This window comes from Oncorhynchus masou, chromosome 9 (genome assembly GCF_036934945.1).
Source record: "Oncorhynchus masou masou isolate Uvic2021 chromosome 9, UVic_Omas_1.1, whole genome shotgun sequence".
NCBI lineage: Eukaryota > Metazoa > Chordata > Actinopteri > Salmoniformes > Salmonidae > Oncorhynchus > Oncorhynchus masou.
In genome coordinates, this window is record NC_088220.1 from 58,626,462 (window position 1) to 58,753,356 (window position 126,895).

General features: G+C 46.0%; 3 protein-coding genes and 2 pseudogenes across 4 annotated transcripts; 2 read left to right on the forward strand and 3 right to left on the reverse strand.

The window, feature by feature from the left end:
* Positions 1-26,362: 26,362 nt before the first annotated feature.
* LOC135546332 (importin subunit alpha-3) lies at positions 26,363-37,766 on the reverse strand. Its single transcript, XM_064974671.1, has 17 exons — positions 37,549-37,766; positions 34,900-34,944; positions 34,491-34,580; positions 34,019-34,048; positions 33,877-33,929; positions 33,446-33,541; positions 33,059-33,144; positions 32,786-32,872; positions 32,479-32,648; positions 29,261-29,305; positions 28,950-29,081; positions 28,083-28,211; positions 27,347-27,451; positions 27,185-27,256; positions 26,914-27,076; positions 26,691-26,785; positions 26,363-26,580 (listed from the first exon to the last, which is right to left on the reverse strand). Exons 1-17 carry the CDS (start codon positions 37,615-37,617, stop codon positions 26,482-26,484), a joined length of 1,566 nt encoding a protein of 521 aa, XP_064830743.1. The 5' UTR covers positions 37,618-37,766; the 3' UTR covers positions 26,363-26,481.
* A 2,650-nt stretch (positions 37,767-40,416) lies between these two features.
* On the reverse strand, positions 40,417-41,096 carry LOC135545382 (ADP-ribosylation factor-like protein 14; annotated as a pseudogene).
* A 1,800-nt stretch (positions 41,097-42,896) lies between these two features.
* LOC135546333 (protein phosphatase 1L-like) lies at positions 42,897-103,011 on the reverse strand. The gene is made up of 4 exons (XM_064974672.1): positions 102,120-103,011; positions 53,986-54,184; positions 46,772-46,933; positions 42,897-45,078 (listed from the first exon to the last, which is right to left on the reverse strand). The coding sequence occupies exons 1-4, from the start codon at positions 102,516-102,518 to the stop codon at positions 44,729-44,731; spliced, it is 1,110 nt and encodes a 369-aa protein (XP_064830744.1). The 5' UTR covers positions 102,519-103,011; the 3' UTR covers positions 42,897-44,728.
* A 264-nt stretch (positions 103,012-103,275) lies between these two features.
* LOC135546334 (60S ribosomal export protein NMD3) lies at positions 103,276-114,320 on the forward strand. 2 transcript variants are annotated; one of them, XM_064974673.1, is made up of 17 exons: positions 103,276-103,532; positions 103,895-103,949; positions 104,485-104,557; positions 104,702-104,836; positions 105,013-105,109; positions 105,221-105,301; positions 105,818-105,946; positions 106,048-106,138; positions 106,649-106,727; positions 108,452-108,548; positions 109,363-109,480; positions 110,246-110,391; positions 111,550-111,662; positions 111,810-111,882; positions 113,159-113,265; positions 113,452-113,522; positions 113,664-114,320. In XM_064974673.1, the coding sequence occupies exons 1-17, from the start codon at positions 103,524-103,526 to the stop codon at positions 113,795-113,797; spliced, it is 1,608 nt and encodes a 535-aa protein (XP_064830745.1). In that variant the 5' UTR covers positions 103,276-103,523; the 3' UTR covers positions 113,798-114,320. The 2 variants fall into 2 exon arrangements, with proteins under 2 accessions (XP_064830745.1, XP_064830747.1); XM_064974675.1 differs by lacking the exon at positions 103,276-103,532 and adding an exon at positions 103,572-103,651 and having other exon boundaries at positions 103,808-103,949.
* Positions 114,321-117,329: 3,009 nt separating this feature from the next.
* On the forward strand, positions 117,330-117,563 carry LOC135545267 (serine palmitoyltransferase small subunit B-like; annotated as a pseudogene).
* The last annotated feature ends 9,332 nt before the right edge of the window (positions 117,564-126,895 follow it).

Below are 126,895 nucleotides of genomic sequence, written 5' to 3' on the forward strand. Positions count from 1 at the left end.
AGACGTGCCAGCACCAATGGCCTGACACTTCACTTTTATTCTGTTGATTTTGTCCCCTGGCCAAAGTGAAACACGGCCACTCGTAATACAGTTTCCCTCTATACAAACACAAGGCCTGTTGTGCGGAGGCCCTGGAGAAGGCATTTCCCAGGGGTTTACAGACGACCTTATTAGTAATTGCTGTATTGCGTAATTACACATTTTATAGTTACTTGCATCAATGTCACAAATAAACAAGTGTGTTCATTTTTATTACATTAACTTGCTTGGGATTGGCTCTGGGTGGGAAAGGGTGTGTATCCCACATTTTAATATATATTTTTCTGTGTCATGAGGTCCCTCTTGATAAAATGATATTGTTACATTGCTGAGACTAAAATGAATTGAAAAAGTGGCTGGTATACCCAATTTATTTAATAAGAGAAACTCCTCCAGTTGGCCACTAGGGGGCAACACTTAAACTAAAACCCTCCAAAGCATGACTGCTTGGCTCTGCTGCCTCTCACTCACTTTCTCCCATGCTCTTTTCTCTCTCCTCCTTGGGCTCCCTTTTTTTTCTCCACACTCAATATGCTCCAAGTCTCCCTTCCTTTCTCTGCCCCTGTTCTGCAGCCTGTATGATACAGCACCAGTGGCTGTGATTTGGCAGTGTTGGGTTGTGGAGGCCGGGTAGAGCAGAGCAGTCCTCTGGGGAGCTGTGTTCTGCAGTGTGGTAGTGAAGTATGGCCTTGTGTAACACTACCAGCAGCCACATTCACTCTTCACCCACAGTTAACCCTGCTAGCATGGCTTCCTCCACTCCCTCTGCTACTCCCTCTCACCACCCCACACACTGGAGAGAGGTGCAGTTCACACAGACTGCCTGCCAGTCTGATGGTGGTGCTCCTAACTGTCTGCTAGTTGATTTTTAAAATATTATATTTTGGTCTTTCCTGGTTTTCTAAGGTTGTACCTCCCCTAGAGTCTCTTTTTTTCTCCCCCCTTTCTCCTCTGTCAGCTGGAGGAGGTGCGTAACGTGCCGGCCAGCAGTGAGAAGATCATCTCTGAGGCGTCCGCTCGCAGGGAGGTGTTTGAGAAGGAGAAACGGAAGGAAGTGATGGAGAGTCTGAAGGAGGAGACCAAAGGCCTGCAGCAGGAGAAGGAAGTGGGCGTCTTTCATTATCAGGAGTTGCTGATTGTTTGAAGTAGGAAACACTATTCCTGATTTAATTTATTTGACCAGTATCCTTTTCCCCCTGGTATTCCATGTTTTCTGATCACATAATCGTGTGGCTATTATTCCCATGGCTCCGTTCCCAGATTATGGAGAAGGAGCTGATGGAGCTGAGTAAGTCTGTGAACATGACACGCTCCAGTCAGGACGTGGCCCAGTCTGAGCTGGACATCTACCTGAGTCGCCACAACACCGCTGTGACCCAGCTGAACACGGCCAAGCAGTCCCTGCAGATCGCCTCCGACACACTGCGAGACCGCCATCAAAGAGCTGCAGATCAAGATACCCCAGTGTGAGCAGGAGCTCCAGAAGGTACGTTAGTGTGCGTGGGAGGGTCTCAAGCGTCGAGCTGTTCTTAAGGTTAGGGGTGGACTGTGATTTGTGGCAGTAGGATGGAAGTATTTCAGGTTTCTGGATGACTACTGACCATGAATCTCTGTCTGCTCCAGGATAAGGTGGAGCTGGAGCAGCTGCTGCAAGCAGATGGTCAGACCAGGGAGCTGGTGAGGGACATGAGGCAGAAGGTGGAGGAGGCCAAGAGCTCCCTGTCCTCTAACCGCAGCAGGGGGGAGGTGCCGGACGCCCCCATGCAGCAGAAGAGGAGCGGCAAGATCCCCGGCATCCTGGGGCGACTAGTGAGGACATTGTCCATGTATAGACTACACCAGGCATGTCAACTTAATTCCATGGAGGGACTAGTGTCTGCTGGTTTTGTTTTTGCTTTTCAATGAAGACCTAGACCAGTGGTTCCCAAACTGTGGGGCGCCTAGAAGGTGCGAAGGGTTGGTAAGCAGATCCGGCTTTCAACCTACTTTTGAAAGTTGTAAAGGTAGAATGCACAAGGTGCTATTTTGAGATTCGGTGGTGCGCGGCATCAGTTTTCCTCTTGTCATGTGAGAGCTGGTCAGAAATGTCCAGATCAACTAGCCCATGTCAGTTAACATTTTTTAGCTAGGTTTTTTAGCACATAGATTTAGTTGTAATGTTTGTCACTCAAATATCACAACTTAACATTAGACATGGAGGCATTTATGGAATTGGAAGAAAATTTGCCAAATGTTCTCTGCACCGCATGACAAAATGTGTGGCATTGCAGGAATTGCTTTGAACTTGCAAGATACTCATAGAAATAGACATGGCGCGCTGAGGGGGCGCAGGATTTTCCCCAATGCTGGAAGGGAGGCCTGAGTGAAAAAGTTTGGGAACCCCTGACCTAGAGAACCAGGTGAGGGGAGTTCCTTACTAATCAGTGACCTTAATTCATCAATCAAGTACAAGGGAGGAGCAAAAACCGGTGGACACTTGGCCCTCTGTGGAATGAGTTTGACACGTGGGCTACACAGATGACATGTGACAGATGAGAGATGCGCACACACACTCATTGAGACTGTGTTCTTGTCCTGACCAGGTGTTCTTGGGGCCATCGATTAGAAGTATGACATCGCCATCTCATCCAGGTGTGGCTCTCTGGACAACATCCTGGTGGAAAGCATCGACAGCCCAGAAATGTGTCAACTTCCTCAAGGCCCAGAATATCGGAGTGGCCACCTTTATTGGCCTGGACAAGGTGAGAACAACTCTCAAACACCTGTGGCCTCATCAATATTGTGTAGAAAATACCTACTTATGGAGTTTCGAATGTTTGTACGCATAGAAAGTGTAATTTACTCTCCTGCAACCCGCCTCACCCAATGTGGTGTGGACCTGGCTCATTCAGTTGTGGCTTGACCAGTGTAAAATAAAAACATGGCTACAAAGAGAGGACCGATGGAAAATATCAGCAACACTCACCAGTTAGCTAACCATCCATCCTCAACAGCTCCCTCCTGTAGGTTTTTAGGCCAGCATTGCTGTTCTGCAGAATGAACGATTTTGTGCGTTCCACCTGGCTCATAGCCAACACACTCAGCAGTGTCTCTTGCGCATCACACCTGCACATTAAGAGTGAAGAGTGTCTGTTCACATAGTTCAAATCATTTTGGGGTAGTTATTTAATAGCGGTGGGTGCCGTCTATTGCGCCGTTCGTATTTGGGAACCTATTGATGGCATCATGGCAAAAAAAAACCTCTTGGCTTCAACCTCTTGTGCGATGGTGTATAGAAACTGTATGCGTTAAACATTGGCTTATCGAGAGCTGTGAGATGCCAATTTGGTAAGCTCCCGTTGAAAAGTGCCTGTTGCCAAAACCCTATGGGTAGATGGTACTTGGTTGTGCACCGGAATGGCATGAGCTTGCCTTTTTTAAAGCGGATCTCAAATCCTTGCAACAACCCTATAAATTGTTTTTGGGAAACGACATCTGACGACCCAATCTGTAGAAGTCCCACCTGTCTCTTAACACGCTCTCTGAGGAATGCGGTGTGTGCCTAATTTTCCAGCAGAGCAACATCAGCCATCTCTCATTCGATTTCCCATTGCCTTAGTGTTTCACACCTGCCAGTAATTTAAAAAGTTACTATACTTTATATGGATTATCATCATAACAAATGCACTGATGTGGTCATATTTTATGATATAGCTACCCTGTCAAGATATGTTACATGAATTCACTATGGAAATAAAATGAAATTTAAAGATTATTTAATGCTCACATTTTCCCCATTTCTCCATTCTAGTGACTTACAGTTCCCTTATTCCACCACAAATGTTCATGTTGCTAAATCTCACAATTTAAATTTAGATTTTTGTTTTTTCTCCCCAATTTCGTGGTACTCAATTGGTAGTTAGTCTTGTCCCATCGCTGCAACTCCCGTACGGACTCGAGAGCCATGCGTCCTCAAACACAACCCTGTCAAGCCGTACTGCTTCTTGACACACTGCATGCTTAACCTGGAAGCCAGCCGCACCAATGTGTCAGAGGAAATGCCGTACAACTGGCGACCGACGTCAGCATGCAGGAGCCCGGCCAGCCAAAAGGAGGTTCTAGAGCGCGATGGAACAAGGACATCCCGGCCGGCCAAATCTTCCCTTAAAAAATCTCACATTTTGGTGGAAATGATCCCACCCTGGTTAATCCACATTTGTACCCAATGCATTATTGATAAATGAGGTTTAATTACACTGGTCATGCTTAACCTCGCTTGCAGAAATTACTATGTTGCAGGTTACCCTCTGACAGTTCGAGTCATCAGGACATTGATCTGGCTCAATTTCAACTTTGTTACAGTATACCCCAGTCTCACTCTACTAGCCTTTCTCTCTTATGGGTTTGCTGCATAGACAACTGGTACAAAGCTTTAACCTCAAATGTAACCTCTAACACTCTGACATCCACTCTTTTCCTGTCTCAGATGAAGGTGCGGGAGAATAAGATGGGGCCCATCTCTACCCCAGAGAACATCCCCTGCCTGTTTGACATGGTGCGGGTGCAGGATGAGAGTATGAAGCCAGCCTTTTACTTTGCCCTGAGGGACACCCTGGTGGCCAAGGACCTGGAGCAGGCAACACGGCTCGCCTTCCAGAAGGACAAACGCTGGCGAGTGGTCACCATGCAGGGACAGATCATAGAGATGGCTGGTGGGTAGACTGAGCGGGAGCTCAACTCTTCTCAGTGTCAATATGGATGACATGTCTGACACTATGCTCTACCTCCAGTCATGGTGCCTGAGACTGGGAAGAGAGAGAGTGAGTGATGCGGGGCATGATGGGCTCCTCCATTGGCACTGAGGTCACCCAGCAGGAGGTGAGAGATCTTCTGGACACTCTTCTAAAGCTTTCTCTGGCCTCCAATCACTGTTATGGCTCACTTTAAGCTCTGCAATGGTTAATGACCTACTGTCTTATTTTTATGTGTCAGCTGGACTGTATGGAGAACAAGCTGATTGAGAAGGTGGTGCAGCTGCAGGGCTGCCAGAAGTGGAAGCTGCAGCTGGAGGAGAAAGTCCAGAGACTCTTACAGCAGCTTAGAGACATGAAGAACACCCTGGAGAAATACACCAACATGCAGGTAACACACAGTATACAGATATGAAATGTATTTGATGTTGGTGTAATTCTTGTTCAGGTAAAGCTGAATTTATTTTTTTGGCTTTCTCGCAATGCCGGCTTGCTGTCTCGATGTTCGTCTTTCTAGATTCACCCCTCTATTGATTTGGTTTGGATTATGTCTACCATCTACACAGCAACAACTATTTCCCAATGGTCATAATTATCTGCAATATGCAATAGCCAATGTAGCACAAGTCCTTCATACACAGGCTCTTACATTTTATTTTAACCTCTTTGGGCTGAGATCCCGCTAACAGGCTCGATATGACAACAGCCAGTGAAAGTGCAGGGCGCCAAATTCAAAACAGAAATCCCATAATTAAAATTCCTCAAACATACAAGTATTTTACACCATTTTAAAGATACACTTCTTGTTAATCCCACCATAGTGTCCGATTTCAAAAAGGCTTTAAGACGAAAGCAAACCAAACGATTGTTAGGTGAGTGCCTAGTCACAGAAAAACAGCCATTTTTCCAGCCAAAGAGAGGAGTCACAAAAAGCAGAAAGAGAAATTAAATCACTAACCTTCGATCTTCATCAGATGACATTCAAAGGACTTAATGTTACACAATACATGTATGTTTTGTTCGATAAAGTTCATATTTATATCAAAACATCTCAGTATACATTGGCGCGTTATGTCAGTAGTTCCAAAACATCTGGTGATTTTGTAGAGCCACATCGATTTACAGAAATAGTCATAATAAACATTGATAAAAGATACAACTATTATGCATGGAATTATATACACTTCTCCTTGATGCAACCGCTGTGTCAGATTTCAAAAAAACTTTACTGAAAAAGCACACCATGCAATAATCTGAGTACAGCGCTCAGACCAAAACAACTCAAACAGATATCCGCCATGTTGTGTCGTCAACAGAAGTCAGAAATAGCATTATAAATATTCACTTACCTTTGATCTTAATCAGAATGCACTCCCGGGAATCCCAGTTCCACAATAAATGCTTGATTTTTTTCGATAATTTGTCCAAATACTTCCTTTGTTTGCACGTTCAGCCCAGTAATCCAAATTCGTGACGTGCGATCACTAGGTGCAGACAAAGTCAAAAAGTTCCATTACAGTCCGTAGAAATACGTCAAACGATATAGAATCAATCTTTAGGATGATTTTTAACATAAATGTTCAATAATGTTCCAACTGGAGAATTCCTTTGTCTGTAGAATTGCAAAGGAACTCAAGCTAACTATCACGTGAATGCGCGTGGTCAACTCATGCCTCTCTGGCAGACTCATTCCCCTCTCATTCGCCCCCACTTCACAGTAGAAGCATCAAACAAGGTTCTAAAGACTGTTGTCATCTAGTAAAGGGAGACTTGTCAGAGCCTGGCCATGGGATGCAAGGGGGAAAGACTTGACTTTTAAACTCAATACTACTGTTTTCATTTTTGTAAAGCAGTTTGTTTGTTAAACAGGCAAAGCTAAATGGTGACTGGTGATTACGGGGAAGCAAGAGTCACTTGCGCAATGTGTAGCCTAAGATTGGAGGTGGAGCCTGCTTGTCGCCCACAATCAGTTTGCGCCCCCGCAGTTCACCAGCTGATGTAGTGTGTCCTTCCCACTGCTAGACAACCAAACCCTCGCCGCTCTGAGAACCCAATGCTGCTAATATTCTGCTTATTGTGTACAAGTCCGAGTCACCAATGGTCGAGCCACGAGTAATGAAAATTAGGACTCGAGTACTACAACACTTGAGGCTTGTGATTGTGGGTGAAGTTGTGCTTGACTGTGTGTTTCTTCTCAGAGCTTGGCAGAGCAGGAGGCTCATCTGAAGCCTCAAATTAAAGAGCTAGATGACAATGTCCTGGCTGCTAACCCCAACAAGAACAAACAGAAACAGTTGGAGAAGACCCTGAAGGACTTCCAGAAAGGTGAACTTTCAACCTCAAATGTAACATGAAGTGAAGTCACTTAGAAATTGCAGGCTACACTCTAGAAATGACAGTCTTCAGGACAATGATCTGGCTCAATTTGAGCTTTGCTACAGTGAACCCCAGTCTGACTTCACTAGGCATTCTCCCTCATGGGCTTGCTGCGGAGACAACTGGTACATTCAACTAGGGGTGTGCCGATCTCATCCTACTTGTAATTGTATCCGTTTTGTCACACTTGATACTCGTAATCGCTTTAAATGCCGGTAAAGCCTATACCTCAAGTGCACTACCAGAGTGCATTGCTCTGCTCACTTGCTCACATATTGTCTTGTCGATTCCAAGATGGCGTAGCAGTCAGACGCTTCGTCTTGTCCCATGTATATATATTTTTCTTTGCATATCTTTTTATATTTTTGTAAACCCTTACTTCAAAATACTCTCCTGCAACCCGCCTCACCCAATGTGGTGTGGACCTGCTTATTCTCTAAAGTATTTTTCTTTGCCTCTACTGGAATCTCTCCAACATAAACCAGCCAGCTAACGGTCATCAGCTCACCTCTAGCTCGGAAAGCTCTTGCCAATTTGTACAACGCGATTCAACCAGAGCATACTGGACCTATTTTTCTCTCCATATCCCCGGGTTCCTATTGCAAGCTCTGAACCTTCTGACCTTCGCAGCTAACGTCCCCTGAATGCTAGCTGTCTAGAATACCAACGGGCTATTGGCTTACGAGGCCCATCGTGTATATATATATATTCCGAAGCCACTAGCTAGCAGTCGGCTATCCTTTGCTAGCGGTCATCAGCGACCTTTATCCCGGACAACTCTCGCCAGTCTATACAGCGCGACTCAAACCAGAGCTAGTCGGACTTATTCTTCTCCGTATCTCCGGATTCCTACCGCAAGCTCTGAACCTATTTTTTACATTTTTATTATAATTTGTTGTTTTTCCACCTGGAATTATACCAGCTAAAGACCCCTGAAGGCACAGCCGCTAATCTGCGGCCTGCTAGCTATCTAAAGCACATTGGGCTGCTGGCTTAAGAGGCCCTTCGGACATATTTCTTTGGCTACTATACATATTTTGCCAATTGGCCTGGTTTACCACACGGAGCCCTGCTGATCCGTCTGCTGATGTAACTGCACGAGGGGGCCACAACAGACTTTCCTCCGTCGCGTCATCCTCTAAAGCCTTTCTGCTAGCCGCCTGAAGCCACGCACTGGACTTGTATGATCACGCATACACATGCCTTTCCCTAACGTCACCATGCCGTGTCGATTGCTGTTCTGCTTTGTAACTATTGTTTTATTTCACTGTAGAGCCTCTAGCACTGCTCAACATGCCTCGTCTAACAATTTAGTTCCACCTCCCACACATGCAGTGACATCACCTGGTTTAAATGCTATTTCTAGAGACTCTCTTATTGTCACTATATGCACAAGTTTACCCCAACTGTATTCACATCCTACTATACATTTGTCTGTACATTATGCCTTGAATATATATATATATAATCTACTCTTATGAACGTACATGGCGTCCAGTTCTGTTATCCTTTAGCCGTACCCTTATCCTACTCCTCCTCTGGACTTCTGCAACCGTAAAAGCATGTTAACATTAGAAGCCTCCTCCCTAAGTTTGTTTTATTCACTGCTCTAGCACACTCCACCAATCCGGATGTCCTAGCCGTGTCTGAATCCTGGCTTAGGAAGACCACCAAAAACCTTGAAATTTCCATTCCTAACTATAACATTTTCCAACAAGATAGAACTGCCGAAGGGGGCGGTGTTGCAATTTACTGCAAAGATAACCTGCAGAGTTCTGTCTTACTATCCAGGTCTGTACCCAAACAATTTGAGCTTCTACTTCTAAAAAATTAAGCTTTCCAGAAACAAGTCTCTCACCGTTGCCACTTGCTATAGACCACCCTCTGCCCCCAGCTGTGTCCTCGACACCATATGTGATTTGATTGCTCCCCAGCTATCTTCTGAGCTCGTGCTGCTAGGTGACCTAAACTGGGACATGCTTAACACCCCGGCCATCCTACAATCTAAGCTTGATGCCCTCAATCGCACACAATTTATCAATGAACCTACCAGATATAACCCCAAATCTGTAAACACGCGCACCCTTGTAGATATCATCCTAACTCACCCTCCAAATACACCTCTGCTGTTTTTAACCAAGATCTCAGCGATCACTGCCTCATTGCCTGCATCCGTAATGGGCAAACAACCACCCCTCATCACTGTCAAACGCTCCTTAAAACACTTCTGCGAGCAGGCCTTTCTAATCGACCTGGCCGGGGTATCCTGGAATGACATTGACCTCATCCCGACAGTAGAGGATGCCTGGTTATTCTTTAAAAGTGCCTTACTCACCATCTTAAATAGGCATGCCCCGTTCAAAAAAATGTAGAACCAGGAATAGATATAGCCCTTGGTTCACTCCAGACCTGTCTGCCCTTGATCAGCACAAAAACATCCTGTGGCGTTCTACATTAGCATCGAATAGCCCCCGTGAAGTGCAACTTATCAGGGAAGTTCGGAACCAATATACACAGGCAGTTAGGAAAGCTAAGGCTAGCTTTTTTAAACAGAAATTTGCATCCTGCAGTACAAACTCAAAGGTTCTGGGACACTGTAGAGTCCATGGAGAATAAGCACCTCCTCCCAGTTACCCACTGCTCTGAGGCTAGGAAACACTGTTACAACCGACAAATCCACTATAATTGAGAATTTCAATAAGCATTTCTCTACGGCTGGCCATGCTTTCCACCTGGCTTCCCCTACCAACTGCCCGGCACCCTCCACAGCAACCCGCCCAAGCCCCCACCATTTCTCCTTACCCATATCCAAAGAGCTGCAAAATCTGGACCCCTACAAATCAGCCGGGCTAGACAATCTGGAACCTCTTTCTAAAATTATCTGCCGAAATTGTTGCAACCCCTATTACTAGCCTGTTCAACCTCTCTTTCGTATCGTCTGAGATTCCCAAAGATTGGAAAGCTGCCGCGGTCATCCCCTTCTTCAAAGGGGGAGACACTCTAGACCCAAACTGCCACAGACCTATATCTATCCTACCCTGCATCTCTAAGGTCTTCGAAAGCCAAGTTAACAAACAGATTACTGACCATTTTGAACCACATCGTATCTTCTCCGCTATGCAATCTGGTTTCCGAGCTGGTCATGGGTGCACCTCAGCCACGCTCAAGGTCCTTAACGATATCATAACCTCCATCGATAAGAGACATTACTGTACAGCTGTATTCATCGACCTGGCCAAGGCTTTTGACTCTGTCAATCACCACATTCTTATTGGCAGACTCAACAGCCTTAGTTTCTCAAATAATTGCCTCGCCTGGTTCACCAACTGCTTCTCTGATAAGAGTTCAGTGTGTCAAATCGGAGGGCCTGTTGTCCGGACCTCTGGCAGTCTCTATGGGGGTGCCACAGGGTTCAATTCTCTGGCCGACTCTTCTCTGTATACATCAATGATGTCGCTCTTGCTGCTGGTGATTCTCTGAAACGCCTGTACGCAGACGACACCATTCTGTATACATCTGGCCCTTCTTTGGACACTTAACAACCCTCCAGACGAGCTTCAATGCCATACAACTCTCCTTCCGTGGCCTCTAATTGCAAATAAAACTAAATGCATGCTTTTCAACCAATCATTGCCCACACCTGCCTGCCCATCCAGCATCACTACTCTGACTTAGAATACGTGGATAACTACAAATACCTAGGTGTCTGGCTAGACTGTAAATTCTCCTTCCAGACTCACATTAAGCAACTCCAATCAAAAATTAAATCTAGAATCGGCTTCCTATTTCGCAACAAAGCTTCCTTCACTCATGCTGCCAAACATACCCTCGTAAAACTGACCTACCGATCCTTGACTTCGGCGACGTCATCTATAAAATAGCCTCCAACACTCTACTCAGCAAACTGGATGTAGCCTATCACAATGCCATCTGTTTTGCCACCAAAGCCCCATACATTACTCACCACTGCGACCAATACGCTCTCGTTGGCTGGCCCTCTATTCATATTCGCCGCCAAACCCACTGACTACGGGTTATCTACAAGTCTCTGCTAGGTAAAGCCCCACCTTCTCAGCTCACTGGTCACATAGCAGCACCCACTCGTAGCACAAGCTCCAGCAGGTATATCTCACTGGTCACCCCCAAAGCCAATTCCTCCTTTGGTTGCCTTTCCTTCCAGTTATGTGCTTCCACTGACTGGAACGAACTGCAAAAATCACTGAAGCTGGAGATTCCCATCTCCTTCACTAGCTTTAAGAACCAGCTGTCGGAGCAGCTCACAGATCACTGCACCTGTTCATAGCCCATCTGTATACAGCCCATCTATCTACCTCATCCCCATACTGTATTCATTTGTGCTCCTTTTGCACCACAGTAGCTCTACTTGCACATCCATCTTTTGCACATCTACCATTCCTGTGTTTAATTGCCATATTGTAATTACTTCGCCACCATGGTTTATTTATTGCCTTAACTCACTTATTTGACGTAATTTGCACTCACTGTATATAGACTTTTTCTTTTTTCTACTGTATTGACTGGTTTGTTCATTCCATGTGTAAATCTGTGTGGTATGTGTCGAACTGCTATGCTTTATCTTGGCCAAGTCGCAGTTGCAAATGAGAACTTGTTCTCAGCTAGCTTACCTGGTTAAATAAGTGGATTTTTATTTTAAATAAAATCAAAGAAATGAGCCCAACAGCTAAAAATGCACATGATTGATTTACTTACTTGGTCCTATTAAATGAAAAATAAATAATGCATGGCTGGCTACTGCGTTTATTCCAGACAGATTTAGGTAAATTGCTTGCCCCATATATTGTTTCACTTACGAGAATAGCAAAACGTCTCTCCTGACACTTACGGCTCAACCTACACCCTGCCAATTTAGTTATTTAGAGCCCCTAGCGCTTCACACTTTCAGTAGTGTGCAATTTCAGGTGTTCTTGCATGTGGGCTTTCCTGTGTCTGCAGGACGGTCGCCCCCAGCTAGCACAGCAGGTTGAGAGCGACACTGTGCGTCACCTGCTGTGTACCAGAGAGAACCAGGCGGGGGCAAAGGACACAGCCTACCGCCGGATTGTCCAGGACACAGCCTACCGCCGGATTGTCCAGGACACAGCCTACCGCCGGATTGTCCAGGACACAGCCTACCGCCGGATTGTCCAGGACACAGCCTACCGCCGGATTGTCCAGGACACAGCCTACCGCCGGATTGTCCAGGACACAGCCTACCGCCGGATTGTCCAGGACACAGCCTACCGCCGGATTGTCCAGGACACAGCCTACCGCCGGATTGTCCAGGACACAGCCTACCGCCGGATTGTCCAGGACACAGCCTACCGCCGGATTGTCCAGGACACAGCCTACCGCCGGATTGTCCAGGACACAGCCTACCGCCGGATTGTCCAGGACACAGCCTACCGCCGGATTGTCCAGGACACAGCCTACCGCCGGATTGTCCAGGACACAGCCTACCGCCGGATTGTCCAGGACACAGCCTACCGCCGGATTGTCCAGGACACCGCCGTCTGGGGCAACACTGTATGCTAGCTAGGGGGGAAAGGTGGAGGCGGAACGCACCGTTGCAGGCTGCAGTTGCACCCTTCTCCACACTAAGTGACGGTGAGATCTCTAGATCCGTTACGATAGTGGTTTTGTCCGAGTCTTTGGTACACCCCTAATACACACTTGACCTATGAGGCCTAACCCTGCTCCTTTCTCATATATAACTTCCTCTTTCCCCCCTCTGTCTCTCTTCTCGCTCTCTGACTGAGGCAGCTTCCAGTAAGGCAGGGAAGGTGGAGGCTCCACACCCTCATTGTGGACATCAACAGTCACAAGCTGAAGGCCCAGCAGGACAACTGCTCCGCAGCCATCACCAAGGCAGCCATCACCAAGGCCTAGGTATCCATCAAGACCGCAGGGCGGTAAGTGTTTATACACGTGCTCTCTCTCACACACACATACACAGCTCCCGGTTGTGAAGCTATTAGGGAAAAGTTCAGATAAGCCCCAGCTGATGGTTGCTGCTCTCCTCCACAGTTACCTGAAGAAGTGTGAGTCGGCTGGAGGCGGCACTGCCGGAGGTGCAGAGGCGGCACTGCCGGAGGAGTCCCTCAGTGTCTGACTTCGGGTGGAGCAGATGGACACCTCCATCACCAACAAGATCAAACACTGGCGGAGAGAGGTGGGTGTTATGTGCATGTGAGATTCATGCATGCTTCGTTGTCTTAAAGGTCAACCAAACACTCAGCTAGTTACAGTGCATCAGTGTTCTATGCATTACCTGGGGAACAGTATCATCCGACTTAAATATTTTCCCTCTTCTCTGATATTTAAGCAGCTGTCGGAGCAGATCACTGCACCTGCACCTCTGGATACTCTGATCCAGAGCGACTTAGCAGTTCCATTCATCTTAAGATTTATGTGGTTGTCCCACCTAGCTGTCATAGTAAGAACATTTTCCCTCAAAGTAGCTGACCATCTGAGTCCCGTCCTCCCCAGGCCTCTAAGCTCTCCCTTCACGCCATTGAGGATGACCTGGCGGCCATCAAGGGGCCTGGTGTTATCACCAACCAGATCTCCCTGATGGAGGCCCGCTGTGCCCAGATGAAGCCCAACCTGGGAGCCATTGCAGAGTACTAAAAGGTACACACCCAGCTCTCTCTAGGTCTAATCAAGCACCTTGACACCCTGTTTTTACTCTCGTCTGCGCTCTCAAGTTTATTTCCCTCTAAGAGAAGGTAGTCATTGTGGGTCATGTCTCTCTGTAGGAAGAACTGTACCTGAGCTGGATGAGATCAGAGACAACTTTAAGCGTGGATGTGAGGACCTGCGCAAGCAGAGGCTCAACGAGTTCATGGCTGGCTTCAACATCACCAACAAGCTGAAGGAGAACTACCAGATGCTGACACTAGGCGGTGACGCTGAGCTGGAGCTAGTCGACAGCCTGGACCCCTTCTCTGAGGGCATCATGTTCAGGTCAGCAGACACTTTAGCCCAACTGGCTGTTTGAGATCTATGATTTGTGAAGACAGCTCTGGATAAGTCTTTATATTGTGTGAATTTTATCATCAAAACGTACCTAGCCCCAACCTTCTAATTTCATTGTTTTGTTTTATTGCTGTATTCATTAAATCTATGAATGACTGGCTCATTCTCTTATCTCTGTCCATGGCCACAGTGTGCGTCCCCCTAAGAAATGCTGGAAGAAGATTTTCAACCTGTCTGGAGGAGAGAAGACCCCGAGCTCTCTGGCCCTGGTGTTTGCTCTGCACCACTTCAAGCCCACGCCCCTCTACTTCATGGATGAGATTAATGCAGCCCTGGACTTCAAGAATGTCTCCATCGTGGCCTGTTACATTTATGTGAGTTTCACATGCACACACAGCAGTTCATGGGAACTCTATTCCACGTGAAACAGCTTTGAATAGTATTTGCCATTTTACTCCTGTGCTTGACTTAGTGAGGGACATGGGGTCAGCTCATCTGTGTTAATCGTTAGTATTGTATAATGGGAGCTTATTGAAGGCGCTATGGTAAGGTGTACACCCTATTGTGTGAAATCACCCGTTTTGCAAAGCCCTCTGTTGGCTGTGTGTTGGTCCATTGTTTACTCCTGTCACGGCGGTTGGTGGTTAATTCTTCCCAGGCCACTGTTTAAAAGAGCTTGACTCACATAAGCTCGTAAAAAATGTGATACTTGAGATTTACAGCCTTTGACTTCCCATTGATGATTGAATGTTAATTTCCCTACAGGAGGAAACCAAGAATGCTCAGTTCATCTCCCTGAGGAACAACATGTTTGAGATTGCTGACCGTCTGATCGGCATCTACAAAACCCACAACACCACCAAGAGTGGGGGAAATCAACTTAAACCATTGTCTTCAAACAGACAATCTCAGCTTAGAACAGCAGTGACTGGTTTTCCCCCTGAGCCACACCTAGTAAGACATAGAAATATTAAATGTAGGTCTAAGTTTACTGTTCTTTCACACCATGTATATAAAACCATGGCTTTAATCTATTTTTATGTCAGTCTTTTTTACTGATGAAGCTAATATTTTATCACCGGTCTTTGAATACTATAACCCTAAATTGGACATGTTGCACTGAAACTTGTGAAGAAGTACTCTCACAATGAGCTGCTGGTCTTCATCATTTAGGTAAAAACCCTGAAGACTGGCTATGTTCATCAGTGAGGAGCTGAGTGATAATTGATATGGATTTCATGCCTAAATGACTATTCTAGCAAGCACTGCTTATGCAAAAAACATACTGAACAACTTGATTTTCAACCACTCCACAAATATTTTGGCAATCTACTTTGTGCATGACAAGTAATTTTTTCCAACAATTGTAAACAGATTAATTCACAATTCCAGTTGAAGTTTACTGTCCCTCTAAACAGCTTGGAGAATTCCAGAAATGTCATGGCTTTAGAAGCTTCTGATAGACTAATTGACCATTTCAAGGCCTACCTTCAAACTCGGTGCCTCTTTGCTTGACATCATGGGAAAAATTGGCCAAGACCTCAATTTGACCTCATCCTTGGGAGCAATTTCCAAACGCCTGAAGGTACCATGTTCATCTGTATGAACACCATGGGACCACCCAGCCGTCATACCGCTCAGGAAGGAGATGCGTTCTGTCTCCTAGTGATGAACGTACTTTGGTGTGAAAAGTGCAAATCAATCCCATAACAGGACATTGTGAAGATGGTGGAGAAACTGGTACAAAAGTATCTATATCCACAGTAAAACGAGTCCGATATTGACAACCTGAAATGTTGCTCAGCAAGGAACTGCCATTAAAAAAAGCCAGACTACCGGTTACAACTGCACATGGGGACAAAGGTCATACTTTTTGGAGAAATTTCCTCTGGTCTGATGAAACAAATAGAACTGTTTGGCCATAATGACCATCGTTATGTTTGGAGGAAAAAGGGGGAAGCTTGCAAGCTGAAGAACACCATCCCAACCGTGAAGCACGGAGGTGGCAGCATGTTGTGGGGGTGCTTTGCTGCAGGAGGGACTGGTGCACTACACAAAATTGATGACGAGGAAGGACAATCATGTGGATATATTTAAGCAACATCTCAAGACATCAGTCAGGAAGTTACAGCTTGGTCGCAAATGGGTCTTCCAAATGGACAATGACCCCAAGCATACTTGCAAAGTCAAGGTATTGGAGTGGCCATCAAAGCCCTGACCTAAATCCTACAGAATATTTGTGGGCAGAACTAAAAAAGCTTTTGAGCAAGGAGGCCTACAAACCTGTTACACCAGCTCTGTCAGGAGGAATGGGCCAAAATTCAGCCAACTTATTGTGGGAAGCTTGTGGAAGGCTACCAAAAACATTTGACCCAAGTTAAACAATTTAAAGGCAATGCTACCAAATACTAATTCAGTGTATGTAAACTTCTGACCCAATGGGAATGTGATGAAAGAAATAAAAGCTGAAATGAATCACTATTCTTGAAATAAAGTGGTGATTCTAACTGACCTAAAAATTGAATTTTTACTAGGATTAAATGTCAGGCATTGTGAATAACTGAGTTTAAATGTATTTGGCTAAGGTGTGGAGTCAGTTTACATACTAAGTGCACTACAATTGGGATGTCTCTGGAGCAACACACAAACCACTCATCCTGAGATGGAGTCTTGTCCTGTCTTCCCATTAATTTAATTGAGAGGTATCACGAGATTATTGTAAGAAATAGTTTGAAGTACACATTGTCGTTGACTTGATCTAACAGAAGGCTTTTCTGGTGAAGGTTAAATAGCTGGAGTTAAATGTCAGCCCTGTAGTATTATTTATTACAGTATACTACATGTAGAGTTATAGAATGTCTTTGAAAAAGCTGTACCTTAAGGCTTATGGTTAAATATAACAGCTTCCAATCTACTGAATGCATTTTGGGATTTTTTAAGTTTTTTTTTACTTTGGTACATTAGGCAGTATCTTCCTGTGACGAGCTTTAGCTGGGGTCAGTTCCAGAAGTAAAGCCTGTATGTTCTGTCAGCTGTATCCTGCTGCATCAGGAAAGCTCCAATCACTAGGCACAGTTAGCATTAATTCCAAATCAAAGGAGTATAACCTTACATCACCAGGTGCTTGGGTCCTTCCTGAAGTGAAGACCCAGGTGTCTTTGTCATGAGCTTGAAGGATGGTAGGTGTTCTCCCTCAGTGTGGAGAAGAGCTGCACCTCCACTGTCTGTGCATACAGGAAGCCTGCGGTGTCCCATAGTGAGGCGGTCAGTTCGCTACTTAGGCCGTGTACCAGCTGACTGAGCTTGGACAGCAGGGAGAAGCCCAGAGATGCTCCCCCAACAGGATTCACCCACACGGCCAGCTGGAGCTGCAGCAACAGATCATGGGCCCAGCCTCCAGGGTGACTCCCTGCCTCTGTCCTACGAACCATCAGCAGAATGGTGGGCTTGGCACAGCAGAAGAACCAAGGCACCGGCTCTTCCACCAGCCCTTCGATGGTACTCAGCAGCACAAGGATGATTTGAGAGGGATAGGACTTTGGGCAGGGGTGGATTTACCAGCACCTCCCAGAACAGGTAGAACTTCTCCAGTAAGACCAGGGGAGAGTCTTCGTGCTCCTTGGCCGAGCCCATAGACAACAGGTCCAGCTGCTCCTCCTGTGTGGAAGGGTGGCACCATTAATATACAATCAATGGTGAGGAAGAAATGTCATGACAACAACACTGACCCAGGCTATACTTACCTGCAGCTCCAGCCTTTGGATGAGTGGAACGTAGGCCAGAAACACCACCACGCTTGCGTTGTCCAGGGCCTCCATGAAAGACTATTCCTGGCAAGCACCAGCTCCAGACCATGGAAGTACTGTTCCACAGCCTGCCGGCCCTGCCTCACTAGGCCCTCACAGCTGGCCTTTGCTGCTCACACACCTTCAGGTAAAATATCCAGAAGACTACAAAATGGTAAATTGGTCAGAAGCATGAAATCCATTATTACAGGTTATTACTGGTAAGTGATAATGGTGCCGGGGATGACTTTTTACGGGCTCCTAACTAACTGTTCGTTTTTTTTGCAACTCATTTTGTACATAATGTTGCTGCTACTGTCTATGACCGGAAGGAGCTTCTGGACATCGGAACCACGTTTACTCACGTCGATCTGGTGAAAGATTTTTTTCTTCAATGTGTCTGACCTGAAGGATTAACTGCTTTGTTGACGAGGTCTAAATCGTGTCATCCATGTAAAGAAAGGATTGAGGAAAAGGGGGAGGGTGGGATGCCTTGTAAGAATTCGCCGAGAGTAGGTAAGCCACCACTACCCTCCGTATTATTGGCCAATGTGCAATCATTTGAAAACTGGACGATCTACGATTAAGATTATCCTACCAACGGGACATTAACTGTATCTTAAGTTTCACCGAGACGTGGTTGAACGACACGCATAATATAAAGCTGGCTAGTTTCTCCGTGCATCGGCAGGACAGAGCAGTTACGCCTGGTAAGATGAGGGGTGGGGGGTCTGCTGGTCCGTGATGTCTAACATGAACAAAGTCTCGAGGTATTACAGGTATTACACCTCATGATAAGCTGTAGACCACACTATCTACCAAGAGTTCTCATCTATATTATTCGTAGCCATCTATTTACCAACACAAATCGATGCTGGCACTGAGACCGCACTCAACGAGCTGTATAAAGGCTATAAGTACACAAGAAAATGCTCATCCAGAAGCGGCACTCCTAGTGGCCGGGGACTTTAATGCAAACTTAAATCCATTTTACCTAATTTCTACCAGCATGTCACGTGGCGGCAGGGAAGCCTAGTGGTTAGGGCGTTGGATGAGTAACCGAAAGGTTGCAAGTTCGAATCCCCGAGCCGACAAGGTACAAATCTGCCGTTCTGCATCTGAACAGGCAGTTAGCCCACTGTTCCTAGGCCGTCATTGAAAATAAGAATTTGTTCTTAACTGACTTGCCTAGTAAAATAAAATAAATGTGCAACTAGAGGAAAACAAACTCTAGACCACCTTTAATCCACACACAAAAGGATACAAAGCTCACCCTCCATTTAGCAAATCTCACCATTATTCTATCCTGATTCCTGCTTACAAGCAAAAACTAAAGCAGGGAGTACCAGTGACGTGGATACTACGCTACAGGAATGTTAAGACCTTTAAACAGGTGAACATTCACAAAGCCGCGGGGCCAGATTACCAGGATATGTACTCCGAGCATGCACTGACCAACTGTCTTCTCTGATATTTTTAACCTGTCCCTGACCGAGTCAATACCTCTAATGTAATTTTCTTGTTACTTTTTGATTCGACTTTCGTTTATTTTCTTCACTATTTCTTGAACTGCATTGTTGGTTAAGGGCTTGAAAGAACTTCACGGTTCGACGCATGTGACAAAATGTTATTTGAAATAAACTGGTAAATCACCTCTGCCTGTCAACCCAGGCAACACCAACCCAGGCTATCCTTACCTGCAGCTCCTTCAGTTTCTCAATGAGTGGATCTTAGGCCAGAGACACCTCTACGCTTGCGGTGTCCAAGGCCCCCATGAAAGCCTTTCTTCCTGGCAAGCACCAGCCCCTGGAAGTACTGTTCCACGGCCTGCTGGTCCTGCCTCACTAGGCCCTCACAGCTGGCCTTCTCCTGGTCCCCCAGCTCTCACACCTTCAGGAAATAACACTTCGGGTAAACTATCCAGAAGACTAACATATTTAATTGGTCAAATGCATTAAATCCATTATTACTGGTAAACCACCTCTGCCCGGTGGTGGTCTGAGAGCCTCGCCAGCAGGTGAGCAGGCGCCTGCCTCTCCCTGATAAAGGCTGCCTGCAGGTCATCGATGGAGTGTTCCTGGTGCTGGCCCACTATTAGGCAGATGCCAGATGAGCTGGCGGTCCTGGACACAGACGTTGAGGGGCTGTCGGTGGTGCGCAGGGCAGGAGGGGGCCTTGGGTGCTGTCCTTCTGAAACTGACAGGTAAGGATGGGAATAAAATAAATGATATACCACTTCATTATACTGTACACTGTAAAGATAGCTCATTGTCCCATCGGGGCATAAGCTCAAATAAAAACGTATTAAACAAATGGTTTCCTTCTCAATGATGGTGTGGAGAGAGACATTTTTGGGCAATGCGTCACACGTTGGTGGTAGCTCTACCACACTGTGGCAGTTAGGGCACTTGAGTGGGAGCCGCAGCAGACGCCAGATGGAGTAGATGGCAGAGACTTACAGAAGGTGTGGGAGCTGGGCAGGCCCCGAGGATCAGCGTTGAGGGAATAGCACACTGAACAGGTCCCCCTCTAGGTTATCCATGCTGAGGTGATGGCACAATGAGGCTCTGCGTACCTGGCTTGTTTCTTCCCTTGCAATTCAATGCATCGTTTAGCCTGTAATTGGAGAAGCAAACACTTGAGTATTCTAAATCAAGACAGAAGTTCAAAGGTTTGTGTTGGCCTGACAGACTCCAACCTCACTTGGCTTGATATGTGTAAACTAATTGAGTGAGTTTTTGGTTCTTTAGGTGTTCTTTACCATTCGGCCATCAGATTTTCCACCAATGCTCCTTATAGGACACATCACTGCACTCCTCTGTAAACTGGTTCTCTGTATACCTGTTGCAAGACCCACTGGTGATGCTTATTTATAAAAACCCTCTTAGGCCTCACTCAGCCCTCATCCTCCACATACAACATCCTGTTGTATGTCACATCCTGTTAAAGGTCCCCAAAGTACACGCATTCCTTGGTCACTCTTAATTTTTCTGCAGCTAGAACAAGCTACAAAACTCAAACTGGACAGTTTTATCTCCATCTCTACATTAAGACTCAATTATGGACACTGACAGTTGTGGCTGCTTCATGTGATGCATTGTCTCCACCTTGCCCTTTGTGCTGTTGTCTGCCCAATAATATTTGTACCATGTTTTGTGCTGTTTCCATGTCATGCTATTTTTAATACCCGCAGGCGGGCTTTTGGTAGGCAGTCATTGTAAATATTGTTCTTAACTGACTTGCCTAGTTAAATAAAAATGTGGAGTCGCTTCATGACAATTTGCAAAGTTAAGTGGTTGGTACTTCTGTGGCCAACTAGCATATTAAAATGACAGTCAAACCCGTACCTCCAAACATGAATAGCGGTGGATGACGACATCACACCGGATGACTCCCACCTCACAGCTAGAAGCTATTTCAGTCTGACTGGATGATCTTCAGTTTCTACTGTCTCGGTCTAACCCATGTATCGGTTTGTAGCGCACTACAATTATTGGCACTTGCATATAATGAATAAGGCTGGTTGACTGAGATGAACAACACAGACCCACATGAGTTGTTCCAGGACAATAACTAATTCAAATGGGGATGCAATATACAGGGCTGCTTGGGGGTCCTGATTCTTACCAAGTGGAAGAAGTGTCCCTCCTTACAGAATTGACATGTTAATGTCCTACACATTTCTTGCCATGGGGTGGAGAGAAAATGTTGCAATTTTATAACACATTTCATGAAATTCTACATGGTTTGCCATGGGGCAGTGATTTTTTGTTTTTATGTTGCAGTTTTAAAGCTAATTTCCTGCAATTCTACACATTTTGCCTTGACTGAGTGACTAAGTCAATGGCGGCTGTTACGAATCCCTTTTGGCCCGACAGTCTAGGGGGGATGGTAATGAGACCCGTAACATAACTCATGCAAATTATAATAGTGACAAAGCAAAAGTGTGAACGAAATAACCAGGACAACTGAAATCTACCGTCAAACTCAAGGTTTATTTGAAAACACACTAATGGGGAGAGCAGGAAAAGGGGCTGAGCTGGACCCAAGGAAAGAAACAATAAGTATTCAAAAAAAAACTAAGCTAGACTAGCCTACTTTAACAACAGCTAACTAACTAACCAAAAATACAGTGGGTGGTCCGCCCAGTTCTAACTAGTGTATTTAACAAAGTCTACCTACGGTTAGTGTATGCCCATGGGCGACTTGTCTTGGTTTCCCCTTTTCCCACCAGCAATCAAACACCATAACCAAAACAATACTCACAGGTGATGACAAAGTGCTATGGAGGTGCTCAAACAAAAGAGAGGTTAATACACAACGATAGAGTGAAACACAGAGACCTACAGACATGGCATTTACAGAGAGATTGAGCTCAAGAGCAAACTACTGACAAGGTTTTTAAACCAAGGGAAAGGAACTGTGATTGGGTAGGAAACAGGAGGGGGTGTGTCTTCTGATTGATTGTTGACTGATTGGGGAGTGATGATTTTCACCTGTGAGGGGAGAAGGAGAGCAAACACAGGATACCTGTATCCATAACAGTGGCCCAGTGCAGGTCAGGGCCCCTGGGCATGTGTCCTGCGTGATATTCGGACAGGATTACTACAGGTTATGCCTTATACCAGCCCTGGTTACAAAATGACTAAAGTTGTTTTCCTGGGACAGGTTTCCCAACTACAGTAATAATGCAGTCGGTTGGGCTGGTGTAGTGCAATTGCCTGAAATGTAACAGAACAAATAAATCTAGGAAACAGTAAAAGCTCCAGCTACCAGAGATCAAGACTACTAGTACTGTATTACATTGATACTGTGGGGGTTTGAAGAGCCTACTCATTTTGGTGGCAGGGTGCACAAAACTAATTGTACAAGAGCAGTTTGTTCAATTGGCACCTCAGGTTAGATTGCATCGCTCATGTGATGCTGCCCAACACCTGAGTAACACTATTCTAGTTGGAATAATATCATGGCGGTCTGACCAGGTCTAGAATGATATTTCGCTTAAAGGTGTTGATTAATTTGGGCTACAGGTGTTAACTTCCTATTTGTGCGGCACTGTTGACAATAGACATAGCGTGTAACATAGTAGCCTATAACATGGACTTCGTTCTCACTCATATTTCTGGCATAAATAAATTAACAAAAACAAAACATTGAGACAATTTAAAAACGCAGCCGGAAGTATTTGAAAGAAAACAGTGATGGCAGTATAGGCTGGAAAATAAAACCGAGTCAAAATTCGCCCAAGGCGGAAAAATGGCAAAAGAACGTTAGCTAAACTGGAACATTAGCGCGAGCCGATAGCAAATTAATGGAATCGAACGATCTGTTTTGCCTGAAGTGACGCTTAGAATTCAATTTCGCCTAAATAGCAACAAATAATGTATACATTATTTTACCACTCCAATCTTTTCTTTGGACGAAACTGAAATAACTCGTGTAGAAAATCAACACCCTCACCTTGATGGTACCAAGTGTGCTTATGTCTGCATATCGAGGTAGGGGGAAAATGTCAATTTGACTTTCTGGTCGAGCGATCGATGACAGCAAGAGTACGCTGACAAACTTTAATTAGAAATAAATTATCCTGATTAAAAATGGTGTCCGACTTCAAAATATCCCAAGCGAGATTTGGCAAAAGACATTTCCTATAGTAAACAATGGGATCTCAAAGGTGCACGAGGAAATGTTTACATTTGAACTACCAACGTGGGCAGGTCTCATTGCCAACAAGCAGACATTGTGACGTAGAACAAACTGGGAATAGAACGGTCCGAAGGCGAGTTGGAGCCACGGTGCTCAATAGAACTAATAGGAGCTGGCATTGTTAAATGCGCTAAAATAAGGCAGGTTTTTTCGTGATTACTTCCAACTACGGCAAGCGGCTGAGACATATGGTGATATGGAACTGGCCTCCACGGCGGATGCAAAGAACTAGTTATCAGAAAAAAAGCAACGTTAAAAATGTAGTGTTTCCAGCGTACCACTATATCTGCCTGACACAGCTGGTTATTTGGGCTGCGTTTCAACGAGGTTACTGTGCATTTTTAATCAAACTCAAAACGGCTTCAACCTTACTGTACTGTGCGAAAGTATCTTTGTAATTTTAAAACACTCACCGATGCCCGGACTTCGCGAATACGTGTGGAAGATACCGTTCCGTCCTCGGTTTGGTCCCTGACTATAGTATCTCAGTGCGCATGCGAATTACCCAATGGCTTGACGATCCTAATCTTGAGAAAACGTACACTACAAATTTTGAAATCAATCAATCCATCCGCCATCATTAACACAATGGAAAATCTATTTTATTTTGAATAGCATGAGCGACCGAGAAACTGATACAATTTATGAGCAAGTGGCAAAATAATGCAGGCCTTAGGGATGGAGGTGTGAGCATGCGGGTCTGGGTAGATGAGATGTTTGTAGTAAAATATATACACTAATGGTTAACGTCTTTCACCATAGCACTGCATTAAGGACGTTTATTTTTGACAAAGATATTGAAATGCTGCAAATGCTGATCCTCAATGAAATATCAAAGGCAACAACACAAAATGACAGACCATACCTGTAGGTTTCACTATTTATTTTCTTGAAGACAACCTAGCCTGTAGATCCAACTCAACAGGATAACCAACTTCTTCCATTCCATTTTTTTTGAAACCACATCTTTGTTAACAAGGAATGCTGCTGCTGCTAAAAAAAAACGATGTTCAACAGAAGGGGAAGATGGTGCACCTAAATGGTAAAGAGGGGGAAGGAGCAAGAGGTTGGGAGGTACTGCAAACTTGTTCATGAGTTTTAGATTAAGGAATAAGGCTCAACATGTATCATTGAGACAACTTGTCGAGGCTAGGGAGTCCAATCCCTGATACTTACCTTTCCCCAACTCAGGGGTGCCTCAACATCGAGGCAGAACAATTATTGCCCCCCTTAAAAATGTTTCTCATTCACTAAAATGGCTCAACATGAGTTGATCATGGCTACAACTGAATATAAAACAAAGATTGTGGTTGGATGATGCATATTGTTGGTGTTAGCAGGTATGATTGAGAGTAACCACACCTTTTGAACAACTTCAGGCCTCACTCTGCAGTACATGTGCAACTGTTCAGATTAATCTTCAAATCAGAAATTCAGATCAGTAGGGGAGGGGGAGACATGTAACATTTAAAACAGCACAGTTTACAAAAAAATTAAAATGACTGTGTACACAGCCTAAAGAAACTAAAAAAAAGTTGTAATTAACTGTGCTATAGTTTAGTACATGCAAAGGTTATGAATCGATGTTACATAACTGCCATTTTTCATTCCCCCTTATGTTAAGTCACAGCTCAAAGCTATGGCAACAATACTGCAAAGCAGTGATTTTTGCTTCAAGAGAAAGAACATCAAATCATGCTAGGGGAGTATAAGTCATTTGGTTGACAATAGTCATGTCAGAATTTCACAGCATCAAACCCATATCTGGTGCAACGGTACGGTTATTGTGGGAAGGTGGAATATGATCCTTATCACCATAAGCAATGAAAGTAAAAGCAGGGGAAAAAAATAAAAAAAATTGTACACTGGATGCAAAAAGAAAAGCCACCAAATGCATCTGAATACAATGCACCCACTGCTCCACCTGCCAAAAGCATTGTCCAGTGTTAATTAATACTAACTTAACAATCAAAACCCTTATGTCTTTTTTTTTTTCATTTCCAAAGTTGTTCTTTTCAGGGATTTGTATCTGCCTCTTAAGGCAGAATTTCTTCTGGTATTTTCCTTCGCGCTTCTCGGTTTTGTTACTCTTTATGTATTTTTTTCTCTCTGCATGCGTTCACATCCAGTCTTCTTGCACTCTCCAGACACGCACACACACCACTCGTCCACTCTCGCACAAGCGCAGCTGGACTCTGGCCCTGCCCACCTCCGCGGGGGGAGACGCCCCATCGAGGGCCTCTGGTTGGAGGAGATGAACCTGGCTCCTCAGCACTGAGTCCAGACATTCATACACAATGGGTCCATTCACACACGTCTGATGGCGTGGCCGATTTGGGGATGGGCGCACAGGTGGTGCCCCCTCCGGTCGGAGGACCGCAGAATTGTCATATGGTTCATCTTATTCTTGTTTTGTTGGTTTTCCTTTTGTGTTTTTGTGATTTGTTGCTTCAATTTCTTGATTTTGATGTATTTGGTTCTCCCCGGGCTGACACCGCATTTTTGTTGTCATTGTAGTAGTTTTCCGTTTTAGTCGACAGCTCCAATAACATGGAAGTTACTTGGCATGTCTCAACGCATTCGATGTAGATGTTTGTTTTTTTTGCAACATGTAGCCACTCACTCACTCGCACCCACTCGCCATCTCAAACTTCATTTGGGCTGGTTCCCCCGGAATGCCAAACGAAATCCACACATTTTCTCAGATAAGATGCAGCCACGGATCCCACGAGCCAAGCACAATGGATCTAATTTCTCTCACACTCTTTCGCTCTCTTTTTCTCCTAATTTGTTTTATGTTGAACAGAGTGCTGCATCGCGAACAAAACTCCAGACTCCCGAGATGCCTTCTAGAACTGGAACCCCTCTGTTGGCACGTTGGTGGAGGAATTGAAGCCGTACGTTCCCCCCTGGATCGCCTCCGGAACCAGGCTGGAGTCTTCGTCAATCTGAACATCAGACAATAAGTTAATCATCTATACCAATAAGACATTCCCCACAATGTAGTATGCAGTACCTTCCCCAACCAAGACATGACCATATCAGTGAACTGACTTACATCATCAGATGAGAAGAACTGATCAATAATTTCATACGCCAGTTTATAGATGTCTTCATTCTCATGATTCTGGAGCTGCTCCACCTTCTCCAGACCTGAGGTGCAGGAAAGAGATGGTTCAAGTCAAATCTACACAGCCAATGAGATACAAACACTATACTTCAACATAATTGTTCCTACCTACTGTTTATGTTTGAAAGGTAACTGTGGGCTGGGCACTCACCTCCACACTCCTCGATGAGGTTGGCGATGGTCTCGGCCTCGTCGTCGGCCATCTTGAGGATGTTGCTGAGTCCGTCCAGGACCACCTGCACCACCTGAGCATCCTTCACTGTCAGCAGGTTACAGAAGGGAGGGATCACCTGCTGCTGGATCAGGTACGCCACCTACAGGACCGGAGAAGGGTTTAGCTTTACAAAATGGCAATTTGAGTGTATGTCTGGATGACAGGTGAGGTGTATGTGGTAAAGCAGGCAGGCCTCAGTTGAGCTCACCTGGTCCTTCCTCCCGCTAATTGTCAGGTTGCTGATGGCCCAGGCTGCTTCTTTCTGTGTTCCAAAGTCTCCCTGCAAAAACATTTGTATTAATTTGTCATTTTGTGTGACAGAAAGCACTGATGAAGTGATGAATGAAGCCGTGAAAGTGATGAAACAGACCTTGTCCAGAAGGTGGATGATCATGGGTACCAGGTTGGCGTCGATGACGGCCTGCACCTGCTGCTGGTTGCCTGCTGTGATGTTGGACAGGAACCACACTGCCTCCTGCAGGATGGGAGAACAGCAGTACTCAATCTGACTACTCCTTCAAGTGTTGTGTGATAGAGCCAGGGCTTACAGAGACTGAATAAGCAGTCAGTGTGTGCATGTGTCAGGAGGACTGCAGACATGGTGATTAGTTCCCATGTGGAATTCAAAGGAGTGCGGACTGAGCTAGATCAGACTCCAGGGGCCTGCTCAGAGCTGAGGGGTGCTGGAGGCGGGGAAGGGGCGGTCGTGAGGCCCTAATCATTGGCGCAGTCATGGAGGGAGGGACCTCAGTGACAGGCCTCAGATGCACTCCGATATCAGCAGAGACCCATGGGTCTTCAACGCCCACTATCCTCCACCCAGAAATACTACACACACGCACTCACATCTCATACTCTACCCACTATCCCAGACCACCCCAAAATCTACTTAAACTGCAATTTCCATCAGCTTCTTGATCCAGGTCTTCCATGATGTGAGTACCTAACTAATAGTTGTATCCCCATTCACCGTGATTCATATAGCATTCACACTAGCACCATGTCTCTGATATCATCACGTCTAGCATGATCAGTCCCACTGACACACCTGCTATGCTGTGGCAAGGTGAAGCAGTGCGGAGTGGATGTTTTACGGTGTGTGTTACCTTGTTGATCTTCTCCTTGGGGTGTGTGAGGAGAGAGGGGAAGTGTCCCAGGGCGTCACAGTTGAGCACCACCTGGGTCTGTTCATCTGTTCCAGTCACTATGTTGCCCACCGCCCGCAGAGCAGCAGTCTAAAGAAACACACACAATCGAAGTTTCACATAAGTCAATACAAACAACTCCAAGCGTCAATGAACATGCATGCAACTAACTATAGTAAGCAAACCAACCAATAAATGCAACCGCCACCCAAAGAATGACTTGAGTATGAATATCAGCACAGTAAGCACCAGACTGGGGATCAGGGCCAGGAGTAAGACCCATTCAAGTCCTGAGCAGTATCATCTAGGGCCAACTTACCTACTGCACCATAGTAACTGTCTTACACCCCCCACCCCCAACAGGCATCAGTCTCCAGTCAAAACACCGCAGCTCAGGACAAGAGCTCTTTTCCTAACACTTGCCCTTCCCCCCCAAACACAACTTTATCTTGCCACCACAGTGCACAGGTCTCCAAGTACTTGACCACCCCTAGCCACGACAGTCAGTGTTTGCAGACCTGAAGGAAACTGATATGGATAAGTAATAGGATGCTCTATCCATCATTCTAATGAGCATAGAGAAGCCACCTCCATATTGCCTACACACCCATCTGATTCCATCACATCTGTAAAAACAGCTATGGTAGGGCAAAGTCCTTACAAAAGCAACCATTCCATTTGGTGTGCATCGGTCTTCCCGAGCCCCACTGAGTAAGATGAAGCTGCTCCTAGATGCTGATCTACGGACAGTTTTGTAGTTAATGATGGGATTTGGGGGGGCTAAGCTGATCCTAGATCTGTGGCCCACTAGCATCTGTGTCTCCATACCTGGACTTTGACCTCCTGGTGGCTAAGCAGGGGCACTAGGTTGGGAACGATGCCAGAGTCGATGACCATCTGAATCTGCTCGTTGCCAGCGTCCGTCAGGTAGGACAGAGCCCACACCGTGTCCACCAGGATCTACAGGGGTCAAAGGTCCCAAAAACCAAATATTCACTCATTCATCAACACATGGATCATATACCAATATCTGTTTGTGGCTATTAAATGGGAGAAAGAAAAAAAAAATCTATATTATCAATGTCAAACTATTCGGGTTGTCTCTTTCTGGATACCATCATGGAATCAGGAATACTCACATTAACATCAGTGTGGTGGATCAGCACACAGAGAGCTGGAAGAATCTGAGAGAGAAAAAGAGGGAGAGAGCAAGATAGTCAATGAGGGAGATGCCAACAAAATGACAGGAATAGGATATTCCTACTATGGATGTGACAACTGGACAATTTTTAAAACAGCCCTGTGAATTCACAATGCAGCTGTGCTGCTGCCAGCAACGGTTTTCAGAGCATCCCCTTCAGATGGTAAGCATTGCACCTGTACTACCATTACTGTACCTCTCAGAAAGTTGGCCTTCACTTCTCATTTAACTTGTCAAAGTTGGAAGTTTACATACACCTTAGCCAAATACATTTAAACCCAGTTTCACAATTCCTGACATTTAATCCTAGTAAAAATGTCTTAGGTCAGTTAGGATCACCACTTCATTTTAAGAATGTGAAATGTCAGAATAATAGCAGAGGATGATTTATTTCTACTTTTATTTCTTTCATAACATTCCCAGTGGGTCAGAAGTTTACATGCCTTCAATTAGTATTTGGTAGCATTGCCTTTAAATTGTTTAACTTGGGTCAAATGCTTTAGGTAGCCTTCCACAAGCTTCCCGCAATAAGTTGGGTGAATTTTGGCCCATTCCTCCTGACAGAGCTGGTGTAACCGAGTCAGGTTTGTAGGCCTCCTTGCTCGCACATGCTTTTTCAGTTCTGCCCACAAATTTTCTATAGGATTGAGGTCAGGGCTTTGTGATGGCCACTCCAATACCATGACTTTGTTGACCTTTTTGCTACAAATTTGGAAGTATGCTTGGGGTCATTGTCCATTTGGAAGACCCATTTGCTACCAAGCTAACTTCCTGACTGATGTCTTGATGTTGCTTCAATATATCCACATAATTTTCCATCCTCACTATGCCATCTATTTTGTGAAGTGCACCAGTCCCTCCTGCAGCAAAGCACTCCCACAACATGATGCTGCCACCCCCGTGCTTCACAGTTGGGATGTGTGTTCTTCAGCTTGCAAGACTCACCCAGTCCCACCAAACATAACGATGGTCATTATGGACAAACAATTCTATTGTTGTTTCATCAGACCAGAGGACAGTTCTCCAAAAAGTACGATCTTTGTCCCCACGTGCAGTTGCAAACCGTAGTCTCGCTTTTTTTAATGGCGGTTTTGGAGCAGTGGCTTCTTCCATTGCTGAGCGGCCTTTCAGGTTATGTTGATATAGGACTCGTTTTACTGTGGACATAGATACTTCTGTACCCGTTTCCTCCAGCATCTTCACAAGATCCTTTGCTGTTGTTCTGGGATTGATTTGCACATTTTGCACCAAAGTACGTTCATCTCTAGGAGACAGAACATGTCTCCTTCCTGAGCGGTATGACGGCTGCATGGTTCCATGGTGTTTATACTTGCGTACCATTGTTTGTACAGATGAACGTGGTACTTTCAGGCATTTGAAAATTGCTCCCAACGATGAACCAGACTTGTGGTGGCCTACAATCTTTGGGCTGGTTTCTTTTTGATTTTACCATGATGTCAAGCAAAGAGGCACTGAGTTTGATGGTAGGTCTTGAAATATATCCATAGATACACCTCCAATTGACTCAAATGATGTCAATTAGCCTATCAGAAGCTTCTAAAGCCATGTCAACTTAGTGTATGTAAACTTCTGACCCACTGGAATTGTGATACAGTGAATTGTAAGTGAAATAATCCATCTGTAGACAATTGTTGGAAACATTACTTGTGTCATGCACAATGTAGATGTCCTAACCGACTTGCCAAAACTACAGTTTGTTAACAAGAAATTTGTGGAGTGGTTGAAAAACAAGTTTCAATGACTCCAACCTAAGTGTATGTAAACTTCCGACTTCAACTGCTGTTGCTTGCCTTTCTCTGACATTTTCCCAACTGTTAATGATGACGACGTAGTGGTGGCGAATCAACTCCAAAATAATAGATTCCGACTCCCATTTCCGAGTGTCAAGATTAGATTCCACTAGGAAATCGACTCCTAAGATTCAGTATTTTTGGAAGGGCGGAGACTTATTAGTTGCTGTATTTCCGAGGACACAAACAAGAGCTAGCGAGGGATGGAAAGAAAGGGGAGGGGCACAGTTTAGGCAGGTTAGCCAACAGGAAGACAGAGTCAGAAACATGCACTAGGCCCATCTATCAGCAAGCTGTATCTCACAATGTTTGGGGCTTGCCATGTCTCGCAACTTCAGTAAAGCAGGGCCTATCATCACTGAAAAGATTAGGATATTGAGATGGAACACTTTGCTCTCTGACAGCCACACACAGTATCTGTGTGGGTTCACTTCACGCCATTCACAGGGTGGTAGCTCAGGCACCAAAACAGTGGAGAAGTTGAGCCTCAAGCTAAAATTGACCCACTCTGCTGTTTACTTTCTGCATCTACTTCATATCACAGAGTCTACCTTCAAATTACACAACTTAAATTTATTAAAAACTTATATAGCGTGATTCAGTACAAACAGAAATCTCAAACGGATTTAAAGCAACAACAAAACAAGCAATTTAAAAACAACATAATTAATCATCATGAGCTGATCGATGGACAAAACTGAAGGTTGAGAAAGTTCATGGCTTGAGTGAGGTCAGCGGAGGGAGGAGGTCGAAGGGGAGAGCCTTTATAGCCCATCATCTAGTTAGGCTATAACACTGAAAATAATGTTTTGTGATAACCGCACTGCGATTGTTTTCGGGTTAAGGATCCCAATTTCCCACGCCCTTTTTCTAAGGGGCTTATGGCAGTTTAGAGACATGGTCCAGTATTATTCAGCAGTGGTGCCTCTTCCACAGACATGCCTCTCTGAGCACTAAATCAGCCATCATTTCCCCAGCTTAGGAGCACACCTGCTGGGTACCGACTAATCCTGCTCTCTCTCTCCCTCCCTCCATTCATCCCACTGACAACCAGCCAACTACTGATCAATTCCTCCATCTCTCACATGAGGGGAGAGTGACATTGGCAGGAAACAGGAATGTACAGCAGGAGCTAGGAGGACAGACAGATGAATACATATATCCCAGGGGCACACACAGACACTGTACACTACTGTACATAATGCTCAGATTCAACAACATACTGACCGACAGAGATTCAGAGACAAACAAACAGAGCCAGTAACTCCTGGACAGTGTCCTCAGGTAATTTTGCCAGGACAGATTGACCATAACTCAGGTGGCACACACACACTCCCTCTCTTACCTCCTGGATGGTCTCCATGGGTGGCGGTGGGTCCTTGTGGCGGCAGAGGTTGACCATGACCCAGGTGACGTTACGGAGGAAGGTGATGGGGATAGAGGGGCTGATGAAGGACAGCAGGGGCTTCACCACGCCAAGACTGATCACATAGTCCCTGCACTGGGGGCCGTCGCCTACGAACAGACACAGAACAGACGGTGTCACAAACACTCACCGATAATGCCTCGAGACAAACATCAGAGAATCCCTGAGCCATTCCTAAAAATCAGCCTCCATTGTTAATGTCCCATAGTGAAGGATCCAGACTCACCTATGATGTTGCCCAGGGCCCAGACCGCCTGTTCACACACGTTCTGGTGAGGAGAGTGCAGCAGCCGAAGGAACAGTGGCACAGCATCTGCAGGAGAGGAAATACTATCAATATTCAATAGCTAACTCAATCACCAAAGACCACAAATAATCTACTTCTCAGGGTAACATAACCAACAAATCCAAGACTTGGTAGGCATGACTATCGAAAATCCCACCTAGCCCCCAGAGAGTGCTGGCAGTGGTAGCGCCGAGGTTGAGAGCTGGTACTTACTGGACTGGACCACTGCCTGGGTCTGCTCTGAGGTTCCTGAGGCAATGTTGGTCAAAGCCCAGGCAGCTTCAAACTGTAGAGATGGACTGGAGGCAGGAGTAAGATGCGGTAGAAAGAAAAAGGGGTAGAGAGGAAGAGAGGGGAGAGAAAGACACAAAGAGTGATGAAACAAGAAATGGAAAGGGTTGTTATGGTAATACAAGGGTTTTGACAATCCTCACACCTGATTTGGGAAAATCCTGACATTTGCACTTTCATCATCATCTGAAAAGATCTGTTCTCAGTGCAGTGATGCTTAGCTTACATTCACTGCAGCAATGCTTAGGTCACAACCACCGTTGTGTTATGTAAGACAGAATATCTATAACAAAGTAAAGCCCTGCTTACTTGTCATCTCTGTCCAGACAGTGCACCAGGATGGGCAGAATGCCAGACTTGATCAAGTCATCTATGGGAGGGTTACGGTCACTAGACAACAGCTTCCTGCAGGGAGAAAAAGTTAGTTATTATTTCACACATTTGCACTTACGATACTCAAAACACACTGAAACACAGACACAAAATAAAGGAATGTGAAATGTATACATTGAGCTGTTGCTCAACACAGGTGCTGTCGAGTACAGACACGACATAGCAATACAATCGCACAACGATTACACAAAAACGATGACAATGACACAGAACTAAGTCAGCATGCTCACCGGAAACCATGACACAATTAACTGCACAACATTCTAGAGATGGTTTTTGGAACCATGTTTGAGTGTGAATCACCATGGCAACCAGCAGAGCCGGATATAGGAGGATAGAGTTCCTACCTTGCAGCCTGCACGGCACTCAGCTGAACTCCCTGGTTATCACTGGTGGCATTCTGCAACAACAGCACACAGGGGATCACATACATGGGAAGGAAATCAGTGTCTAAGACATTTTTCAAACATGGAAGTGAGATGCACTTACTTGTACTATTGCTTCAAGAGAGGTGTTTTGCTGCAAAATAAAAGTAGGTACTTGGTTAGGGAACAATTTTATTTTGCCAAACATGACCAGGGGTATTGTCATGTGTTTGTTTGCACTGTGGCCACACCTCAGGGTAATTAGTCAGGCCTTAAGAGGCAGTCCCGACTGGGAAAAATAAGTCAGAATCTATGGAGACACTAACCAGTCCCCGAGGAACGTCAGTGGATACAATTTTGTATGTCACAAATCGTTACAAAAAATGAATTAAAAAAAAACCATTAGTCGACATTCATCATATATATATATATATATTTATTTTTTTACTGCAACGGCAAGAGGCCCCCTCCCATTTGATTAGGACTGCATGTGGATATCTTTAGCTAACAGTTCAAGGAACTCAGTCTTAACATAGACCTCAATCCCCATCAGTCATTACTTCAAGGAAGGACAGAAATATGCTTTTTCAAAGTACCGATCTGAAGTCTCCGTCTGCATCAGAGTCCTCACAGATGTCCTCGTGGGGCACGTTTCTCCTCTTCAGAAGGTGTTCGTCCCTTTTGTTCTGCATAGAGCAGGGAAAGACAGCCGTCTTAACATACATGTATCAGCATGGCAACAAGCTCAACTATTTAACAGGAATTTTAAACGGATACTTCGGGATGCTAGCAGATACCCATCGACTTCAGGTCATTGCGCTAACACATGTTAGCATTGGCTCGTAAAACTACCTTCAGACAGGAGACAGACATACAAATGGTATCCACAAGTTCACCGGACTCTTGGGAAGCAGTTAAAGGGCCACAATGCCATAATCCCGAAGTATCCCTTTAAACTCATCTTCGATAACCTGACTGATTAAAGGAAAGAAAGTGAATGATTACCTTGCGGAGTTCCACCACCACCTCCGTCCTCTGTCTTCTCATCGTCTATAGGGGAGGAAACGCACACATTAGTCCAAATATACACTATGTGCCTGATGGTTTGTGGAAGAATCAACAAACAAAGCCCAAAACATAAATCAGATGTTTATCCTCCCAATATGATGAGATGACAGCATCCGGTGTACTCATGCCTAGAGCTGTTCAGAGTCTGATTTCATTAGTTTCCATCCACAGCCATGGATGGCACAGTGATAGAAGCAGCCTGCCATACCAATGCCTGAAATCACCAGCTCACACTAGGACACAGACACAATTTACATAGACTGACTTACCACAGATCTCAACTGCTCCAGGACTGGTGTTTTGTATGTTATGGTTCATGTTAATATTGGGTGGTAATACAAGGGACCATTTTCAAGCACCTGATTGACAGACACTACATTTTTGACAAGGCCTCATTAAGTAATTTGCTGTCATCACATACTGGCCTTTGGCCATTTGTCATGATTGGATGAAGTTAAAGTCTTCCTTCGGTCTAGAAGGGCACTACCCATTTCCTTAGAAAATTCTTATATTTCCTCTCCATGGTGAAGTGGGAGACAGTTCAGCACCTTATCATGTCTTGGTGTGATTTAGCCTAGTCATGCACATTAGTTGTTATTCAAGCAATATGCTTGTTCCCACCGCAAACAATGCCTCTGCCGTTAACTAGTCATATTACTTAATTAAAAAGAGGCAGGCACTTCTTGTTAAACCAGATACAAAGACAACACGATTTCCTGACCATCTAACTGAAACACAATAACACATAGAGGAACACCTATACTAGCTAGGCCTATCATCTGTTTCCCTTGCCTATAATCATGTTGCGTCCACTAGTTTGAACTGAAAATGTTTCAAAGTTGAAGAAGCCTTGGGTGTTGGTGTGGCACCCTCCTCCTCCAGACCGTTACAGATGGGGTGCAAACTAGCTTTGGGACACATCAGGAGTCTGTATTGGTTGGACTCCCAGAGTGTAAAAAAACATAGCCTGCTTCACACAAAAAGATACATTCCCTGTCAACAAATGCATGTGCATAATTTCTAGGAACTCTACATACCAGATGTAAAAGTGAAATGTGTCCCACGCTATCAAATAAACGTCTGAATCCAACTTTTGTCTGAACAGCACCATGTTACTGTTTAGTGAGAGAGTGAGCTGACATTAGACAACACACACACACCCACATTACACAGCATGAATATTGTGCAGTTCGGTCAAAAGTTTGATTAAGATTTTTATTTGATAGCGAGGGTAACATTTCACAATATATCTAACAAATAGAGTTCCTAGAGATTATACATATGCATTTGTTGACAGGAAACTGATTTTCTGTCGCCACCCACCAGAACGATTTACAACTAAGGGAGTCCAACCAATACACTGACTCCCGATGTTGTGTTCCAAAACTTGGGAAAAAACACTGGTTAGTATAATGTAACGCTAATGTTAAACTCCTCTGCACTTGTTGCCTATCCATCCATCTACCTCACAATGCTTATAACTTACGTTATGGGTGTGCCAAGGCCTGTAAAGGGGCCCGACCAGCTAAATTCCGCCGTTGTTTTGAGATACTAGATATATTAGATACTAATCTAGCTACCGTCAACGGGTACTGGCTAACTAGATAGTGTAACGACCCTGGGTTTATAAACGCGGATTTCGACTCTGCCGCTTGAGCATGCTTTTGGGGGCACAGTCGATAGCGCGCTGGACTTCGGCTAGAAGGTCGATGGATCGAGACCTGCTCCATTACAATAGTTAAAGATTTGTAGTTAAGGACGCTGCTAACGAGTATGAGGTAAACATTTACCATTACATGTGACACTTAGAACAAACTACGAATATAAAGTTCAATGACAAACTTAGTATTGTGGCTAACTTAGCTGACCAGCTAACGTTAGCTAGTATAGGTGAGGTTCTTCCTGCGTAATTTTCTGAGGTCATTAGTTAGTTAGCCAAGTTGGCCAACGGTACCCACTAGTTTCAACATTTTACTGGTTACTTTGCTATAACTAACGATGTATACCATCTGATAATTGCGTATAAATTAGTTAACTAGCAAAGTAGAACGTTAGTCGGGGAGGGGTGGTACTATAGCGGGCTAGCTAACGTTAACTAATCCAACCCACTGAGATGGCTGACTAGCACTGTTGTTTGAAAGGGATACGAATCTCGTTTAATGAAATTATTCCCCGAAAAGATGTGGTTAGGTATGTCAATTCCAAACCTCAACACCAAACTGGGTGGGCTCTCTGACAGGTACCTAACTACATTTCAGATGACAGTCGAATAGCAAATCTAGCTATCCCGAACAGCGTGTTTGCTATCACGGCCTGTAGTTAGCTAGCTAGCTTAGATGAAACTGGAAGTCATTGCTAGTTTGGTAAGCATGGGACGATTAACGTGTTGATGGTTACTTTTATTTTGGTTCAGAAAGTCGGGTGGATTGACAGAAATTACTTGATTTGACGATCAGATAAGGCCTGGTTTGGTCTGGGTGCAAAGTTCCAGATCCTGAAAATTACAAACGACGTCACACAACGCAGCCCCAAGCTACAAAATAGCGCATATGAAAAGGGACCCCTCGACGGAATCAGATACTTTACCTCCAAATCGCGACCCTTGTTCTTGAAATTCTTCAGCCGCTGGTTGTCTAGTTTCTCGTTGTCAGCCATATTAGCAATTTTAGCTATCTTTTAACACAGTTAGAAATTAATTAGCTAGCAGCTACCCCTTTCAAGTTCTTTTTTTCTCAGGCCTTTCAGTTACCGGACTATTTTTTGCTGGTCTGTCCGCGGTGCATACTGGGAATGCCGGTGGTAGAGGCACAGCCTCGCTCTGGCGTGGAAGGGTGGGGAATTCCCCTTATTGCTCACTCATTGGTCTTGCGAAATAGGTTATCATTCTATTAAAACCCTCACTAGGTTGCGCTGTGGTAGTTCAGACCACCACACTATATCTCCAATTATTATCATCAATAACTTCTACAAATAGTAGGAATGAAAGTTATTTTATAGTCTCATGATTGAGTAACGTTATGATCTGTCAATGAGTCCATTCTGGTCAAGCGTTAGGCCTAAATAGTTACTAGTCCTATACTGATATATAGATATAGACTTCTTCCATGTCGGTGCCCATCAGTAATACATATCAAGTTATGTTTTAATGCCCTTTGGAGCCTGAAACTTTCAATAGTAATCACTATGGCAACAATCATATAAATGTCGCTAGGCACCAACTGCGAATGTCAAATGTCAAAAGTGTTATTTAACTTCACAATCTTTTATAATTAGAATATTACACACAAGGACAACATACGATATACTAAATTACACTGCATATCTATATCAATTGATACATTAACGTTAACAATGTGAATGGACATTCAGAATAGGCTACAAGCACATAGCTAGTAACATTACAACAGTAAGTTAACGTTAGTCGGTAACGTTAGCTATGACTGTTATAATTGGCGAAAGTAAGATATATATATATATATATATAACATCAAATATGTTGTTTTCAACATAAAACAACTATGTTGGGCATTATAGTGAGCTTCATAGTGTATAGGCCAACATACCTGCAGGTCCATTTGCTGAACACTTAATTAATATTTCCAGGGCAGTATCAAGTTGTCTAAAGTGCAAAGTTCTCCAGTTTTATCAAAATAATGATGTGTCCCACTTATGTAGATTCTTGAAGGTTGAACACCGAACTAAAACTAAATTGGATGTTACAGAGCCAATTGAACTGTATGGGACATACCATTATGGAAGCACTGTTTTGGGACATATTTATCATTCTAATCCACAGCTCCTACACACTATTTTGAGATCTCTCAATTAGTGTATTTGGTATAGGCCGACTACTACTTTTACTAAACTTGTAATTTCTAAACCACAGCGACTGAAATGACACTTAACGAGTTAAAGTTAGTTTCAGAGTGGGTGGCAAGGAATAAGTTAGCCCTAAATATTTCTAAAACTTAAAGCATTGTATTTGGGACAAAACGTTCACTAAACCCTAAACCTCAACTAAATCTTGTAATAAATCATTTGGAAATTGAGCAAATTGGGATGATTAAACTGCTTGGAGTAACCCTGGATTGTAAACTGTCATGGTCAAACATATTGATAAAACAGTAGCTAAGATGAGGAGAAGTATGTCCATAATAAAGCGCTGCTCTGCCTTCTTAACAACACTATCAACAAGGCAGGTCCTACAGGCCCTAGTTTTGTCTCACCTTGACTACTGTTCAGTCGTGTGGTCAGGTGCCACAAAGAAGGACTTAGGAAAATTGCAATTGGCTCAAAACAGGGCAGCACGGCTGGCCCTTGGATGTACACAGAGACCTAATGTTAATAATATGCATGTCAATCTCTCCTGGCTCAAATTGGAGGAGAGATTGACTTCATCACTTGTATTTATGAGAGGTATTGACATGTTGAATGCACCGAGCTGTCTGTCTAAACGACTGGCACACAGATTGGACACCCATTCATACTCCACAAGAGGTCTCTTCACAGTCCTCTTGTCCAGAACAGACTATGGGAGGCGCACATTACTACATAGAGCCATGACTACATGCAACTCTATTCCACATCAAGTAACTGATCAAAGCAGTAAAATTAGATTTAAAAACAGATTAAAAGACACCTTATGGAACAGCGGGTACTGTGAAGCAACAAAGTTTAGCACAGACACATGCATACACACACACACGATAACATACACACACATACACATGGATTTAGTACTGTAGATATGTGGTAGTGTTGGAGTTGGGGCCTGAGGGCACACAGTGTGTTGTGAAATCTGTGAATGTATTGTAATGTTTTTAAAATGGTATAAACTGCCTTAATTTTGATGGACCCCAGGAAGAGTAGCTGCTGCCGTATACTTAAAAAATGACAAGAAAATGCAGAAATTCACACTTTTGAATAATCAGCAAACGTGCAAAATACTAGCTTTCAGCGTGAGATACATTGTGATCTCACGTTTGTTCTGGAGAGTCTTATTCCCATATTCAAGTATGAGTGGGTCAGAATGAACCAACACTGGGCATTCTGAATCTTAACCTACTCTGCTCAACATAATCCTGAAGAAGAATACGAAATAATCCAAGGGAGATTATTATACCCATCCACAGAGTTTTTTAGTCACTGGTCTTAGCTGCAGCCCAGTCCTTTTGTCTCGGTCATCATTGTTATGGCTTTGGGTTTCGGTTGTTTTATTGTGTTCTTTATATCCTCCCGAGTGTCGCAGCGTTCTAAGGCACTGCAACTTAGTTCTAAAGGCGGCACTACAGACCCTGGTTCGATTCCAGGTTGTATCACAACCGGCTGTGATTGGGAGTCCCATAGAGTGGCGCACAATTGGCCCAGTGTCGTCCTGGTTAGGGTTTTCCCCGGGGTAGGCTGTCATTGTAAATAAGAATTTATTCTTAACTGACTTGCCTAATTAAATAAAGGTTAAATAAAAAAATATATATTTATATCCTCCTCAGTCTGCTTTAGCGAAGTCTTCAACAGATAGGCAACCCTTCTGAAGCCTTCCAGGCCCAAGCCAGTCCTCCCAGAGCACCGCTGGACAAACCAGTCCTTATTCCCACACCATGCTCAGGTCCAATCTGTGGGTGATCTCCTGTGGGCTTGCTGAGGTCCTGCTTAATGGTCAGCACCACCAGAGGAATGCTCTTTAGACTCTCACTCCTCAGCACCTGTTGGGTGAAAAGATTAGTATACACATTATTATACCCAATAACTACATGGCCCAATATGACAAGAAAGAGAACTGGATATGACCTGTAATTTATTTACATTCATATATCAGGATTTGGCTGAATTGTATAAAAAAGTTTTACTTTGAATAAAAAAGTATTACCTGATGGAGCCCTTTGCCTCCTCCAGATGCCTGCGGTCCCAGCTGTCCACCACAAACACCAGGACCTCCGTGCCCAGGCAGTGGTGCTTCCGGTGGGGCCTCATCCTCTGCTGGCCTACCACGTCCCATATGGCCAACCCCAGACCCCTTGCTTCCGTCTCCAGCATCTCTACTCGCTTTACTTGAGCGTGTAGAGCAGGGTGGACTTCCCTGAGCCGTCCAGGCCCAGCATCACAACCTGAGCATGCTTAGATCCATGCAGTCCCATGCTCAACCCAAACACAGGCCCTGTTGTCTGGAGATGAAGGCTGGCTTGTGTTATTGTTGCTGCCTCAGCTCTGTGCAGCAATGCCCTGCCCTGCCTGCAGTTACTCTGTGCTCAGCTCTGTAAGTTCTGGCTGTGATGAATCCCCTCTTATAAAGGCACGGTGCAAATCTGAATGGCTTATGTACACAGAGGGTTGCAGCAAGACCTCGCCCCCCGTTTTAGTAAGATGCCCAAGTCATTACGCAGCTTTCAGCTGGTGATGGTTCGGGTTAGAGTCTCTGTGTCTTCTATTACTATTGCACCGCTGAGAGTCACCTGCTTCAGACCATCAAACTCAGCAGGAAGTCCTTTTTAGGGCGTAGGGGGGTCTGTGTTCCTTCTTGATTGACCTTCTCCTGGAAATGGCATCAGAGTGACAGTTTTAGACCAGTAGGTCATGGGTACTCATCTGGCCTGTATGATTAATGGGTTACATCATACAGTTACAGTATCTTTGAAGCCACAACATGCCAGACCAGCACTCCGTCACAACAAAACCATTTAGCGAAGTTGGCTGAGGGTGTTGATTTCAGGCAGCATAGCATGAGAACTTTCATAGCTCCCCATATAAATAGGCTGGTCTATTGTTCAAACATAAATGTCATGATTAGGATCACCAGTAAAATCATATAGTAAATCATATATATTGTATATCATAGGCTAAGGCTACACCCATTTATCTACACTGAACAAAAATATGAACAACATGTAAAGTGTTGATCTCATGTTTCATGAGCTGAAATAAAAGTTTCAAGAAATGTTTAATACGCGCAGATAGCTTATTTCAGTCAAATGTTGGCACAAATGTGTTCACATTCCTGTTTGTGAGCATTTTATCCTTTGTCAAGATAATCCATCCACCTGACAAGTGTGGCATATCAATAAGCTGATTAAATGGCATGATCATTACACAGGTGCACCTTGTGCTAGGAATAAAAGGCCACGCTAAAATGTGCAGTTTTGTCATAGATGAGGGAGTGTGCCATTGGCATGCTGACTGCAGGAATGTCTACCAGAGCTTTTGCCAGATAATTGAATGTTCATGTCTCTACCATAGGCCACCTCACAGTACATCCAACTGGCCCCAAGACCGCAGACCACATGTAACCACCCCAGCCCAGGACTCAACCCAGATCCGGCTTCTTCACCTGCGGGATCGTCAGAGGGGGGAATATTTCTGTCTGTAATAAAGCCTTTTAGTGGAGAAAAACTCATTCTGATTGGCTGGGCCTGGCTCCCCAGTGGGTGGGCCTATGCCCTCCCATGGCTGCACTCCTGCCAAGTCATGGAAAATCAATAGATTAGAGCCTAATTAATTTAAATTGACTGATTTGCTTATGAATTTAGCAAACTCTTGGAAATTGTTATGTTGCATTTATATTATTGTTCATTATACACAGTGCAGTTCAAAATGCTGAAAACAGGGCACATAGTCAGATCAAAAAACAATGTATTTTAACAGTTTAGATTTATAAAACAAATAATTACAAATGTATAAAATACATAAAGCCCATTATAAATAATTTAAAGTACACCTTAATGTAAAGTGTTACCTGGATTTACCCAGTCAACATCTACCACCATGTATCCCATTTACTGTACAAAATCCAATAAAAATACCATACAAAACAAGTGCTGGTGACAAACCAACAGGTGGCATGATCAGGCTTCTTTACGCTACTCACCAGCACTATTAAGCATGGTCATTGAAATAATGTACTTGCAGATCTCTCAAAATCAACATCAGTTTTTTCTCCCATTAATGAAGACGAAAGACAATTATGATCATTAATCCTTTTATTGTTATCATCCTTTGATTTTCTTAAAATTCACAGATTTATTTTTTACAGTTTCTTAAATTCAACAAAAACAAATACAAAGTCCACAAACATTCTGTAACATACATTATTTTGGAAGAATGTACAACTGAAAAAGCACAAAAACATACTAGTCTAGTACATACTGCTTTTGTTAATCTACCAAAGAGTTGGTGCATTGCTTTCTTCATTGCAGATGTGGAGGGGGAGAATAACATGGGAACAGCATGTACATTCATGATACACTTCCTTGTCTCATGGAGACATCTGTGATGGTATTATATACGTGACATATGATATCTACATGCGATGTGAATGGCATGTCAAACGTTAAATTAGAAACCAAGGAGTTCGTTTTGGCAACAAATGAGGAAATGTGTATTTTAAAAAATAAGGCAACAAGTACATATTTCATTCAAAGGCTTCATATTACGTTGAGTCCGTCAGTTGACAGAAAAACTTAAAGTTAACTGTACAATATGATAGGCAGTGACATGGGTCTTTTTATTGTGTACTCTCCCACCCCAGAGAACCCTGATGTAGAGGGAGCATGAGACCATAGAACGAAACCCAACTTCAGAAAGACAATCGGCTGCCAATGATAAGAATAAAAGACGTATAGACTATTCAAACAGTACAATGCCATCGCGCCTGTGAAAATGTATTTGTATACTTAATTCAAAAAGACTGACATCACAATAACAGCATGGCGCAAACATTTGTGCAACTTTTGTCAAAGTGCCACTCATTCCTAGATCAGGGTTAACTCTGGGATTAGAGTTATAGAAATGCATTCTGGGCAGAGGGTTATACACAGATTGTTGTTGACAGACAGGCATAAATGATATCATTACTAGTTTGCATGAATGAGGAAAGGAATATTATATTTAGTACCAATGAACTTCAGAACTTCAAAATACAATTGCAATTTTCAGTGCAGCCATTTGGGGGGGGGGGGGGGGTACTCAACTGCAGGTCAAAAATCAACATGGAGATCGGGAACGGACTGGTTTTAAAGTCTATGGAGCCGACAAACAAGATGGAATGTTTAGAATGACAGAACATTAGAAATCAAGGGGGGACAGTGAATCATCAAACTGAATGTGATTTCTATAAGACTCATTTGATATGATGCACTCACGCATGCAGCAGGATTAGGACTGCAGAGCATGTACGTATCTCCAAATGCAATTTAAATCCAATCAGTCACATTGTCTGTTTAATTGGCCCTCCCCCGAAATAGGCCATGCCAGACAAAACAGAAGAGAACACAGTTAAGTTTGTCTAGTCTCAGCTCTCTTGAAAACATACAAACTATTTAGCCCCTCCGGCTGACCAAACAGGTGCCCAGTTACAGGTGCTCTGATGTATGTAAGCACCAATCAGATGAGACATCTGTTGATAAAGGTTCTCTCAGAGATGTAAACTACTGCCTCGACTTCAAATGATGTCAATATCTCAGTGTACCTCTTATGCAAAACAGTGACTCAGTATAGGGCCTGGAGGATATGACTGCTTAAAAAAACTAAAAACAAAAATGACACGTTATGTAGATTGAAGGGGGAAAAAAAAGTGACTGTCGGAGTGAGTGAATTTGTAAGTGTACGTTTTAGTGTTTGCATTATGGTGGTGAACGGCTAATTTCTGTAAATATCTTCGATACAAACAGTTCTCGCTCCAAAAACTGCGGGCTTGTTTTGTCTTTTCTCTTAAACCTGTGCATATACATACAGTACATATATAATATAGATCTCTCGTTTGGATGCATCAGTAGGTCTACTGCTCTGTGGCCTTGCCACCGGCACCTTTAAACTTGACCACCATGACAGTTATGTTGTCTGGGCACCCGCGGTAGAAAGACTGCAGGACGATGCTCTTGGCGCCAAAGTGGGGTTCGTCAAGACGCTCTTTGATGAAGCGAATGGCCTCCTCGTTGCTGAACGCATCCCACAGCCCGTCTGATGCCAGGATCATAAACTCTGGCTGCAGCTTATCTAGGTCAAAGGTCATGATGTCAGGGTCAGGGATGACCACATTCAGGTTCTTCAGAGGGTAGTCGCCCAGCGAGCGAGACATGGCCAGGATGCCCTGAACACGCCACGAACCGTTGAAACTGATGAAGCCACCTGAAGGGGGGAGGATGGGGAGAGAGAGGACAAGAGGAGAAACCGATGGCTTTTAGTTACAGCAGACGGGATGAAGAGATAAAATGCATTGTGTTCCTAAGCCCATGAGCAGATCCATGAATCTTTATCAACAACAGTATCAAGCCTTTGAGGGTGAAAAAAATGTATCTATGGATCAGCGCACCAACCGTTTCTTTGGTTTAACATCTTTTCACTGACAGAATGGTTTCTATTGGACAGTTCACATACTGAAGTAAAGCAGAACAATAAACAGTACACACAGAGGTCTGCGCAACCCTGCCTGCGCGTCTCTGTGTGTTTGTATTCTCTCCCACTGCCAGAGCACCAGATAATTACCCATGAAGAGGAATCAGAGTAACACGCTGGATAAAAGGCTTTACTTGGAAGCCATACTCAACGGGAGGGAAACGGGGTTACCCTGAACTTGAACCCTGCATCATAATAGCTATATAAATTGCCCTGTCATAATAATGACAGAGCAGATGTAGACAGTCATGGCAGCTGGTGTGAACATATGACCACTGACACAGTTATTTAAGTCAGTTATTGGAAACCGCTAGCCAACTAGCTTACCCAGTTTGTGTGTAATTTGCTGTCATTACTTATTTGGAGCTCCACTACCCACAGCAACCTGTAGATGGTGAGCTATGGACAGCCATCAATAAGAGTAGTGTCCTACTTGATTTGTTACTCATCTGACTGAAGGCTAAATTTAATCAAAATCACATTCACATAAAGGAGAATATGAAACAGTATAAAAATGATAATTACATCACAGGCTAATGGGCTCTGTAGACATTTTGGGGGCTTTCTTGGAGTGCATTCCATTCCTCACTCACTGGCTCCCCTGATCTCATATATACAGTGGGGCAAAAAAGTATTTAGTCAGCCACCTTTTGTGCAAGTTCTCCCACTTAAAAATGAGAGAAGACTGTAATTTTCGTTTGACCTCTGTCATTGCCAACAAAGGGTATATAACAAAGTGTTGAGATAAAATGTTGTTATTGACCAAATACTTATTTTCCACCATAATTTGCAAATAAATTCATTAAAAATCCTACAATGTGATTTTCTGGATTTTTTTTCTCATTTTGTCTGTCATAGTTGAAGTGTACCTATGATGAAAATTACAGGCCTCATCTTTTTAAGTGGGAGAACTTGCACAATTGGTGGCTGACTAAATACTTTTTTGTACCACTGTATATATATATATATATTAAAAAATGTAACCTTTATTTAACTAGGCAAGTCAGTTTTGAACAAATTCTTATTTACAATGACGGCCTGGGAACAGTGGGTTAACTGCCTTGTTCAGGGGCAGAACGACAGAGTTTTTACCTTGTCAGCTCGAGGATTCGTTCCACCAACCTTTCAATTACTGGCCCATCGCTCTAACCACTAGGCTACCTGTGGTTAGAGCTATACTGAAATCAAGGAAACATTAAGATAATAATCTGAGATCAAGGTCGTGCGAAGTCATGATACTGCTCCTGATTATAATTTCTTAAAATCTTAATTTGGCAGAGGCTTGGTTTTTACACCTCAGTATAGCTACAATATAACAGCTGAACCAGGGATAGTTGTGTAGTTTCATCTATAATGTTTAAGATCAGGGCTAGTGGTGGAGAGAACTGATCCTAAACCAGTTATTAAGGCATGTTCTTTTGCTTACCAGCTTTCTTGATCCTCTTGCGTTCTTTGAGCTGGTAGGGCTTGTGATCATGTGACAGGGCGATGGCGTTGCCGTCTTTGTCACAGAGGACTCCGCGCGAGTCGCCAACGTTCGCCACCGTCAACTCTTTATCAGACAGCAGGGCCACCAGACATGTGGTACCTGAGAGAGGCAGGATAGAAGAGGAGGAGAAAAATAATACTTCCATGTTGGTCTAGAATAGAACTTGAACATCCTATTGTCAAAGACTGCCAAAGACACACTATAGCAGGGGCGTCAACCTCATTCTAACCAGGTGAGGCAAGTTCCTCTAATCAGTGACCTTAGTTCAACAAACAAAGTATAAGGGAGGAGCGAAAACCCACAGACACTCGGCCCTCCGTGGAATGAGTTTGACACGTGATCTATATAGGTTCTGCTTGTCCTCTTCTACTTGTCTTCTCCCTTTCCCTTCTTTGTTTGGTTTCCCAGTCTCTGGGCTGAGACTGAATCCCATTGTCTGAGATCCAAGGCCCTGCAGTGAGAACAGACCAGTCTGTTTGACCATCTGTCTGTTTGCACACCACACAACTCAGAACATAGGGGGGATGGGGACGTCTGACTGGACCACCCCAAGGAGGAGAGAAGCTTTGGGAATGGCAGAGAGAGTGAATGAGGGGAGGTTGAATGAACTGAACCTGCCTTTAGTTTCCACCTCGCATGTCCATACTTGATTGTGATATACTCTGCAGTTTGAGGGCTTAGTGAGGAAATTAAACAGGTCCAGATCCCTGGTGATGTGTTTTTTCATTCACTTCAATCATTTAGCAGAAAAGATGCACAGAGCCGCTTGAAGCTGACCAAGAAATAAAGTGGGAAGAGATGCAGAGAGAGAGAGATGGTGAATAAAAGGGGAAGGAGAGAGAGAGAGAGTGAGGAAAATTAGATTACTTCTCAGCAGGACAGTGATTTAATTATTCCCACGTATAGCTTTGAGTGAGGGGAAAATGACAAAACAAACTGAGAAAACCGACACACACACACGAGAGTGACAGAAGAAACAAGGGAAGGTGGGAGACAAAAAGTTAGCTATTCTATCTTTTCATCTCTGTGTGTGCCTAATCCTCTCCTGCTCCGGTGTTCAGCTGGCACCTCTGTCCCATACCGTCCAGCTAATTATTTTTATCAGGTTATCAGGTGATGGAGAAAATGGGCTGCACTGCCCTGCAAGCGCACCCTTCCCCAATTAGCTTCACGAGCCGCACAGACACACACCTACCCTTCTCCATTGAAACCATCATCCTAGCACAGACATAGCACTCTGATTTGCTAAACTTTACCCTGTGCACATCCACAACTCCAATTAAACCTAGCATATCTACACAGACTAACTTCTCCAAATTAGCCTAGCATACCTTTGCTAGTTCACTTCTTCAATTTGCCAAGGATACCTACACAGGTTGACTTCTCCAATTAGCCTAGCATATCTGCGCTAGTTCATGTCTTCAATTGACCTAACAAACCTAGGCTAGCTCGCTTCTTCAATTAGTTAGGCTCTACCATGTTCCGATCTCTTTTTGCTGAGCATTAGTTATGGCCTGGGCACGTCAACTTCTCCAAATAGTCTACTTTAGTGTGTGCGCATGACTATGTCCATGACATTGTCTACCCACTTAAAAAAAAACATATGGCTTCCCCATACATCCTCTGAGGCTGCATTTATTGTAGCTGGGGATTTTAACAAGGCTAATCTGAAAACAAGGCTCCCTAAATTTTATCAGCACATCGAATGCGCGACCGGTGCTGGGAAAATTCTGGATCATTGTTACTCTAACTTCCGTGACGCATACAAAGCCATCCCTCGCCCTCCTTTCGGAAAATCTGACCACGACTCCATTTTGTTGCTCCCAGCCTATAGACAAACTAAAACAGGAAACACCCGTGCTGAGGTCTGTTCAACGCTGGTCCGACCAATCTGATTCCATGCTTCAAGATTGCTTCGATCACGTGGACTGGGATATGTTCCAGATTGCGTCGAAAACAACATTGATGTACACGCTGATTCAATACGAGTTTATTAGCAAGTGCATCGGTGATGTTGTACCAACAGCAACTATTAAAACCTTCCCCAACCAGAAACCGTGTATTGATGGCAGCATTCGCGCAAAACTGAAAGTGTGAACCATTGTTTTAAAATCAGGGCAAGGCAACCAGGAAACATGACCGAATATAAACAGTGTAGCTATTCCCTCCGCAAGGCAATCATTATAGAGACAAAGTAGAGTCGCAGTTCAACGGCACAGACACGAGAGGAATGTGGCAGGGTCTACAGTTAAGCACAGACAACAAAAAGAAAACCAGCCCCGTCGCGGACGCTGATGTCTTGCTCCAAGACAAACTAAACAACGTCTTCGCTCACTTTGAGGACAAAACAGTGCTACCGACACAGCCCGCTACCAAAACCTGCATACTCTCCTTCACCGCAGCCAACGTGAGTAAAACATTTAAACGTGTTAACCCTCGCAAGGCTGCCGGCCCAGACGGCATCCCTAGCCGCGTCCTCCTGAGCATGCTCAGACCAACTGGCTGGTGTGTTTACGGACAAAATCAATCCCTATCCCAGTCTGCTGTTCCCACATGCTTCAAGAGGGCCACCATAGTTCCTGTTCCCAAGAAAGCTAAGGTATCTGAGCTAAACTATCGCCCCGTAGCACTCACTTCCGTCATGATGATAGTCATTTGCTAATGCTTTGAAACACAAAAGCATTTTTAATTTATTTTTTATGTAGTGTAGCTTTACACTAAGATTATCTTTGGGCTCAATCTTAATCTTTACTGTTGTCCAAAGAAAGGGGGGAGTGAAATATGGGAGGATAAATGAACAGAATGGGTCTAGGAGGGACAGTTGTAACCTGTCTGGGAATCAACAGGTCATGCTGCTTGGGAGGGACGGAGGGGTGGGAAAGAGGGTGGGATGTGCGAGAAGAAGGCAGATGGGACTGGATCAGTGGATGGGCTAGTTTAGTCTTTTCCACTAGACTTGGAGGTTGAAGCAGATCACACAATAGAGATTTATATCAGCAGCTGGGGTTGCTCCGGAGTGTAGGAGGTCAAAGGAATGGCGAGTGGTCCCGTGTAGCTCAGTTGGTAGAGCACGGCGCTTGCAATGCAAGGTTGTGGGTTCGTTTCCCACGGGGGACCAGTATGAAAATGTATGCACTCACTACTATAAGTTACTCTGGATAAGAGCGTTTGATAAATTACTAAAATGTAAATTAGTTTAACAGCGGTAGTACCTTCGCTAAGTGGGCACGCAGCAGGAGGAGTAACCTTGCCTGGGAGTACCTTAAAAGTCAACTGCCGCCCCCAGCCCGTGAGTTAACTTACGGTCTCGGGTTCAACACCGGTCCATTCTACTTTTCCAATCAGGGTGTCACATGACCTCCGGTAGAATGTGACTGACAGCTTGAATGGCCCTTTTATACCAGCCACTCATTCAATTACACACTCATCTGAGTCATGTGAGGTTCTGTGCTGTGAATAAACTACTATAGTGTTCTGTACACTCTACAAGGAACACTCCATCGCTCTCTCCCACCCGCTCTCTCCCACCCGCACTCTCCACCTCATAATAAAGTTAATAATAATGTTTCATGAGCTGAAATAAAATATTACAGAAATGTTCCATACACACAAAAAGCTTTTCTCAAATGTTTTTTTTCTCAAATAAATGTGTTTACATCCCTGTTAGTGAGCATTTCTCATTTGCCAAGAAAATCCATCCACCTGACAGGTGTGGCATATCAAGAAGCTAATTAAACAGCATGATCTGTTGCCAGAGAATTTAAATGTTAATTTCTCTACCATAAGCTGCCTCCGACGTTGTTTTAGAGAATATGGCAATACGTCCAACCGGCCTCACAACCGAGGACCATGTGTATGTCATCGTGTCGGCGAGTGGTTTGTCATCATTGTGACAAACCCATGGTGGCGGTGGGGCTATGGTATGGGCAGGCATTAGCTACGGACAATGAACACAATCGCATTTTAGCAAATGTCAATTTGAATGCACAGAAATACTGGGATGATATCCTGAGGCCCAATGTGTGGCCCATTTGTTTTAAGGTATCTGTGACCAACAAATGCATATCTGTATTCCAAGTCATGTAAACATCTTTGAAACGGTTGCATGTTGTGTTTATATTTTTGTATATTTGCGTTTATATTTTTGTTATGTAAATATTCCGTAGACACCCTCTCTCTCAATCTCTTACTAGTTTGTTCTCTTCCTCTCTCTCGGACTCTCCCTCTTTCTCCACCTCCCACTCTGAACATTAAGGTAGAATGTCAGGATCAGGAATGCGTGGAGAGGCAGAGACGTTCCGTGTGCTGCATTCCTGAAATCGCAGTGTGTGAAGGGAGTCTTTACTGCCAGCTTATCATGAATATTTTAGCTCTCTTTTCTCTTCCCTACATTCTGAATAAACCATCAGTGCATCTGTGGTGACAACTTCTCTTCCCCACGCACTCTCCCTCAAGGCTTTCCCTCCCACTGCTCTTTGGTCCTGTAGGTGCTAGATGAGTGTGGGTGGAGGTGAAGACGGATGGAGATCCATCTCTCGCTCCTTCCCTCTCTAGGAGTTCAGGACTACACCCTTCCCCTTTCAGTATCACCTTCTGTCATCTCTTCATCATATCACTGTCTCATCCCTATTTTTGTCCCTTGGCTAACACCCTCTTCTCTCGCTTTCTCCCCCAACCTCACATCTTTTTCTCGCCTTTCCATACACTGGCCCTTTGTCTCCCTGTCCAGCCTTTTGTTCTCTTTTTGTCCTCTTTCCCTTTTATGTAACTCTATACCCTCTCACCCCATGTATAGGGCCTTCAGAGATATTCACACCCCTTGACTTTTCCACATTTTGTTGTGTTTCAGCCTGAATTTAAATTGATACATTTGCGATTTCTTTTGTCCCTGGCCTACACACACACACACAATACCCCATAATGTCAATGTGCAATTATGTTTTTAGACATTTTTACAAAAAAAAATGTTTTTGAGGAAAAGCTGAAATGTCTCATCAATAAGTATTCAACCCCTTTATGGTAAGTATAAATAAGTTCAAGAATGCAAATTTGTTTAATAAGTTGCATGGACTTTTTGAATGACTACTTCATCACTGTACCCCACACATACAGATAATTGTAAGGTCCCTCAGTCAAGCAGTGAATTTTAAACAGATTCAACCAAAGGCCAGGGAGGCTTTCCAATTCTTTGCAAAGAAGGGCACATATTGGTAGATGGGTGTAAAACTTTTTTTTTTATAACAAAACATTGAATATCCCTTTGAGCATGGTGAAGTTATTAATTGCACTTTGGATGTTGTATCAATACACCCAGTCACTACAAACTCAGTTGCCGGTGAGGAAGAAAAACCACTCAGGGATTTCACCATGAGGCCAATGGTGACTTTAAAACAGTGAAGAGTTGAATGGCTGTGATAGGAGAAAACTGAGGATGGCTCAACAACATTGTAGTTACTCCACAATACTAACCTAAATAACAGAGTGAAAAGAAGGAAGCCTGTACAGAATAAAAATATTCCAAAACATGCATCCTGTTGGCAATAAGGCACTAAAGTAAAACTGTAAAAAATGTAGTAAAGCAATTAACATTGTATTCAAGAAAAAAAGTTGTTTTGGGCAAATCCAATACAACACATTCCTGGGTACCACTCTCCATATTTTCAAGCATAGTGGTGGCTGCATCATGTTATGGGTATGCTTGTAATCGTTAAGAACTAGAGACTTTTTCAGGATATAAAATAAACAGAATAGAGCTTAGCACAAGCAAAATCTTAGAGGAAAGCCTGGTTGTCTGCTTTCCACCAGACACTGGGAGATGAATTCACCTTTCAGCTGAACAATAACCTAAAACACAAGGCCAGATCTACACTGGAGTTGCTTACCAAGAAGACAGTGAATGTTCCTGAGTGGCAGAGTTACAGTTGACTTAAATCTGCTCGAAAATCTAGGGCAAGACCTGAAAATAGTTGTTTAGCAATGATCAACAACCAATGACACAGCTTGAAGGATTTTTAAAGAATAAATGGGCAAATATTGCACAATCCAGGTGTAGAAAGCTCTTAGAGACTTACCTGGAAAGACTCTCAATGTGCTTCTACAATGTATTTAGTCGGGGTTGTGAATACTTACGTAAATTAGATATTTTCCCATTTCATTTCTAATAAATTTTGCAATAAAAGAAAAAACAACATGTTTTCACTTTGTCATTATGGGGTATTGTGTGTAGATGGGTGAGAAAAAAAACATAAATTTTATCCATTTTGAATTCAGGCTTTAACAAAATGTAGAATAAGTCAAGGGTATATGAATACTTTCTGAAGGCACTGTATCTGTCAAGCCCCCCTGAGGAGAGGCAGCGTGGGCACCATCTCACTCCCTCTTTTCTCTTTGGAATCAGAAGAGATAATTGCTACATGTCTGATGAAGATAAAGCTGTATTTTAATAGCAGCACGGCCGGAGCCTGAGCCCACTGTAAACTCAGAAACTCTATGCAAGACGAAATTTAGGGCTCCTACAAAAACAACAAGAGTAGGAATGGGCAACCCCATGTGAGCAAACATTGCACGAGTAATGGGATCCTTCCTTAGAAAAGTCCAAGAGACACCCATGTCTGCACCTAGCCTACCCCACCCATGTACACAAAAACTAATGCATACACTTACGTGCACGCACACACACACACACACGCACAAATGAACGCACAAACACACACCCTTGAACCACAGCTATTTATACAGACTTAATTTCCACTAACTCTCACAAACACCACAGCTATTTCAACAAACTCTCTGCCCTGTCCCCAAACATACCAGAGCCATCATTTGTGCATTTTTCACAGCCTACGTGTTAGACAACACTTTTTAAGCATGCAGAAATGAGTGCAATCAATCCAAAACAAAGAATTGTGGTCACTGTAGAACACGGATCTCAAGACTGACGCATCCAACTAAAAGTTAAGTCAACTCTACATATTCTAGCCTAGTCATTCTATTTCTTTGCGAAGTTTGTGTGAAATAATTAAAATAATTCCCTTGAATGGTTAAATTCAGGATTAAGGTATAAACTGTTGCTAGATTAGTGGCTAGGGGCAGCTGTCTGCCCACAGAGGTGTGGCTGTGACCTTTAACCCCTGGCTGCCCTGCCCTCTGACCTGCTTCGTTGTAGACGGCTGACAGCTTGTCCAACATGTCCCTGTCCAGAGCCAGGATCTGCTGCTCCAGAATGGAGGGATAGGACAGACCATCGCTGCGCTCCTTCTCATCCTTCTCTTTCTCCTTCTCTCGGTCGTAGCTCAGGAGCTGCTGACGCAACGCCTCAGACAGATGGGCCTTGGCAAAGTCAGCCGCCGCCTGGGAGGAAGAGGGAGGGGAGAGAGGGCTACAGTGAGCTGGCTATACTGAAGTCAGAGTTAAGTATGGTGTAAACTGTAAGCCAAGTGATGTTCACAGCTCTGCCTCGCAGCATCAAACTTTTTGTGTGACTACAGTGCATGCGAGCACACACACACACACACACACACACACACACACACACTTGGGGGAGAAGACAGAGGCTACAGTAGCGGTGACCTGGCTGTCCTTCGTTCCTTGCTGAAACTCAAATAAAGCAGGAGATAAAAAGCCAGAGATGAGGGGGAGAAACTACACCACTAGCCAAACACGCTTCACCTCCCTCCGCTGTGGAATACAGCTGAGCAAGAGAAACTCAACCCTCCCCTATCCATTTCAGCCAGATGATAACGGCACTGCACACCCTTTTACGGGCAAATATGCAACGCTTCCCGGCAAAAAGATTGGCTCATTTCTCAACTCCTTTCCTGAAACATGGCCAGAGAGCGAGAGAGAGGGAGAGAGATTCAAGCCGAGCCAAAAGAGAAAGATGGCAGTGTAAGCTAATGAGGGTTTTTTGGCCTGTTATATTGCCTCGCCATGTTCCCATTCACTAGCCTTGTTTCAGCCATGTTGTGGCCTGGCTGATTATCAAGGGGCTTGACGTCTGTATACGAGGTCAAGGGCCGCAGACAGTGCCTGAGCCTCATCATTCTGAAACCTCTGCCAAACATTTCAACTCGCTTCACTTTCTCTCTGACTCTCCCTCACAATATCTCTCTCCGACTCTCCCTCACCATCTCTCTCTCTGACTCTCTCCCTCACTCTGAATGTCCCTTGCTCTCAGTGTCTGACCCCTTCCCCTCTGTCTGCTGTTCCCACAACCCCTCAGTCCTCTGTGTTCTCTTTGGTACAGAGGCCTACGGGTAGAATAGCCGTCTAGGCCTCTTCCTCTGGCCTTTCTCGGAGCTGCATGGGGACGTTTGTGACGCAGTCTCAGACATTCCTTCCCTCCCGTGGTTACCATAGTGACCGCAGGGATCATAAACAGAGGTCAGAGAGAGAAAGATAAGTATTTCTGGAGGAACTACATGGGACAGTAATGACCACATGAATAGCTGCTTTGGAACATTGTTATTGTGACTTACGAGGCCTGTCTGGGTTGACCATGGCAATTCATCCTTTCAGACATCCCAAGAGCAGCGGTGAGTGTGTGTGTATATGAGTGAGTGAACACAGCCATTAAAGCTTGGATAAGCAAACAAACAAAGAAACAACACAGGGATATGTCTTAGTTATCCTGTTAAGTAACAGAGTGGATGATTAGACACCTGTTAAGAGCTCAGCCTCTGATCCCTGATCTACTCTTACCTGTCCTACTCCCACTGCACCCTCTGACCTGTCCTACTCCCACTGCCTGCACACTGATCAACACCACATGTAGTACACTACTTTAGACCTACTGGGATGTCAACGTGTCTACGATTACCCAGATATGATCAGAAAGGAGAAAGTGGGGTGGTGGGGAAACAGATGAAGGGGCAGCAGTCACGGTTTGGACAGACAGAGTGTGTATGTGACTTATCTGGGCTGTGTTATTTGCTGTGTCCAGTGATGAAGAGCAGAAGGGAGGTCTGTGGAGAGAGAAAAATAAAGGGATGACAGAAGTATGGAGAGAGGGATGATGGAGGGATGGAGATAGGGATGACAGAAGTATGGAGAGAGGGATGACAGAAGTATGGAGAGAGGAATGATGGAGGGATGGAGAGAGGGATGATGGAGGGAGGGATGATGGAAGGATGTGTGTGAGAGAGCAGAGTGGTGTTATCTGCGGTGTGGGCACGCACGACTCCAGCAGCCGACAGTCCTGCTGCTGCAGGGACATCTTAATCATTACAGTGACTAACTAGTGTGCGTGCTGACTGGAGGGTTTCAATAGCCACAAACTACATCATTCTACCACACCGTCTGATGGCAGTCGGGTTTCAGGACTACGTATTCTCTAATTATGCTTAACAATCTTTAGTTCCTAATTTACTGCCTAAGTATTTAGTTCCTAACTTTATGTATTCTGAATTATTTAGTTCCTAACTTGATGTATTCTTAATGATTTAGTTCCTAACATTCTACATGTCTGTCAGTTAGAATGACATCACTCACCTTGAAAAGAAATGTGTACGAAAAACGTGGAAGTCATTAATTAACACAATTGAAAAATCTAATGTTTAATTATTGAAATAGCACGTTTGACCAAGAAAAATTGTACCAATCTGTTTAAGGCCATGTGGCAAACAATAATGCAGGCACTAGGGATGGGGGGGGGGGGTGAGCATGCGGGTCTGGGCAGAGGAGATGTTGTCGTTTGTGTGCATACGTTTGTTTTTGAATGTAAAAAAAAATATCTATATTTTTTAAAGACGCCATGGACGGCAGTAGCAGAAGGCTCAACAGCCTAGCCTAATGAGCAAAATGACCATGTATTGGTGGACGGCAGTAGCAGAAGGCTCAACAGCCTAGCCTAATGAGCAAAATGACCATGTATTGGGAGTTGGCCTTGAGGCGATGCTTCACCAAGGCAACAACAACGCAGCAGATCATAGGAGAGAGGCGTCTGTCAGCAAAGAGATGAAAAGGCAGCAAACATGCTCTCCTGATGAGACACACACATTTATCACCTCACACAGGGGAGTATGCCCAGTGTTCTTCAGCTTTGTTCTACAAGGAGTTTCCCCTCCCTACACACATGAACACACACAGCTCCCCTTAAATATCCAAACACTGAAGACCCCCCCCCCCCCCCAATGTACACTTTGCAAATCCCCTCTGCCCCCCATACCATCACCATATTCCTTGCCCAATCCAAATGCATATCCCATCCACACTCATCCAATGATAACAGACAGATCTCTTTACCATAGACATCCATCAGACAGTGAGGTTATTAGATCCAGGGAGAGCTATATACTGTACGTCTCTTCAGGCTGACTGAGGTAGGAAGAGAGAGGGGGACTGAATAGTACCGCAAGACAGAGGACTGAACAGCTTCTCTACTGCCAGGTTTAATGATGGATAAGGAAGGGGGAAAGTTATTTTTTCATAAGGAGGGGGGTGGGTCTGTCTGATTTGAACTGCTGTTTCTCCAACAGAGTGAGAAAGGGAGAGGGGGCAGTTAACTAGCATAACTGAAGTACATCATTAAAATACATCCTCCATTTGTACAAAGAGAGGACGAGAGAGCGGGAAGTAGAGGGAGCGAAAGGAAGGTAGTGGATTAGCTTTGCTGAAGTACATCATTAAAAAATATTCTCTATTTGTACAGAGACAAAGAGCGAGATATTCAGATATCAGTAAGAGACAAAGGCCAGGCTGACAATGAGGATAGAATGCTATAAAGGAAGAGTCTGTGGCCATCTTTGATTGAACACAGATGTGGGGGACACTCGTCTCAGCTCACCTCTTAGCTACCCAGTGCCAATGTTGTCCAACATGAAGGAGTGGAACACAGAAAGGCAGCTGTACTTTGTTGTAAACTACTGTCAAACTTACAGTGCAAGGGGCCTCCCGGTTAAGGGCGCTGTACTGCAGCGCCAGCTGTGCCATCAGAGACTCTGGGTTCGCGCCCAGGCTCTGTCTTAACCTGCCGCAAACGGGAGGCCCGTGGGGAGACGCACAATTGGCCTAGTGTCGTCCGGGTTAGGGAGGGCTTGGCCGGTAGGGATGTCCTTGTCTCATCGCGCACCAGCGACTCCTGTGGCGGGCCTTAACCAAGGTTGCCAGGTGCACGGTGTTTCCTCTGACATATTGGTGCGGCTGGCTTCCGGGTTGGAGGAGCGCTGTGTTAAGAAGCAGTGCGGCTTGGTTGGGTTGTGTATCGGAGGACGCATGACTTTCAACCTTCGTCTCCCCCGAGCCCGTACGGGAGTTGTAGCGATGAGACAAGATAGTAGCTACTACAACAATTGGATACCACGAAATTGGGGAGAAAAAGGGGTAAAAAAATAAAAAAATACAGTGCAATAGGAAAGTATTCAAAACCCTTGACTTTTTCCACATTTCGTTACAGCCTTATTCTAAAATTGATTTAAAAAATGGTCTTTCCCCCTCAATCTACACACAATACCCCATAACGACAACGCAAAAAACATTTAAAAATGTTTGCAAATGTATATCATATTTACATAAGTATTTAGACCCTTGACTCAGTACTTTGTTGAAGCCTCTTTAGCAGCGATTACAGTCTCAAGACTTCTTGGGTATGGGGAATAGTTGGGGAATTACTTCTCTGCAAATCCTCTTACGCTCGGTCAGGTTGGAGCGGGAGCATTGCTGCACAGCTCTTTTCAGGTCTCTTCAGAGATGTTAGATCGGGTTCAAGTCCAGGTTCTGGCTGGGCCACTCAAGGACATTCAGAGACTTGTCCCGAAGCCACTCATGTGTTGTCTTGGCTGTGTGATTTGGGTCATTGTCCTGTTGGAAGGTGAACCTTCGCCCCAGTCAGGTCCTGAGTGCTCTGGAGCAGGTTTTCATCAAGAATCTCTCTGTACTTTGCTCCGGTCATTTTTCCCTCGACCCTGACTAGTCTCCCAGTCCCTGCCGCTGAACAACATCCCCACAGCATGATGCTGCCTCCACCATGCTTCACTGTAAGGATGGTGCCAGGTTTCCTCCAGACATAACATTTGGAATTCAGACCAAAGAGTTCAATCTTGGTTTCATCAGACCAGAGAATTTTGTTTCCCCATGGTCTGAGAGTCCTTTTTGACAAACTCCGAGCAGGCTGTCATGTGCCTTTAACTGAATCAAATCAAATGTATTTTTATAGCCCTTCGTACATCAGCTGATATCTCAAAGTGCTGTACAGAAAACCAGCCTAAAACCCCAAACAGCAAGCAATGCAGGTGTAGAAGCATGGTGGCTAGGAAAAACTCCCTAGAAAGGCCAAAACCTAGGAAGATACCTAGAGAGGAACCAGGCTATGAGGAGTGGCCAGTCCTCTTCTGGCTGTGCCGGGTGGAGATTATAACAGAACATGGCCAAGATGTTCAAATGTTCATAAATGACCAGCATGGTCAAATAATAATAATCACAGGCAGAACAGTTGAAACTGTAGCAGCAGCACGGCCAGGTGGACTGGGGACTGCAAGGAGTCATCATGCCAGGTAGTCCTGAGGCATGGTCCTAGGGCTCAGGTCCTCCGAGTGAATTAGAGAGAGCATACTTAAATTCACACAGGACACCGGATAAGACAGGAGAAGTTCTCCAGATATAACAAACTGACCCTAGCCCCCGACACATAAACTACTGCAGCATAAATACTGGAGGCTGAGACAGGAGGGGTCAGGAGACACTGTGGCCCCATCCGATGACAACCCCTGACAGGGCCAAACAGGAAGGATATAACCCCACCCACTTTGCCAAAGCACAGCCCCCACACCACTAGAGGGATATCTTCAACCATCAACTTACCATCCTGAGACAAGCGGGGGTGCCAACGCAGACAGGAAAATCACATCAGTGACTCAACCCACTCAAGTGACGCACCCCTCCTAGGCACGGCATGAAAGAGCACCAGTAAGCCAGTGACTCAGCCCCTGTAAATGGGTTAGAGGCAGAGAATCCCAGTGGAAAGAGGGGAACCGGCCAGGCAGAGACAGCAAGGGCGGTTTGTTGCTCCAGAGCCTTTCCATTCACCTTCACACTCCTGGACCAGACTACACTCAATCATATGACCCACTGAAGATATCAGTCTTCAGTAAAGACTTAAAGGTTGAGACCGAGTTTGCGTCTCTCACATGGGTAGGCAGACCATTCCATAAAAATGGAGCTCTATAGGAGAAAGCCCTGCCTCCAGCTGTTTGCTTAGAAATTATAGGGACAATTAGGTCTGCGTCTTGTGACCGTAGCGTACGTGTAGGTATGTACGGCAGGACCAAATCAGAGAGATAGGTAGGAGCAAGCCCATTTAATGCTTTGTAGGTTAGCAGTAAAACCTTGAAATCAGCCCTTGCTTTGACAGGAAGCCAGTGTAGAGAGGCTAGCACTGGAGTAATATGATCAAATTTTTTGGTTCTAGTCAGGATTCTAGCAGCCGTATTTAGCACTAACTGAAGTTTATTTAATGCTTTGTCCGGGTAGTTGGAAAGTAGAGCATTGCAGTAGTCTAACCTAGAAGTAACAAAAGCATGGATTAATTTTTCTGCATTTGGACAGAATGTTTCTGATTTTTACGTATATGTAAAAAAGCTGTCCTTGAAACAGTCTTGATAAGGATCGTCAAAAGAGAGAGCAGGGTCCAGAGTAACGTCGAGGTCCTTCAGTTTTATTTGAGACGACTGTACAACCATTAAGATGAATTGTCAGATTCAACAGAAGATCTCTTTGTTTCTCGGGACCTAGAATAAGCATCTCTGTTTTGTCCGAGTTTAAAAGTAGAACATTTGCAGCCATCCACTTCCTTATGTCTGAAACACAGGCTTCTAGCGAGGGCAATTTTGGGGCTTCACCATGTTTCATTGAAATGTACAGCTGTGTGTCATCTGCATAGCAGTGAAAGCAAACATTGTTTTCGAATGACATCCCCAAGAGGTAAAATATATAGTGAAAACAATAGTGGTGTCATGTCTTGTTATGTCTGTTCCTGTCCTTTCTCTTCACTCTGTCTCTCTCTGCTGGTCTTTTTAGGTTACCTTCTGTCTCTCATTCTTCAGCTGTTCTACATCTCTCCTAACTAGCTCATTCACCCTTTCCCCACCTGTTCTCTCTTCCCCCTCTGATTAGGTCTCTATTTTCTCTCTGTTCCTGCTACTTTCAGTGTCTGATTCTTGTTTGTGTTTTTTGATGCCAGAAGCAAGCTGTCGTCTCGTTTGCTTCCACCTTGTCCTGTCCTGTCGGAGTCTGCCTGGCAGGTGCATCCTGCACTATACTAACGTTCTTTTTGTTCCGCTGACAACGTTGGAAAAGGATTTATGCCATTCCTGTTTTTCATTAAAGAACTCTGTTTTCTGTTAAAACCGCTTTTGGGTCTTCACTCAAGTTCATAACAGAAGAATCAGACCAAGAATGGACCCAGCGGCTCCGGACCCTTTTCACTCCACCGTCGAGATCCAGGGAGCGATGCTAGGCAGACACGAGGAGGAATTGTCTGCTGCTCAACATGCCGTTGAGACCCTGGCCGTCCAAGTCTCCGACCTCACAAGACAGGTTCACCAACTCCACCTCGATCCACCGCCCACTTCCAGGGTTTCCGAGTCTCCGGAGCCCAGGATCAACAACCCGCCGTGTTACTCTGGGGAGCCCACTGAGTGCCGCTCATTCCTCACTCAGTGTGATGTGGTGTTCTCTCTCTCCAGCCCAACACTTACTCCAGGAGCGCAGCCCGCATCGCCTACGTCATTTCTCTCCTTACCGGACGGGCGCGTGAGTGGGGCACGGCAGTCTGGGAGGCGAGGGCTGAGTGTATTAACCAGTATCAGGACTTTAAGGAGGAGATGATACGGGTTTTTGACCGTTCTGTTTTTGGCGAGGAGGCTTCCAGGGCCCTGTCTTCCCTATGTCAGGGGAATCGATCCATAACGGATTATTCTATTGAGTTTCGCACTCTCGCTGCCTCTAGTGACTGGAACGAGCCGGCTTTGCTCGCTCGTTTTCTGGAGGGTCTCCTCGTCGAGGTTAAGGATGAGATCCTCTCCCGGGAGGTTCCTTCCAGTCTGGACTCCTTAATAGCTCTCGCTATTCGCATAGATGACGGTTTGATCTTCGTCGCCGAGCTCGTGGAAAGGAGCTCGCGTTCTCCGTTGCTCCCTCTCCACATCACTGCCACCTGCCGCATCACTGCCACCCTCCTCCGCCGGCTCGGATGCTGAGCCTATGCAGCTGGGGGTATCCGCATCTCGGCCAAGGAGAGGGAACGGAGAATCACCAATCGCCTCTGTCTCTACTGCGGCTCCGCTGGTCATTTTGTCACCTCATGTCCAGTAAAAGCCAGAGCTCATCAGTAAGAGGAGGGCTACTGGTGAGCGCAACTACTCAGGCCTCTCCTTCTGGATCACGCACTACCTTTCCGGTCCATCTCCGCTGGCCCGGTTCATCTGCTTCCTGCAGTGCCTTGATAGACTCTGGGGCGGAGGGCTGTTTTATGGACGAGACCTGGGCTCGGGAACATGACATTCCTCTCAGACTGTTAGGGGAGCCCACGGCCTTGTTCGCTTTAGATGGTAGTTCTCTCCCCAAGATTCAGCGTGAGACGCTGCCTTTAACCCCTCACTGTCTCTGGTACAAGCGAAACCATTTCTTTTTTTAATTTTTCGTTCACCTTTTACACCTGTTGTTTTGGGTCATCCCTGGCTAGTGCGCCATAACCCTTCTATTAATTGGTCTAGTAATACTATCCTATCCTGGAATGTTTCTTGTCATGTAACCTGTTTAATGTCTGCTATCCCTCCTGTTTCCTCTGTCTCTTCTTCACAGGAGGAGCCTGGCGATTTGACAGGGGTGCCGGAGGAGTATCACGATCTGCGCACGGTGTTCAGTCGTTCCAAGGCCACTTCTCTCCCTCCACACCGGTCGTATGACTGTAGTATTGATCTCCTTCCGGGAACTACTCCCCCCCGGGGTAGATTATACTCTCTGTCGGCTCCCGAACGTAAGGCTCTCGAGGATTATTTGTCGGTTTCGCTCGACGCCGGTACCATAGTCTCCTCCTCCTCTCCCGCCGGAGCGGGGTTTTTTTTTGTTCAGAAGAAGGACGGGTCCCTGCGCCCATGCGTGGATTATCGAGGGCTGAATGACATAACAGTTAAGAATCGTTATCCGCTTCCTCTTATGTCTTCAGCCTTCGAGATCCTGCAGGGAGCCAGGTTTTTCACCAAATTGGACCTTCGTAACGCCTACCATCTCGTGCGCATCAGGGAGGGGGACGAGTGGAAGACGGCGTTTAACACTCCGTTAGGGCACTTTGAATACCGGGTTCTTCCTTTCGGCCTCGTTAACGCTCCAGCTGTCTTTCAGGCACTAGTTAACGACGTCCTGAGAGACATGCTGAACATTTTTGTTTTCGTTTACATGGACGATATCCTGATTTTTTCACCGTCTCTCTCGATTCATGTTCAGCACGTGCGACGCGTCCTCCAGCGCCTTTTGGAGAACTGTCTTTATGTGAAGGCTGAGAAGTGCACTTTTCATGCCGCCTCTGTCCCTTTTCTCGGTTCCGTTATTTCCGCTGAGGGCATTAAGATGGATCCCGCTAAGGTCCAGGCTGTCATTGATTGGCCCGTTCCTAAGTCACGCGTCGAGCTGCAGCGCTTTCTGGGCTTCGCTAATTTCTATCGTCGTTTCATCCGTAATTTCGGTCAGGTGGCAGCTCCTCTCACAGCCCTTACTTCTGTTAAGACGTGCTTTAAGTGGTCCGTTTCCGCCCAGGGAGCTTTTGATCTTCTTAAGAATCGTTTTACATCCGCACCTATTCTTGTTACACCTGACATCTCTAGTCAGTTTGTTGTTGAGGTTGACGCGTCAGAGGTGGGCGTGGGAGCCATTCTTTCTCAGCGCTCTCTCTCTGACGGCAAGGTCCATCCTTGCGCGTTTTTCTCTCATCGCTTATCGCCGTCAGAACGTAACTATGATGTTGGTAATCGCGAACTGCTCGCCATCCGCTTAGCCCTAGGCGAATGGCGACAGTGGTTGGAGGGGGCGACCGTTCCTTTTGTCGTTTGGACTGACCATAGGAACCTTGAGTACATCCGTTCAGCCAAACGACTTAATGCGCGTCAGGCTCGTTGGGCTCTGTTTTTCGCTCGTTTGAGTTTGTTATTTCTTATCGTCCGGGCTCAAAGAACACCAAGCCTGATGCTTTATCTCGTCTCTTCAGTTCTTCTGAGGTCTCCACCGACCCCGATGGGATTCTCCCTGAGGGGCGTGTTGTCGGGTTGACTGTCTGGGGAATTGAGAGGCAGGTAAAGCAAGCACTCGCTCACACTCCGTCGCCGCGAGCTTGTCCTAGGAACCTTCTGTTCGTTCCCGTTCCTACTCGTCCGGCCGTTCTTCAGTGGGCCCACTCTGCCAAGTTAGCCGGCCACCCCGGCGTTCGGGGTCGCTCGCTTCCATTCGCCAGCGTTTCTGGTGGCCCACTCGGGAACGTGACGCGCGTCGATTTGTCGCCGCTTGTTCGGTCTGCGCGCAGACTAAATCTGGGAACTCTCCTCCTGCCGGCCGTCTCAGACCGCTTCCCATTCCCTCTCGACCGTGGTCTCACATCGCTTTAGATTTTATCACCGGACTGCCTTCATCAGCGGGGAAGACAGTTATTCTTACGGTTGTCGATAGATTCTCTAAGGCGGCTCATTTCATTCCTCTCGATAAGCTCCCTTCTGCTAAGGAGACGGCTCAGATCATTATCGAGAATGTTTTCCGAATTCATGGCCTTCCGTCTGACGTCGTTTCCGACAGAGGCCCGCAGTTCACGTCTCAATTTTGGAGGGAGTTTTGCCGTTTGATTGGGGCTTCCGTCAGTCTCTCGTCCGGCTTTCATCCCCAGTCTAACGGTCAAGCCGAACGGGCCAATCAGACTGTTGGTCGCATTTACGCAGTCTTTCTTTCAGTAACCCTGCGTCTTGGTCAGAACAGCTCCCTGGGCAGAGTACGCCCACAACTCGCTTCCCTCGTCTGCTACCGGGCTATCCCCTTTTCAGAGTAGCCTCGGGTACCAGCCTCCGCTGTTCTCATCTCAGCTCGCCGAGTCCTGCGTCCCCTCCGCTCAGGCTTTTGTCCAGCGTTGCGAGCGCACCTGGAAGGGGGTCAGGTCGGCACTTTGCCGTAATAGGGCGCAGACTGAGGGCCGCTAATAAGCGTAGGACCAAGAGTCCTAGATATTGTTGCGGTCAGAGAGTATGGCTCTCCACTCAGAACCTTCCCCTTAAGACAGCTTCTCGCAAGTTGGCCCCGCGGTTCATTGGTCCGTTCCGTATTTCTCAGGTCATTAATCCTGTCGCAGTGCGACTTATTCTCCTGCGCTATCTTCGTCGCGTTCACCCGGTCTTCCATGTCTCCTGTGTTAAGCCCGTTCTTCGCGCCCCCGCTCGTTCCTCCCCCCATCCTTGTCGAGGCGCACCCATCTACAGGGTTCGTAAGATTTTGGACATGCGCCCTCGGGGCCGTGGTCATCAGTACCTAGTGGATTGGGAGGGGTACGGTCCTGAGGAGAGGAGTTGGGTTCCCTCTCGGGACGTGCTGGACCGTTCGCTGATCGATGATTTCCTCCGTTGCCGCCAGGTTTCCTCCTCGAGTGCGCCAGGAGGCGCTCGGTGAGTGGGGGGGTACTGTCATGTCTTGTTATGTCTGTTCCTGTCCTTTCTCTTCACTCTGTCTCTCTCTGCTGGTCTTTTTAGGTTACCTTCTGTCTCTCATTCTTCAGCTGTTCTACATCTCTCCTAACTAGCTCATTCACCCTTTCCCCACCTGTTCTCTCTTCCCCCTCTGATTAGGTCTCTATTTCTCTCTCTGTTCCTGCTACTTTCAGTGTCTGATTCTTGTTTGTGTTTTTTGATGCCAGAAGCAAGCTGTCGTCTCGTTTGCTTCCACCTTGTCCTGTCCTGTCGGAGTCTGCCTGGCAGGTGCATCCTGCACTATACTAACGTTCTTTTTGTTCCGCTGACAACGTTGGAAGAGGATTTATGCCATTCCTGTTTTTCATTAAAGAACTCTGTTTTCTGTTTTCTGTTAAAACCGCTTTTGGGTCTTCACTCAAGTTCATAACAAGTGGTCCTAAAACACCGAAATGTACAGTTGATTTGTCAGAGGACAAGCCATTCACAGAGACAAACTGATATCTTTCCGACAGATAAGATCTAAACCAGGCCAGAACTTGTCCGTGTAGACCAATTTGGGTTTCCAATCTCGCCAAAATAATGATCGATGGTATCAAAAGCAGCACTAAGGTCTAGGAGCACGATGCCATTAAAAGGTCCATTACCACCTTCACAAGTGCAGTATCAGTGCTATGATGGGGTCTAAAACCAGCCTGAAGCATTTCGTATACATTGTTTGTCTTCAGGAAGGCAGTGAGTTGCTGCGCAACAGCCTTTTCTAAAATTTTTGAGAGGAATGGAAGATTCGATATAGGCCAATAGTTTTTTTATATTTTCTGGGTCAAGGTTTGGCTTTATCAAGAGAGGCTTTATTACTGCCACGTTTAGTGAGTTTGGTACACATCCGGTGGATAGAGAGCCGTTTATTATGTTCAACATAGGAGGGCCAAGCACAGGAAGCAGCTCTTTCAGTAGTTTAGTTGGAATAGGGTCCAGTATGCAGCTTGAAGGTTTAGAGGCCATGATTATTTTCATCATTGTATCAAGAGATATAGTACTAAAACACTTGAGTGTCCCTCTTGATCCTAGGTCCTGGCAGAGTTGTGCAGACTCAGGACAACTGAGCTTTGAAGGAAAACGCAGATTTAAAGAGGAGTGGCTGAAGAGTGGCTTCCATCTGGCTACTCTACCACAAAGGCCTGCAGAGATGGAATAACCTCACAGAAGGACAACCATCTCAACAGAGGAACTCCGGAGCTCTGTCAGAGTGACCATCGGGCTCTTGGTCACCTTCCCGACCAAGGTCCTTCACAGATTGCTCAGTTTGGCCAGCTCTAAACTTCTTACATTTGGGAATGATGGAGGCCACTGTGTTCTTGGGGACCTTCAATTCAGCAAACATTTTTGGCTTGGTTTTTGCTCTGACATGTACGGTCAACTTTGGGACATTATATAGACAGGCGTGTGCCTTTCCAAATCATGTCCAATTGAATTTACCACAGGTGGACTCCAATCAAGTTGTAGAAATGTTGATGATCAACAGAAACAGGATGCACCTGAGCTCAATTTCAAGTCTAGCAAAGGTTCTGAATACTTATGTAAATAAGGTATCCGTTTTTTGTTTTTTTAAAGAAATTTGCAAACATTTCTAAAAAACTGTTTTCATTTTGTCATTATGGGATATTGTGTGTAGATTGATGAGGAAAATGTTTTATTTAATCCATTTTATAATAAGGATGTAATGTAACAAAATGTGGAAAAGGGGAAGGGGTCTGACTACTGTCAGAATGAACTGCAACATAGCAAAACAAGTGATTCAGATTTTGTTTAATTTCTAATCTTGAATCATCCATTTTGGATGGAAACATTTATGGCCTCCTTCACTCACACCGCCAAACCTACCCTAGTAAAACTGACTATCCTACCGATCCTCGACTTCGGCAATGTCATCTACAAAATAGCTTCCAATACTCTACTCAGCAAATTGGATGCAGTCTATCACCAAAGCCCCTTATACCACCCACCACTGCAACCTGTACACTCTAGTTGGCTGGCCCTCGCTACATATTCATCGCCAGACCCACTGGCTCCAGGTCATCTATAAGTCTATGCTAGGTAAAGCTCTGCCTTATCTCAGCTCACGATAAACAACACCTACCTGCAGCACGCGCTCCAGCAGGTATATCTCACTGGTCACCCCCAAAGCCAACACCTCATTTGGCCGCCTTCCCTTCCAGTTCTCCGCTGGCAGTGACTGGAACGAATTGCAAAATTGTTGAAGCTGGAGACTTATATTTCCCTCACTAACTTTAGCTATCTGAGCAGCTAACCAATCGTTGCAGCTGTATATAGTCCATCTGTAAATAACCCACCCAATCTACCTACCTCATCCCCATACTGTTTTTATTTACTTTCTGCTCTTTTGCACACCAGTATCTCTACTTGCACATCATCATCTGCTCATTTATCACTCTTGTTAATCTGCTAAATTGTAATTATTCGCTCCTATGGACAATTTATTGCCTTCCTCCTCACACCATTTGCACACACTGTATATAGATTTTATTTTTTCCCACTGTGTTATTGACTGTACACTTGTTTATTCCATGTGTTACTCTGTGTTGTTGTTTGTGTCGCACTGCTTTGCTTCGTCTTGGCCAGGTCGCCGTTGTAAATGAGAACTTGTTCTCAACTAACCTGCCTGGTTAAATAAAAGGTGAAATAAATCAATAATTTAAAAAGCCATGATGTTTAACCTCAACAGGCCCATGTTTACCACCACTCCTGTATATGTATCTGGCTCCATGACAATGTACTGCAACTCTATAGGTTAGTTTGCTGCAGAGGTGTAGCGTACTGTAACTATATCCTTACAGTGACATTGCAGAGGTCTGTCCTTAGCAGTGGAGAGTGCTAGCCTAGCGGTGAGAGCCAATTTCATTCGGCTAGCATCATGTGTCAAAACTGCGTCAAGTACAGGTTTTAAGTGGGAGTGCATATGTGAGGAAGAGGAGGTCATTGTACCAAATATAGAAACCATTCAAACCCAACATCTGTGGCAATGTAATAAGTGCCCTACACCCCCCCCCCCCCAAAAAAAAAGCTTTAGAACTGCATAAACCACACTCATGAGTTTATTGGTCTGCACACACTCTCTCTCTCTCTCTCTCTCTTCAGGCTAGTTTCAGAAGAATAAAAAAAAGTGCATTGTCTGTATATTTCCCAACATATCGTCAAAGCAAACCGCTGCTGTTTGATGTTTTAATAAGGGTGAAACTGTTCTGTTGATTTCTGTCCCTGTTCACCCTAACACTGCAAACACCCCAGTGCAGACAGACTGACGGACGACAGACAAGCCAGAGACTGAACCCTAACCACAACAGTCAGGGCGGTCATGGTCCAGTGCTTAGCCAATAAACCACAATAGGTGCAGGTCTATAGTCAATCCCAGCTCCAGTGTTACTGGAAGTCATTAGGTGTTGTTCAGCTGGCTGTGTCTGACCTTCTGGGAATAACTCTCCTCATCCTGGGTCTTTGATCCAGACCGACCGTTGAGGGATCCAGGGAACGAGGCCTCAGTCCTGGAATGCTTCTACAGTACTATAACTAGACCCATCTGTCAGTAGGACCTGGGGATTACCATCAACCCCTGATCTCTCCTTTACGCCTACCAACACCAATGTGTGTGTCCACTGTGTGCGTGTGTCCTCTGCCTGTCAAAGTCTCGGTCCAAACTGAAACACACCCCTTTAATGTTTACATTCAGTTGCCGTTCATGTTGTGGAAATGTTTTATTTCACCATTATTTAACCAGGTAGGCTAGTTGAGAACAAGTTCTCATTTACAACTGCGACCTGGCCAAGATAAAGCATAGCAGTGTGAACAGACAACAACACAGAGTTACACATGGAGTAAACAAACAAGTCAATTACACAGTGGAAAGAAAAAAAGAGTCTATATACATTGTGTGCAAAAGGCATGAGGAGGTAGGCGGATAATTAAAATTTTGCAGATAAACACTGGAGTGATAAATGAGGTGGAATGCCCCTTTAATATAAGAGTGAAGTGGGAAAGGAGGCGAGGGAGGAGATGAGTGGGAGTAGAGAGCTGAGGAGGGTGTAGGGGTGAAAGGAAGGAAAGGTGAGGAGCAGAGAGAGCTTGGGGGGGGGTCTGAGTGAGGACAGAAGGGAACTCTATTCATGACTGGGAGCACTCCTGGCAGATGCTGATAAGGCGCGCACACACACACACACACACACACACACACACACACACACACACACACACACTTCCACCGGCAAATCAGATTGAAATATAATATTCATATTTCAGAAAAGGAGGACTGAGGCTGTGGTAGCCTACACTGGGCTCTGTGACAGAGTGGACTGGGGGCATGAAATGCTGTAATTTCAAAGTGAATGGAGGTTTGAGATCTAAAACGCTGGGCTGTGAAAGTGGAGAGGTGACTAACAACATTAACGGAGGAAGCTTACTGAATGAAGCCCACAGACGAATGGTTCTTCCTCTTATGAGTGGTGTGTGTGATGAAGTAAAGCCTCAGTATTGACTGTTGAGATTTGGTCGAGGTGTGAAGACTGTGTTGACATGAACAAACGTCATCAGAGCAACCCCTTCAATTGGCTGTTCTTTCCGACCTTGCCAGCTGTGACATTCCAGGTCCCTTCGGCACAATCAAGCTCTTTGACATGCAAAAGCCCGCCCCCCCAGGGGTCAGTGGCACAGATGGTTGGCTCTTTTGAATGCCAATAAACAGTCAATGTGACCATCTCCACCTTTAAAAATCATGACATTCAGGGGAGTCAACTTCTAAACCGACACACGTCCCTCCTTCCTCATAAAGAGATGGGCATTATGACAGCAACGCACACCCTGCTTACTCATAAGGATGGGAAAATATTCACTGAGAAGTGATTCACATTCAGTGAAAGGAAGGAGACATCTGTCAGTTTGACCCCATCCATCTACACACACACACACACACACACACACACACACACACACACCCTCTTTACCCATAAAGTGATAGGAATTATAAAAGCAACACACGCACAAGCATGCGTGCGCATTCATACACACCTTCGGAATGATCAGTGTGTGTCCCTGTGAGGACAGAGGACACCATTACAGAAGGTGAGGCACATTAAACAAACTAGACAACAGGAGGAAAGTGTCTTTGTAGACTATTTCAATTAGGATTAAGGATTGAGAAACAGAAGACTCACTGAAGAATGCTGAAATACATGCATACTGCTGAAGCAAGCAATGAATTCAAGGTCTGTCATGCTTTCCAGTGTGTGTGTGTGTGTGTGTGTGTGTGTGTGTGTTAAAGATTGTAATGCACAGAGATGTGCTGATATACAGAAATTACAGCCAGGATGTAAGCAAGATTTACTCCCATCTCTCAAAGTCACATACACACAGCTGCCAAAATGCTAAGACTTGCACCTTTTTACAGAATGCCTTTCGTTAGGTATCCTGTAATTTCTGTGATCTATATGGTGTTGGTACTGCAGTGTGTGTGTGTGTGTGTGTGTGTGTGTGTGTGTGTAATAACACAGACACACTGACGTTAAGGGAACAGGTAAAACCAGCCATTACTCTCACATGGGCGCTCCCCACCTCGGCGCTATGGCTCTGGGGCCAGTAATTAGACTCCTATTGACAAATCAACACTGGCCATAAAAACACTTTAGCTGTGGACCCTGCTGAGGAGGAGAGCGAGGGAGGGAACAACCTCACCATGAAACAGAGAGATGGACAGGAAGAAAGAAGTGACAGAGGTAGAGAGGGGTTGAGAAAGACAGAGGATAGAGGTTAGAGAGTAGGGGTGAGAGAGAGAGAAGAGAGAACGGGGTGGAGCCTGAGACAACGATAGACAGAATGTGAACTTGATGCTTACACACACACACACGGTTATTGTAGGAAGCAGATTGAACTTGTGCACAACAGCCATTTTTCAAAATGAACAGAAAGATAATTGTGAGTATTTCCTTTTAGAACACAGCCGGGAGCACTGAGATCTGTATCTCACCCAACAAACGTCCTTGGGCTGAGAACAACACTGTTCAATATCTCCTAACAGAGCAGTGAACTACTAGGCTTACCAGTCATCTTGATACCATCCTGCCATTACCACTCACAGCCATTCTTGTACTCTGCTCCATCTCCCCTCTACACACACAGAGCTCTATGAAAAACCTGCTTACTTGTCCTCTCGCCCCTTATCCAATCCCTAGTCTATTTTTATACACACCTCTGTGGCAGGTTTGTGTGTGTGCGCATGATGTGAGTGTGTGTGAGAATGCTGACATTTATTTTCCTCTACTCCCCTTCAGGCTCTCTGTGCTCAATATTTAAGAAGTAGGAGATGGACAATAATTGAAGTTCCCTGAAACACATTTGGTGGATGCCTCCACGGTATGGCAAAGAGGTGTATAGTCCAGCAGCAACCCAACCCCGGATCCTGGGTGTAGTCCAACAGCAACCCAACCCTGGATCCTGGGTGTAGTCCAGCAGCAACCCAACCCTGGATCCTGGGTGTAGTCCAGCAGCAGCAACACCCAAACCCTGGTTACTGAGTATAGTCCAGCAGCAACACCCCAACCCTGGTTACTGAGTATAGTCCAGCAGCAACACCCCAACCCTGGTTACTGAGTATAGTCCAGCAGCAGCAACACCCAAACCCTGGTTACTGAGTATAGTCCAGCAGCAACACCCCAACCCTGGATACTGGGTGGTACAACACCCCAACCCTGGGTGTAGTCCAGCAGCAGCCCAACCCTGGTACTACTCCTGTGTTATCCCCCTGGCCCACTGACCTCATTCACACTAGTGATTACACACATCTCAATTTGTGTGATGAAGACACAGCACGATTCCTTTTCCTGGAGCATAGTAGAAAAAAAATGTCAACAACAAATATCTTAGTGTTCTTAGTGTTCAGAAAGACAGAGCGACAGAGGAATGAGTCCTGATGAGCCCCACGGATGGATGATTCAACAGTAGCATGGGAGACTGGGCTTTCCTTTGGAGCTGACCCCGTTAACTGGGACATTACTCTGGCTGATGAACCACCTGTTCACCCACTGTATCGCTCACACAGAAAAATTTGTGCAGTCAAAAATAACCCTCAAGCCCCTGATCAATCATTAATGTTTGATTAATCTGGCCTGGAATGATCTCCCGTTTGATTGCTCATGTCTGAACGCCTCTTTATGGTCTGTCTGACAGCCCTAGACGTATCACTGAGGTGGCCAAAAACTGACCTCGCACAGTGCACACTCGTGCACTTCCTCAGTAGCCTACCCTTACATGCCGGGCAAGGGTTCGCCTGCTGTGGGGGTGAGGGTGACAGGGCAAGGGTTTGCCTGCTGTGGGGGTGGACAGGGCAAGGGTTTGCCTGCTGTGGGGGTGGACAGGGTAAGGGTTCGCCTGCTGTGGGGGTGGACAGGGCAAGGGTTCACCTGCTGTGGGGGTGGACAGGGCAAGGGTTCGCCTGCTGTGGGGGTGGACAGGGTAAGGGTTCACCTGCTGTGGGGGTGGACAGGGCAAGGGTTCACCTGCTGTGGGGGTGGACAGGGCAAGGGTTCGCCTGCTGTGGGGGTGGACAGGGTAAGGGTTCGCCTGCTGTGGAGGTGGACAGGGCAAGGGTTCGCCTGCTGTGGGGAGGACAGGGCAAGGGTTCGCCTGCTGTGGGGGAGGACAGGGCAAGGGTTCGCCTGCTGTGGGGGAGGACAGGGCAAGGGTTCGCCTGCTGTGGGGGAGGACAGGGCAAGGGTTCGCCTGCTGTGGGGGAGGACAGGGCAAGGGTTCGCCTGCTGTGGGGGTGAGGGTGACAGGGCAAGGGTTCGCCTGCTGTGGGGGTGACAGGGCAAGGGTTCGCCTGCTGTGGGGGTGACAGGGCAAGGGTTCACCTGCTGTGGGGGAGGACAGGGCAAGGGTTCGCCTGCTGTGGGGGTGACAGGGCAAGGGTTCGCCTGCTGTGGGGGTGACAGGGCAAGGGTTCGCCTGCTGTGGGGGTGACAGGGCAAGGGTTCGCCTGCGGTGGGGGTGACAGGGCAAGGGTTCGCCTGCTGTGGGGGTGACAGGGCAAGGGTTCGCCTGCTGTGGGGAGGACAGGGCAAGGGTTCGCCTGCTGTGGGGGTGGACAGGGCAAGGGTTCGCCTGCTGTGGGGGAGGACAGGGCAAGGGTTCACCTGCTGTGGAGGTGGACAGGGTAAGGGTTCGCCTGCTGTGGGGGTGACAGGGCAAGGGTTCGCCTGCTGTGGGGGTGGACAGGGCAAGGGTTCGCCTGCTGTGGGGGTGGACAGGGCAAGGGTTCGCCTGCTGTGGGGGTGACAGGGCAAGGGTTTGCCTGCTGTGGGGGTGACAAGGCAAGGGTTAAGCCCTCTCATGGAAGAACTAAAGACCCCCATTGCTCTGAAGTCATCTCACCTCTACCACTATGTATTTTCTGCCTCATCGTGCATCAAAAGGCCCCTACATCACACACGCAGAAACTCACCGAATCCAACGCAATCACCTAGATGCACTCTATAGACCTGCAGGTACAATGCGATATCACACTACCTCATTCCTTCCTCTCGTTCTGTCCGTCTCCATCTCATCATCCAGCTCAGTGCCTGATAAAAGTCTAACATGTATCATTAATAATGCAGGCCTGTTTCTCTCTCTTGCTCTCCTTTGAGAAGCCAACTGGAGGACACCTGCCCTGCTCTTAATTACAGAAAAAGGTGAACAGAGAAAGTGAGCTCCCAAAATCCGAACAGAGTGATATTAGAAGAATGATTTGTATTGCAAAAACAAATAATGGAAAGGATGAAAGATTTAACCATAAACTAACTCCCCCAGTTGTCAGCCAGTGGAGGCTGGTGAGGGGAGGATGGCTTATAATAATGGCTGGAGCGGCACGAATGGAATGGCATGAACCACATGGAAACCATGTGTTTGATGTTGTTGATACCTTTCCACTGCATCGATCACCACGTGCCTGTCCTCCCCAATTAAGGTGCCACCAACCTCCTGTGCTGTCAGCTGTGTAGTTTGAGAGAAGCAAGCAGAGTTTACACCTGCCATCAGGCTAATGAAAGCAGGGCCTGTACCAGGAGGGAGAGAAGAGAAAAGGAAGGAGTTGTTTGCCTTCTGAATCAAAAACACTGCTTCGCTGTTCTTGAGTTTTCCCTCCTCCTCTTCTCTTCCTGTCAGATGTGGAAGCATTCCCAGAGATCTGAGTAGGATGAAGTGGTCCCTAGACACTGGTCTATGGTCAATGTTGTTTTGTTCCTTCTCAGGGTTAAGGTAAGGATTTGGGGAAGGCAAGCTGATTCTAGATCAGTATCAACAGGCAAAATGACTCTCGCTATACCAGGCAACACACTGCCACACTGACAGGAGATGTCATCCTAATTCCCATTACGATTCGGTCCTTCTCGCCTGGCTTCCCGAGTTCCTCCATCCATTTATCCCCTTCCTCTAACCATCCATTCATAGGCTCTCATCCCCATTCAGCTTGCCAGCTCCCGACACCACTTCACATCTTGATGGTGTCCCAGATCACATTCAACAGTGGGATTTGGGTACAGCTAAGACTGATAATTCGAGAACAGGTAAGACTTGACTTGACTTGCAAAATTCTAGGATATTTCAGTAAATTCGGTAATTCCTGCTTATTCCCCTTATTCCCTTCCAGGTATCCACCAGCCAGGAATTCAGGAAAACCTGAGGATTTATTGAAAATTCCCGGTATCTTGCAACCTTAGTCACAAACAAGCAAACGCACACCCACACACAGCTTGTGTATTTAATTTCCATATATATATATGATGCATGTTGAACAGGCACCCCTAAAATAAGGGCAGAAATGAGAGAGAAAGAGGGGTAGTGTTAAAGAGAGAGCGTGAGGGAGAGAGAAAGCATCATCCTGTAGGGCAGATGTGTGTCTCACACTGAGGCAAGCCTGGTTTCCGTGGTGATTTGCTTTCCTGGGATGCATATTATGAATAAATTGATGGCTCTTCATTTCAATAACATCTTACCACCACACACTAAAAACAAAGCCTCATGTCCCCTCACTCCATCTAAATAACCCAACTTGCGCCTCTTTTGTACCAATATTACTAGTCCGTCTTCCTCTCCATGTCTTCCCTCCATGCCTTCACCTCCATGCCTTCACCTCCATGCTTTCACCTCCATGTCTTCCCTCCATGTCTTCACCTCCATGCCTTCACCTCCATGCCTTCACCTCCATGCCTTCCCTCCATGTCTTCCCTCCATGTCCTCCCTCCATGTCTTCCCCTCCATGTCCTCCATCCATGCCTTCACCTCCATGCCTTCACCTCCATGCCTTCACCTCCATGCCTTCACCTCCATGTCTTCACCTCCATGTCTTCCCTCCATTCCTCCCTCAATTTCATCCCTCCATGTCTTCCCTCCATTCCTCGCTACATGCCTTCACCTCCATGTCCTCCCTCCATGTCTTCCCTCCATTCCTCCCTCCATGTCCTCCTTCCATGTCCTCCCTCCATGTCCTCCCTCCATTTCTTCCCTCCATTCCTCCCTCCATGTCTTCCTGCCATGTCCTCCCTCCATTCCTTCCCTTCATGTCTCCCCTCAATTCCTCCCTCCATGCCTTCACCTCCATGTCTTACCTCCATGTCCTCCCTCCATTCCTTCCCTCCATGTCTTCCCTCCATTCCTCCCTCCATTCCTTCACTCCATTCCTCTCCTCCAAACCTTCCTTCCATTCCTCCATCCAATCCTTCCTTCCATTCCTCCCTCCATTCCTCCATGTCTTCCTTCCATGTTCTCCCTCCATTCCTTCCCTCCATGTCCTCCCTACATTCTTTCCCTCCATGTCTTCCCTCCATGTCCTCCCTCCATGTCTTCCTTCCATTCCTCCTTCCATTCCTTCCCTACCATTTCTTCCCCTCCATTCCTCCCTCCATGTCCTCCCTGCATTCTTCCCTCCATGTCTTCCCTCCATGTCCTCCCTCCATGTCTTCCTTCCATTCCTTCCTCCCATTCCTTCCTCCATGTCTTCCCCCCATGTCTTCCCCTCCACTCCTCCCTCCATGTCTTCCCCCCATGTCCCCCCTCCATGTCATTCCTCCCTCCATGTCTTGCCCCCCATGTCCTGCCTCCATGTCTTGCCTCCATTCCTCCCTCCACGTCATTCCTCCCTCCATGTCTTGCCCCCCATGTCTTGGCTCCAATCCTCCCTCCATGTCTTCCCTCCTTTCCTCTCTCCATGTCTTCCCTGCATGTCCTCCATCCATGTCTTCCCTCCCCTCCATGTCCTCCCTCCATGTCTTCCTTCCATGTCCTCCCTCCATGTCTTCCCTCCATGTCCTTCCTCCATGTCTTCCTCCATTCCTCCCTCCATGCCTTCACCTCCATGTCTTCCCTCCATTCCTCCCTCCATGTCTTCCCTTCATGTCTTCCCTCCATGTCCTCACTCCATTCCTCCCTCCATGTCTTCCCTTCATGTCTTCCCTCCATTCCTCCCTCCATGTCTTCCCCTCATGTCTTCCCTCCATGTCTTCCTTCCATTCCTCCTTCCATGTCCTCCCTCCATTCCTTCCCTCCATGTCCTCCCTCCATGTCCTCCCTCCATTCCTTCACTCCATGTCTTCCCCTCCAATTCCTCCCTCCATTCCTTCCCTCCATGTCTTCCCCTCCAATTCCTCCCTCCATTCCTTCCCTCCATGTCTTCCCCTCCATTCCTCCCTCCATTCCTCCCCTTCCAATCCTTCCATTCCTCCCTCCATGTCTTCCCCTCCATTCCTCCCTCCATGTCTTCCTTCCATTCCTCCCTCCATGTCCTCCCTCCATTCCTTCCCTCCATGTCCTCCCTCCATTCCTTCCCTCCATTCCTCCCTCCATGTCTTCACCTCCATTCCTCCCCTCCACTCCTCCCTCCATGTCCTCCCTCCATGTCTTCCCCCCATGTCCCCCCTCCATGTCCTCCCTCCACGTCATTCCTCCCTCCATGTCTTGCCCCCCATTTCCTGCCTCCATGTCTTGCCTCCATTCCTCCCTCCACGTCATTCCTCCCTCCATGTCTTGCCCCCCATGTCCTGCCTCCATGTCTTGCCTCCATTCCTCCCTCCATGTCTTCCCTCCTTTCCTCTCTCCATGTCTTCCCTGCATGTCCTCCATCCATGTCCTCCCTCCATGTCTTCCCTCCATGTCCTCCATCCATGTCCTCCCTCCATGTCCTCCCACCATGTCCTCACACCATGTTCTCCCTACATTCCCCCCTTCATGACTTCCCTCCATTCCCCCTCCATGTCCTCCCTCCATGTCTTCCTCCATTCCTCTCTCCATGTCTTCCTCCATGTCTTCCCTGCATGTCCTCCTTCCATGTCCTCCCTCCATGTCCTCCCACCATGTCCTCACACCATGTTCTCCCTCCATTCCCCCCTTCATGACTTCCCTCCATTCCCCCCTCCATGTCCTCCCTCCATGTCTTCCTCCATTCCTCTCTCCATGTCTTCCTCCATGTCTTCCCTGCATGTCCTCCATCCATGTCCTTTCTCCATTTCTTCCCTCCATGTCTTCCCTGCATGTCCTCCATCCATTCCTCCCCCCATGTCTTCCCTCCCCTCCATGTCCTCACTCCATATCTTCCCTCCATTCCTCCCTCCATGTCTTCCCCTCCATGTCTTCCCTCCATGTCTTCCCTCCATGTCCTCCCTCCATGTCTCCCTCCATGTCCTCCCTCCATGTCCTCCCTCCATGTCTTCCCTCCATGTCTTGCCTCCATTTCTTCCCTCAATTCCTCCCTCCATGTCTTCCTTCCATGTCCTCCCTCCATGTCTTCCATCCATGCCTTCCCTCAATTCCTCTCTCCATGCCTTCACCTCCATGTCTTCACCTCCATGTCTTCACCTCCATGTCTTCCCTCCATTCCTCCCTCCATGTCTTCCCTCCATTCCTCCCTCCATTCCTCGCTCCATGTCTTCCCTCCATGCCTTCACCTCCATGTCCTCCCTCCATGTCCTCCCTTCATGTCTTCCCTCCATTCCTTCCCTCCATTCCATCCCTCCATGTCTTCCCCCCATGTCCCCCTCCATGTCCTCCCTCCACGTCATTCCTCCCTCCATATCTTGACCCCCATGTCCTGCCTCCATGTCTTGCCTCCATTCCTCCCTCCATGTCTTCCCTCCTTTCCTCTCTCCATGTCTTCCCTGCATGTCCTCCATCCATGTCCTCCCTCCATGTCTTCCCTCCCCTCCATGTCCTCCCTCCATGTCTTCCCTCCATGTCTTCCCTCCATGTCCTCCCTCCGTGTCCTCCCACCATGTCCTCCCTCCATTCCCCCCTCCATGACTTCCCTCCATGTCTTCCTCCATTCCTCTCTCCATGTCTTCCCTGCATGTCCTCCATCCATGTCCTTTCTCCATTTCTTCCCTCCATGTCTTCCCTGCATGTCCTCCATCCATTCCTCCCCCCATGTCTTCCCTCCCCTCCATATCTTCCCTCCATTCCTCCCTCCATGTCTCCCCTCCATGTCCTCCCTCCATGTCCTCCCTCCATGTCTTCCCACCATGTCTTGCCTCCATGTCCTCCCTCCATTCCTTCCCACCATGTCCTCCCTCCATGTCTTGCCTCCATGTCCTCCCTCCATTCCATCCCACCATGTCCTCACTCCATGTCTTGCCTCCATGTCCTCCCTCCATGTCCTCCCTCCATGTCTTGCCTCCATGTCTTCCCTCCCTCCATTCCTCCATGTCTTCCCTCCATGTATTCCATCGATGTCTTCCATCCACATCTTCCCTCCATTCCTCCCTAAATGTCTTCCCTCCATTCCTCCCACCATGGCTTGCCTCCATGTCTTTCCTCCATGTCCTCCCTCCCTCCTTGTCCTCCCTCCCTCCTTGTCCTCCCTCCATGTCTTCCCTCCATGTCTTGCCTCCATGTCATCCCTCCATGTATTCCCTCCATGTCCTCCCTCCATCTCTTCCCTCCCTCCATTCCTTCCCTCCCTCCATGTCCTCTCTCCATGTCTTGCCTCCATGTCCTCCCTCCATGTCCTCCCTCCCTCCATGTCTTCCCTCCATGTACTCTCTCCATGTCTTGCCTCCATGTCCTCCCTCCCTCCATGTCCTCCATGTCCTCCCTCCATGTCTTGCCTCCATGTCCTCCCTCCATGTCTTGCCTCCATGTCTTCCCTCCATGTCCTCCCTCCATTCCTTCCCACCATGTCCTCCCTCCATGTCTTGCCTCCATGTCCTCCATCCATGTCTGTCCTCCCTCCATGTCCTCCCTCCATATCTTACCTCCATATCTTGCCTCCATGTCCTCCCTCCATGTCTTGCCTCCATCTTCCTCCCTCCATGTCTTGCCTCCATGTCCTCCCTCCCTCCATGTCTTGCCTCCATGTCTTGCCTCCATTCCTTCCCACCATGTCCTCCCTCCATGTCTTGCCTCCATTTCTTCCCTCCCTCCATGTCCTCCCTCCATGTCCTCCTCCCCTTCCATGTCCTCCCTCCATGTCTTGCCTCCATTCCTTCCCACCATGTCCTCCCTCCATGTCTTGCCTCCATTCCTTCCCACCATGTCCTCCCTCCATGTCTTGCCTCCATGTCCTCCCTCCATGTCTTCCCTCCATGTCTTCCCTCCATGTCCTCCCTCCATTCCTTCCCACCATGTCCTCCCTCCATGTCTTGCCTCCATGTCCTCCCTCCATTCTTCCCTCCATGTCCTCCCTCCATGTCCTCCCTCCATGTCCTCCCTCCATGTCTTGCCTCCATGTCTTGCCTCCATGTCTTCCTCCCTCCATTCCTTCCCACCATGTCTTCCCTCCATGTCTTCCTCCATGTCTTCCATCCACATCTTCCCTCCATTCCTCCCTAAATGTCTTCCCTCCATTCCTCCCACCATGGCTTGCCTCCATGTCCTCCCTCCATGTCTTGCCTCCATGTCCTCCCTCCCTCCTTGTCCTCCCTCCATGTCTTCCCTCCATGTCTTCCCTCCATGTCTTGCCTCCATGTCTTCCCTCCATCCATGTCTTCCCCCCTCCATGTCCTCCCTCCATGTCTTCCCTCCATGTCTTCCATCCATGTCTTCCATCCATGTCCTCCCTCCATGTCCTCCCTCCCTCCATGTCCTCCCTCCCTCCATGTCTTGCCTCCATGTCTTGCCTCCATGTCCTCCCTCCCTCCCCTCCCTCCCTCCATGTCCTCCCTCCCTCCATGTCCTCCCTCCATGTCTTGCCTCCATGTCCTCCATCCATGTCCTCCCTCCATGTCTTGCCTCCATGTCTTCCCTCCATGTCTTCCCTCCCTCCTTGTCTTCCCTCCCTGTCTTGCCTCCATGTCCTCCCTCCATGCCCTCCCTCCCTCCATGTCCTCCATCCCTCCATGTCTTGCCTCCATGTCCTCCATCCATGTCCTCCCTCCATGTCCTCCATTTCTTCCCACCATGTCCTCCCTCCATGTCTTCCCTCCTCCAGGTCTTGCCTCCATTTCTTCCCTCCCTCCATGTCCTGCCTCCATGTCCTCCCTCCCTCCATGTCTTGCCTCCATGTCCGGCCTCCATGTCCGGCCTCCATGTCCTGCCTCCCTCCATGTCCTGCCTCCCACCATGTCCTGCCTCCCACCATGTCCTCCCTCCATGTCTTGCCTCCATGTCCTCCCTCCCTCCATGTCCTCCCTCCATTCCTTCCCACCATGTCCTCCCTCCTTGTTTTGCCTCCATTCCTTCCCACCATGTCTTGCCTCCATGTCCTCCCTCCATGTCTTCCCACCATGTCCTCCCTCCATATCTTACCTCCATATCTTGCCTCCATGTCCTCCCTCCATGTCCTCCCTCCCTCCATGTCCTCCCTCCCTCCATGTCTTGCATCCATGTCCTCCCTCCCTCCATGTCTTCCCTCCATGTCCTCCCTCCATCTCTTCCCTCCCTCCATTTCTTGCCTACCTCCATGTCTTCCCTCCCTCCATGTCTTCCCTCCATGTCCTCCCTCCATGTCTTCCCTCCATGTCCTCTCTCCATGTCTTCCCTCCATGTCCTCTCTCCATGTCTTCCCTCCATGTCCTCCCTCCCTCCCTCCATGTCTTGCCTCCATGTCTTGCCTCCATGTCCTCCCTCCCTCCCTCCATGTCCTCCCTCCATGTCTTGTCTCCATGTCCTCCATCCATGTCCTGCCTCCATGTCCTGCCTCCATGTCCTGCCTCCATGTCCTGCCTCCATGTCCTGCCTCCCTCCATGTCTTGCCTCCATTTCTTCCCTCCCTCCATGTCTTCCCTCCATGTCCTCCCACCATTCCCTCCATGTCCCTCCATGTCCTCCATTTCCTCCCTCCATGTCTTCCCTCCATGTCCCTCCTCCATGTCCTTCCCTCCATGTCCTTCCTCCATGTCTTCCTCCATGTCCTCCATGTCTTCCCTCCATGTCCTCCATATCTTCCCTCCATGTCCTCCCCCTCCATGTCTCCCCTGCCTCCATGTCTTGCCTCCATGTCCTCCCTCCCCTCCATGTCCTCCCTCCATGTCTTGTCTCCATGTCTTGTCTCCATGTCCTGCCTCCATGTCCTGCCTCCATGTCCTGCCTCCATGTCCTGCCTCCCTCCATGTCTTGCCTCCATTTCTTCCCTCCCTCCATGTCTTGCCTCCATTTCTTCCCTCCCTCCATGTCTTGCCTCCATGTCCTCCCTCCCTCCATGTCTTGCCTCCATGTCCTCCCTCCCATTCCCTCCATGTCTTCCCTCCATGTCTTGCCTCCATTCCCTCCTTCCTTCCCACCATGTCCTCCCTCCATGTCTTGCCTCCATCTTCCACCCTCCCTCCATGTCCTCCCTCCATGTCCTCCCTCCATTCCTTCCCTCCATGTCCTCCCTCCATGTCCTCCCTCCATGTCCTCCCTCCATTCCTCCACCATGTCCTCCCTCCATGTCTTGCCTCCATGTCCATCCACATCCCTCCATGTCCTCCCTCCATGTCTGCCTCCATTCCTTCCCACCATGTCCTCCCTCCATGTCTTGCCTCCATTCCTCCCTCCCTCCATGTCCTCCCTCCCACCATGTCCTCCCTCCATGTCTTGTCTCCATGTCCTCCCTCCATATCCTGCCTCCATGTCCTGCCTCCATGTCTTGCCTCCATTTCTTCCCTCCCTCCATGTCTTGCCTCCATGTCCTCCCCTCCCTCCATGTCTTGCCTCCATGTCCTCCCTCCCTCCATGTCCTGCCTCCATGTCCATGTCCTCCTCCATGTCTTGCCTCCATGTCCTGCCTCCATTCCTTCCATCCATGTCCTCCCTCCATGTCTTCCCTCCATGTCTTCCCTCCATTCCTTCCCACCATGTCCTCCCTCCATGTCTTGCCTCCATGTCCTCCCTCCATGTCTTCCCTCCATGTCCTCCCTCCATGTCCTGCCTCCATGTCTTCCCTCCATGTCCTCCCTCCATGTCTTGCCTCCATGTCCTCCCTCCCTCCATGTCCTCCCTCCATTCTTCCCCTCCATGTCCTGCCTCCATGTCTTCCCTCCATTCCTTCCCTCCATGTCTCCCTCCATGTCTTCCCTCTCCATGTCCTTCCCACCATGTCCTCCCTCCATTCCTTCCCACCATGTCCTCCCTCCATGTCTTGCCTCCATTCCTTCCCACCATGTCCTCCCTCCATGTCTTGCCTCCATTCCTTCCCACCATGTCCTCCCTCCATTCCTTCCCCTCCATGTCCTCCCTCCATGTCTTGCCTCCATGTCCTCCCCCATGTCTTGCCTCCATGTCCTCCCTCCATGTCTTGCCTCCATGTCCTCCCTCCATGTCCTTCCCACCATGTCTTGCCTCCATGTCTTGCCTCCATGTCCTGCCTCCCTCCCTCCATGTCTTCCCTCCATGTTCCATCATGTCTTCCACCATGTCCTCCATGTCTTCCCACCATGTCTTCCCACCATGTCTTCCCTCCATGTCCTCCCTCCATGTCTTGCCACCATGTCTTCCCACCATGTCCTCCTCCATGTCTTCCCACCATGTCCTCCCTCCTCCATGTCTTGCCTCCATCCATGTCTTCCCTCCATGTCCTCCCTCCATTCTTCCCACCATGTCCTCCCTCCATGTCCTCCATCCATGCCTTCCCACCATGTCTTCCCACCATGTCCTCCCACCATGTCTTCCTCCATGTCCTCCCTCCCTCCATGTCTTCCCACCATGTCCTCCCACCATGTCCTCCCTCCATGTCTTCCCACCATGTCCTCCCTCCATGTCTTCCCACCATGTCCTCCCTCCATGTCTTCCCACCATGTCCTCCCTCCATGTCTTCCCTCCATGTCTTCCCTCCATGTCTTCCCTCCATGTCTTCCCACCATGTCCTCCCTCCATGTCTTCCCTCCATGTCCTCCATCCCTCCATTCCTTCCCTCCATGTCCTCCCTCCATGTCCTGCCTCCATGTCTTCCTTCCATGTCTTGCCTCCATGTCCTCCCTCCATTCCTTCCCTCCATGTCCTCCCTCCCTCCATGTCCTTCCCTCCATGTCCTTCCCACCATGTCCTCCCTCCATTTGTTTTGTCCTCCCTCCATGTCCCACCATGTCCTTGCCTCCATGTCTTCCCTCCCTCCATTTCTTGCCCACCCATGTCTTCCCTCCCTCCATGTCTTCCCTCCATGTCCTCCCTCCATGTCTTCCCTCCATGTCCTGCCTCCATGTCCTCCCTCCATGTCCTCCCTCCATGTCCTCCCTCCATGTCCTCCCTCCATGTCTTGCCTCCATGTCTTGCCTCCATGTCCTCCCTCCATTCCTTCCCACCAGGTCCTCCCTCCATGTCTTCCCACCATGTCCTCCCTCCATGTCCTCCATCCATGTCCTCCCTCCCTCCATGTCCTGCCTCCCTCCATGTCTTGCCTCCATTTCTTCCCTCCCTCCATGTCTTGCCTCCATTTCTTCTCTCCCTCCATGTCTTGCCTCCATGTCCTCCCTCCCTCCATGTCCTGCCTCCATGTCCTCCCTCCATGTCTTGCCTCCATTTCTTCCCTCCCTCCATGTCTTGCCTCCATTTCTTCTCCTCCCTCCATGTCTTGCCTCCATGTCCTCCCCCTCCATGTCTTGCCTCCATGTCCTCCCTCCCTCCATGTCTTGCCTCCATGTCCTCCCTCCATTCCTTCCCACCATGTCCTCCCTCCATGTCCTCCCTCCATGTCTTGCCTCCCTCCATGTCTTGCCTCCATGTCCTCCCTCCATGTCTTGCCTCCATGTCCTCCCTCCATGTCTTGCCCCCATGTCCTCCCTCCATTCCTTCCCTCCATGTCCTCCCTCCATGTCTTGCCTCCATTCCTTCCCACCATGTCCTCCCTCCATGTCTTGCCTCCATTCCTTCCCACCATGTCCTCCCTCCATTCCTTCCCTCCATGTCCTCCCTCCATGTCTTGCCTCCATTCCTTCCCACCATGTCCTCCCTCCATGTCTTGCCTCCATTCCTTCCCACCATGTCCTCCCTCCATTCCTTCCCACCATGTCCTCCCTCCATGTCTTGCCTCCATGTCCTCCCTCCATGTCTTGCCTCCATGTCCTCCCTCCATGTCTTGCCTCCATGTCCTCCCTCCATTCCTTCCCACCATGTCTTGCCTCCATGTCCTCCCTCCATGTCTTGCCTCCATGTCTTGCCTCCATGTCCTCCCTCCATGTCTTCCCACCATGTCCTCCCTCCATGTCTTCCCACCATGTCCTCCCTCCATGTCCTCCCTCCCTCCATGTCCTCCCTCCCTACCTCCATGTCTTGCCTCCATGTCTTGCCTCCATGTCCTCCCTCCATGTCCTCCCTCCATGTCTTGTCTCCATGTCCTCCCTCCATATCCTGCCTCCATGTCCTGCCTCCATTTCTTCCCTCCCTCCATGTCTTGCCTCCATGTCCTCCCTCCCTCCATGTCTTGCCTCCATGTCCTCCCTCCCTCCATGTCTTGCCTCCATGTCCTCCCTCCATTCCTTCCCTCCATGTCCTCCCTCCATGTCCTCCCTCCATGTCTTGCCTCCATTCCTTCCCACCATGTCCTCCCTCCATGTCTTGCCTCCATGTCCTCCCTCCATGTCTTGCCCCCATGTCCTCCCTCCATGTCCTGCCTCCATTCCTTCCCACCATGTCCTCCCTCCATGTCTTGCCTCCATTCCTTCCCACCATGTCCTCCCTCCATTCCTTCCCACCATGTCCTCCCTCCATGTCTTGCCTCCATTCCTTCCCACCATGTCCTCCCTCCATGTCTTGCCTCCATTCCTTCCCACCATGTCCTCCCTCCATTCCTTCCCACCATGTCCTCCCTCCATGTCTTGCCTCCATGTCCTCCCACCATGTCTTGCCTCCATGTCCTCCCTCCATGTCTTGCCTCCATGTCCTCCCTCCATTCCTTCCCACAATGTCTTGCCTCCATGTCTTGCCTCCATGTCCTCCCTCCATGTCTTGCCTCCATGTCTTGCCTCCATGTCCTCCCTCCATTCCTTCCCACCAGGTCCTCCCTCCATGTCTTCCCACCATGTCCTCCCTCCATGTCCTCCATCCATGCCTTCCCACCATGTCTTCCCACCATGTCCTCCCTCCATGTCTTGCCTCCATGTCCTCCATGTCTTGCCTCCATGTCCTCCCTCCATTCCTTCCCACCATGTCCTCCCTCCATTCCGTCCCACCATGCCCTCCCTCCATTCCTTCCCACCATGTCCTGCCTCCATGTCCTGCCTCCATGTCTTGATTCCATGTCTTGCCTCCATGTCCTCCCTCCATTCCTTCCCACCATGTCCTCCCTCCATGTCTTCCCACCATGTCCTCCCTCCATGTCTTCCCACCATGTCCTCCCTCCATGTCTTCCCACCATGTCCTCCCTCCATGTCTTCCCTCCATGTCCTCCCTCCATGTCTTCCCACCATGTCCTCCCATGTCTTCCCACCATGTCCTCCCTCCATGTCTTCCCACCATGTCCTCCCTCCATGTCTTCCCACCATGTCCTCCCTCCATGTCCTCCCACCATGTCCTCCTTCCATTCCTTCCCACCATGTCCTCCCTCCATGTCCTGCCTCCATGTCTTGCTTCCATGTCTTGCCTCCATGTCCTCCCTCCATTCCTTCCCTCCATGTCCTCCCTCCATTCCTTCCCACCATGTCTTCCCACCATGTCCTCCCTCCATGTCTTGCCTCCATGTCCTCCCTCCATGTCTTCCCACCATGTCCTCCAACCATGTCTTCCCACCATGTCTTCCTCTGGAGATGGATGCAGCATATATCACATTAATTAGAAACTGCCTCCTCTCACTGAGCCCTGACAGGTGAGAAAGAACAGCAGTGATGAAGACAGAGGCAAAGACAACAAATACTTCAGAGACTGAGGCTGCTCCTCCTCCTATACTAGGCCTGTATAATAATGTGAACCTGTTCCCGCTCATCAACCCAGTGTGGCAGACTTAACCCCTGACCTGGCTCTCTTCTGATCAGACTGGGGCCTCCTGACATTGATCACTCTATCACTGAATTGAATCCCCATTCATCAATAAGCAGGAAAAACACAGATCAATGCAGCATCCCAGGTAAACGCATTACGCATAGCTCAGCTATTAGCTGATAAACATTCAGACTCATGAAAATCAATATTCATCCACAGGCCTCCAGCCGCTGCGGCTGTTAGGGGACTGGGAGAGAGGATGACAGAATTAAACGCATGCCACTGGGGTAAGTGTGTGTGTGTGAGTGAGAGAGAGAGAGAGAGCTCATGAAAGTGTGGATTGATTGTTCTCAGCAGGCCAGTGCTTTGATCCTCTCCAACTCGGGGTGTGTGTGTGTGTGTGTGTGTGTGAGTGTGAGTGAGAGAGAGAGAGAACGAGAGAGAGAGAACGAGAGACAGAGGTTGAACGTTTTGTTTAGAAGATAGGGTGTACATGATGTATGGGAATGAGAGATGAGAGAGAATGTGTCTGTATCAAAGTGTCTAGGATGAACAGTGTGTGAGTGTGTGTGCGCGCACAGGTGAACTCCAGGGCTTCATGGATGAGAACAGCATTGACCAGGGAGGCCCATAGCCACACATTGACTCCATATGGGCTTTAACTCAGACCACAGCCAAGTTTCCCTAGCCAATAAATCAGGGAAGAGAGTACAGCCAAACACCAATAGTGCAGCGCAGCTTCCTTACACAAAGCCAATCCCCAAGTGACTCTATTTTGGCTCAAATCCATACCATAAGTCTTTTTCAGAAGCCTCCACGCGGTAGCCTGAACAAAGCTTGAGGTGGGCACAGTCCAAATATCACCGAGCAGCACTAACCTACAAATCACGTCAACCACCCCGCACCTCTCTGATTTAGAGGGGTTGGATTAAATGACATTTCAGTGGTACAATTGACTAGGTATCGCCATTTCCCCTTTCCAAACAAATGGCCATTTTATTTACTATTACATAAATATTAGTAAATCTACTCATCGCTAGGCTAAGGCCCACCCTTTGCTTTCAGACGACAGGCAATTCTATTGATTGTCCAATAGGAACAGTCCTCTTGCTAACGGTTGGTCCAGTTAGGATCTAGGGAAGTGAACACCCAGGGACAGGTAGTACAGGCCAGGCTGCCTGCCATCTGAAGCCCTGTTTCCACAGCAGGTGCCTGGTCAGAAACCAGTTTGGCCTGTTCACAGTTTCCAGTTTCAACCCAGAACCAGAGGGAAGCCTGCTCTTTCTAAGTACTGCAGCAAGCAGGCAGCAGCATTGTGATTATCAGTCCGTCCAGACAGCTGGCCGACTGCCCAGGCAGCGTTGCAAGTAGAGATGAGTCAGGATTCCCAGGCTAGCTTCACTGAGGCACAGGGACGCACAGCAATTACACCCACCAGCAGAGTCCTGGCATTGCCACCGCACACACGCTCATCTGCACACACGCTCATCTGCACACACGCTCATCTGCACACACGCTCATCTGCACACACGCTCATCTGCACACACGCTCATCTGCTCATCTGCACACACGCTCATCTGCACACGCTCATCTGCACACACGCTCATCTGCACACACGCTCATCTGCACACACGCTCATCTGCACACACGCTCATCTGCACACACGCTCATCTGCACACACGCTCATCTGCACACACACCTGCGGATGTGGAAACGCTCATCCACAGACACGCTATAGCAAATGAGGAGAGAAATAAGAATTCTCGGTGAAGATAATATACACCAACTGGAAAACCATGGCTAAATGTGTGTTTCTGTGATGTCATACCAATATGGGAGTGTGTTGTCAGGAAAAGATAAGGGCAGCTGACAGGCAGCATACGTGTGTCTAGACATGGACCCCTCAGGGTTGTAGGCAGCAGACTCTTCAATATTGCAGAGAAGTGATAAAACAGAGACTGCAGGGAGATAAGGTAACTCTGCAGAGGAAGAGAGAAAAACCTCTCACTACAGGGGTTAGAAAACACTCATCTCAGTATGGAGATGTACCATGAACAATGTACCATGAACAAAACACACAAATCTAAAAGAAAATTAATTAGCAAACAAACATTCATTTCCTCTCCCGTGGAGAGCAGAACACAATATGGATGGGGTTGTAATATTGCAAGCCTCAGAGATTAACAACGCAGTGCATAACACACACACACACATGTATGCATTTCACGCAACCACCTTTCTGGGAGTGGTGCGGTGATTCAGATAACATTGACCAAGGCCAGGCAGCCAATCAGTGAGGAGAGACGAATCGCAGTGGGATGATGCTGATATAAGAAAGGTCTGATTTATTGTTCCAGAAGTTGTAAATTGCAATATCTAAGCAGAGCGAGGCAGATAACGGGTATACAGTGCATTCGGAAAGTATTCAAACCCCCCACATTTTCCCCACGTTACAGCCTTATTCTAAAATGTATTAGTTCTCAATCTACACGCAATACCCCATAATGAAAAAGCAAAAACAGGTTTGAAATATTTGCAAATTGATTAAAACAAAAACATAAGTATTCATACCCTTACTCAGTACTTTGTTGAAGCACTTTTGGCAACAATTACAGCCTCAAGTCTTCTTGGGTATGATGCTACAAGCTTGGCACACCTGTATTTGGGGAGTTTATCCCAGTCTTCTCTGCAGATCCTCTCAAGCTCGGTCAGGTTGGATGGGGAGCGTTGCTGCACAGCTATTTTCAGGTCTCTCCAGAGATGTTCGATCAGGTTCAAGTCCGGGTTCTGGCTGGGCCACTCAAGAGAATCTGGTTTCTCATAGTCATTTAGGTGCCTTTTGGCAAACTCCAAGCAGGCTGTCATGTGCATTTTACTGAGGAGTGGCTTCCGTCTGGCCACTCTACCATAAAGGCCTGATTGATGGAGTGCTGCAGAGATGGTTGCACTTCTGGAAGGTTCTCCCTTCTCCACAGAGGAATTCTGGAGCTCAGTCAGAGTGACCATCGGGTTCTTGGTCACCTCCCTGACCAGGCCCTTCTCCCCAAATTCCTCAGTTTGAGCGGGCGGCCAGTTCTAGGATGAAAAAAACCCTTTTTCCATTTAAGAATGAGGGAGGTCACTGTGTTCTTAGAAACCGTCAATGTTGCAGAATTTTTGTGGTACCCTTCCCCAGTTCTGTGCCTCGACACGAATCCTGTCGTGGAGCTCTACGGACAATTCCTTGGACCTCATGGCTTGGTGTTAGCTCTGACATTCACTGTCAACGGTGGGATCTTATTTAGACAGGTGTGTGCCTTACCAAATGTCCAATCAATTGAATTTCATGTCCAATCAATTGAATTTACCACAAGTGGACTCCAATCAAGTTGTAGAAACAGTTCAAGGATGATCATTGGAAACAGGGTCCGTTATTTTTTAAAATTTTTAATACATTCGCAAACATTTCTAAAAACTTATCTTCGCTTTGTCATTATGGGGTATTGTGTGTACATAGGAGGGGGGAGAAAATCAAGGGGTATAAATACTTTCCGAATGCACTACATGTTGGGTGTCTGAACAGGACAGTGGGAAGTGAGTACAGTAGGAGACCTCTGCCTGTGTCCTTCACCCTGTTAACTTCCTGTCTCACAACACAGGCAGGCAGGAGGCTCGGCTTGCACTCCCCTGGCATTAGTCTCCCAGACACTCAAGGTGAAGAACAGTTTGATTTCTGGAAGGGAGGGAGGGATGGAGACATGGAACGGAAGATAGTGTGTGGTATGGAGAAAAAAAACGAGAGAGTAATAGAGCAAAAGTTCAAAACAGACAGGAAGAGAATATGAAGACAGACATAGAGAGAATGCCATGTTCATATTGTCTGACACTAGCGAGAAGAACGCTCGTCAGTCTGCCCCACAGTTGAAATTACTCATGATCAAAGAGAAAAGGGCTGGTGCCTCTTCTTTCACACACACACCATTTCTCCCTTACTAACAGACAAATAAAGAAAATTGTCACTGCCACTCCTCACCAATGTCGGTGTCCCTGGTCTGCTAAGCCTTTGAGGTAGGAATGTTCTCCTGCACACAAGCAGAAGATCAAAGACGAGACGAGCACCTGACTGGCTGCATGTTCCACTGACACTTACTCTTTACATCTGCTTTGATGCTGCTAATGCAGCCTTCTGCATGCTACATACAGCACATAAATACACCCTGTAGACATGCGTCTTCTCATCCAGATATAAAAATATAGATACACAGTTCAGTCTCTCTTCCTCTCCACCCGTTCACTTCATCCCCTTCTTATCTTACATAGAAGTGAGAGCGGCAGGAAGACTCTCTCTTCCCTCCTGCGGCGGTTGTAAGTCCACAACAAAACAAAAGTTCTAAAGCTGGACTCTCCCATCCCTTATCCCTTCTACCGCTTATTTGACTATTCTACTCATCCCCTTTCAACTCTCCTCCTGTGGATGGTGTAAGCCTGTTAAAAGCAGCTGTAAACTTATAGCCACTTTCCAATCAATCAAATTTTGTCCTTCATTATCCCCTTCACCCTCTCCTCATTCCTCTCCATCCCTCACCCTCCCCATCCTTCACCCTCCCTCTCCATCCTTCACCCTCCCCATCCTTCACCCTCTCCTCAACCATCCACCCTCTCCTCATTATCCTTCACCCTCCCTCTCCTTCACCCTCTCCTCAACCCTCCACCCTCTCCTCATTATCCTTCACCCTCCCTCTCCTCATTATCCTTCACCCTCCCTCTCCTCATTATCCTTCACCCTCCCTCATCCTCCACCCCTCATCCTCCACCCTCCCCCCCCCTCCATCCTCCACCCCCCCTCCCCCTCATCCTCCACCCCCCCCCCATCCTTCACCCTCTCCTTCCGTGGATGGTGTAAGCCTGCTAAGAGCAGCTTGAAAACCTCGCTGACAGCTCTGCCGCTGGCTAAGCTCATTATACAGGCAACGCACAGCCTCCTATAGCCACCGGCCTTCCCTGTAGGAGAGATGTAGAGATGTAGAGAAGAGAGAAAGAGCAAAGCCAACAATGAGATGGAGAGATAGTCAGAAAGATGAAGAGAGACCAGTGGAGGCTAGAATGGAATAAATGGAACAGAAACAAACATGTGGCTTCCATATGTTTGATACCTTTCCAATGAAAAAGTAAAACATATTTCCAATCTCTGAACTGGGATTAGTGTAGTTCTAAGCCGCCCTGCAGTCTCCTCTCCTCCCTTCAGTCATCGATTTAGAGAGACAGTCACAAGTCAGGAGGAAGAAAGCAGAATTTCCCTGCAGCTTCAGCGGTTACCATTATCCACCGTCACCATACGCCGCCCCTTACTTCACTAATCAATTTAGCAGCTCAGCCCTGAGCCACCAGCCCATCACTCATAAGCCATCACCCTCAGCTCTACAATCCACCTCGCTCTCCGGTCTCCGCATAGAAATTATCCAGGGAAATTACAAGAAAAAAAAGGACATTCGGTTGTAATATAAGGAGTTCCTCTCTGGCAGACGATCATGTAAGGTGACCTACAGAGAGTAAAATAATCAGTCAGTCAAGCTGAACAGTAATGCTTGCTTGCCTATGGAAGACTCAGTGGGCATGGATTCAGAAGCATGTCTGAGGATCCAAGTCAATTTAGCTAAGCCATAACTTCATCAGGGTTATGCTCAACTACCAGCCTGGTCTAACAGAGGGAGTTTTTAGCTCAGGCCTCAGTGCACTGGGGGGTCACATACACCACAAACTGTCACATACACCACAAACTGTCACACACAAACCATCTGAACACATTTAGAAGAATACAAAAAAAAGAAAATGAAAAATCTCAGAGAGACGTAATCAGAAGTACATAGCAGAGTTCCAACAGGTCTACCAGTATGGGGCGCAGGCACCTTTAACCCTAAAATGAATACAACTGCTCCTCCCACTAGGAGGAGTTCACACACTCATGACAGATTAGAACATTGAGTATTCATATCCTTGAGAAGCCCAGTCTCTTCACTAAGGAGAGGAGAGTTCAGGTCCATGCTGTAGTAGATAGAAACCATCTGCTCACATCAGCCACTCATATGTGCTGCATTCCTCCTGTCTGACCAGCCAACACACATGCCCTGCAGACAGTCTTGTGTTATAGATTACCCCTCCTAAACACACCCATACATGCACCATAGTGTGCAGAGTAAACCACACACAGTACAGGGTGAAACACATACACTGCCCCCAAAAAGAATGCACCTGCCCCATCCGTGCCAACCCACTGGTCAGCAGCTCACCCAAACAGGAGTCCGGTAGACGTGACAGCTGGGACAGACGCATACACCAGCGAGCATCACACAAACCTACCTGTATATCCATCACAAACACACTGTCAACATTCCTCTGCCTGCTCTCCCCACTGCCAAGACAGCACCAATCAAAAATAGAAACATCCATTTCCACTGCCTCACAACTTCTTAAGCATGTAAAAGGCAGCTGACGCCAGTCCACTCAGCAGGAGCCTCAAGTCACCATGGCCATTTAGCCCTGTTCATTCATAACCGATACACAGTGAGAAAGAACAGGTTAAACAGAGCACCTCCCCAAACCCCACAGGGAGAGGACAAATAGGTGTCCTGCCCACCATCCACAGAGGCATAAAGCAGAGACCTGGCAGCACAGAATATACCCCTGCCCTCTATAGAACCACATCAGAGGCCATGGTGTGTGTGCGTGCGTGCGTGCGTGCGTGCGCGATGTAGAATATGAGGGGTCTCCTCTCCACAGCTCCCTCATCTCTGTCCAAAATCAGAAACAAGGCCAACCTGTCCCTCCTCAGCCCATCCACAAGCCTCATACACAACATTACAGGGAGCAGACAGTCAGCATTACAGATTTTTAGATAGGGGGCTTTTAGCAGAAGAAGCACCTAGCTGGCAGGGGGAGTGTTGAATTATTTTACCACCAGGAGGGACACCATGCTGGGACCTTTTTGGGGGGCTCCACATCACATATAGCACACACACAAGAAAAAGTAGGTGAACCCTTCGGAATTACCTGGATTTCTGCATAATACAGTCATACATTTTGATCTGATCTTCATCTAAGTCACAACTATAGACAAACAACCTGCTTAATCTAATAACACAAACAATAGGTTTTCATGTCTTTACTGAACACACCGTGTAAACATTCACAGTGTAGGTTGGGGAAAGTATGTGAACCCCTAGGCTAATGACTTCTCCAAAAGATAATTGGAGTCAGGAGTCAGCTAACATGGGAGTCCAATCAATGAGACGAGATTGGAGATGTTGTTTAGAGCTGCCCTATAAAAGAAATACACTCACAAAATGTGAGTTTGCTATTCACAAGAAGCATTGCCTGATGAGAACAATACCGCAAACAAAAGAGATCTCAGAAGACCTAAGATTAAGAATTGTTGACTTGCATAAAGCTGGAAAGGGTTACAAAAGTATCCCTAAAAGCCTCGATGTTCATCAGTCCACAGTAAGGCAAATTGTCTATGAAAGTGAAGAATGTTCAGGACTGTTGCTACTCTCCCTAGGAGTGGCCATCCTGCAAGCTGCAATAGCACAGCACAGAATGCTCAATGAGGTTAAGAAGAATCCTAGAGAGTGTCAGCTAAAGACTTACAGAAATCTCTGGAACATGCTAACATCTCTTGACGAGTCTACGATACCTGAAACACTAAACAAGAATGGTGTTCATGGGGGGACATTATGGAAGAAGCCACTGCTTTACGTCTAAAGTTCACAAAAGTGCATCTGGATGTTCCACAGTGCTACTGGCAAAATATTCTTTGAACAGATTAAACTAAAAATAAATAACACATAAAAAAAAAAAAAAAAAAGGTACTGCACACCAACATCAAAACCTCATCCCAACTGTAAAGTATGGTGGTGGGAGCATCATGGTTTGGGGCCTCAGTGCCTGGACAGCTTGCTACGATTGACGGAAAAATGAATTCCCAAGTTTATCAAGACATATCTGTCCCCCAATTGAAGCTCAACAGAAGTTGGATGATGCAACAGGACAACGACCCAAAACACAGAAGTAAATAAACAGAATGGCTTCAACAGAAGAAAACATGCCTTCTGGAGTGGCCCAGTCAGAGTCCTGAACTCAACCCAATTGAGATGCTGTGACAAGACATTCGTCTATGATGCATTGCATTTTCGCCATTCCAAAACCAGAAGAGAGATCTCTCTCGCACAGAGCCTGTCTCTCACATGCTACAGCGTGTACACACGCACTTAATTAAGTGACGACGGCGGTGAGAACTAAAAATTCTAAAGTGTGGTTATACTTCTGAGTCGATGCTGACAATGCTCAATGCCACAAGTGCAACAAGACTTTTGCTTATAAGGACGAAAACACGAGCAATCTGTCCAAACAACTATCGAAAGTGCATTGTGTACCGGCAGAGAAATGCACAGTTTGACTGCCTAGCTCGTCTTTCATCTCATCTCTCGTTGCCCGATCTATGTTAGGTACGTATGCTAGCAGCCTAGATCCTGCACACAAAGTTAACTCAATTATGAGAACATGGGTTCATGATCAAAAGGAACCACTAGCCAGCTGATTTATTAGCCATGGGTACGTTCACAAATTCAAATCACCCATTTAAAGATTTTGCTACTTTTTTTTGTTAAAGTTGCAGCTACAATGAACCAACCCACTCCTCCCTCTAATACAGCTGGTCCAAGCCAAAAGCCCCTTCACGCTGGCAGCTAGTGGGAGGATGACTGACGAAAGGGTGAATGAGTGACACCTAGCCGTGACCAAGTTCATAGTGAAAGGCCTACACCCCTTTGCAACAGTGGAGTCCAAGGGCTTTTAGGTAGTCTGTCAGTATATATTGAGTTGTATTCATTTTTAGGATATAGTAGTGTTTGTCCCATCACTCCACAATACAATATTTCAACACATGAAAACTATTTTACTGTAGGGAGATGAACAAGGCACTCAACCCCAAATATGCCCCTCCCTCCAGGAGTTACCTCAGTGACACATTCATTCCTACCTGGTATGGTGTAGAAAAAGGCTAGTGTGATCACTGAGCTGAAGGACTTGCCAAAGCTGGCCATCACATCAGACAGGTGGACCAGCCGCTGTCAGGACCACTATCTCACTGTTACAGTGCCCTACACAAGCCAGGGCAGTATACAACAGAAGGTCCTCCACACCAGGGCAGTGTACAACAGAAGGTCCTCCACACCAGGGCAGTGTACAACAGAAGGTCCTCCACACCAGGGCAGTGTACAACAGAAGGTCCTCCACACCAGGGCAGTGTACAACAGAAGGTCCTCCACACCAGGGCAGTGTACAACAGAAGGTCCTCCACACCTGGGCAGTGTACAACAGAAGGTCCTCCACACCTGGGCAGTGTACAACTCGCAAAGTAGTGACAGAGGAGATCAGACATTCTGGAAGAGTTTTAGATCGAGCCAAGCAAGACTGTAGCTGTGACTGTTGATAACACTGACAAAATATGGATGTTGCCATCAAGAGGCTACACATCCTAAAAATAGGATGCTTTGCGCACACATTGAATCTGGCAGAGCAGAAAAATCTACAAAATAACTTCCATTGATAAATGGGCAGCCTGAAATCAGAGCAGTGGTCGTGTGGTTCAAGAGATACTCGATGTCCAAAACAGTCTTGAAGGAAAAGTAGCAGCTCCCTGGTAAGAAGCCAGTTCAATCTATTGAAGTACTATTTTGAAATTCCCACATTTAACAATTTAATTCAATATTCATGTGTGCGGTAATTAAATGTATGTTGTTGTTGTTGTCGTTTCAGGCTTGCCGCACTCGCTCATCCTTGATGTCAAGACCAGATGGAACTCTATCCAATGAGAGATTCGTGGATCAGTATCCAGCGATCCAAGCAGCAGCCTTGGACCCACGACTGCAAAAAGCAATGACCTGGACAGTCTGAAAGACGAAGACTTCCATAAGGCTGAGGAGTTTGTCCAGCTCATGAGAATCCTCTATACATCCACAGTGTGTGTGTGTGTCATGTGAAAAGAATGCCACCTGTGGACAGATCATACCCATCCTCCACAAACTGGAAGAGCACTTCACTGTGAAGCATGAAGATACGTTTGTGGCAACCATCAAAGAGAAGGTGTTGGGAGAACCTCTCCGAGTGCTATCAGGATGAGGACATTCAAGCCTTCCAGCATCAGGCCACAGCAATGGAACCCAGATTTAAAGGGAGGCCGGTGAGTGATGCCACCTGGGACAGGCTGAGGAAGACAACTGTTTAGGCCAACGTGACAGGAGCAACACCAGGGCTGTCAGAGGATCTGGAGCAGACAGACACAGAGCACCAGCAATAGGAGGAGGAGGAGTCTGAAGGAAATGGAGGAGACATTCCCTCCATTGTACAAAACAAGGAGCGCCTTAGAGGAGCTGTTCTCAGAGGACAAGGAGTTGAGGTTGACGATCCAACAGGACAACTCTTCCCTCACCCTCAGTGAGTGTGTTGACCTGGAGGTTGAGCTCTACAAAGGCCTGCCTCCCATCCCCATGGCTGAAGATTCTTTGATGTAGTGGTGGGAGAAGAGAGCTACTCTGCCCCTCCTCACAAACATTGCAACAAGCTACCTCTTGTGCTCAAGCCTCCCCCACCCCTAGAGAGGGTATTTTCTACTGCAGGGAACACAATAAGCCAGGAGAGGTCCAGACTTCTGCCAGAAGGCAAATATGTTGATCTTTCTCCAGAAGAACTTATAGTCCTTCTGCAGCCTACCTGCAGCCTACCTGCAGCCTACCTGCAGCCTACCTGCAGCCTACCTGCAGCCTACCTGCATGCCCCACCTGTGTTGCTCTATACTACTGCAATTTATTTTGCTGTAAATAATTGTTTATTTTACATTTCAGAAAATAACATTGCTTTAATTCAGTTCTTAATTTGTTAAATAACCGCTAAGAATACTGTTAATACCGTTACCAGATTGATAAGCAGTATCGGTAAGAATAGCAATACCGTTACAATCTTAATGATACCCATCCCTATTCACACCAGACATCCCAAGAATATTGATGAACTGAAACAGTTTTGTAAAGAGGAAAGGTCCACAATTCCTCCTGACCGTTGTGCAGGTCTGATCCGCAAATACAGAAAATGTTTGGTTGAGGTTATTGCTGCCAAAGGAGGGTCATCCAGTTATTAAATCCAAGGGTTCACATACTTTTCCCACCCTGCACTGTGAATGTTTACACTGTGTGTTCAATGAAAATGTATAATTGTTTGTGTGTTATTAGTTTAAGCAGACTGTGTCTACTGTTGTGACAGATGAAGATAAGATCACATTTTATGACCAATTTATGCAGAAATCCAGGTAATTGCAATGGGTTCACATACTTGTTCTTGCCACTGTACTTGCTTAATGGAAAAGAATGTTGGTGGGAAAAACAAATGTTACACTCAATGAGAGTTCAATACTGTACGAAACAATTGCCCATGACAGAAATACTTAAAATGGCAAAATGGGGGGAATTGTGACATTTGGGTTCCGTATTTACAGTGTTCCACTTGTCAGGTTCCGCTTCTCAAACAGTCCGTGACAGTCTTCTGGGGCCAGTTGCACCATCCTGGTCTTAACTCTACGCCCAATCTAGATTGAAGACAACTTTTTTTTATGCCCAACTGGTGCAGAATGAGTTAAAGGTCAGAACTGTAGAAAAGCTCCCAGTCCATCTCTACTGGGTGTTTTTTCAACAAAACATCACCTTTCCTGCTCACTGCTCTTTCCATAACATCAATGCAGGCTGAAAGAAATGTTGAGCATCTGCTTTTGCCAAAAGCAATAAAAAAAATATGTCCAAGAATCTGCCTCCAGAATGAAGGATGGTTTTGAGCGGTGCAGAGTATTTTTGGTCAGCCAGAGTGAAGGGTGTATTCGTTTTGTATATTATTCTCATCAATTCTATTATTTTATGGCTCCTGGAGGAATACATTTCATTTTGATTTTGGGGGTCCGAGACTTGCGGGGGACAATCGGCAGGAAATGAGCAGGTGTGTGAAGCCCAGATTGGCGTGTTATCGTGAAATGCCACTGCCATCGCTGCTGGTCGTTCACATCATTTAACATCCCCTGGAAATCCATTACTTTAGATTCGCACGAGGGAACACACCACACACACACAAAGTAATCCTCTAGAATGCTGACACTACAATTAGTCATGCTGCTTCTTTCATCTCCAGTGTGAGTGGGCTCAAGAGGGATCCAGGAGGCTGAATATCTAAACCACACACACACACACACACACAAATGCATACACCACTGCAGACAACTGTCCACAATCACAAATGGACACACTCCTGGAGACCAGCCAACTGAGCCCAGCAGCCCTCCATAACAGGTGAAGAGGGTTTATTCCCATGGGGAGGGAACCATGAGCCTGATGCAGAGACACACACTGGAGCTATTCTGCACCAGGGCCACAGTATAGAGATGAAGTGAGAGAAAATGGCAGTAGTGAGATGGGAATGAAAGGAATTCAATTGAAAGCTCCTCAAATAGTGCTCCAGTAATCAGACTGCAGTTACTGAGCTGTAATCACACTGACAACCTGAGAGGATGAAAGAGAGGAGAAAAGGAAAGAGAGCGAGCGAGAGGGAGGAGAATGAAAGCAGGTCAACTATAACATTCAAGGGTTCAGCAAACTGCAAGGAAAGGGCTTCCCTCTGTAAGAGTCTCTCACTCATGCCCGACTCACACATCGTCTCAGACACTCACATTCTCTTACACACATACTCTGTCCCTCCCCAGGATTAAAATGCAAACAGTGCCCTTTCCACTAACAGAGGCCTTTATTGTTAGTGCGAAAGGAAGGTTAACTCCGGTGAGGGCCAAGGTAAGAAAGGGAACGAGTACATTTTTTTTAAAGACCCACTTAAAAAAGGTCAGCCTTGTGTTCTTTCCTCTCATCCCTCAACACAATACTTCTCTCCATCTTCTCCTGTTCAGAAACTGCTTACGCACACGCAGCCACACCACTCTCCTCTGAAACTGAACTTGAAGACGGCAGAGTTGGGGGAGTGAGGGAGAGGAAATATCAGCACAAAAGGAAAAAGATGACTTCATTTTCAGAACTGCCTTTCTCCATTGAGCCATTCAGAGAAAAGGAAAGATAACATATTAGGAAAGTAAGGAGTTCTAAATGTCTCCACTTGCTATTCTATTGGGGACATACAGTAATTGTGTAGAGCTCGGAGTAGTAGGACTATTCATCACAGGCTCTTCAGCCAGACCCCCAGGGTAAAATCTAAAAGACCATCGCCCATGTAGAGAGCATCTCTCCCTACAGAAAATCAACAAGGGATGAATGTTAGACAGGTTATTTTTACAGAACAAACAGCCTGGAATGTATAGATTACTTAAACGTCATAATTGCTATCTCCAGACACATCCACATGCATGCACACCAAATAACCAGCAATTAAGCAAAGACATGTTAATTCTTTGCAAGGTATCCTTGCAAGGTATTGCATGTTGTGTGTGTGTGTCTAGCTTACTATTCTTCTCCCCGAGAAGCGATGTATCTTTCTGTGGGTAAATCGGTTCGTTCCAGGCCAGTGTCAGAGCTAGGACAAGGTGTTCTGGCTACCAACCCGCTCACCCACCTCCCCCAATCCTACCTCAGCCTTCAACCCCTCTCCTGCCACTAGGGCTTGGCGAATCATGTCAACTTCGTTTTTGAGTAGGAGAGAGAGAGAGGCTATCTGGCCCAAAAGATCGACAAATCATTGACCTGTTTAGAGAGGTAGAGGGAACTAACCAATAGCCTGAGCCGAGTCCTCCTCCAGGCCTGGTCTACACTGCAGCTCTCTGCTGACGCACCGCCCCCGGCCAGGAATACATAAACAATAACATACTGTATCAGCAGAACCATTTGAAAAGCTGGTGTCTGGCAACAGTTTCACACACTTCAAAAGAGAGTGAAGGAATAAAAACAGACAAAATTGTCACCCAGGGCCAAAGCGAGGGGGCAAAAAATCCACTCGCCTACATGAGCAAATCTGAAGTGAACACCCTCTTTCTCTGCTCTCCCTCACAGAGCGGAGGATGGCTTTTATAGCCTGGTTTACCATCCTCTATAAGGAATCTAGGGAAGGACGAATGAAGGCCCAAACTCAAACATGCTGCAGGGACAACCAGACAAATGGCCAGTTTTGATCAAAGGGAAGCAGTGAGCTGCTGCACTAGAGCTCACAGTTTAATCTACCCTGAAAATAATGGTTATCCTCCACCTCCATCGCTGTCTTTTTTTAGGATGTTATCTTTCAGCCTGGGTCAGGCCAGAATAGTCAACTTCTGTATTAAACAGACTAGAGCAGGCCTGAGCAGTAGAGCTGCTTAGAAAAACACTGGCAGCCCATAGACTGGGTCTGGGAGAGAGGCGGTGTGAGGGGGAGGAGAGAGGGGCACCTTGTCAGAAAGAATTTGCCAGTGAGTTTCTTCACGTAGCTCCATGGCATCAGTCAATACTGGGCTGTCAGGCCGCGTGGCCACAGCTGCAGCCCACAGAGACAAGGTCGCTGTTGAGGCAGGCCTGGCCATCATGATCAAGCAGTGTTGTTACCCTGCCAATGATGGAGATAAACCCCACCCCCCAACAAAACAAAAACCCACACATTTTCACTTCTGGTCAGGTCGAGAAGTAACAAGACCAGTATACCACTTTCTATCTTTTGCATGGAGTATGATCATTACATTGACTGACTGACTCACTAACACACACACACACTTTGCCCCTCTATAGGGACATCTGGCTGATGAGAGTAGGAAGTGTATTTCTGTGAGACAAGCTGCTCGATCTGTGCCACTCAATGCTTGTCATGGAGTCAAAGACCTACAGCTGCCAGGGAATTGTCTGTGACCAGAACATGGAGAGGGTGACAGGTGCATGGGCATCAGATGACAAGTTATGGTCATGCACAGGACATCAGTGATTTACTGAATTCAGACCAGAATATGACCCATATCTGAAAGCACCTCTCACTGGGGTTGGAAATTATCAGCTCTCTTGTACAATCCATTTAGACTTTACCTGCAGCATACTACACAATCTTGTTATGTCTATAAGTATTTTAAACGTGTAAGACCATGAATGATGGTCTCTTATGTTTGGCACAACTTCACAAAGTAAAGTGCCTTCTGTATGTCCCTGTGGAGAGGAATTCATTTGATGCATAGCACGTGCATGTGCAAGTGTCGACCAAACCAAAACAAGTATAGCCTCTCAACAAATGAAATATATTAGCCCATTAGGTCTTACCTCTCCCCCATGGCCATCAAATATCCCAAATATAGAAGGGTGACTCTTGTTCACGATGTCAGTGACGACCTCGAAGCGGTCTTCCATGTGATCTCTCCGGCCTTGGATGGAGTACACCGCCACATTGTTGCTCTTGAACTCCCAGGTTTTGGAGAACTCTGCGTCCAGAACGTCGAGACCCCCGAATTTGTCATTCTGCATAATCTCCGCCACTTTCCCCTTGACCATTTTGACAGCATCCCGACTGGATTTAACGATGGTTTTCACCTCGTCAGTGTGGAAGAAGTAACTCCACAGAGCCAGGCTTATGCATAGGAGGAACAAGGTCTCTGGTCTGAGCAGAAAATAACGCATGATCCGACCCAAAAGAGACAACAGTGTCATCGTATCCTCTATCATTTATACAAACAAGAAATCACTGCAGGTTGTTATTGTTTACCCGCAACTTTCAGTCCATTATTATCGACGCTAGAGTAAATAATCAGCGAAACTAAATTCAAACGTAGTCTACAGCACATCTGGTGTGAAAAGCTGAATTAATTCAAACCAACACTAATAGCTCAATGTAGCAATGCGGCTTGATGTATTGGAGAATCCGTAACGTTAGACACTGCGGGGTGTAAGACTCTGCCTTGGCTGGCTCACTCTAGCATAAAGCCCCATGAACCAGCGATTGTCCCTTGTCCATATGAGGCAGTGAATTACAACCGTTGCAATGAGGAGAATGGTAGCTATATTAAACCTCAGTAGGAGAGACCCCACTTTGAAGTACCTCGTTTAACGCTGACTTGAAAGCAAACTGCATGCTCCCTCAACCTTTGGCAGCGAGGTTGCGATTGAGTTGTAAATAGTGCACTCAATTTGAAGCCGAGGAAGTGTTCCTTTTCAGGACCGAACCAATTGGAACACGTGAGGTGTGCACCATTCAACCTTGTTTAGGATAACATACATCATATTTCTGGAGGGACAAACTAAATGTCATTTGCAGCTTTATACTGGCTGAATAGACCATTTATAGAATTTGGGTAAATTAGTTTTTGACCTACGTAATTTATTGACGGATGCACGCACCCCCCACAGCGGATTTTTAAAATCTGAGCCCACCTGTTTATATTTGTTACGGCAAGCCCGGAGGATCAGACCAGGGGTTTGTCTACTAAGGGATAGAGCTGTGGTGAAATTTGACTTTTCGGTCGAAGCATGTTAGGAGAATTTACGCAGTAGGTTATGAGAATGAACCTAACAGGTTTTGGGAGAATTGGGTTAAGGTCAGGAAAAGAGTTAGCGTAAGCTAAAATGCACAAAAAAAATCGACTTTGACGTCAATTGGACAAAAACTGTATCCCATCTAGACATGACCCCAGTTCGGTTATAAAACAGATAAGGCAAAGGTTTAGAAACTCTATGGATAAGGTACTTTGTAAAATTCAACTGTGTTTGTTGTTGTTTTTAATATTGGCGATGAAGAAAGATAGAGGAGGAAGGTATAGATAATAATAATGCCTTTGGTTCGATAAATCGATCTTCTTTGGGTAAATTAATTGACCTTATATTTTTTAAATACGTATTGCGTTCTTGTCCATTGTATATCACAATTAATGAATTGAAATATTACAACAATAGTCAATCATACCGTCCATATACGGGTAGTGTATTCTGTCTGTATTTAATTTGAATGGTTTCTGAAGCTACTGCACTCAGGCAAACGAGATGGGACTGGGTCCTTTTCTCACCAGAAAGTGGTGTGTCGTCATCACCCTGCTCCTCCTTTCTAGTTTGTGGTGGTGAAACGTGGAGGTCCGCAACGTGGCTTGGAAAAACATTCTGCAAGTACGTGTTGTTTATCAATTGTCGCATTAAATGGCACGAAGCTCCCCCCGAAACCTTTTAACACGGCGCCTCCTATGTAATGACAAAACTGTCACGACCATCGCAAATTAGTCAGAAGGAAAGCTGTTCCCTGTTAGCTAGGCTAGGGCTGGCTAGCAAGTAAAGTTACCGGCCATTTAAATCTGCCCTTTTCTATCTAACGGTTACTGTTTGGTGAAGTCAGTCCAATTGTATACATAGCTAACGACACCTGGCAGCAAAAGGGGGTTTGTCAGATGAGTTGTGACATTGTGATAAATGGTTAACTACCTGAGCGATATCATAGAATTGTAGTTAAGTGTGGTGTGGGTAAACACCTTTACCAGGGAAGTTAGTGCACTAGATAACGTTAGCTGGCTACCATGTATTGACCATAATCAATACACATTACCCATGTGGATGTGTTGTACGCTAATAGCATTACGTTTTTGTATATCACCTAAAAAGTAAATATTTATCTGATTCATAACATCAGTCTGATCTGTCATTTATCTAGATCTCACTACAACACCCACACCATTTATAATGGAGTACATGCAAGCTCCTGCTACAAGCAGCCAGGGGAACATGTAAGTAGAATATATGTTCAGCCTCCTAAATGCTACAAATAATTGTCCTTTACCTTCAGTGTGAAGGTGTAGATTCATAACCTTTTCAAATGTATCAGCTGGTACACAGTACTAATCAAGGAATGGTTTGTCTCCTCTCCTTAGCCTGTGCTGCACCTGTGGCATCCCCATCCCCCCAAACCCAGCCAACATGTGTGTGTCTTGCCTCCGGACCACAGTGGACATCTCCGAGGGAATCCCCAAGCAAGTCAATCTGCACTTCTGCAAGCAGTGTGAACGGTATTGCCCAGGCCACCATCACAAGCTTGTCAAATTTAGTGCCACAGCTAAGACGTTTAAATCCCAGTCTTGTGCTCTTACTGCCCAAGGTTCATTAGTCAGTAAACTGTGGGATCTTACCAAGGCTCCAACATTAGTTCAGATGGATTGATTGCGCCTCTTTCTCTTCCATGCAGGTACTTGCAGCCTCCAGCCTCCTGGGTGCAGTGTGCTCTGGAATCCAGAGAACTGCTCGCCCTCTGCCTTAAAAAACTGAAGGGCAACATGACCAAAGTGAGTATTCTTTCCCTACTCTGCTCTATTTACATTCAAACATACACTTGTTCAAAATTTTCAACAGGGCTGTAGCCATTCACCTCAGAAACTCGTGACCTCCCAATCCAGGTGCGTCTGATCGATGCTGGATTCCTGTGGACGGAACCCCACTCCAAGCGGATCAAGTTGAAGGTGACCATACAGAAAGAGGTGAGAGGAGAAATAAGAGGCGTCAGTGTGTGATATTTAATAGAATAGATTAGTGTGGATTAGGAACCTGATTAGGTGGACGTGTCCCACCACTGACTTCCATGTTGTCATTATTTAATCCAGGTGACAGTAAAGGGGTAAAGGGCTGACTTCAGAGCACAGTGATTGGCTGACGATTAGCCAGTGGCTGTCATCTTCACTGCATGACCTTTCAGAGGAATCTGAGCTCCTCAGGGCCCAGGCCTTATTCTGGAGTGTGGGAGGTTTTGTGTGACCAGTGATCTTGTATCTAGATGCCCTTTAGTCACCAGAAATTGCAGCACCAAACCCTGACGAATAAAGTCTGACACATCAGTGTTTCCCAAATTATGGGTGGGTAATGATCCGCTGGTGGGTCACAGCTTTCTAGCCCAGTTCTGTATTTTTTTTAAACAAACAAGTGTTTACCTGGTGTGTCGCATTAGTCGGTCATATAAGAGAATAGTGGTTGATGGTAGTTTGGCCTGTCCTGTCCAGGTGATGAACGGAGCCATCCTGCAGCAGGTGTTTGTGGTGGAGTTTGTCATCCAGGGCCAGATGTGTGACGACTGCCACCGTGTCGAGGCCAAGGACTTCTGGAACTCTGTGGTGCAAGTCAGACAGAAGGTACCACTGATGATTAGAATTATATTATTCATGTTGCTCACCACAACAATCATTTTTAACATGTTGTGTTGGTAACCTAATATTGGGCTGGTCCTTTTTAGACTTCTCACAAGAAGACCTTCTACTACCTGGAGCAGCTGATTCTCAAGCACAAACTCCATCAGAACGCACTCAACATCAAGGAGATCCATGGTGGGTTTGGGATACAATATACTGCTCTAAAGTGGGGTATCATCCAGGAAGAGACACCAGACCATTGATATTGATGATTTTCTAAAAGCTTTCCTGTCCTGGGCTTTAGAACGACATGGCCATGTGTTTATAATCACTGTGGTAGGATCATAGTACTGAGCATTTCATTTACCATGCCAACAATGCTTTGGACCTATTTTCAGTCACACACACTGTGTAGTGAGAGATATTTCAGAAACATCACCCAGTGTGGTTGGACCAGATTGTAAGGGAAAAGCTGCCCTTTGACAGTTCAATATAAATGACCTCCCTCTCTAGCCTGAGTTAAAAGCCTTGAGGTTTCAACATGTGGTGGCCATATTTCCCCCGTGGTGCCCATCTGGGCTATATTACTGAGGCTGGCGTGGTAAGTGTTGGAATGGTGATGACGGCGGTTACGTGTGGTGTGTGTGCCTGTGATTGATCTATCAATTGAAGACTGATTGTTTTTTAATCTTTCTCCTCTCTCAGAGGGTATTGATTTCTACTATGCCACCAAGCAGCATGCTCAGAAGATGGTGGATTTCCTCCAGTGCACAGTCCCCTGCAGGTAGGAACCAGTTCACCAGAGTTTGCCCTGTAGTGACAGAACTGTCTGACCTGAGGTCAGTGTCTAGGGGGTAACATCATCTTACCCTGGATGGCGCCTTCATGGTTATTGTATAATGCCCATGCAATGTTCATTTGGTGTTAAGACAAGTTAATGTTGAATTGAACAGTGATGAGCTAGACCGCACTAACCACAGTAAGTGCAGTCTGTGTGGCTAGTGCTATGATTATTCAATGTCTATAGACTTATGTTTGGACACACCTACTCATTCCAGGGTTTTTCTTTATTTTTACTATTTTCTATATTGTAGAATAATAGTGAAGACATCAACTATGAAATAACACATCATGTAGTAATCAAAAAAGTAATAAACAAATCAAAATATATTTAAGATTCTTCAAAGTAGCCACCCTTTACCTTGATAACAGCTTTGCACACACTTGGCATTCTCTCAACCAGCTTCATGAAGTGTAGTCACCTGGAATGCATTTCAATTAACAGGTGTGCCTTGTTCATTTGTGACATGAAGGTCAGTCAATGCGGGAAATGTCAAGAACTTTGAAAGTTTCTTCAAGTGCAGTCGCAAAAACCATCAAGCGCTATGATGAAACTGTCTCTCATGTGGACCGCCACAGGAAAGGAAGACCCAGACTTCTGATGCAGAGGATAAGTTAATTAGTTAACTGCACCCCAGATTGCAGATCAAATAAATGCTTCACAGAGTTCAAGTAACAGACACATCTGAACATCAACTATTCAGAGGAGACTGTGAATCAGGCCTTCATGGTCGAATTGTTGCAAAGAAACCACTGCTAAAGGACACCAATAAGAACAATAGACTTGCTTGGGCCAAGAGACACGAGCAATGGACATTAGACCGGTGGAAAGCTGTCCTTTGGTCTGGAGTCCAAATTTGAGATTTTTGATCCCAACCGCCATGTCTTTATGAGATGCGGAGTAGGTGAACAGATGATCTCCGCATGTGTGGTTCCCACAGTGAAGCATTGAGGAGGAGATGGTGTGGCGACAGTGTCAGTTTATTTAGAATTCAAGGCACACTTAACCAGCATGGCTACCACAGCATTCTGCAGTGATACGCCATCCCATCTGGTTTGCGCTTAGTGGGACTATAATTTATTTTTCAATAGGACAATGACTCAACACACCTCCAGGCTGTGTAAAGGCTATTTTACCAAGAACGAGAGTGAGTGGTGGAGTGCTGCGTCAGATGACCTGGCCTCCACCCAATTGAGATTGTTTGGGATGAGTTGCACTGACTGCAGAGTGAAGGAAAATCAGCCAACAAGTGCTCAGCATATGTGGGAACTCCTTCAGGACTGTTGGAAAAGCATTCCTCATGAAGCTGGTTTAGAGAATGCCGAGAGTGCCTTGATGACAACATTGCACAAAGGGTGGCGACTTTGAAGAACCTAAAATATATTTTGATTTGTTCAAAACTCTTTTGATTGCAACATGATTCCATGTGTGTTATTTCATAGTTTTGATGTCTTCACTATTATTCTACCATGTAGAAAATAGTAAAAATAAAGAAAACCCTTGAATGAGTAGGTGACCAAACTTTCGACTGGTACTGTATATAATTTTTTTAAATATTTATTTTTAGCTTTGCATGGAGATGCTTGAGAATGTTGCTTATTTTCTATCTGACAAGATATATTCTTGTAGTGTTCTTTATGGTTTCTTTGTCACCCTGTCTTGTTTAGGTCGAAGACCTCCCAGCGCCTCATCTCCCACGACATCCACTCAAACACATTCAACTACAAGAGCACCTACTCCATTGAGATTGTTCCTGTTTGCAAGGTATATAGCATTTTCCTCAAAAATATTGAAGGTCAAATGCTCTACATGTATCTCAAGGGGCTGAACATTTAGTTGAATAGGTGAACAGAGTGCACCTATACTCAAATGTTCAGGTCCAAACAGGCCAAGGCAGACCTATACAGATTCCCCGTTCTTATCATAACAGACACCGCTTCCCTTGGATAGAACTGTAATGTTTTAAAAGATGATTTTGAACCGTCCAATGGAAACTAAATTTGAATCAATCTGGGTGTGTAAGTCTTTACGCAAGTCTTTAAGCAAACGTTTTTGTTGAGTGAATGTTTCTTGTCAATGCTCTTCTGTTGGATTCATGTAGTAGATTCATCTACTCAGGTTCTAACATGTAGACTGAGTACAAACGTATCGATGCTTGGCTTCTGACCATACATGTGAAGTGTGATTTTAGTTCATATCCAATTCTATCCATGTGTTTTTCTGCATTTCTATCCAATGACTGAATGACTTAACATTTTCAAGATCAATGAAATGCATTCCTAATCAGCATCTTATTTTCTTTTGCATTGTGAGACAAATTGTAATCACGCTGATGAAACCAAGAGAACATAGCCGACCCCTTGTATAACCAAACTGGCAATACAGCCTCTGTTATTCAGATTGTTCATGAAGGTGTAGCCTATTCCAGAGTTGAATGATAATCTCTGCTGTACTACAGTTTACTGTGGGTTTCTCTAGGGAATAATCCGGTGGGAAGGTTGGCATTGGGAAGAGGTTTCAAAGTTCCCTCTGACCTGACTTCAGTCTGACCCCTGGTATGTTTCGTCTCATTGCCCAGGACAACGTGGTGTGTCTGTCGCCGCGTCTGGCTCAGAGCCTGGGGAACATGGGCCAGGTGTGTGTGTGCGCCCGAGTCACCAGCACCATCCACCTCATTGACCCCAACACCCTGCAGAGTGAGTACAGTACACACCATCCATCTTTACTGTTGGCCCCTAGCTGCCAGGGGACAGACGCTGTTTCAACATGTGATTTTATGACTACTGAAAAATGTATTTTACAGATATGCTTTGCTTCTTTGATTGATGTATTGCTGATGTGTTGACAAGTCAATGTTTCAAGGCGATTGGATGAGTGTGTGTGCATGAGTTTGTGCTTGTGTGATAAAGCATCAACAGTTTACCATCTGTTCCAAATGTTTAGCATCAGTTTTTGATTAGACTGATGGAATGTGATTATATTCCACTTGATTTAAGTCTTTTGTACCGAACTGAACCCAGTATCGTTTACAGTGTGTCTGTTCACCACATGCTCATCACCCTCCCTTCACTCTCAACAGCTTCCCTCTGTGTCTAATCAGGGCATTCCACACATGACACACACACTCATTTGCTGTCACTACTGCCTGTGTGCTGTATGTGTAAAAAAAAAAAAAAAAAAAATCCCTCTGTGTTAAATTTGAATATTTCGAAAGACATGTTTTTAATTAGTGTTCAAAGAAAGGATATTTTTGCTCCAGTCTCAACCCCAGCCTCTGGGCAGAACAATGATCCATGCGAGCCAAATCACTCGACTACAAGAGGGAGTGAAGTTCAAATAAATCAATTTATCTTGTGTGTGCACACAAGCAAGTGAGTCTAAGAAATTTTGGGGTTTTGAGCAGTGAAAATTGAAACTCTGGACTGTCCATAGAGATAAACATCTAATTCTATTTCTCTCAGTCGCTGAGGTGGACGGGGGCACATACTGGCGCAACCCCTTCAACAGCCTTGTTAGCCCACGGCAACTGGAGGAGTTCATCATCATGGATACTGACATCATCAGGAACCAGAAGCTGGGGGCGGGAGCAGGCATAAGGTCCAATAAGGTAGGAGTTCTGAGGGAAATGGGCGGTGATTTAGAATTGGGCTGTCCCGTCGCTACTGCGCGATGGGACAGGAACATCCCTGCCAGCCAAACCCTCCCCTAACCCAGACAGACGACGCTGGGCCAATTGTGTGCCGCCCCATGGGTCTCCCGGTCGCGGCCGGCTGCGACAGAGCCTGGACTCGAACCAGGTTCTCTATTGGCACAGCTAGCACTGCGATGCAGTGCATTAGACCATTCCGCTACTCAGGAGGCCCACCAATTGTCATACTTTAATAAAAGTATAGATTCCTCAATAGAAATTTACTCAAGTGAAAGTCAGCCAGTAAAATACTACTTGAGTAAAAGTCTAAAAGTATTTGGTTTTAAATATCCTCAAGTATCAAAAGTATAAATCACTTAAAATCCCTTATATTAAGCAAAGCAGACAGCACCATTTTCTTGTTTTCAAAATGTATGGATAGCCAGGGGCACACTCCAACACATTATTTACAAAATATGCATTTGTGTTTAGTTATTCTGCCAAATCAGAGGCAGTAGGGATGACCAGGGATGTTCTCTAGATTAGTGTGTGAATTGGACCATTTTCCTGTCCTAAGCATTCAAAACAGGTAACGAGTATTTTTGGGTGTCAGGGAAAATGTATAGAGTAAAAAGTATAATATTTTCTTTTGGAATGTAGTGAAGTAAATGTTGTCAAAAATATAAATAGAAAAGTACAGATACCCCAAAAAGCGACTTAATTAGTACTTTAAAGTATTTTTACTCAAGTACTTTACACCACTGTGTGTATTCATGCGTGCAACTTCCCACTTGACTGCGGGGCTTTGGTGTGTTTGTGGCTTTAATGACATTGTTTTGAAGCAGATTGAATTATGGGGATCATTTCTCTTTTCTTGGAAGAAATGTCAATGGGTAACCATTACATTATTCCTGAAGCAGCACATCAGATTAGAGAGAAACCCTTCACATTACAATGAAGTGTTTCTGTAAAATGAAACAGGAAATGGGTTTGCTACGGTACGATAATGTCCCCTCTCCCATCTAAGGGTGTTGGACAACTAAACACCCTTCATCCGTTTAGTGTAAAGGAATAGAAGTAATGGTGGCGCTAGGGTAAATCTTGTGTGTGTATGTGTTCTGATTTGTGTGTTTCCAGCACACCCTGGCTGAGGTGTGGGTGCAGAAGACCTCAGAGATGGACACGGCTCAGCAGTACCACTGTCGCACCCACCTGGGCCACCTGCTCAACATAGGAGACCTGGTTCAGGGGTAGGTGACTGTCATGGGCTGCTATACATCTACTAAACTCTAAAGTGTTCATCGAGCTTCTTGCTGTATAAGAGAATCAAAACAATACCTTACTCTTTTGATTGTGAAGTTAGAGAAAATATGATTTCACTTTTTGTTTCACTCTAGCTTTGACTTTGCCAATTCCAACGTTAATGATGAGTTTCTGAACAAGATGAACCCGAGTCATATTCCTGACGTGGTAAGAACTGGTACATACTAGGACACACTCATGTATCCTTCAAAACAGGGATCTCCAACAGGTAGATTGTAGCTCGCAGACCACATATGAGTAGCTGCCAATCAATTCTGAAAGTACATTCAGTTTTCCATCACAAACTGTCATAAACATAAAGCTCCCAGCTACTATTCAATCAGTCACATTGACATTTCCCACCCCTGGTTAGCCACTATTGGCTTAAAAAGATAAAAAGTAATAACATCTGCATATTAATTTCCAGCAATGTTGCCCCTGTCTGTGTGTTTTGTATGTGCATTTGTCTTACTCCGTATGTAGCCAGTTATCGACGATAATGATAGTTTTTTTTTGTTCAATTGGATTGTGTTTGAGTTTCAACCCCACATAATGTACATTGTGCACATTTTAATACAGTAGGGTGGACAGACTTCCCCAAAACTTTCTCTATTAAATGTTAACCTCAAAGTAGGCTTACCTGACAGAACTATAAATCATGATTATTCGTTTGAATTGGGTGGCCATTGTTTTTCAAACTCTGCCACGGCATGTGCTTCAGCAGTAGGCTTATCAGCAGAAACATCGCTAGACCGACACATTCCACTCTTGCCTGATGCTCAGTTAAAGGGGAATTACACACTTTTTCCAGACATCATAAATGTTGTTCTGATGTGATTTAAACATGGACATGGAATCAGAACATCATTTTTGTTGTTTCCCTATGAATATTTGTAATATTGAGAGTGGAAAACATAAAAAATATCCCAAACCAGGAAAAATACAATTTTGGAAAATATAATTATGGGGCCTGTCATGCCAAATACTGTTTATTTACCATTATTTATCTTGTACTCCAAGGACCCTGGGACGAGGTAGAGGAGAAGAGAACAATGTGCCTATCGGAAAGCAATAAATTAAATTATAGCTCGCAACGTTTATATATATATATATATATATATATATATAAAGTAGCTCATGCTAGAAAAGGTTGGAGAACCCTGCTCAAACCAGACCTCTTTTACCGTACTCTCTGTATAAGATCACATTGCCCCCTGGTGGACATTGTAGTATTGGTTTGATTTTGTTTGCTGCATTGAGTTGAAATGTCAATTCTTTAATGGGAGAATTGGCCACCTGACCACGTACTGTTCACTTCATTTTAAAATGAGAGCTCAACTGCATATCTGTCAGCACATGACTGCAAAGGACAGAATACATCATAACAAAACTAAATGAATGCATGTATTGAAGCCATTTGGGCATGTTTGTTGTGGACTTGCAGGTGCTAATCAAGAAGAGCTACAACCGCAGCAAGAGGGTGAAGCGCAGGAACTGGAAGCTGAAGGAGATGGACAAAGACAGAGAGGGCATGGCGCCTGAAGACGAGAGGTAAGGAGGAGAGGAAGAGCTGATGAGAGAGGAGGAATGTAGAGGGGTAGAAGCAGGAAAGGATGAGGAGAGAGAAAGTGAAGGATGGATATGCTCTATATCCAGGTGATGACTTTGTAAGTTGTGAAAGGTGTCTGTCTACAACATTGGCGGTGATTTATTTGTTCTCCTCTCTTCCTGTTTCAGACAATACCAGGACTTCCTAGAGGACCTGGAGGAAGACGAAGCCCTGAGAAAGAACGTCAACATCTTCCGAGGTGAGTGGGACCGCAGCTTTCTGCTTGTCTTTATAATTCTTCTTGCAAGAATCTGGATGTTTTCCTCAATTGCCACCCATAGCTTTCTATTGATCTATTTTCGCTGTAGCCTCATAATGAAGTTGTTGTTTTATATCGCAGATGCGTCTAAGATCCCAGTGGAGAGTGATACGGATGACGAGGGCGCCCCTCGGATCTCTCTGATGGAGATGCTGGAGGACCTCAGCCTGTCAGACGCCACCGGGGGAGAGGGAGCCGACATGCTGACCGAATAGACCAATCACCAGCATGCTTACATCCACATAATGACTGTTCAGACCAATCAGGGTCTTAACAACATCAACATGATGTTTGACTAGACAAATGGGCTCCCGAATGGAGCAGCGGTCTAAGGCACTGCATCTCAGTGCAGTGTTTGACTCCAGGCTGTATCACAACTGGTCGTGATTGGGAGTCCTAGAGGGCGGCGCATATTGGCCCTGCGTCATCCGGGTTTGGCCGTCATTGTAAAAAATAATTTGTTCTTAACTGACTTGCCTAGTTAAAGGTTCAATAAAAATCCTACTAACAACATGAGTGATTAGTAGTACAATAAGAATGGCAATGCCATGCGCTGTCAGCTACCATTGCTTACAGTCTCCCCCCAACAGCAGCCACTCAGAATGCAGCAGAAGGGTCACTTCTGAGGATGCTGAGTTATTGAGTGGATCCTGCCCTTTGTGTAACCCTTCCCTGTCTCCATATTAGAGGCAGTGGTTTGTGGTGATGTACACCAAATAAAATATAACCTGGTTACAATATGACTTTTTCATTCAGAGATGCACAGCATCCACTAAGGAAGTGGGGAAGATGTCACTGAACTGTAAGCATGGACCTCACTCTCAATATGATACCTAACACTTAAAAGCAGAGACTGGCCACATGATGAAAGTGGTAGAATGTACCAGTTGGGAATGCATGGGCACCTTCTGTGAGTAGCTAGTTCTATGTGTAGATATCCCAGGGTATACATGTATGCATTCTGGCTTGGGTATGCTTATGCTTGTAATAGGCTGCAGACTGGCATCTAATTCTCTACCTAACAAAACCAGCCCCACTCACATGCAGAGCCATTGCCTCGTGAAATTGGTTCCCCATCATCAAGCTGAAATGAGTTTGCTAAACTTCAGAAATGAATCAATTCAAAAATCATTTGGGACTAGGACTGTGGGCACATGTCCCCTACTGTTAGACTTATCCAATGCAAGCTGCTCTATTGTTGCCGGGTAGACATTGCAATCATAGTAGGGGCTGAAGGGTAGAGGTTGGTGCAGGGGGAGGTTGAGTGCTTCAGAGGAAACTTTATCTTGGGGGCTTAGATATTTTAGGGGAGAGAGAGGTGTGTTATGTGCCACTTCACAGTCTTGCTTGAAGAGGGAGGAGGTGGGATCTTGTTTTTTGGCAACTTAAACAGGTTGTTAGGGGTAACCAGATCCTTGGGAAAGTAACTTTAGATTCCTTCGAGTCAGAGGAGGACAATAAGGTAGAGCGAGGGGTTCTCTACCTTCCCTCCCACTCTCTCCCCCTGACTCCCTTTTCTCACCCACCTACAGTATATGCTGTCTCTGTCGACCTGTTCTTGTCATCCACACCTACGGTATATGCTGTCTCTGTCGACCTGTTCTTGTCATCCACTTCCCCTCCACACCTACGGTATATGCTGTCTCTGTCGACCTGTTCTTGTCATCCACTTCCCCTCCACACCTACGGTATATGCTGTCTCTGTCAACCTGTTCTTGTCATCCACTCACCTCATTTTATCATCCCCTTTTTTTTCTGACTCTGTATGTCCACATTTCACTCTCCTTCCAAGAATACTATTGAAGGATCATTGGGCTACCTGACTGTTCAACGGTTCAGGGTCCCAGACAGTGACATGCTCCTTCATGTGGTGAGTTTGGCTTCCAGACTTCCACCCGGTGCAGAGTCTATATGCTTGGAGACTGTCTGTTCAGTCAACTGGACAGAGCGGCTCAGCCATGTCTTTACACATCAATAATGTAAGCAGCTGGGAAGTTGTAAAAACACATTTTATTCCCATAGACAATGAAAGAGAGTACTGGGATATCAATGTGCTGAAAATATATCTTCATTTGATTTATAAAAGAATAAAGGCTATCAGCTAAATAGGTTATCCAATCACTCAACATTTTGGAGCAATCTCAGTAATTTTGCCAGTGTCTGTGCGCATGTGCAGTGCTATTGAGGCCATCTCCATTTTGAAGTAGGTCATTTTCTTCTACGAGTTCTCAAACAAACTGGAAGGGTGCATACTGCCACCTGGAGAGTGTTTTTTGAACAGGTATGAAGCCAAGGTTGGCTATTTACTGACACCTGCAGTTATGGAATGTTTGCTCACAAGTATAAACAATTATATGATCCTTCCTTAACCCATAGGAAGTCCCTCTCAGTTGATTACTTCAAAATGGGAGCTGCCCATGCTAAAACAGGCTTTTGGACACTAGCCATTCAAAAGTTGCGCGGACACGCGCCTCAGGTGTCTCCTATCCAATAAAGCAGGGGTTTTGAAGACTGTTCCACTGACTAAACGACTATGGATTAGCCCTATTTGTGAATAATCGTGCCTCATTTAATAGTTTGAAGACACGTGCGCCGAACGCTCTGTCCTTAAAAACCCATACCCAACTCCACGTGAACTCCGGGTGAGTGTAAAGAGTAGTGGGTGTGGTGTCGACTGTATGACCTGCTACGGGTAGTCTATATTTGTGAACTGGTAGTGCAGATCACACCACAGTAGTGAGATGCAGGCCATTCTTTCTGAACAGGGGGAGCACGGACAGCAGCATGTTATCAGACAGGTAAGCTCACTGGTGTCAGTTGAGTTTACCTGACACATGTCAACGCACACTGAGGCACTGACTCTGTGAGACAGAGGCTTTCCTATTCTGCCCTTAGATACATAATGTCAACTACCCTGTGTGGAAGTAGAGTAAATGTCTGTTCTCGTTCCTTATGATGGAGTAAATGTCTGTTCCTTTCCACCATCTGTACGGTGGTGGACATTTTGACAGCATTGACAATAAAAAGAAAGGTGCCATGTGTGCTGTTTGATGGGATACTGTGTGTGTATGTGCTGTGCATGCATGCGTGTATGCAGATTAATTTACCTTGTCTGGGGCTCTCAGGAGCTAATTTCTGCCGTGCCTCCCCACCTGAAAGACCCCAGTGGCCCCCAGGGGCCATGGGCTGTGATTGATCCTGGACCTTCTCATTAATAAACACAGACCCACATGTAATGTGTTTTCTAACACCATGTTCCATTGTTTCCTCCCCCAAGGATATGGTAGGTATGTAAGACATGTGTAATTACATAATAGCAGGTGCACTGAAAGCTGAAGACTAGGGTTTAAAATGAGACTACGACAAAGAATTGAGGTTATACCACTGAACTACTTTTTCCCCCCACAAAACACCCACACACATGGTAAGTTCATCTTTCACCTACTAAGTGTTTTCCCTTTTACAATTGCTGTTTCCTCCTGGGAAAATAGGTTTAATTCTATCAGGTAGTGCAGGTGAAGTGACTAACTGTATATATTTCCACATGATTGATGTTGTGTCGTCTGTCTTGTGTATTTGTTATGCCCATTATGTGTCTCCTGCTGCCATCCTCCTTTCTCCCTCTCTTGTCTTCTGTCTCCTATCTTCCTTATCACTCCCCCTTTCCTCTCTTTATCTTTCTCTCTGTTCCTTTCTCTGCTCCCCCCCCCCTCCCATCTTCACCCTGACCACTGGAGCAGCATGAGGATGGATTTTAAATAACCCAAGGAGTACCTGGGCTGGCTGTACTACCAGTACCTGCTCATCACAGGCATATATGTGCTTGAGCCCTGGTAGCAGTCCATCTTCAACTCTGTCCTCTTCTTCTCCATGGCCATGGTTTTCTACACCCCCTACGTCTTTGTGCCTGTCCACATGCGTCTGGCACTCAAGTTCTTCTGAGGGGAACAGCCAGAGAGTACCATGGCACTCATAAACTAAGCAGTGGATGGATAGCGGGAGGGAGGGAGATTGGGAATGAGAAGGGAGGTCCCCTATCTAAGATTTTGACCTTGACCTCACTTGATTCGATTGCCGTCTTACCCCTCAGGTCTCTCTCACCTCCCTTACCCACACACAGTCACCCACGACTCTCCTGAACCACAATACTCTACTACCTACTCAGCAAAAGAAGTCTGAGTTTAGGATGTTTCCGTGAAATATTCTGGGAGTACACCTCCCTTTACCCCTAGTATTATACTGTACATCACTGTACACTACTTTCACACCTTTGCTGTGAAACGCCTTGTTTGTTCTTAAAATGTTTTATCATTAAATAACATGCCATGGGCCTGATTTATAAAAATGCTCTTAGATTTATACTTGACCTTATTCGTAAAATAATTTGACGGTGTGCTTACGTTCGATTCATAAACGATACTGAGCATAAAAAACTTGCTTACGCAGGTTCTAAGAAGCCCATTTGTAATTTACGCACCTGTGATCTATACATCTCAAATTAACTTAAAGTTGACGGCACCTGAACGTGCATTAGAATCAGAGATTTCCCGCAATATAATGCTAGCACAAATGAGGGTTTCGTCAGGAATAGCCATGGACCAAAAGAGAAAAGAAAACCTTTTGGAAGACGAGATCCCGGCGATGGTAGAGGAGATAGAAGACAGGCAACACGTATTATTCGGTGGACTAAATAGTGGGTTGACAAACAAAGTCAAACAGGTATCTTAGGAGTGTGTCACCGCTGCAGTGAACGACGTGGGGCAGCAAGACAGAACTGTGGCTGAAGTGAAAAGGAAATGGTTTGACAAACTGCAAGGGAAAAAATAATAGCCCTACATATAACCAGCAGGAAGATCACTTACCTCAAGTCTAGACTTTGAGTAGAGATAAGATCATTTCCACGTCAAAGTAAGGTTTTATAAATAACTACTTATACGTGGTTTTCTGCGCGAAGTCATACTTAAGATCAAAAGGGATTGTTAGTCCGTTTTATAAATGAGGCCCCAGGTATCCTGTGTGAGTGCAGATCATGCCTCTGTGTTTTGCATGTGCCTGCAGGTAATGACACTTATCACTGGCTGTTGACGGCTGTCTATATATAGGGAGACATTACTGATCCCAACACATTGACATGCGCTTAAACCCACTGGACAATGCTCATGATGACCATTGACCAATGGCTGGCATGTTGTACTTCAATGACTGAGTCATTAACCAAATATTTCCCACGATTAGAGTATCCTGCTATACAATCGAATTAGAGATATTGAGGCCTGGCAAAGAATACAAGGTTGTGAAATGTTTCTCCCAACCCTACATTTATCCGGTGATTATTCAATGCATACATTGATCAAACTAAACGATCATATCCTTGTGTACACAGTCCTGTCCCTATCTGCAGTGTTTTCACTGTTGCTATGTCAGGAAGGTTGATGTTGAGCAAGAGGAAATATTAGCTCTCTGGCTCAGGCTTTGTTTCGTCATTGACTTTGCTTGATCAACCATCATTCTTCAGAAGGCATAGAGTTGAATGGAATTATATGAATGAAAAACAGTCAAAGTGGCCTAAATGAAAACCGATGTCTTTGAGTGGCCAACCCACCGTCATCTCTCTTGTGACCCTACAGTTGAACTGTAACGTCTGAGAGAAGAAAACACAAGCCGACTACTCATCCCTGCGTGACTAGAAGATCTGTTAACATGTATTTGTATTGGTGATAACATGTCAACTCAGCAAAAAAAAAAGTCCCTTTTTCAATACCCTGTCTTTCAAAGATCATTTGTAAAAATACAAATAACTTCACAGATCTTCATTGTAAAGGGTTTTAACACTGTTTCCCATGCTTGTTCAATGAAACATAAACAATTAATGAACATGCATCCGTGGAACGGTCGTTAAGACACTAACAGCTTACAGACGGTAGGCAATTAAGGTCACAGTTATGAAAACTTAGGACACTAAAGAGGCCTTTCTACTGACTCTGAAAAATACCAAAAGAAAGATGCCCAGGGTCCCTGCTCATCTGCGTAAATGTGCCATAGTCTTTCTGCAAGGACGCATGACGACTGCAGATGTGGCCAGGGCAATAAATTACATTCTCCGTACTGTGAAACACCTAAGACCGCGCTACAGGGAGACATGATGGACAGCTGATCGTCCTCGCAGTGGCAGACCATGTGTAACAACACCTGCACAGGATTGGTGCATCCGAACATCACACCTGCGGGTGATGTTCGGATGGCAACAACAGCTGCCCGAGTTACACCAGGAACGCACAATCCCTCCATCAGTGCTCAGGCTGTAAGGAAAAGGCTGAGAGGCTGGACTGAATGCTTGTAGGCCTGTTGTAAGGCAGGTCCTCACCAGACATCACCGGCAACAACGTCGCCTATGGGCACAAACCCACCGTCGCTGGACCAGACAGGACTGGCAAAAAGTGCTCTTCACTGTCTCACCAGGGGTGATGGTTGGATTCGCGTTTATCGTCGAAGGAATGAGCATTACACCGAGGCCTGTACTCTGGAGTGGGATCGATTTGGAGGTGGAGGGTCCATCATGGTCTGGAGCGGTGTGTCACAGCATCATCGGACTGAGCTTGTTGTCATTGCAGGCAATCTCAACGCTGTGCGTTACAGGGAAGACATCCTCCTCCCTCATGTGGTACCCTTCCTGCAGGCTCATCCTGACATGACCCTCCAGCATGAAAATGCCACCTGCCATACTGCTTGTTCTGTGTGTGATTTCCTACAAGACAGGAATGCCAGTGTTCTGCCATAGCCAGCGAAGAGCCTTGATCTCAATCCCATTGAGCACATCTGGGACCTGTTGGATCGGAGGGTGAGGGCTAGGGCCATTCACCCCAGAAATGTCTGGGAACTTGCAGGTGCCTTGGTGGAAGAGTGTGGTAACGTCTCACAGCAAGAACTGACAAATCTGGTGCAGTCAATGAGGAGGAGATGGACTGCAGTACTTAATGCAGCTGGTGGCGACACAGTGAGAGGACGTTTATTTTTTTGCTAAGTTTATATGCTTAAGGGCTTCCTGATTTAGTCTGTATATGATTTGTAACTATATTTATATGCTCTGGTAAAGCTTGGCTGGTTAAAATGTAAATTACCAAAACTGTGTGTTTTCTCGTGGCTATGTACAACTAAAAAAATGTTTTTCCTCAAATGAAAGATATTTTATATAATTTCAGTAAGCCTAATCGTTAGCGGTTGAGACATTTATGATAGCTTGATCACAGAGTTGCATTTGGACAATAGATCACTGTGTGGCCTCAGACATTTATTGATATCTATGTTATATTTATCTCTCATGACTGGATTGTTCAGAAATATATTAATTTTACAAATATGAAAGAATGATCTTTTGGTGTTTACATTGAATTATATTTGCATTGAAGACCTAAACTAGAGGGACAGAGTAGTATTGATTTGCATGCAGCTGTTTTGAGTGTATTGATTTAAACTTGCACAGTACATTATGTATGAATATGTTTGTGTACAGTCTATTAAACAAGAGGAAAAGATAATAGCCTTCTAACCTACTGTATAATGTAAATGGGGTTGCAGAGTGGTTGGGACTGAAAATGAATCAAAATGACAACAAAAGCCTGGGTGGCACGTTCCATTTATAAGGGACAGCTGTCGGTCCAGGGCATTGAGAGTGCTGCACCACCCAATCAGTTCCCCTCAAAGCACAGGAATGAGTGGGCAGGGGGTTTGGTTTACATACCTGAGACATATCCTTTTATCTGGAGGATTATTCTTATTCTTACCACAGTAGTCTACTAGGCTGGTCTAAAGCCTAGAAGAAGAGGCTACTGTACATGTTCCTCTCTCTTTTCTCCCTCTGCCTATACATCTGTTAAGATCACTCTTACATAATGTCACATGTACAGTACCAGTCAAAAGTTTGGACACACCTACTAGGGTTTTTATTTATTTGTAATATTTTCTTCATTATAGGATAATAGTGAAGACAAAAAATATTCTTCTAGGTAGTCACCCTTTGCGTTGTAGACAGCATTGCAGACTCTTGGCATTCTGTCAATCAGCTTTTTTTTACCTTTATTTTACTAGGCAAGTCAGTTAAGAACAAATTCTTATTTTCAATGACGGCCTAGGAACAGATTACTAAAAGTAATTTGTGTGACTTCAAAATGAGGGGAGTTGGACAAACCAAATTTGATCAGCGACTGGATCATCTCTAACAAATCTAAGCAATCAGAGTACCAAAGTTGATAACATCAGCATGTAGGCTGGCTCTGGCCTAACCCATCAGTTTCTGTGACCAATAAAAACAGTCAAAATGTGTTCCCATTCTAGAAATCGTAGGGGAGGGAGGCAAATCCAGACTCATTTTGGAGAAGAAACGTCAGTTTGGCCAGAGTGATGTGGATAGGTAGCCAGGCAACACCAGTAATTAATCAATCGATCAAATGTATTTATCAAGCCCTTTTTACGTCAGTTGATGTCATGAAGTGCTATACAGAAATCCAGCCTAAAACAGCAAGCAATGCAGCTGTAGAAGCACGGTGGCTAGGAAAAACTCACTAGAAAAGTCAGAACCTAGGAAGAAACCTAGAGAGGAACCAGGCTATGAGGGGTGGCCAGTCCTCTTCTGGCTGTGCCGGGTGGAGATTATAACAGAACATGGCCAAGATGTTCAAACATTCATAGATGACCAGCAGGGTCAGATAATAATCACAGTGGTTGTAGAGGGGGCAACTGGTCAGCACCTCAGGAGTAAATGTCAGTTGGCTTTTCTTAGCCGATCGTTCAGAGTTAGAGACAGCAGGTGCGGTAGAGAGAGAAAACAGCAGGTCTGGGACAGGTAGCACGTCCAGTGAACAGGTCAGGGTTCCATAGCCGCAGGCAGAACAGTTGAAACTGGAGCAGCCGCATGACCAGGCGGGCTGGGGACAGCAAGGGGTCATCAGGCCAGGTAGTCCTGAGGCATGGTCCTAGGGCTCAGGTCCTCCGAAAGAGAGTTAGAGGGAGCACACGAAAATTCACACAGGATACCAGATAAGACAGGAGAAATACTCCAGATATTACAGACTGACCCTAGCTGTAACGATGTGCACTGAGAGATGGGAAGCAAGATCATGGAGTGAGTATTTTAATAAAATAAACATAATATAATATAAAACAAGAACACATGAACAATACACAGACCTGAAACAGAAACACCTGGGGAAGGAACCAAAGGGAGTGACATATGTAGGGAGGTAATCAGGGAAGTGATGGAGTCCAGGTGAGTCTGATGACGCGCAGGTGTGCGTAACGATGGTGACAGGTGTGCGCCATAATGAGCAGCCTGGTGACCTAGAGGCCGGAGAGGGAGCACTCGTGACACTAATACTGATACTGTAACGGCTTTCGTCTGGTGGAAGAGAAGCGGACCAAAATGCAGCGTGGTATTTCTGATACATGTTTAATGACAATGAAAAAAACGAATAAATACAAAACAACAAACGGACCGTGAAAACCTATACAGCCTATCTGGTGACAACAAACACAGAGACAGGAACAATCACCCACGAAATACTCAAAGAATATGGCTGCCTAAATATGGTTCCCAATCAGAGACAACGATAATCACCTGACTCTGATTGAGAACCGCCTCAGGCAGCCATAGACTATGCTATACACCCCCAAGACAAAACACACCACAAAAAACCCATGTCACACCCTGGCGTGACCAAATAAATGAAGACAAACACAATATAATACGACCAGGGCGTGACAGATACTTATGTATATTTTCGCAATTACATTTACTTTTGATACTTAAGTATATTTAAAACCAAATACTTTAACACTTTTACTCAAGTAGTATTTTACCGGGTGACTTTCACTTTAACTTTAGTAATTTTGTATTAAGGTATCTTTACTTTTACTCAAGTATGAAAATTGGGTACTTTTTCCACCACTGCCGAGGGCCCATGCCAAATCTTTTCAGCCTCCTGAGGGGGAAGAGGCACTGCTGTGCCCTCATCATGACAAGAGGGTGTGTGTGGACCATGTTAAATCCTTAGAGATGTGGATGCCAAGGAACTTAAAGCTCTCGACCCGTTCCACAACATTCCTGTGGATGAGGAGGGGGCTCTCCCCTCTTTCTCCAGTAGCCCACGATCAGCTCCTCGGTCTTACTGACATTGATGGAGAGGTTGTTGTCCTGGCACCACACTGCCAAGTCTTTGGCCTCCTCCCTGGAGGCTAACTGATCACCGTTGGTGATTGAGCCTACCACTGTCATGTTGTCAACAAACTTGATGATGGTGCTGGAGTTGGAGTCGTCCATGGCCATGCAGTCGTGGGTGAACTGGGAGAACAGGAGGGGACTAAGCACACATCCCTGAAGGGCCCCCGTCTTGAGGGTCAACTTGGAGCGGACTATGATGTTGAACACTGAGGTGTAGTCTATGAACAGCATTCTCACATACTTATTTCCCCTCTGCTACCATTGGCAGAGGGCAGTGTAAAGCGCAATTAAGATTGCGTCATCTGTGGCTCTGTTGGGGCGGTACGCGAATTGGAGTGGGTCTATGATGATGTCTGGGATGATGGTGTTGATGTGTGTCATGACCAGCCTTTCAAAGCACTTCATAATTACAGTTGTGAGTGCTATTTAGGCAGGTTAAACTTAGAGCTCTTGGGAACAGGGACTATGGTGATCAGCTTGAAACATGTTGGGATTACAGACTGCGAAAAGGAGAGTTTAAAAATGTCTGTGAATACACTTGCCAGCTGGTCTGCGCATGCTTTAAGAACGCACCCTGGTGTTCCGTCTGCTTTGTGATTGTTAACCTGTTGAAACGTTTTGCTCACAGAGAGCGAAATCACACAGTGATCAGGAAAAACAGGGGCTTTCATGCAAGGCCCGGTGTTATATTCCTAGAAGCGAGGATAAAAGGAATTTAGCTCGTTTGGGAATTCTGCATCGCTGAGCAACTCATGGCTGGGTTTCTCTTTGTAATCCGTTATCGTCTGCCAGCCCTGCCACATACGATGAGCGTCGGAGCCAGTGTAATAGAATTCCACCTTCCTCCTATATTGTCCTTTTGCGTGTTTGATGTCTCATCGGAGGTTGTAGAGGGCTTTCTTGTGTGTCTACAAATGTGTCTGACCTGGACTTAATTCCCTAATAATTCCACCACCCTTTACGTGCAAGGAAACCATGAATAGGGTGGAAAAAGCATGTCTTTTTTTCCGATGGAAATAACACCATTCTCCATGCACTGTAATGTATAAATTGATATGATAAGAGCTACTGATAAGAGCTAGGCACTGTAAGTGAACAGAAAAATAATTAGAGAAAAAAACTACCTGATCAAAATGATATGCCACCTCAGTGCTGCAGCTTAATTCCAATGAAGCATATTAAGTGTGACAATGCACGGGAACCCTCTCCTCTCCTCTCCTCTCCTCTCCTCTCCTCTCCTCTCCTCTCCTCTCCTCTCCTCTCCTCTCCTCTCCTCTCCTCTCCTCTCCTCTCCTCTCCCCACCAGATTTGGTTATGCTTCATTTATGTCAGGAGATTAAATCAGAAATCCCTTATCTAATGATCAAATGTAAACAAAGAGAGCTATCTGTCTTCACGCTGACTCAATAAACACATCAACAATGGGCCCAATGCTAAGTAACACGGTTTACGTTTGAAACTCTCAGCTCGCTTGGCTTGCTTTGTTGCTGCTTCTCACAGGAAAATGATTAGCATCTCACACACAAGCACTCTCTCTCTCTCTCTCTCTCACACACACACACACACACACACACACACACACACACACACACACACACACACACACACACACACACACACACACACACACACACACACACACACACACACACACACACACACACACACACACACACACACACACACACACACACACACACACACACACACACACACACACACACACACACACACACACACACACACCTTAAACCTAACCCCTAGCCCTCTTCCTTGTGGGGACCTGCAAAATGTCCCCACTTGAAACACACACACACCGTGTCTGATCCATCAGTATGAAATTGATCAGGGTTTGAAAGCCTACATTTCTTATGTAAAACACAACAGCACAGCTTTTTAGGGCACCCCAAGAGTCTGTAACTCAGCGTTTCCCAATCTCAGTCCAGGGCATAAACCAAAACGTGTACCCCTTGGGGTTCCGAAGACCGGGTTTAGGAAACCCTGCTGTAATTCCACCTATCCATTCACTCACTCATACACACACGCTGCTTTGTTAAGTTTTAGTGGAGTGTAGAGGTTTGGCATTACTAACATTATGCCCATGGTAGTGAGCAAAGTTTTAGTCAGAACTGTGATTGACAAGGAGCAGAGGGAGCCAATTTCATTCACTCACAGAGAGAAAGAAAGCCACATCTCAGCATGATACAGATTTACTATCATAGCCATGTAAATTACAAAGTTCATGGATCATTCTTTTATTAGTGAATCTATCTGTTCTCTTTGTTCGGTTTCATCTCTTTAGGTGTGTTCTGGTCCCCACAGATTGACACAGATAAATCACACAATCACAGACAGCAGAAAAAAGCCTAGCGCCATTTTTACTGTTTGTTTTGAGGGTAGTGTGTTTGCTTTACCAGGTTGGATGGAGAGATCGTTGAGGTCAGTCACAAGACTGGTGTGTGTACATATGCGTGCGTGCCTGTGTGTTCATGGGAGAGAGGAAGAAAGGGTCATCTGTGGTTGAACAGGTGTACAACTCCCTTCTACAATGCAAAGATGTAGGGGATCAAGGTGAGAACCTGTTTCTGTGGACAGCTGGATGCCCCCCTGCTGTCCCCTCCAGAGATCAGGTGAGCTAGGTGAATAGACTGACCCATGGAGTTATAGAATTCCATTACGCCCTGAGCAAACTCAACCTCACATGATCACTATTGATGTATTGTTGTCTCTACCTTCTTGCCCTTTGTGCTGTTGTCTGTACCCAATAATTTTGTGCTGATACCATGTTGTGTTGCTATCATGTTGGTTGACATGTTGTGTTGCTATCATGTTGGTTGTCATGTTGTGTTGCTATCATGCTGTGTTGTCATGTGTTGCTGCCTTGCTATGTTCTCGTCTTAGGTTTCTCTTTATGTAATGTTGTGTTGTCTCTCTTGCCGTGATTTGTGTTTTGTACTATATTTATATAAATGTGTGTATATATATATATTTTTAAATCCCCCGTCCCCGCAGAACGCCTTTTGCCTTTTGCCTTTTGCCTTTTGCCTTTTGCCTTTTGCCTTTTGCTAGGCGGTTAAATAGTTAAATAAATAAAATAAAA

Bases quoted from the DNA above. Each gene is read 5' to 3' on its own strand.
- LOC135546332 (XM_064974671.1), bottom strand. From the start codon at position 37,617: ATGGCTGACAACGAGAAACTAGACAACCAGCGGCTGAAGAATTTCAAG. The intron at 34,049-34,490 runs GTACTTTGAAAA...TTTATTTTGCAG, and splicing joins CAGACGGAGACTTCAGATCG to CAAAACACCTCTCTTGAAGC. The intron at 28,212-28,949 runs GTATGGAGACAC...GTGTTTCTTTAG, and splicing joins ACCAGGAGGTCAAAGTCCAG to ACTGCTGCTCTGCGGGCGGT.
- LOC135546333 (XM_064974672.1), bottom strand. From the start codon at position 102,518: ATGATAGAGGATACGATGACACTGTTGTCTCTTTTGGGTCGGATCATG. The intron at 54,185-102,119 runs GTAAGACCTAAT...TCTTCCTCCCAG, and splicing joins TTGATGGCCATGGGGGAGAG to GCGGCGGCTGACTTTGCCAA. The intron at 45,079-46,771 runs GTAAGCAAAAGA...TCCCCCCTTCAG, and splicing joins CAAGAGGATCAAGAAAGCTG to GTGGCTTCATCAGTTTCAAC.
- LOC135546334 (XM_064974673.1), top strand. The intron at 103,950-104,484 runs GTACGTGTTGTT...TCATTTATCTAG, and splicing joins CTTGGAAAAACATTCTGCAA to ATCTCACTACAACACCCACA. The intron at 104,837-105,012 runs GTATTGCCCAGG...TCTTCCATGCAG, and splicing joins TTCTGCAAGCAGTGTGAACG to GTACTTGCAGCCTCCAGCCT.